Source organism: Alnus glutinosa, chromosome 7 (assembly GCF_958979055.1).
Source record: "Alnus glutinosa chromosome 7, dhAlnGlut1.1, whole genome shotgun sequence".
Taxonomy (NCBI): domain Eukaryota; kingdom Viridiplantae; phylum Streptophyta; class Magnoliopsida; order Fagales; family Betulaceae; genus Alnus; species Alnus glutinosa.
This window is the reverse complement of record NC_084892.1, coordinates 28,155,204-28,297,637: the sequence shown is the minus strand read 5'-3', so window position 1 is coordinate 28,297,637 and position 142,434 is coordinate 28,155,204. Positions and strand designations below refer to the sequence as shown.

At 37.8% G+C, this 142,434-nt stretch overlaps 16 protein-coding genes, 1 long non-coding RNA gene and 1 other non-coding gene across 20 annotated transcripts; 13 read left to right on the top strand and 5 right to left on the bottom strand.

Moving 5' to 3' along the window:
• Positions 1-737: 737 nt before the first annotated feature.
• Positions 738-2,894, top strand: LOC133872186 (uncharacterized). 3 transcript variants are annotated; one of them, XM_062309627.1, is made up of 5 exons: positions 738-1,330; positions 1,412-1,512; positions 1,653-1,689; positions 1,856-1,964; positions 2,061-2,894. In XM_062309627.1, the coding sequence occupies exons 1-5, from the start codon at positions 1,072-1,074 to the stop codon at positions 2,659-2,661; spliced, it is 1,107 nt and encodes a 368-aa protein (XP_062165611.1). In that variant the 5' UTR covers positions 738-1,071; the 3' UTR covers positions 2,662-2,894. The 3 variants fall into 3 exon arrangements, with proteins under 3 accessions (XP_062165611.1, XP_062165610.1, XP_062165612.1); XM_062309626.1 differs by having other exon boundaries at positions 747-1,330; positions 2,055-2,894; XM_062309628.1 differs by having other exon boundaries at positions 753-1,330; positions 1,436-1,512; positions 2,055-2,894.
• Positions 2,895-6,018: 3,124 nt separating this feature from the next.
• Positions 6,019-6,091, bottom strand: TRNAK-CUU (transfer RNA lysine (anticodon CUU)). The gene has a single exon. It is a non-coding gene; the product is annotated as a tRNA-Lys (tRNA).
• Positions 6,092-16,006: 9,915 nt separating this feature from the next.
• LOC133874049 (nudix hydrolase 15, mitochondrial-like) lies at positions 16,007-18,076 on the top strand. The gene is made up of 4 exons (XM_062311882.1): positions 16,007-16,371; positions 16,478-16,620; positions 16,903-17,022; positions 17,709-18,076. Exons 1-4 carry the CDS (start codon positions 16,149-16,151, stop codon positions 17,922-17,924), a joined length of 702 nt encoding a protein of 233 aa, XP_062167866.1. The 5' UTR covers positions 16,007-16,148; the 3' UTR covers positions 17,925-18,076.
• A 1,813-nt stretch (positions 18,077-19,889) lies between these two features.
• LOC133872928 (ammonium transporter 2-like) lies at positions 19,890-24,177 on the top strand. The gene is made up of 4 exons (XM_062310590.1): positions 19,890-20,690; positions 21,081-21,366; positions 21,486-21,589; positions 23,534-24,177. Exons 1-4 carry the CDS (start codon positions 20,055-20,057, stop codon positions 23,969-23,971), a joined length of 1,464 nt encoding a protein of 487 aa, XP_062166574.1. The 5' UTR covers positions 19,890-20,054; the 3' UTR covers positions 23,972-24,177.
• A 33,418-nt stretch (positions 24,178-57,595) lies between these two features.
• On the top strand, positions 57,596-59,473 carry LOC133873923 (ammonium transporter 3 member 1-like). The gene is made up of 3 exons (XM_062311727.1): positions 57,596-58,452; positions 58,540-58,825; positions 58,907-59,473. Exons 1-3 carry the CDS (start codon positions 57,814-57,816, stop codon positions 59,404-59,406), a joined length of 1,425 nt encoding a protein of 474 aa, XP_062167711.1. The 5' UTR covers positions 57,596-57,813; the 3' UTR covers positions 59,407-59,473.
• Positions 59,474-63,780: 4,307 nt separating this feature from the next.
• On the top strand, positions 63,781-64,158 carry LOC133873418 (uncharacterized). Its single transcript, XM_062311124.1, has one exon. It carries the CDS (start codon positions 63,781-63,783, stop codon positions 64,156-64,158), a length of 378 nt encoding a protein of 125 aa, XP_062167108.1.
• Positions 64,159-66,079: 1,921 nt separating this feature from the next.
• On the top strand, positions 66,080-68,909 carry LOC133873417 (uncharacterized). The gene is made up of 2 exons (XM_062311123.1): positions 66,080-66,513; positions 68,519-68,909. Exons 1-2 carry the CDS (start codon positions 66,080-66,082, stop codon positions 68,907-68,909), a joined length of 825 nt encoding a protein of 274 aa, XP_062167107.1.
• A 20,392-nt stretch (positions 68,910-89,301) lies between these two features.
• On the top strand, positions 89,302-91,089 carry LOC133872453 (ammonium transporter 3 member 1-like). The gene is made up of 3 exons (XM_062309957.1): positions 89,302-90,020; positions 90,108-90,393; positions 90,476-91,089. The coding sequence occupies exons 1-3, from the start codon at positions 89,382-89,384 to the stop codon at positions 90,973-90,975; spliced, it is 1,425 nt and encodes a 474-aa protein (XP_062165941.1). The 5' UTR covers positions 89,302-89,381; the 3' UTR covers positions 90,976-91,089.
• A 66-nt stretch (positions 91,090-91,155) lies between these two features.
• Positions 91,156-94,644, bottom strand: LOC133872454 (BAG family molecular chaperone regulator 4). Its single transcript, XM_062309959.1, has 4 exons — positions 94,258-94,644; positions 92,610-92,866; positions 92,383-92,529; positions 91,156-91,441 (listed from the first exon to the last, which is right to left on the bottom strand). Exons 1-4 carry the CDS (start codon positions 94,466-94,468, stop codon positions 91,247-91,249), a joined length of 810 nt encoding a protein of 269 aa, XP_062165943.1. The 5' UTR covers positions 94,469-94,644; the 3' UTR covers positions 91,156-91,246.
• Positions 94,645-96,393: 1,749 nt separating this feature from the next.
• Positions 96,394-97,199, bottom strand: LOC133872261 (uncharacterized). The gene is made up of 2 exons (XM_062309737.1): positions 96,687-97,199; positions 96,394-96,509 (listed from the first exon to the last, which is right to left on the bottom strand). Exons 1-2 carry the CDS (start codon positions 97,110-97,112, stop codon positions 96,435-96,437), a joined length of 501 nt encoding a protein of 166 aa, XP_062165721.1. The 5' UTR covers positions 97,113-97,199; the 3' UTR covers positions 96,394-96,434.
• Positions 97,200-103,840: 6,641 nt separating this feature from the next.
• LOC133872382 (transcription factor bHLH140) lies at positions 103,841-104,441 on the top strand. Its single transcript, XM_062309880.1, has one exon. It carries the CDS (start codon positions 103,875-103,877, stop codon positions 104,352-104,354), a length of 480 nt encoding a protein of 159 aa, XP_062165864.1. The 5' UTR covers positions 103,841-103,874; the 3' UTR covers positions 104,355-104,441.
• Positions 104,442-107,529: 3,088 nt separating this feature from the next.
• On the bottom strand, positions 107,530-109,937 carry LOC133873066 (receptor like protein 22-like). The gene is made up of 2 exons (XM_062310782.1): positions 107,832-109,937; positions 107,530-107,697 (listed from the first exon to the last, which is right to left on the bottom strand). Exons 1-2 carry the CDS (start codon positions 109,768-109,770, stop codon positions 107,651-107,653), a joined length of 1,986 nt encoding a protein of 661 aa, XP_062166766.1. The 5' UTR covers positions 109,771-109,937; the 3' UTR covers positions 107,530-107,650.
• LOC133873416 (receptor-like protein 6) lies at positions 109,934-116,640 on the bottom strand. The gene is made up of 3 exons (XM_062311122.1): positions 116,569-116,640; positions 110,178-111,156; positions 109,934-109,980 (listed from the first exon to the last, which is right to left on the bottom strand). The coding sequence occupies exons 1-3, from the start codon at positions 116,638-116,640 to the stop codon at positions 109,934-109,936; spliced, it is 1,098 nt and encodes a 365-aa protein (XP_062167106.1).
• A 4,683-nt stretch (positions 116,641-121,323) lies between these two features.
• Positions 121,324-124,006, top strand: LOC133873415 (uncharacterized). Its single transcript, XM_062311121.1, has 3 exons — positions 121,324-121,872; positions 122,196-123,606; positions 123,777-124,006. The coding sequence occupies exons 1-3, from the start codon at positions 121,324-121,326 to the stop codon at positions 124,004-124,006; spliced, it is 2,190 nt and encodes a 729-aa protein (XP_062167105.1).
• An 81-nt stretch (positions 124,007-124,087) lies between these two features.
• Positions 124,088-125,074, top strand: LOC133873414 (uncharacterized mitochondrial protein AtMg00310-like). The gene is made up of 2 exons (XM_062311120.1): positions 124,088-124,435; positions 124,880-125,074. Exons 1-2 carry the CDS (start codon positions 124,088-124,090, stop codon positions 125,072-125,074), a joined length of 543 nt encoding a protein of 180 aa, XP_062167104.1.
• A 55-nt stretch (positions 125,075-125,129) lies between these two features.
• On the top strand, positions 125,130-125,618 carry LOC133873412 (uncharacterized). The gene has a single exon (XM_062311119.1). It carries the CDS (start codon positions 125,130-125,132, stop codon positions 125,616-125,618), a length of 489 nt encoding a protein of 162 aa, XP_062167103.1.
• Positions 125,619-126,533: 915 nt separating this feature from the next.
• On the top strand, positions 126,534-129,306 carry LOC133873603 (uncharacterized). The gene is made up of 2 exons (XR_009901133.1): positions 126,534-126,890; positions 128,080-129,306. It is a non-coding gene; the product is annotated as an uncharacterized LOC133873603 (long non-coding RNA).
• Positions 129,307-132,611: 3,305 nt separating this feature from the next.
• LOC133873411 (uncharacterized) lies at positions 132,612-133,769 on the top strand. Its single transcript, XM_062311118.1, has one exon. It carries the CDS (start codon positions 132,612-132,614, stop codon positions 133,767-133,769), a length of 1,158 nt encoding a protein of 385 aa, XP_062167102.1.
• Positions 133,770-142,434: the final 8,665 nt, after the last annotated feature.

Here is a 142,434-nt window from a genome sequence, read left to right as displayed (position 1 = left end):
TTTAAAATCATTTATAAAGTTTAGACTCACTTAGTAAGGAACTAATGTAAGACTTAAAACTCATGAATGACTTTATATATAATCCATTCAATAATTAATTAATCTAAATAAACTATTCATCATTTTAATATGAGACTAAAATGTTACGTACACGTACTTTGTATTAAAAATCATGTAAGTACGTAATATACAACTTCTACGGTGAGATTCTTGTAAATTGTTACATTTTTTGCCTATATATATATATATATATATATCGGTGTAATTAAACATCTTTAGATAGTTTGATTCACTTGCCTGTGCAACATTCCATATTTTGTGTTTATCTGGATTATATTGATGGAATTAATATGGCTGGGTAAATTATCTCTAATAGCAAATAAAACAAGATAAAGGTGTTAAAAGACTAGCTAGCTTCGCCAAGTTAGTGAAGATATATATTATTTACTCTTAATCCTTGGTGAGCAAAGTAAAACGTACTTGTCTGATAAATACTCTTTCATTTATTTAACTATGTCTGGGAAAATAGTACAAGGTGGGGATTGGTTCCACCAATCCACGCCTATTGTTTTTCCTGGTCAAGGGGTTTGGTCTACACGAGAGATGCCTTCTAATCGTAAAAGATTTGGACTCACATGAGCCAAAGTATATATATATCTTGCGTCATATGACATCCATTCATACCCCACGCATACATGGATCATCACATAACATCGCATGCATTTGTATATGTATGGCCATTCATACATTGTGTAAATAGAGAGAGAGAGAATTGCAGGTCAAGATATAGGGTTTGCATTCCCATCTGGGTAGATAGAAGTGTAGCTCATCTTTTCGCCTAGCTAGCTAAGTCCGTACTGGTAAGATAGATATGTTAATTTCTTGCTAAGATCTAATTAAGTCCCAGCATGGGGGAGGAGCTAGAAAAGAAGAGATCGAGAAAGTAGATGACAAAGTTCATCTCTCAGCTAGCTCCCAAAGGGCTCTAATCCCTAATTATTCCTTCTAGTGTTAATTAATTCGTACTAGCTTGGAGAAAGCAAAGGAAGAAGAAATTAACCAGAAAGATCGATGGAGGGAAGCGGTGGCTCTGAGTGTTCAAAGATAAGCCTCTCCAGCCAAAATGAGGAGGGAAGCGAGAGCGGCGGGGAGAATGATGATGAACGTAAGCCTAGAAATGGAGGAAGCTCAAGCAACAGCACGGTGGAAGAGAGCGAGAAGAAGTCATCGGTGCGTCCTTATGTTAGATCCAAGATGCCTAGGCTCCGGTGGACTCCTGATCTTCATCTTCGTTTTATTCATGCTATTGAAAAACTTGGTGGACATGATAGTGAGTTTCTACGATATCTACTATTTTTTTTTTATATATATATACCCAAGAAATTATCTAAACATGGCAATTAATTTGAAGTCTTAATTCTTTCGGTGTATATAGGAGCCACACCAAAGATGGTTCTTCAGCTGATGAACATCAAAGGGCTAAGTATTGCACATGTCAAGAGCCATTTACAGGTAAATATATATATCATCCATCCATCCCATATATAATTTATGAACTTATGTAAATGCTTTTGTTTATTGATCATGGGAAGGAATAATTCTCTCTTTCTAATATAATTTTCCATGTATTTGCACTTGGGTATTTTCACTAGATGTACAGAAGCAAGAAGGTCGACGATCCAGGCCAAGGTACACCAAAATTTCCATTAATTCTCTACTTTTTCTTCTGATCAACACAAAAAACGAAAAACGAAAAAAGAAAAAAGAAAAAAGAAAAAAAGAAAAAAAGAAAAAAAAGATAGGTTTTCTTTATCAGTACGTTCATGATGCGAAAAAAACGTTCTTCACATGACAGTATTAGCCGATCATAGGCATCTTGCGGAAAGTGGAGATCGCAATATTTATAACCTCAGCCAACTTCCCATGCTTCAAGGGTATAACCCCACCCACAATTCCAATTACCGGTAAGACTTAACCCTAGAACAAGTTTTTGTTTCTCTTTTTTAATTCTTTCGATCTTTTTAATGAATTTGGTTTTTTTTTTTTTTTCCTAGATATAGATTTGGAGATGCTTCTTGGACGAGTGCTTATGGAAACTTGTTGGGTTTTCCTGCCGGCCGTAGCTCAACCTCCGGTGGTGGATTTTACGGCACGGTGGGCGACAGGTTCTTTGGTAGCAACTATAGCGTTAATAGGGCCAATTACAATTTCCGTACGGGAAGTTCTACTTTGGGTGATCAACAATCAGCTTGGAGAACCCATGAAGTGATCAAAGATGGTTTAAATTTGCAATCACTTCACAAACATGAATCTTTGCACGCTCAACCCAGATTAACTCCTACTGATCATGATCATCATCTTAACCCTGTCACCCGTCTTCAAGCTGAAGTTGATCAAGAGCGTAATGTGGGTCCAGATTTGAACAAAACAAGTAATGTACAAGAGTGGAAGACATTCAAAAGGAAGGCGTTGGATTGCGAGCGGCTGGATTTGGATCTATCTCTTAGGCTAACTTCGAGGAATCATGAAGTTGTTGATAGTAATCTCTCCCTCTCAATGTACTCACAATCATCCTCCAGCCTTACCAGTTTGAAGGAAGGCCCCGACGATATTGCTAAGAAGCAAGAAAAAAGGACAAGTACTCTGGATCTGACTATATGAATGAGACAATTCTAAGTGAGATCTTGAGGTACTTGCCCGAAATAAATGCATTTTATGATTGTCTTGAACCATCATACAAATTAGTAGCTAGCCGCCAATTTGTTTTTTGTTATGTTTTATATACACTTGTCTCTTAGCTCATTCTGCCTCGAGTACATGCAGTATATATCAACAGATGTCCCTTACATCTTATGATGCTTGGTTTTTGCTACATGGGTAAAAGGTTATAAATATCTGGTTCTAATTGTTATCAGCAAACAGGCGTCAGGTATAAGAACCTAGTGTTTGGTCTTGTTAAAGCAGATTTTTGGACGGCCGAACTCGTTACGGGTCACCTGTAAAAAAGAAGAAGAAAAAGCTATAGGGACGATGCCGATCGAAAGGGTAGGGTATTTGTAGGAGACAGCTAATTAATTAAACAGAGAGTTCATAAGGGAGAGAAAGAGAGTGATTTTCCTTTGTTTTGCAGCTGGCCCATCGCAAGTTCGACAGTTCAAAAATCTACTTCAACGACCCTTCGCTAGTTCAGCCGTCCAAGAATCTACTTCATCATATGTCTGAAACTCCAGCGCAGGTGTAGCAAAGTGCAAATTGGGGATAGAGCAATGAGTTTTAACGAGGCTCAAAAACAATGTACGTAAAGTTTGCTTATTTGAGATCCATATATATATACACTTATATATATTTGAAGAAAGATTAGCGACAAAAATATTAATAATAATCACTGTACGTACCTCAAAATCCCTGTTATTTATTCTTAATAAATATTGTTCCCTTTTGTAAACATTCTTAACCCTAGCTATTCAATGGTACTGGAGGAAAACTTTTTAGAGAAGAATCAATTGATCATGACCAGATATAAGGCTTAATCAAGCCACTGATGGAGCTTAATTTGCTTGTAATCGTCCGCAATATATACGGTGAGGGTCGTTGCAGGACTAGTTTTATGATCATATATCAGTTCGAATATTATTACATTGAATGCTTCGAATCATTTTGAACCGTGGATCGATGTTAACGTTGTGATTATCTTTGTTTTGATAAAAATTGATATTTAATTGCCATATATATTACACACAAATATTTGAGTATGTACGTAATGATCGATCGGGATTCACGTAATCTTTATATATATATATATATATACACGTGATGAAAAACTTCATATGCTTCAATTCTAATTATTACTGAAGTCAGTGTGAAAAGTTTTGTATATATATATATATATATATGTTGTTATTGGCAATAACCTATTCATAGCAATGAAATTTAATTTCCTTTATTGAACCTATTAGCTCTAGAAGAGAACGTATTTCACGAATTCCTGAATTTCATAAATCTCTCAATTTGTGGGAAGGCTGGATTTGATCTTAGCCTTCTTATATGACAATGCCATATCTAGTTTAATTACCTTAGTATAAATATTGAAAACTGCTTGGAGTGCTACGTACAACTTTTACTATAATTTCTTATAAATTGCATGGCAATCCGCTTGACACTGTCACATCGATTATAATCAAATTTAATTATTTAATGGCTGATATGGCCGTACTTAAGTGTCACATACTCACCCACGTGTACAAATTAACCATCCGCTGAACTAGTGTCCTCCCAACTCCTAATTAACCACCCTTGGTATATATATATATATATATATATATATATATATATATATATATATATATATATATATATACACACACACCATATTCTTTTTTAAAAAAAAAACACGAAAGTATTAGCAACAATCACATTTAATTATTTAACGGATGACGTAATAAGTGTCAAATAAACTGTCACGCCAATTTATAAGTGGCTTATAGGAAAAATCATAATATCCCAAGTAACACTCATAAATATTTGGTAAGAATTTTTAATTCAACATTCTTTTTTTCTTTTTCTTTTTTTGTCCTAAAAAAAGAAAAGAAAAATTGATAATCACTAACTCGGCCATTTTAATTGGAGTTGAGATTGTTTGCTTGGACAAGAGTAGTCAGTTTGACTTAATTTTTCAATGGGAAGAAGAGGGGTCAATAACATTATAACAGCTAGCTGATTTCTTTGACCAAGTCATCGCAATAGTTTGCTTCTAAGATATTGCAAATAGCATCATTCGCCTGGAATCTAGCTGATCGATGAAGATATAATCTCATGCATATTATTATTATTTTTTATTTATCTAGAAATTATTCGCTCAGAGACATTAATTAATTATAAATATACTTTAACTTGTCAGAGATACGATAAAAATGTTTGTTAGATTAATCAACGGAACCCTATCTTACAATATTAGAGTTCCTTAATTAACCCAAGTAATGAAACATGCACATGCATTAATTAACTTTGAATTTTCACTTAAGTCATGCAATTTTTTATTTTTATTTTTTTTAAAAAAATAGTCACAATTACAGCCAGATCACATGCACCGAACTGAAATCTCTCATCAGAGCTCAGAGCATGAATGAAAGATTAAGCTTAATTTTGTTAGGGATTAAATAGGTCAAAAAATATATATAATATAGAAATATTTTAAGAAAAAATTTCAAAACCGAAAAGGCTATAACCCCAGCATATACTTTGAAAAAATTTCTAGGTTGTGATTGCAGCATCGAGCCCCTCCATAGTGAAGCTAGCATGAATATGAGAAACTTAATTCACTAGCTTTCGGCATAGTTTTACTCTTTAATTTGCTAAATTTTTTTAACTCACGTGGACTGCCACATAAGTTTGAAAATAGATTACAGTAAAAACTGTATTAGTACTCGAACCTTTGTTTATGTATGATGTCACATATATAATTTTGGTGCGTCCAATAGTATCCTGTGAACGGATCGATCAAATCATGAACTATAAACTAAAATTATATTATGCAAATCATATGAAAACCTCTTTGCATATAATTTTTTTGTTAAGAATTTTCAATTTTTGGATAATAAAGGAAACACTCTGAAAATCTGAAGTATCATAGTTTGCAGCAAACGACTCCTCCGATTAGTGAGAGAGAGAAAAAAAAAAAAAAAAAAAAAAATTTGTACTTTTGCCAAACTATGTTGTTACATGAATTAATTCACCTTATATACGGGGGCGACAAAGTGTGTTTAGTAGCGCCTTAATAAGTCATCAAAATTAAGGCGCCAGTTCGATAGGTCGTGAAACGAGATTTCAACGCAATGTTGAGACGACGGTAGCTATATGTTTCGTCTTAATTAAATTTTCGGTGATGAAACGAAAATATGTCGTTACGACATCTGTTTATTGAGACGAAAATGACTGTTTTGTAGAGTGAAAACTGAAAAGTAGTGTCCTATAAGTCGCCAACTGGGAAAAAAAAATTGTTCCAAAATTGTATAAACATGTCGCCCACCGTGGGGCTCGAACCCACGACCACAAGGTTAAGAGCCTTGCGCTCTACCAACTGAGCTAGACGGGCTTACACCCAATGGCTCGCTCATTGCAAATAGGAACATAATACCATGAGGCATGAAGAATGATTTTGTATACACAGGAGAAAGAAGAGAAGGAAAACTGTGCTTGATTTTGGACATCAACAATGGCAAGTCTTTGACAACAGTAAGCTGTTGAGCTTAATTATAATATATATATATAGGGAAAAAAAAATATGTGTATGTACTTTCCAAGTCATTAATTAGTTAGGAGAAGGAATTGAAATGAATTGAATTAATATTCTTGATGATGATAGATTATTGGTCATTCTAAATTATTGTATAAATGCATGTGGAAAAATCCACATTTTCATGCAGCAGATAAAGGAGTCAGGTTTGAAAACTTTTTTATTTTTTTATTTTTTTATTTTAAAAAAACCATGTTTTAAAAAATACAGGCTAAATCACATGTTTTAAAACCACTATATATATATATATATATATATATATATATATATATATATATATATATATATATATAATATGTAAAAAATCTACATTTTTGTGTCACCTACAATGGAATGCGGTTTAAAAACTTGATTTTTAAAATAATCATGGTTTAAAAATGCAGGCTAAACCACACGTTTTAAAATCACTAAATCAAACGGACTTCAACCAATTTAAAGTGCCAATTACTCTTTTTACCAAAACCCTCTTGAACTATATATTAGCAGGTGGGGAAGAAATCTATTTTATCTATATATATATATATATATATATATATATATATATATATATATATAGATTCCTTTGGAAATTGCAAGGCACATATAAAAGTAATTTCATGAATGTGAAATCTACTGGATCACATGCATCTACTAGCTATTTTTTTGTTGGAGAATGATTCCTTTTAAAAAAAATAATAATAATAATTATGAGCACCGGATGAATGATTCACATAATCAGTGTACAAGTCTCTCTGATTATCTCATAAGGAATCAATATGATTGACATGGTGGGACTATATATAGCAGCAATATAAAATACACACAGAAAGCGAGCTTTAATTCCTAGTGAGCTCTTCATAATTTAACTAAATTTTAACAAAAAAAAAAAAAAAAATCTAGTTTTATTATTTTAACTAGCCAGTTTTCAAGATTGAGCACCATCATGGATATGACTCATCTGGATGCTCTAAGCAATAATGAAATAATATTCCTCCTCATATGGATGCTGCAAATTGTACGTGACCCATCATGGATATGACTCATCATGGCACAATTAATTAATCAAGTCGATCTGAGAGGCCATGCTTAATTGGGGAGGGCATGATCGTGATCGATCAGAGCGCTTTGTATACAGAAAGAAGACAAGAAAGACAATTAACAATGCGAAAAACAGCACTAGAACGATCATCATTATCTCACCGTGGAGAGCGAATTTGGTGTCGCCGGAGAAGAGAAGCTCCTCCTTTTGATGATGGCTAGGCGCCGTGAAAGGTGGTAATTGAGCACTGGCCATAGATATTAATGGTGGAGCCTGCGCGCAATTCTCTTGCTAAAAAGTGATCGATTGCTGGATGTAGCTTGGACACGTACGTGCTGGAATCCGCCATATATGAACTTGAAGTTGTTGGATACAAAGGAAGGATTGTAGGACAATCAGCTAGGGGCTGTCTTTTTTGTCTTTATGCACAAAGAACGAAGATTGAAAGGGATAGCATTGTTAATGATTTTTAAAATTGGTTTTTTTTTTTTTTTGAAATGTTTTTTTGTAAAAAAAATGTTCTCACGTGATATAAAAATAAAAGTAATTTTTAGTATGATGTTAATGTTTTGAATTGTTTGTTAATGTGTTTGTTTGAAAAAAGAAAAAATAATTTTGTTAAATAAGAGTGTGTTTGACATTGCGATTTCGTATACAAAAAAGTGCGATTTTAAATCAAATTGCAGAAAATTGATTGTTTGTGATTGTGCTTTTAAAAAAATTATAATTTAAAAACGCAAAAAAAATTTGTATTTTTAAGTCGTAGGTAATTAGGTATTTTATTGAAAACGCACAAATTTTAAAGGTTAAACTGCAAGTTTAAAAGGCAAAATACGATTTTGTTAAATGCTTAATAGCATTTTTAAAATTGTTTATTTTTGAATCGCATTTTATTTTTAAATCCAAAATCCAAAGCCTGGTATTGTTGGGATTGTGACAAAAGATAACGAGGAACAACCCTTAGGCATACCACAAATCGAATGATTCATATCAAAATCAGTCATGATTTTGATATAATGAAATGGTGAGGTTGTTAATATTAATTATGACACGATAAAATTTGGATTGTTTGTTTAAAATGAATAACCCATATTAATGTCATTTTATCATGTTCAATATCTTAAATATTTCACGAGATCTCAACTCATAAAATATACTTCAATAATCAATATTATGACCGGTCGAGATCATTTCTCTTTGTTAAACAAAGATATTTTCTATATCAAATGAAAAATAAATTATTTTATTGTCGGAATTTATATACATGATATTAAATTATTTACGTGATAAGATATTATTATATACACTAAAATGTGAGGCAACCGAAGCCCCAAAATATAGGTTGTGCAGACAAAGCCTACCACTAGAAAACAATTGAGCCTAGTATGAGGACCACAGGTCCACAGAATTTGTGACCTAAATTTTTTTGCAAAGGATTTTTTTTTAAAAAAATAATAATAATAAAAAAAAAACTGAAAGGGCTCATAGAGGCAAAAGAGTTTGACGAGGCTAATTAGGCTGCTGATTAATTTGCGAGTCCTCGGTCTCTATTGGCTGTGGAAAAAGAATTCTACAAATGTTTTAAAAAAAGATACATAAAATTTTATAGTTTACGTTCCTCTACTATCTACTCATGGTTTGATTGCTATGATATTTCAACTTCACTGTGATATATTAGATATGTTCTCGGCCAATTTATGTAGGGAATATGGCCTTAATTAAACGTCTATGATTTGGGTCAGAATGATAAAATTCAAATCGCGAGTCTTAACCCGGCTACGAAGGCCAACGCGAGAAAGCATAGCATAGCACAGATAACAAGATCAGATTAGGGGAGGGAACCCTCGTAACTCAACCAGCCGTGTAAAAATAGTGATTATGTGAAAAACCTCGAGATTGTGGCACAAAGAATAATCATTCCACGATCTCACCCCAATTGCCCTGTGGTTTCAAGTGAATAATATGGCTACAATCATAACTTGTCAGCGAGCATAGAATCTAGCACAAAATTTGACTACGGCCATAATTTACCAATAAGCGAAAAATCCAACATAATTGAAACCCCAAAAAGGAATTTTGCATTTCTATTGTAAAATCCTAGGGCTATGACCGTATGACAGAAAGAAGGTTAAAATTAAGATCAAATTCTCTTTTATCGGGTGTAATTTAAGTCGCTCCACCACAAATGGACTAGCAATGTTAAACGTCATAAAAACGTGATTTTCTTCCCTGGCTAAGTTGCTGGCAGCTAGGACCGCTCCAGGCGCTGTGCATGTGGGGGGTTGGAAAGCGGTACAACCGTACAATGATTGCAGTAGGGCTCTCTGAGTTTATGAATAATATTGCTTGGCTAGCACCTACCGACACTGCCATTACTTTCACTTCTGCTCGGACATCTTCATCATCTAGACTTTAGGGGAGGCGCCTTCCGCTCTAATTACTGTAAGAATATTCACAACAGCTTCTTTATAGGGAGTTTGTTTCCTAAATTTTAAAAAAGTCATAAAAAAATCATCCACATCAGCTTTTCTACAATTTTCTGTTTCTTGGGAGTGCTGCAGTTCTTCCCAATGCATTGGGAAGCACTGTAGCATTCCCATAGTTTATTATATTCATAAAAATCTATATATTCTCTCTTCTCCCACAGTCCTCTACAAGGGCTGCTGACTTGCTTCGTCTTCTTCCGTCTTCATCTTCTTCCATGAAAATTGTTTAACCCTGCCACAGATAAACGTAGATTGGAGCATGTCCACACAAATCTTCACCATAAGCTGGAGATCTTCCAACAAAATGATCTCGATTTATCTCCGTCGAGTAGCTCTTCCTCCATCGAACACGGCTCGGCCGCCTCCAGCTCTAGCAATCCGGAGTTAGCCTCAGACAGAGGAGGATCCCCACCCTGAGCTGTTCCCACCAAGGCATGGACATCCGGTCACAGCCAGCGTTGCCGCTCCTGGAAGGACACCGGAAAAAGCCGAAGAAGAAGCTGAACGAGAAGCCTCCACCGAAACTATCCTAGACCCTACTGAAATCAAACCAGCCTTGAACGCCTGACCTGCGGAACCCCCGGAATCAACCGTAGCGACTGTACTGGACGGAGTAGAAAAGCACGTCGGAAAAGGAGCAAACGAGAAGGCCAACGCTTCCGGCACTGAAAAACCCAAACTTGAAAGTACAGAACCCATACCCGCAGCGGACGGCTTGGTGGATGGCTCAGCTGCGTGGAAGGCAGAGATGCAAGTAGGTTGGTGGTGATTTTGGTGTGACAGAGTTTGGGTGTGAGGACGGAGAAGACGAGACAGGGAGAGAGAAAAGAAAAGAGATGAATAAAAAAGGAAAAAGTAAAAAATAATATTTTAATGATATAAGAAAAAATGAAGAGAAGATGTTGTGTAGTGTTTTTTTATAGGGAAGCACAAAGTAGTTTTGTTTCTTAAATTTAGGGAAAATAGATGGAAAGGGAAGGGAAGCTACTAGGAATAACCCATTTCACAAAAATGCTCCCACACCCGAAACTAGAGGAATCTTCTTTTTCCGCCAAACTACTTCTAGATTTATAAATGGGTGTGGCAGTCTAGGTGACGTGACACTTATTCATACAAATGAGTATAAGAGAAATGCTCCTTTATTTTTTATTTTTTTTTAAATTTATTTTATTTATCTATTTTCATTTTTTTTTCAAATTAATTATTTAATTTGCAAGACAGATCAAACAGTGAATTTAAAAAAGAGATTAGTAGATAATTGATGAGAGATGGGGAAGTGGCATGTCTCATTGTATAAAATGTAGAAGGGATAATTGCACTATTGATCTCTGGAGTTAGCCTAAATTAAAAATCACTCCATGTGGTAAACTATAATTACAAATCACTCCTTGAACTCGTTTTTCGTCCAACAAGTTAGTAGATTCCGTTAGTTTGCCACGTCATACCCAATAAAAAATTGACACGTGTCCATTACAATAAAAAAATATAAATAAATAAAACTTAAAAATTATTTTATTATTTTAAAAAAATAGAAAATAGCAAATGGGTGGTTGCTGGGGTGGCCCGGCTACGTCTGGGGGTGGCGCACGGCCTCCCCAGGCACGATGCTTGCGGAGGTCATGTGTCAATTTCCTATTAGGTATGATGTGACAAACTAACTGAATCTTTTGACTTGGTGGACGGAAAACGGGTTCAAGGAATGATTCGTAATAGTTAACCACATGGACCCTCCACGAACTTTTTGTACCACAGTCAGTGATTTGTAATTTAGGCCAACCCCAAGGATTAGTGATGCAATTATCCCTTTAATTAAATGAGTTGGGTTAGAGTTGACTTCTTATATAGTTTTATACTTATAGGGTTGGCAATTCGGGTCGGTGGATCGGGTTCGTGTAAACCCGACTGACCCGAAAACATAATCGGGTTCGACACGAACCCGACCCGATTATTAATCGGGTCAGAAAATTGAACACGAACACGACCCGATATTGAACTGGGTTACACGACATGAACCCACGGATACGTTTAGTTAACACATGCTCACTAAGTTACTAGGTCACTGCACTTCTCACCGGCACCGCCTCACTCCATAGGCCACCGCCGAGACCCTCGCGAAGGGTGGGCTCGAGACCTACCTGATCGACCTTCCACTGGACATCATAGACCGTCGGGTCACGAGGATGAAGATGATATCGCCGTCGAATGTGGCCGTGGACATCAGTCAGACCTTGAAGCCCCACGAGTACATCGACATGGTGCGACACGAGGTCCTGGACGCGTACCTTCTAGACTGAGCCAAAGGGAGCGGCGCCGAGGTCATCAACGGGCTGTTTCTCAAAATGGACAAACCCAGCGACGAGGTGTCTCCGTACGTGCTGCATTACACTGGGTAAGACGGAAAGGCCGGTTCGGTTGGGGAGAAGCGGACCTTGGCGCTCAGATCCTAGGCACAAGATAAATAGTGAAGTGAAGGAGCGGTGCCGGTGCGGTGTGAAGAAGCCAAAAAGTGAAGTGAAGAAGATGAATGATAAGTGATGCGGTGCGGCTAGGGTTTTCTGACTTTTCTCATTTGAGTTTTGCTTTTGCTGAAGCCTGAATTGCCGATTTGCCTTTTTTTAGAATTGAAAAAAAATATATTAATAAAAAAAATATTAAATATTAAAAATTAAAAATTAAAAATTAAACGTGTTATAATCGGATTGACCCGATTATGGCCTGAACCCGATTACCCCAAACCCAAACCCTATATTTTTGTATCGGGTTCACGGGTCGTGTCAAAAATTGTCAACCCTATATACTTATGGCTTGACACGATATTTTGAATTTGAATTGATTTATATAATCTTATACCAATGTTTCAACATAACTCATAACACGTGAACATGAATTGCTACCCCTATAGTGCAACTTAAGTTTGTAAAAAATTGCAGTAAAAGTTTTAGCTCCCAAAGCATTTTTCTATAGGGGTAGCAATTCGTGTTCGCGTGTTAGGTTCGGGTCATGTCGAGACATTGGTGTAATATTATATAAATCAACCCAAATTCAAAATATCGAGTCGAGCCATAAATATAAGACTATATAAGAAGTCAATCTTAACTCAACTTATTTAATTAAAGGGATAATTGCACCACTGATCCCTGGAGTTGGCCTAAATTACGAATCACTCCCCGTAGTACAAAAAGTTCATGGAGGGTAATTGTGGTAAACTATAATTACTAATCACTTTCTGAACCCGTTTTCCTTCCACCAAGTTAACTAAATCCGTTAATAGCTTACAATACAAATGATATTTAAAAGTTGTCTCACTATTTATATAACGTGGCAAACTAACGGATTATGTTAAATTTGTGGACGGAAAACAGGTTTAGGGAATTCGTAATTATAGCTTACCACAAGGACCCTTCATAAACTTTTTGTACCACAGGGAGTGACTCGTAATTTAGGCCAAACCCAGGGACTAGTGGTGCAATTATCCTTTAAATGGGTCAAACCCCTCAATCATAACCTGCTAATTTAGTGTTATGTTTGTGTTAAGTTTGCAAGTCGCATAAAAAATTGTCAGCCTTAAGTGGCAACCCATATTTTATGAAAATGAATGCTACGTAGACTATCATGTTGCAATCAATATTTTTGTGGCTGGCGTGATAAGTACTAAGTGAACTTTCATATAAGTTTGTAAACATAATAAGTGTAACATGGGCTGTCACATGAGTTTGTAAAGAAATTGTAGAATCTCCCAACAACACTCTAAAAATGTGATATGTCACATAAGTTAATAAAAAAATTATAGTAAATGTTAAATCATTATTTGTACTAAAAGTTTAAGTTGATAAAAAAAATGTAAATTTAGTCATTTAATCACTTTTAATATGTGAAACCTAACACGTAAAATATTTAATTAAAATTGGAGATAAATGAAAGAGACAAAGTTCAAACTCAGGGCCTTTGCTCTAATACCATGTTAAATCACTTAATTAATACTTTAACATTCCACTTCACGTGTGGGTTCAAACTCCCTTTTAAACGGTGAGACCCAACACGTAAAATATTTAATTGAAATGGAGTGAATGACGGATATAAGGTTCAAACTCAAAACCTTTAATTCTGATACCAAATTAAATTACTATTTATCCTAAAAGCTTAATTAAACTGATAGGAATAGGTAAATTTAGTCGGTTAAACATACTTTAATAATATGGGTAATTACCTTTTCCCCCATGAACTACAAAAAAATGCGCGATGCCCCCATGAACTACCAATTCGACCAAAAAAGAGTATCCAACTATCAACTTTACACATTTTGCCCCATTCTGTCAACTAGACCTGTTAACATGGACGGAATATGCCGATTTTGGATGTTAATTTTGATTAAAAGACAAAAATGTCCTCAATTGATAAAAAAAATTGGTTTATTAATTTGGTTTAAATTTATTAATAAAAAATATTAAAACTAATATTTAAATAAAAAGAAAAGAGCATAAAAAAGCAAAAAAAAGAATAGGGGGTGGCGTGCGGGCCACCTCGCAACCTTGGGGGCTGTGTAACCAACCAAGTTTTTCTCTGGGTTGGTCGCGTGTTTTTTGGGTGTCCCGGGATGGCCGAGCCACCTCTGGGGGTGGCCGAGCCCACCTCTGGGGTGGCTCGCAGGCCACCCCTTTTACCTAAGGGGGTGGCAGCCACCCCTTTTACCTAAGGGAGTGGCAGCCACCCCTTCGGCAGCACCCCTTCTCCTCTTTTTCTTTTTTATTATTAATTTAAGGACATTTAGGTTATTTTTAAAATTGAGTGAGGGTATTTAAGTATTTTTACGAGTTAGGCTAACAGAAAGAGGGAAAACATGTAACTGTGGTAGTTGAATGCTCTTTTTTGGTCGAATTGGTAGTTTACGGAAGTATCGCGCATTTGTTGGTAATTCCTGAGTGAAAATGTAATTACTCCTTAATAATAAAAATTGTAGTACTACGGTACACATTCGGAATTTGTGACAAAAAAAAAAAAAAAAAAAAAAGAAGAAGAAGAAGAAGAAGAAGAAGAAGAAGAAAAACAACATGAAGAAGATTTGGAGTTGAATAATTCCTTTTGGGAAAATATGAAAATAGATTTGTCTTGGAAAGATCATTATATGCCTTGCATCGAACTTTTCATCGGAGACAAAGGAATAAAATGTGAGGTGGGTACGTAGAGAGAGTACTAGTGGTAGCTAGCCTTGCAGGACCAAGTTTTATGGCGTCCGCGAAAGAAGAAAGAAGCAGGTTCCTTATGCGATGGCATACTTCCCAACTTGCACAGGATTCCGAGTCATTCTCGTGTGTCTAAAGTAACATTCTCGTATTAATGTTCTTCTGAATATGCTTCACTGTTCGGGAGATCGAAGGCATGGAATTTCAAGCTTTAATTTAGTCATGAGCAGTTAGCTTCATGGAAAAGGGCGAAAAGGTCTTGCTAGTGGTCCGTGAAAATGTTAAATCATCAGTTATCTTAAAATTTTAAGTTGATGAGAAATTGTAATCAATTTAATAATTTAATTAATATTTTTAAACTCTCTTTAATATATAAGTGAGACCTAACACGTAAAATGTTTTATTTAAAATATGAGATGAATTAAGAAAACGTGGTCAATTTAAATTCAAGATCTTTACTCTGATACCATATTAAATTACAAGTTATGTCTAAAAACTTAAGCTAATAAGAAATTGTGAATTTAATCATTTAATCAATATTCTAACTATTTTAATAAACAAATGATATAAATATATCTTTTACACGTCTCATTTTCAAATCCATTATAAGATTTATGGGACCTACGTACATTGAGTCTAAAAAATTCAATGATAAATTTGAAACTTAATTACATGGAGATATGTATAGAATGTGTATGTATCCTTTCACATTTTAATAAGAACACCGAATATGATATATTTTGAACACATAAAGAGTGATAACCAAGGCGATCGGGTTGATGAGAAATGTTTATTTTTGGGTAAATCTATTCATAATTTATGCCTCAAACCCCAAGTCATTGCATTCCTCCATATTATATATGGTTAATTAAGTTTATAGGAAAATGTTGATTTAATTAATATTCTAATACTCTCCGTCACATATTCTCGAACTCCTCCTTATTAAATGATTCTTGTAACTCCGTAGTTGCACAATAAAATCCGTCAGAATGATTCCCATCAAATTATTATTTACAACTAGACTAACAAGTTATCCTTTATTGATCCCTATTTACAACTGTTCTTTATGTTATAGAACATGTGCATAGCTTGCCAAGATGTGCTCCGTATATTAGATTTCTTGTGTGGTACCTTGGCCTTGCCTCGAAGAAGAGGTTGTTTAGGGAAGCCAAATGTTCCAAAGACTTGCCAAGCAGCTTCAATTGCCTAGAGGGTATGAAGAAGTAGAGAAGGATTCCTGTGGTATCAAGTCCGTGGCGGTCGAGAATGATCAGTCTTCTTGTGTCAATCGGAGGGAGAGAAGAGCAGCGGTTTTGATATGCCTCTTTGAAGGCCAAGAAGGTGAATTAAGAGTTATTCTTACGAAGAGGTCCATGAAAATGGCCTCTCACCCAGGTATAATAGATTTACACCGCATTGATGATGTACCGTGCATGTTGATTTACACCAGTTTGAGTGAAGAAGATTGATGTATGTTTAATTTCTTCCATGTGGGAAATAGGGGATGTAGCATTGCCTGGTGGGAAAATGGAGGAAGGAGATGTAGATGACTCTGCTACTGCGTTGAGAGAAGCCATGGAAGAGATTGGCTTGGAGCCCAATCTGGTTCAAGTTGTTGCTACTTTAGAGCCTTTTATTTCCCAGGTGCTGCGATTGCCATTTTACCATTCTTTGTAGCTTTATTTTTTTTAATCATTTAAAAAAAAAATTGGAAACGGAAAAGGTTTACAAAGGGATCTTCCCAATTTTTTTTAATCTTATATAACGGAAAAATAAAAAATAAAAAACGGATGAAAATGCTTTCAAACACAAATAAGAATAACGTGCTCTAAAGCGCCCATTCTTTCTAGCTAGCTTTATTTCTGAAGTTCAAAACTGGCTGATTTTTTTAATTTTTTTTGCTTGTTGCAATATGGCTTCATGCAGCACTTACTCAGGGTTGTCCCTGTGGTAGGCCTACTTGCACGGAAAGGAGATTTCAGGCCTTCACTCAATACTGATGAAGTTGATGCTATTTTCGATGTTCCTTTGGAGATGTTTCTCAAGGTTTTAACTTCTAACCCAAGAGACTCTTGAACTCACTAGTTGAGAAATGATTGTTGTAAAATCGTATAGATAATTTTCGACCAATTTTGCCTATGTAGTAGTTTTTTTATTTATTCATGTTTTTTTCAAACAATGAATTCACCCAAAGGGAAAATGCTAGGTCAATTTCTTAAAAAATAAAAAATAAATAAATTGTCGCGTAGGCAAAGTTTGACGAGAGTTGTGTCGATGGTTGCACAACAATCATTTCTTCTCACTAGTTACTTTCTACTAGCTTTTTGGCTCTTAAAACTCTCATGGAAAAAGTACACAGAGTCATTAGTAACAGTGTCACATAAATCCCTAAAAGTAAGGTTGACAATTTTTGATACGGCATGAATTCGATACAAAAGCAATGGGTTATAGTTGAAAGGTCTGGCCGGTTTAATTAAATGGGTAAAGTTAGGGTTGACCTATATATCTTCTTTTATATCAATGCATAGACATAACTAAAACTCACACATGATGTAAAGACTGTTAGTTTTTTACACGACTCAAGAACCCAATACAAAATTTGCGACCCCTGCTTACAAGCTTTGCACAGAAAAGAAGGCAAATTGCGAAAATCGACTGGTATATCATGCTGTATCTTTATAGTAGCAAGGTCTAGTGTGATTTATTTAATGCTCTAATCTTAAATTTTGTAGGAAGATAATTATAGAAGTGAAGAGAGGGAGTGGATGGGTCGGAAGTACACACTGCATCTTTTTGATTTCGAAAGTGAGAAGGGTGTTTTCCTCATATGGGGCCTAACAGCAAGCATCCTGATTCATGCAGCATCTGTTATCTATGGCTGTTCTCCCTGTTTCAAGGGGCATCTCCCCGACTTTCAACAGCTGCAAAGATCCTTAACGCGTACATAAATGTTGCAGCAATTCATCAAATCGAGTGATATATCATGTACCTTAAAAGAACAGAGTGACATACGCATGGTATAGGCTTTATGCTCGATCAACTCTTGCTACTTCCCAAAATATATTGCTAAAATACAGTACTGTCAAATATATTAAAGAAATATATGAAAGACAGAGTGGAAGAGATAGAGCGGAAGCATTTAATATACTGTGAAACAATATTGCATATGTCTTTATTTATAGAGATACAATGAATTGTGAGTAAAAAACAAAGAGAATAACATAGGCTTCGTTTGATTCGTTGAATAAGTCATTGAAATGGAATGATTATTCTATTGGAATAACTATTCTTTTATTTGGTAGAGACATATTCCTTTACGGTCAATTTTTATAGGAATAGCTATTTCTAAGAGAATAAACAACCTTTTTTTTTTTAAAGAAACAAAAAAAAAAAAACCATATTTCTCTTTAATGTTTTCAAACTAAACTTAAAAAAAAAAAAAAAAAATTAAAAATTTAAAAATTAAAATTAAAATTTAAAAATTTTAAAAATTTAAAAATTCAATAATTAATTCAATAGTTAAACAAAGAATTTAGATTAGATCCCACATATTTAAGGTCCAACATTTTTTTTTTAAGATTTGAGCTTTTTTTTTTAAAAAAAAAAAAGAGAAGAAGAAGAAATTATGTAGGTTTTTTTTAGTAATTTTGAGTCAATTCTAATTGTGGTATATATATTGTCACCAAACTAAGGAATTAGAATAATTATTTCATTCTACTTTTCCCTATTCCCAGTAATAACTATTTATTTTCCTAGTAGAATACCCATTCTGCGGACCAAACAAGGCCGTAGAGAACTTCACTTATAATCCTTAAACTTTTACCTATTTTAAAAGAAAGTACATAAACTTTAAAATGTCTCAATTTAGGGTATCTATTTTTCAGAAAATTTATCACTTAGTCCTATGTTAGAATTTTCAGTTAAATTCTATCAAAATTCTTAAAATACTCTTATGTTTTTTTTTTTTTTTTTAAAAAAAAAATTATAAAAAATTTCAGCCTTAGCTTTTAGTCGGTCTTCTTTTTTTATTTTTTTTGGAAGAATTAGCTTTAGTCAGTCAACTCTGGATATAATAACATGTTCCGTACCTTGACCGACCAAAGGCAACTTCACCACAGTTTCAAGGTGAACGAGTCTGGAACAATCCAAGCCTTTTTTGGTAAATATAATCTTCGCTCAACGCGTCTAAATTCCGATTTATTCACATTTTATTCTCGTGGGATAGCAAGGGCCTCGTTTCCCAAGTCGGTTTTTATTCTTGTTTCTAAAAGCTGTTTTCGAAAATAATTTTTTTTTTTTAGCTAAATGAACTGTTAGTAAATAGTTTTTGAAAACAAAAAAAATTGGTATAATTTCATTTAGATAATTGTTCTAACTAAGGGTATGTTTGAAATTGCAATTTTGTAAGTAATAATCGCAATTTTAAATTAAATCGCAAAATATAAATCGTTTAGGAACTGCATTTTTAAAAATTACGATTTAAAAACGTAAAAAATTTACTTTTTTAAATCGCAGGTAAGAATGCTTTTTTTAAAACACAAAATTTTAAAGGTTAATTTGTGATTTTAAAAGTTAAACTGCGATTTCACCAAACTTAACTACATTTTTAAAATTCATTTTTTCAAATAGAACATTTTAATTCGTACATTTTGAAATCGCAAATCCAAACGAACCCTAAATAAAAACACATAAAACTGTTTTCAAAAAATGCTTTAATTTGTTTTCAGATTTTTGTTTTATTTTATGTGCTTTTGTTTTACGTTTAAAAAATCGTTTCCACAATCGCTATCACACGGAAAATGCTAAAAATACAATTAATACACAATTAATATACGACCTCAAGACACTTCATTGAAGGGACCCACACAAGTTGTGCCCGCTATCAAACGGGGCCCTATTTTTCTGCCATGTTTCTTGCCATAGCCGCAATATACCGAAAATCAGTGAATTTTCATACGAAGCTTACAAGAATTATGAGGTCGCCGTAAAAAGACGACGACTTTAAAGGGTATATAGATAGTGGCCGATCGAAGAGCCTAGAGATCCAATTAGCGAAACTCACCGCCGAGAGGAGTCTCATGAATACCCCGGACGCGTACGGAGAATTCAGCCCAGTCGCCCCGCGATGGCTAAACAAAGGCGACAACGCATGGCAAATGACGGCATCGACTTTAGTGGCCCTCCAGAGCATGCCGGGACTTGTCATCCTCTACGCCAGCATCGTCAAGAAGAAATGGGCCGTCAACTCGGCCTTCATGGCCCTCTACGCCTTCGCCGCCGTGCTCATCTGCTGGGTACTCGTCGCCTACCGTATGGCCTTTGGGGACGAACTCCTTCCGTTCTGGGGCAAGGGCGCCCCCGCTCTCGGCCAAAAGTACCTCATCCAACAAGCCAGAGTCCCTGAGAGTAAACACACAAATGAGGGCGGCGAGGAAGAGGTCATTGAGCCTTTTTACCCTATGGCCACGCTCGTCTACTTCCAGTTCACTTTTGCTGCCATTACCATGATTTTACTAGCTGGCTCTGTCCTTGGGCGCATGAACATCAAGGCCTGGATGGCTTTTGTCCCTCTTTGGCTTATCTTCTCCTACACGGTCGGCGCCTTCAGTCTCTGGGGTGGTGGCTTCCTCTACCACTGGGGTGTCATCGATTACTCCGGCGGCTATGTCATCCACCTTTCTTCCGGAATTGCCGGTCTCACTGCCGCTTACTGGGTACTTTATCTCTCACCCCCTTCACCAATTAATTAACCAAATTTCCTATCTTTCTTAAAAAAACCCAAAACAAAATTCCTATTTAACAGTGATTTTTTTAAAATATATATTTTTTTAATTTGTTTTTTTAACAAGTTCTTGCGCATCCAAAAAGATTTTTCCTCTCGTCGCCATTTTAGGTGTGTTTTGTGATTTTAAATTAAATTGTAAAAAATTGTGATCCAAAAATTTGTATTTTTAAATTGCAGATAAAATAATATAAACGCAGTCTTAACATAAAAATCAAATTACAATTATTGAAATCGTAAATTCAAACCTTAATCGTATAGCAGTCGCATTACCGTCTACTAACGAATGCATTAAACTGGTGTGGCTTGCAATATGTTATAGGTTGGCCCGAGGTTAAAGAGTGACAGGGAAAGGTTTCCTCCAAACAACGTATTACTGATGCTTGCCGGTGCCGGGCTGCTGTGGATGGGCTGGTCAGGTTTCAATGGCGGGGCGCCGTACGCCGCCAATATTGACGCTTCGATAGCAGTATTAAACACGAACGTATGTGCGGCGACGAGTCTTCTCGTCTGGACGTCTCTGGACGTCGTGTTCTTCGGGAAGCCTTCAGTGATCGGAGCTGTTCAGGGAATGATGACCGGACTTGTTTGTATTACTCCTGGAGCAGGTAACACGTCTGTTGATCGAGAAAATCTAGCTAGTAGCCCCCACAGTGCGATCTTTCAATGTTATTGTTGTGATTGTATGTATATATATATATATTATGGACGGTGGTGATCGATGCAGGATTGGTGCAATCGTGGGCGGCCATAGTGATGGGAATTCTTTCTGGAAGCATTCCGTGGGTCTCCATGATGATCCTTCACAAAAAGTCTAGTCTTCTACAAAAGGTAAAGCTTTTCTGGTTTTGTATAATGGCTTTTATCTTTGCTTTTTCCGATTTCCGCGCTGCACGTGTACACATTAGGTTAGACAGTCGATATAAAGTGCATATTGCTAGCTTGTTCCCACGACTTTTCCCGAAATAAACAATCTCAAGAAATTAGGCATTGTGGGATAGAAACCATGATATGTTTATATTGTGTGGATTTATGCATATAAAATAATATATATGTTAAATTTTTTAACTATAATTTATTAATTTCGCGTTAATTTTAAAAAATATTGTTAAATTCTTGGACCTTAACTCGAATCATTTAATTAAACATATCATATTTTTTAACCATAATTAAAATCCATATAGTAATTGACTCATTCTCTCAACTATATTATTTGTGTGGATATATTTTTTTTATGAGCAAAATCCATGTATTAAAATTGAAGTAGACATCTTCTCCTTTAGAAAATAAAATGGACAATCCTTGATGGAGAAGTGATATCTATGGACTCATGCGGGGAACGTTCTGAGAAGACTGATTTTTTCAATGTTAGTGACTCATCAACTGGGAGGAATTTATTGGGTAATAAATTCAAATCTTGTGCCCTGATGTGGCTCATATGACCTGAGGAGTCTAGAGGACTTTTCTTCACTCTTTTTTGACCATTCAACAGGGCAGTTGGTAATTATATTCTTATTAAGCCTTTGATTAACCAATGAAGGAAATCGAAACATAAAATTAGTCTGCAGGGGTATTTTTGCTGACCACTTTTAGGCTACCCTGCAATATCATAATATTTGATGTTGACATAATTAACCTTCTTAATATGAGGAAAATTTGTGAATAATTAACATGGATAGATTTTATTTTATTGTACGTAATGGTGTTTATGGTATCATATTTCTTAAATTTTTTAAATAATATGACCACGTATTCATCATGTGGCATTATATATATTATTATATTTTTAAAATTTAATTTAAACCATGAAAAAACTGCTCTCTTAAACGAATTTTCCAAATTATATTCTTCTCTTTTCTAAGTTGGAAATTACTTGGTCGAAAAGGGCCTCGTAAGTCGTATCTCCATTTGATCCAAATTAATAAACTCTAGTGTTGTACGGCTTCTCAAACTTAGACTTTTCATAGTCTTCGGTATGTCATATACTTCTCTCTCTCTCTCTCTCTCTCTCTCTCTCTCTCTCTTTTCTTTGTTTTTTTCCACCGAAATACTAATAATTAACATTCCAATTCTCCTCAATAGTCAGCATTGTAATTATAGCAAGTAGCAATTAACAATCTTTTTCAACAAGAAAATAATTGATAAGCACATCTACTTTATCCTCTTATCCTATTCCGATCCTATCAACCATTTTGATTAGGAAATGAAAACGACCTTAATCGTATTATATACAGCATGCCTCAACTTCGATCCATGTGCTTGTTATATTGCAACCCTTCTTTTTCTTTTAGGGAAATGACCTTAAATCTCTTTTTGCTTTGACAAACAATGGCAGGATATGCTTTTCAATCAAAAGAAAGATAACCGAAGGCCCATAAGTCAAAAAAGTAGCACCTATATAATCTTAATCCTTTCATAATAGTGGAGGCTGGCAGGTGTAAATATTGGATCTGGATCTTCAATAATTTATTGGGCGGATTATTAGCAATTCAGATATTAAATATGAGAAAATTTTTAGCGAGTCCACCCACCCACACATAAGAGGGCAGACAGCCCATAACTTGCTTACTTGGATAGTTGGGGCCATATTAATTCTCCTAGCAATACAAAAAGCTTAATTGTTGGATATTTCTGTCCATAAATATCAAGAAGTGGGATCTCTTGAATTAACAGGATATTGGTCCAACCCTTCTACATTATTGCATCAAATGGCTAGAATTTTGTTTTTTTAGCCAGAAATTAGTGTTGATGTTCTATTATATATTATGATTACAGGTGGATGACACCTTAGGTGTCTTTCACACGCACGCAGTGGCGGGCCTGTTAGGCGGGCTCCTCACCGGGCTTTTTGCAGAGCCGGAGCTTTGTGCTCTGATACTCCCGGTGGCCAACACAAGGGGGGCATTCTATGGCGGAAGTGGAGGGAAGCAATTCTTGAAGCAACTGGTTGCGGCGGCGTTTGTGACCGGTTGGAACTTGATGTCCACGACAATAATACTTCGAGGTATAAGTTTTTTTATTCCGTTACGGATGCCCGACGAGCAGCTGGCGATTGGAGACGACGCTGTGCATGGAGAGGAGGCTTATGCTCTTTGGGGCGATGGGGAAAAGTACGACCCGACAAAGCATGGTTGGAATACATCATCGTACGCACAAGACATTGGACCGTCGCCATACATTAATGGTGCAAGAGGTGTGACCATCAACCTGTAAGCATCTCAGAGAGGGAGAGAGTATATGTCATTGTTTCTTGTATAATATTTCATATACGACGTCGTCGCACTGTAATCTTTATAGAAATCTTTTTAGTGGATATGTTGTACGTATAACGAGTTGAGGTGAATACGCTTAAGCTTTTTTGTGTTGTAGAAGAAAACTACAATGGTTGAAGTAATAAGTAAATCACTTTTTCTTTTTTTCTTTCTTTTCTCATTTCAATTTTTCTAATTTTCATTTCAATTATATTTCTCGGACATATTTGTAGAAATATATAATAAGATATATGAAAAAGAGAGAGAGAGTGGAAGCAGAGAGAATAAGAGATATTACGTATAATGGGCTTTATTTATAGATCGAGAAACTAAGGAATGGAAAACAAAAAAAATCTTGGAGTAAATAAAGGTAGACATGAACCTACAATGAAATAGAATAAAACCTTAATATAGAGAATATAAAAATATTCTAACATCTCCTTGAATTTGGAAAAGAAATGATTTTTTTTTTTTTTTTACTAGAATTGGATATGGTGCAGACAATACTGATATTTGAGCATGAGCTTAGCCTTCAAAATTGTTGATGAAGCTTATCATTATCCCATGTGGATGTGAACCCAAATATAATGGGAAGATGAATGCTAGACAGTAAAATACTTTTTTTTTCAGAATTTGGTTTCAACTTGATGTGTCACAATCTCATGATATTTATTATTTTGAGAAATGTGTTATAAACTTATAAGATTGTGACACATCAGACTGGAACCAAATTCTAAAAAAAAGTGTTAAAATATTTAGCATTTCTCAATGAAAAACGATCCTATATTGCGATGCGAGCAAAACTAGGCAAGTGAGATCGGCTTGTGGAAGGCCGGTGACACATGGATGGTGGTGACTAATGACAATGGCCAGACCGCCGGAGGCGGTGACGGTGGCCAAAGGACATTAGTAGCGGGTGACAAGAAGTTGTCTATCACAATTTCAAACAACATTGACCAATTTAGCAAGTTTTTCAATTATTTTTTCCCAACGAGTTGAAGGTACGTATAACTAACTAAAATGAAATGAATGCTGAAGGACGACATGCATTGTTGAGTTTGACCTATTCTTCTGCATAAAAAAGACTAATGAACTAGACTAGAGAAAAACAGGCCATTACCATCTAGATTTTTCTTCTATGGACGAATTTTCTGAGTCTCGGGTAACACGTTGATCACAGATTTACAGTGTTAGAATATATTCTGAATATATTCAGAATATATTCTGATACTCACCGTAATTCCCTAATATTTTGTAATTATCAGAATTACCGTTACGTATTTCCTTGTATAGGTTTGATTTGATTTTGTAATATTGTCCATTAATTCTCTAATTGTATTTCCTAGTTTACCTGGCCCTATTTAACTATAAATAGGCCCTTCTGTACACAGTTACAATATACAGAAATAAAATATTCAGTTCTTTCCTATATTCTCTAGTTATTTCAACATGGTATCAGAGCCAAGTTTTGGTCTTGTCTAGAGGAATAGGAAAACCGTACGATCTTTGTACGATTTGAAGACTTTTTCGAACTTGTTTTGGTATAAAAATTATACCAACAAGTTCTAAATTCTTCGATCTACAATCTGGTGTTTTCAGATCGTCGTTCCTGTGCTCCACGCGCTCCCACGCGCCACCCGAAGTTTCTGTGTCTTGTCAAGCGCTCCCACGCGCCGTCGCCGGCCACCACGCGCCGCCCTGTCAGCCGTTTCCAAAAGCGGACACTACCACCAGATCGGAGGCTGCCGATCGGCCTCGCTGCCTCCAGCACGCGCCTCTGCAACCTCAGACGTGCCGCCACGCGCCGGTCCAGCCTGCTCCAGCCAGTTGAGCTGCAGTACACGGTCTTACCGTGGTCACTGCCGCACCAGATTTGAGCCCCTGCAGTACACGGTAACTTCCCTGCACCCTACCACACCCGATCCTAGCCGTTTTATTTCTCAAAAAAAAAAAAAAAAAAAAAAAATCGTCCAATGGCCTCATCTTCTACTATCACTCTCCCCAATACCAAAGATATTACCCAACCTATTCCAATCATTCTTGATGGCTCCAATTACCCCGCATAGGCTCAATCTATGAGTAGGTGGCTTAAAGGACATTGTCTTTGGGAATATGTATCTGGCGAAGAATCTAAGCCTGTTGCTGCTAAAGAAGAACCTGCTGATACGACCTCTAGCCACATCCGAGCATGGCAAAGTATTCATTACAGGATTATTTCTTGGTTCTCCAACACATGTACAGTCTCGATTAACATGACTTTTGGTAGCCTTGACAATGCCAAGGATGTTTGGGACATGTTAGCCCACCGTTACAATGCTGCCAACCTTGCTCAGAGCTTTCAGATCGTCACCAAGCTCAATCGCATGCGCCAAGAACCAGGTCAGAGTATTGTTGAATTTTATTCCCAAATGACTTATCTTTGGAATCAAATGTCTCTTTGTGAGCCAGAATGGGTCAATCCAGTTGATGCATCTCGGTATATCGCTTTTCGCGATAGCATGCGCCTTGTCGAGTTCTTAACAGCAATTCGTGATGAATTTGAAAATACTCGAGCTTCTCTTCTCCATCGCTCACCATTGCCATCCTTGGAAGGTGCTCTTAGTAAACTCATTTCAAAAGAAACCCGATTCTCTACTATGAAACTGCACACCTCTGAGATGGTCATGGCCACTGCTCCACGCGATACACGTGCTTCTGGTTCCAATCCTGTTGGATCTTCTTCATATACTAAGAAAATACAATGTCACTATTGTCATAAATTTGGCCACAGGATCAATGAGTGTAGAGCAAGGCTTTCTCGAGGAAATTACAGGGCTCCTAGTCATAAGGCTGCTGCGGTCACTCATACTGATACATCAGATATGTCTCACACCAATACTGTACCCCAACCTAGCACTCTTTCCCCATCAGATATTGAGGCTATTGTTCATCAGGTTTTATCTAAGTCTAATCTCCATACAGCAATGTCCACCACATCAGGTAATTCTTCTTGGTTTCTTGACTCTGCTTGCTGCAATCACATGACACCAGACTCTTCCATCTTTTCCTCTAAATCCATTTTAACTGATCCTCCTAGCATTTACACTGCCAATGGCTCACACCTAAATGTCAGTCATATTGGGTCTGTTTCCACTAAACAATTGTCTGTGTCTGATACATACTTAGTTCCTCATCTTTCACTAAATCTTTTGTCTGTGGGTCAACTTTGTGAACTTGACTTAGAATTACATTTTTCTAAACGAGGTTGTGATGTGCAGGATTCGCAGACGGGACAGCTAATTGGGACCGCCCGTAAGATTGGACGTATGTTTGAGCTTTCATCTCTTCATCTTCCTCGCACCGTGTCTGCTGCTACTCCATCTCGGTCATCATCCACCACTCTCAGTTTATGGCATTCTCGTTTGGGACATGCGTCTGTTTCTCGTGTTCGTTCTTTAGCTACTAGTGGTCAGTTAAGGTCTGTTGAGTCTGAGTCTTTTGATTGTGTTGCATGTCAACTTGGAAAGCAAAGTACTTTACCTTTTAATAATAGTGATTCTGTTTCTTCTGCTCCTTTTGATTTAGTACATTCTGATGTTTAGGGCCCTGCACCTACTCCCACCATGGGAGGATCTCGTTATTTTGTGATATTTGTGGATGACTATTCTCGATACACATGGCTTTATCTTTTACAAAACCGTTCTGAACTTCCCAAAATTTATTTTGAATTTCAGAAAATGGTCCAAACTCAGTTTTCTCGAAACATAAAAATTTTTCGTTCTGATAATGCCATGGAGTATCTTGAATCTTCCTTCCTTGCCACTCTCAAACAAAATGGCACTCTTTCCCATCGTTCCTGTCCGGGTACTTCTCAACAGAATGGTCGCGCTGAACGCAAACATAGACACATCTTAGACACAGTTCGGGCATTGCTACTTTCAGCTTCTATCCCTGAACATTTTTGGGGAGAGGCTGCGCTTACTGCTGTTTACACTATCAATAGGGTTCCATCTCCCACTACTTTCAATAAGTCTCCTTATGAACTCTTGTATGGTTCTCCTCCTGATTATCAATCCCTACGAGTCTTTGGTTGTGTTTGTTTCGTCCTTCTTCAACCCCATGAACGTACTAAATTAGAACCTCGTTCTCGTATCTGTTGTTTTCTTGGTTATGGCATAGAACATAAAGGATATCGTTGTTATGATCCCATTGCTAAGCGTCTTCGTATTTCCCGTCATGTCACGTTTTGGGAACATAGGCTCTTTAGTGATATGGAGTCTTTTTCTCCTAGTCCACCTTGTTCCTCCCCTATCTTCACTGATGTCTCCTTTAATTTGTTCCCCGACTCTACTGATCTTGATGCAGGGATGACAAGCTCTCCAGACGACTCTTTGACGGACGGCTCCAATGCCCCTGACCCGCCTGTTGATCCATCTACTACTCCTCCTGAGCCTGAACTTTCTAGCCCTCGTCGTTCTACTCGGGTAAAAGCTCTTCCTTCTCATCTTCATGATTATCATTGTTACTCTGCCATTGCTACTTTACACGAACCTCACTCCTTTCGTGAGGCTAGTACTGATCCTCTTTGGCAGCAAGCTATGTCTGAAGAACTTACTGCCCTTACCAAAACTCATACTTGGGACTTAGTTGATTTACCTCCGGGGAAAACCGTTGTTGGGTGTAAGTGGGTTTATAAGATTAAGACAAAATCTGATGGATCTGTTGAGCGATACAAGGCACGTCTTGTGGCAAAGGGGTTCAACCAGGAGTATGGTATTGATTATGAGGAGACTTTTGCACCAGTGGCTCGGCTTACCTCTGTACGATCCCTTATTGCTGTTGCCTCTGTGCGTCGTTGGGACCTTTTTCAGATGGACGTGAAAAATGCATTTCTCAATGGGGATCTTAGTGAAGAAGTTTATATGCAGCCTCCTCCTGGATACACTCGTCCACCACACAAAGTTTGCAGACTTCGCCGGGCATTATATGGGTTAAAACAGGCTCCACGTGCTTGGTTTGCCAAATTCAGCTCTACTATCGCACAGATTGGGTTTGTTTCTAGCTCTTATGATTCTGCACTTTTTATTCGGCGCTCTGATGCTGGTCTTATTCTCCTTTTGCTGTATGTGGATGATATGATTATTACCGGAGATGATGTTGCTGGCATTCGTGACCTTCAACAGTTTTTAAGCCAGCAATTTGAGATGAAGGATTTGGGCTCCCTTGGCTACTTTCTTGGGTTGGAGGTTTCTTCAGATTCAGATGGTTACTATCTTTCTCAAGCTAAGTATGCTTCTGATCTCATCTCACGGGCTGGCCTTTCTGATTGTAAGCTTGTTGATAGTCCTCTCGAGACGAATGTCAAGCTTCGCGCCACTGATGGTGAGTTACTCCCAGATGCCACTCTCTATAGACAGTTAGTTGGGAGCCTTATCTACCTTACTGTCACGAGACCAGATCTTGCCTATGCAGTTCATCTTGTCAGTCAGTTCATGACCGCACCTCGCTCTGTTCACTATGCTGCTGTTCTTCGCATACTTCGCTACGTAAAGGGCACATTGTTTCATGGTTTGCATTTCTCTTCTCACTCATCATTAGACTTACATGTGTATTCAGATGCTGACTGGGCAGGTGACCCTACCGATCGTCGTTCCACAACTGGTTATTGTTTTCTTCTCGGCGATTCCCTCATCTCTTGGCGTAGCAAGAAACAGTCTGTTGTTGCCCGCTCTAGTACTGAAGCTGAGTATCGTGCCCTTGCTGACACCGCTTCTGAGCTCCTTTGGCTACGATGGCTCCTCCATGATATGGGTGCTTCTCAGACTTCTAGCTCTCCTATATTCTGTGACAACCGAAGTGCAATTCAGATTGCGCATAACGATGTTTTTCATGAGCGCACTAAACACATTGAGATAGACTGTCATTTTGTGCGCCATCATCTTTTGCAGGGAACTCTTCATCTTTGTCCTATTGCTTCCGCTGATCAGTTGGCTGATGTGTTTACCAAAGCACATCCACCTGGACGCTTCCGTGCTCTTGTTTCCAAACTCAAGTTGGCTTCTACATTACCACCTTGAGTTTGAGGGGGGATGTTAGAATATATTCTGAATATATTCAGAATATATTCAGAATATATTTTGATACTCACCGTAATTCCCTAATATTTTGTAATTATCAGAATTACCGTTACGTATTTCCTTGTATAGGTTTGATTTGATTTTGTAATATTGTCCATTAATTCTCTAATTGTATTTCCTAGTTTACCTGGCCCTATTTAACTATAAATAGGCCCTTCTGTACACAGTTACAATATACAGAAATAAAATATTCAGTTCTTTCCTATATTCTCTAGTTATTTCAACATACAGTATTACATCTCTACAATAATCTTGCACTACAAAAATTAAGGCTGGCGATTTTGAGATGACCCGATAAAAACACGACACGAAATTAGCAGGTTTGGGTTTACCTTAAACGAGTCGACCCGTTTATGATCCGTTTATTTTGGTCTGGTGGCACTACAAAAATAAGAAATTTAATAAAACCGTCCATAAATTTTTAGACGGTTTTAGATGAAACTGTCTAGAAATTTATAGATGGTTTCATCTAAAACCGTCTATAAATGTTATTCCCAGAGGATTTTATGGACGGTTTTTACCAAACCGTCCATAAAATTTGAAACCGTCTGGAAATTTTTTTCCCCACTACATGTCTTCAATCCGCGTGATGCTCCCAAATTTCACCACATCCATCCGATTTTTTTCCCAACCAAAATCACAACCGTCCATTTCTTTTGACAGCCAAAAAAAATTTGTATAAAGAAAAAACCCTGGCCTGAAACAACCGGCCATCATCGATGCTCGTGGATCTACGGTCGCATTTCAGGGCGAAAGTGGTGACGACATCAAATCGGGAGAAGAGGGAAGGAATCATAGGGAGGAGACCAATCTAATTGGGCATTGAGGGAGAGATCGACGGTGATGGCTCTGTCCCTGGATCCGGATCCACCAGCTAAGGAATGGGAAACAAAAAAATCTTAGACTAAATAAAGATAGACATGAACCTACAAGGAAATAGAATAAAACCTTAATATAAAGAATATAAAAATATATTCTAACATCCCCTTGAGTATGGAAAAGAAATCTAACATCTCCCTCGACTCTCAAATTTTTCTTTTACCCTGTGTAAATTTTTTTCCAAATACTTCAGTTGCCCACCCTCAATCACTCGCCAAGGGCATCACTACAAAAAACTCTGCATTTAATGGCATGTCCACAATAAATTACTTTTTAACACCTCACTAATTAGTGGCATGTTAAATCTTAACACCTCACTAAAATCATTAGTGGCGTGTTGGATTTAAAGGCCACTAAATTAGTAGTGTGTTGGATTCAGCACGCCACAAATTTACTAGCATGTTAGTCAGATGGGCCACAATTTTGTGGCGTGTCAGTTGTCAGTAACTGACACGCCACTAAATTTCATAGAACCGCGCACACCCGCGCGGTTCCCCATGTTTTCTCCTGCAAGAACAAAGTTTCCCTCCGGTATGCATCTCCTCTCTCTCTCTCTCTCTCTCTCTCTCTCTCTCTCTCTCTCTCTCTCCCGCCCAGCTCAGACGCCAGCCACCACCGACGCTGTCCATCCCCGGCCGCCCAAGACCTCCGACGCCGTCCATCCATAAGGTTAGTGACTCCGTTTTTCTTTTTTTCTTTTTCTTTTTTTTTTTTCTTTAGCAAAAAAAAAAAAAAAAAATCATGCATAAATGCTTAGATTTAGAATTTGATATATAACTATGGAATTCTTATTCTTATATATATATATATATATATATATATATATATATATATATATATATATATATATATATATATATATAATCAGAAATTCATTCATTCAAAAAAATTAAAAATTTGTTATTCATTACGGAAAAATATTTTAAAAATCCCAAGGTTAGAAAGAGGAAAAGATGTAGGAAAAAATATTTTAAAAAATTCAGAAAGGCTCAAATGTTAAAAGATCTTGTTGAATTCAATTTTTTGGTCTTTATTCGGTTGTTATGGTTTTGTTCATTTATTTATATTTGTCAATGAGTTGACCACTCTCATAGCCATTAATACTGAGTTTTTTTTGGGATTTTAGCTCACTTGTGTCATTTTTTTTTTTTATTTGCCAATTGATCATGGATTCTAGCATGTTGATTGTGAATTTCTTCCTTTTAAAGTTAGATGGATAGATTTAACAGAATTGATTATGTAGCCATTTCATTGGTCTATGAAAAAGCTAGATTGGTTGTAAAGTACAATTCTAAATTATATGGAGAGGAAAGGTTAGTGAAGAATCTTCTACGTACAAGTTTATCCAACTATAATATTGTCATGAAGAACATGTGGTTTGATAGGTATATATAGAAAATGGGAACTTAGACTGCTGATTGTACATATATATAGAACTTTAAGAGAGAGAGAGAGAGAGAGAGAGAGAGAGAGAGAGAGAGAGTTTTGAATTTGTTTTTGGTTTTTTTTTTTTTTTTTTTTAACAGAAACGTCCAAGCTCGTGGGAGGACTACTTGAAGGACGTAATTTGTAATCCCATAACCATATTTAGCTTTCTCTTTTCTTTTTCTTGGTTTTTGTTTTTCAGGAGAAAAAAGAAAAGAAATATTAGGCCATGTTTATTAAGTGTTTTGAAATATATATATATATATATACCACGTCACTATCTTACTATTATCTCGCTATGCTGATAAGGCATTGTTAATCCACCCTTAGATCTGTCATTGTTATATATATATGGATTAACAATACCACATCAATATAGTAGGATAATAATAAGATATTGGTGTGGTATATAGCATTATTCCTTTTTTTTTTTTTTTTTTAATGTGATTGAAAGTTGAGAACTATTTTTAATGTGATCCATGTTTGAAAAGTGTTGTGTTGGGTTTACGTAATGAAATTATTTGGTAAATTTAGGCAAGCATATAGAGAATGTGCCATGTTTAAAAAATAAAATTTTGTTAATATTAATGATGAAAAAAATAATGACCTTCCTAATATGTTGTTTACTTTATTTTGTTACTATTTTGTTTTGTACGTAGAGAAGAAGATGGACAAGACTTGGATGACAAAGTCTAGGGGTACGAGGGAATATAGAGATGGATGTAGATTGTTTGTTGACTTCGCAGTTAATAATTGTAGAATCCCCAATGGAAATATACACTGCCCTAATAAGTCGTGTCAAAATAACCAGAGCCACCTGCCCGTTGTCGTACCTGCCCACTTAAGGGAATAAAGACTACATACACTACATGGTTTTGGCACGGTGAGAAGCATGTTTGAGGTCCTGTTGCTGGTTCTTACTCGTATTGCTCGGCCGCAGATGCGGCTAGTGGAAGCACAAAACAGGGTGGCAACATGCACTCAATGTTGCGTGATGCATTCGGCATGCACGAAGTTAGAGAAGACAATTGTGAGAGGTCGTGGTTCAGGGAGGTGAAGAAATTGGGTGGAATGAAAAATCAGCTGAATGGAACGCTCAAAAGTACTACGACATGCTTAAAAGCAAGCTGAGTGCTATTGTACATTTGTACAACTTAAAGTGCGTTGGCGGACTTAACAACAAGATTTTCTTGGATTTGCTTGAGTTCATCATCTAGTTGCTGCCTGCATGTGATGACACATTGCCAGCTAATACATATGAGGCGAAAAAGTTTCTTAGTAACATAGGGCTTGGTTATGAGAAGATTCCTGCATATCGTAATGATTGTATATTATTCTGGAAGGACAATCAAGAATTAGAATCATGCATCATCTGTGAAGAATCTAAGTGGAAGGATGAAATTCATTTGGACGAGGATGGTCAACCCATATAGTCGAGAAAGAAACGTCTGTTGAAAGTATTGTGGTGGTTTCCACTCATCCCTCGGCTACAGAGGCTTTTTATGTCGGAACATACAGCGCCCCACATGAGATGTCATGTAGAAGGCCGCACTAAAGACGGTGTGTTGAGGCATCGGGCCGATGGTGAAGCATGGAAATCATTCGATTTCTTACATCCAGAATTTTCGGCCGACAACAGGAACATAAGGCTTGGTCTAACCTCAAATGGATTTAATCCATTTGGGAATATGAGCACTTCTCATAGCACTTGCCCAGTAATGCTTGTTCCATACAACTTTCCTCCTTAGATGTGCATGAAACAAACATCATTCATATTATCCATGATTATCCCAGGCCCAAATTTACTTGGAATGGATATAGATGTCTACTTTCAGCCATTGATTGAGGAGTTACAAGAACTATGGAATGTAGGGGTACGCATATTTGATTCCTTGAAGAAAAATAATTTTGTGATGCGAGCGCAGTTGATGTGGACAATAAATGACTTCCCGGCATACGCAGATTTGTCTGGATGGCCTAACAAGGGTGATTATGTATGTATTTGCTGTATGCATTCAACACGGTCTAAATGGTTAAAACACGGCAAAAAACATTGTTATATGGGGCACAGACGATACTTGCCCATGGATCATTCGTGGAGGTGAAACAAAAAAAAAAAAAAAAAAAATTGACGGAACCCAAGAATCAGAATGTGCCCCCCATGTGTAAAGTGGAGATGAAATCCTGGGACAGTTAAAGGGTATAGTATTTGGGGATGAGAACGCGGGCATGGCAAACAAGGATTAAAAAAAAAAAAAAAAAAAAAAAAAAGAAAAGAAAAGAAAAGAAAAGAAAAGAAAAGAAAAGGAAGAAGCGGAAGAAGGGAGAAGCATCGACTGAAAATGTAATTTGGAAGAAGAAAAGTATCTTTTTTAGGTTGCCGTACTGGAAAGATAATTTATTGCAGCACAACCCTGATGTTATGCACATAGAGAAAAATGTGATAGACAACATACTTGGCACAATTCTTGACATCCCAGGGAAGACAAAGGACGACCATGCAGCCCACACAGACTTGGTGGAAATAGGTTTGAGACATAAACTTCATCTATTCACGGCCGATGATGGTAGAACCTATATGCCCGCAACATGCCAACAATGTCCATGGATGATAAAACACATTTTTTGAAAGTGATTCAAAATGTGAGGGTGCCTGACGAATATGCCTCTAACGTTTCTCGTTGTGTAAGACTTAAAAAACGGACAATATTGGGCTTGAAGAGTCATGACAGCCATGTACTGATGCAACAACTTCTCCATATTGCATTGCACGGATCACTGCCAAATAACGTGGTTAGGCCTCTTGTTGAGATGCCTGCATTCTTCAGGGGTTTATGCTTTACAAATTTAACACAAGAGGATATGGACTGACTAGATGGTGATGTCTTTGTCACTTTTTGTTCAAGATGGAACAGATATTCCCCCCCGATTTTTTTACTAGCATGATTCACGTGGTCGTGCATCTTGTCCATGAATGCTGACTTGGGGGACCCGTGCAGTATAGGTGGATGTATCTGGCAGATAGATAAATTTGTGCATGCTTAATAATTATTTTAATTTTTTCGATATTAGAATACAATTGCTAACTAGCACTGCTTGAATGATGTTCCTATGTAGGAGCCTTGGGGGGTTCAAATCTAATGTGGGCAATAAAGCAGCTCCTGATGCATTGCGGAAGGCTAAATAATGATCGAGTTGATGACGTTTTGCTCGAGATATCTAGATAACGCACCAACATTTCACAACAAAATCCAAAGAAATCCCGATGGTTCAAAGGGGGAGGGAACACGAGTCATCCTCGACCATATCACATTGACACAGATTTGCCGATATATTACAAAGAACTTTGACGAGTTCCTTCAGCTCCGAGTGTAAGTTGTGTTACATAAATATGTATGTTCAATTATGTTACAGCCTTAGGATGAATAATAATGCGACTAATTTCCAATTGTAGGATGCACATGGATACGCTAAGGCGATCACATAATAGGGGGCGAACTACGGATGATCAGTTAGAAGCCCAACATCATGAACAGTTCTACGATTGATACCATGAATATATACGAATTATCATCATGTTTAACTATTAAATGTTGAACTTGTATATCATATAAACTAACCAAACTAATTTCGTGCATTTTACATTGTACGTGTTAGATTTTGTGTTGGTTGCATTATGTTGAACAAAATCACTTCTATGCAATGTTGCTGCTTTCACAGGGATGCTGTTTTATTCAGAGTCTACACTTCAGTTATGAGCTTCAAGAAGACTCTGTGTAGAATTCAAATTAGTCAGTTTAGTTCCCTTGCATTCATCTGGACGACATGGTATTTCGTCTGGACACTCATCAGTCAGCAACATCTGTCCGGAAGACGAGAACTTTCCGTCCGAACGTAATGGCAAATCGTCCAGCCACTATTCAGAGTTTGAGAAGAAACTAGCATTCAAGTGCATCTGTCCGGACGGCATGACAATACCTTCCGGACGCCATTCTGTGTTTGACAAGTAATAGGGTTTCTGTCTCAGACATAGATATGGAAAGACAGCTGCAATCATCCAGACGATGTTGTATTCCCGTCCGGACGCTATCCTTGATAAGGCAAGTCATGCAGAAGAAGTTCAACCGTCCGGATGTCAGACTCCATGGTCCGGACGCTCAGACCTTATTATGAAAATTGCGTGCAACGAAGTACAACTGTCCGGACGCTAGGGCAAATTGATGGTCCGGAAATTGATCATAACATTTTACTTAAATATCGGATTGGGACAAAATCGGCGTCATTGGAAAGCTAACAAAAAATGATGCAAATTGATGGTCCGGACAGCCAATAGAAAAGATAGTAGCATCCAAGCGGCCCGCCAAAATTTGAGAAGTTTCAGAATTGCTTTTCAGACACGAAAACAGTTGCCCGTCCGGACGCCCAAGGCTACTGTCCGAACGCGCGTGCTAGAGACTCCGATTTTGACTAGAATTAGGTCTTCTAAAGCCTATAAATAAGAGACTTTAGGCATGCATTAGATACAAAATTCGGAAGTGAATTCCTTATAGCTTAGAGAGGGTGTTTAGGGAGATATTGAAGATCTGCTAGCTCTCTAGCTTTTGCCAGTGTGTGATTTGATCAGCTGTGAATTGATGGTCCGGACAGCCAATAGAAAAGTCTGGATGGCCCACTGTCAGGACGGAAAGATAGTAGCATCCAAACGGCCCGCCAAAATTCGAGAAGTTTCAAAATTGCTTTTCAGACACGGAAACAGTTGCCCATCCAGACGCCCAAGGCTACCGTCCAAAATTGAGTGCCAAAGACTCCGATTTTGACTAGAATTAGGTCTTCTAAAGACTATAAATAAGAGGCTCTAGGCATGCATTAGATACAAAATTTGGTAATGAATTCCTTATAGCTTAAAGAAGGTGTTTAGAGAGATATTGAAGATCTGCTAGCTCTCTAGCTTTTGCCAATGTGTGATTTGATCAGGTGTAAAGTCTATCTTAGGTGTTGGCCCTAAGATAAAGGATTCCATTGAAGACCCCTTTAAGTAGGAGACCTAGTTGGAAGGCGTTCATGTTGGGTTACACGTTAGAGTTCAAGGTACGATCACTACATCAGGGGTATATGAGTGCTACTGCTTTGTAACTAGCTTTATTTTCTGAATAGTGGATATTCTGGGTTTGGCTGCGCCGGAGTGGTTTTTCTCTTAATTGAGTTTCCATTTCGTCTACAAAATATTGTCTCCTTTAATTTTCGCATTTAATATTTTGTTGCACACTATTGCACACACTTGTTTATATTATAAGTCATTTTAATTTTCAATTGGTATCACAGCCAGTACACTCTATTAAGGATTTATTTCCTGAGTGTGATCCTCATCTCTTGTGACTTCTATTTTTTTATTACACATTTTATCATGGATTTCTCTCAGTTATCTGAAGAAAATTATAATATTGAGCTCTCTAAAGTTTTTGCTAAATTGGATAAAATTGTTTCTCCGAAAGAGTTCAAAAATGTGAAGCAAGAAAAAGAGTCTTTGATTGTTCTATTATCTGAATCACATGTTTTGATTAACTCTTTGAGATCTGAGAATACCATGCTATTTGACATTATTGATACACTTGAGAATAAATTAAAAGAATCTGAAGATCTCTTGAAAAAATTCTCAAGTGATAATTTGAAAAGCATGCTTTGTATTCATTCAAATATTTCTAACAAGCCTGCTTTAATTGTTGATGATATGAGTACTTCTATTTCACATGCTTCTGATTTTAAATTAGAATCTATTGATATTAAGCCTGTGATAGTAGATACAACTTGTTTAGAAAATTCTTGCTTAAATAAGCATGTGATGCCAAAGTCCAAGGAATCAGGAACACGATGTAAGTTTGTTCCTACATGTCATAATTGTGGAAAAATTGGTTATATTAGGCCAAATTGTTATTTGTTGAAATCCCATAGGCTTTGGATTAAGCAGGATGCTCTTAGGAAAAGTGAAGTTGAAGATTCTTTCTCGTCAAAATATGTCTCTCCGCATATGAGACATATAAAAGGTAAGGGCAATGTTATTTGTAAGAATGCTAACTATAATTCTGTAGAGAATGTCAAGAAGCATTCAAACAAAAGAAGCTTGCCCACCTGTCATCACTGTGGCATCACCGGTCACATCAGACCCAAATGTCCACAATTCCAGCCTCAAAAGCCGAAGGTTCAGAAGGAGCAGCCAACAAGAGCTACATCAGGCACTCAACCTCCTACAGCACTTCAGGCTCCACGGCATCAGCAGCAATTTGTTCCTACCTATCAAAGTGGCAAATCAAAGAAGATAAATCAAGGCGTTACAAGAGAAAGCCGCAAAAGCCCACTAGCAACCATGGCTATGAATGTTGCTGAGCCTAATGCAAGGTATGCTAAGAAGTATGGCCAACATGGACATGACCCGCAAACCATCTTCACGGGTCAAGCAGGTATGAGTTAAGAATGATGAGACCATTCACTCCTTGAGGGAGAGTGGACTCACCTAGTAGGCGAGGTCTCCCTTATCTAGGATTTTGGTTCCTAGATCCTAGTGCATGTCAGGTATGTTTGCATTGCATTGTTTATCTTGTCATATATTATTCATGCCTTGCATTCTGTTTGAGGAACCGGTTATTTTCTCCCCCATATTTTATCTTGTTATCTTGAAAAACATCTGCAGATTTTTTTTGGGGATGACAGTTAAAGCACGTCGGGCGGTTGCTTTTCTGTCTTGGTATTTCTAAACCTCTTCCTAATGACAGGTTTGATTTTACTTTACATGTTAAGATTAGATGTTATTTCCTTTTCCATAAGCAAGTCCTTATTGTTTTTCTGTTGTTTTCAACATTTTTTTTTTTTAAAAAAAAAGGGAAAAATATGCGGAATTTTTATTTTTATTTTTTTTCTTTTGATAGCTTTTCAGATATTGTATATGTTTTTGCCTGATATCTCAGTTCATTGTGCATTAATTTAATATGCCTATATATGATTGAGAGTTTATGTTTGATATCTACTAAGTTTTCCTGTTGCATCTTAATGATAAATAGTTACTTTCCTCATGCGATGAAAATGTGCACTATCCAAGGCTCCCCTAAGGTACATCATTTTCCTCTCTGACTACTTTCTTCTGGAAATTCTAATGAGAGAGATGTTTTTGATAAGATGGTCAAATTGACCAACATGCTAGTTGAACCTAGAGCCTAAAAATTCTATCATTCTCTCTAGGCTGCAGCACCAACAAGAATCAAGCAGTAATTCTTCAGTTTTCTGTGCTATAAGCTTATATTCACTGTTTCTATGCTAAATTAGCTTTATGCCTTGTCCTTTATGGTGCAAGTAAAATTTTACCTTGTCTTTCATGGTACAAGTAAAGCAATTAAGTGCTGAATCTTAGAGAGAGTGTATCAGATGAGGGTGGCTAGGCCTTAGTAAATAATAAGGCTTGACTTTTGACTTATCTTTCATTGATTTTCTCTCTTGTTTAGAAAATCTGGTTGCTTTAAGTCATATCAGTGAACTTCATACCTTATTGAGAAAGCTTTCACATACACGCATTGCATGAGTTGAGTAATCTATTTAAAATTTCTATCTGCAGGGAAATTTGTGCTTATTGAATACTTAACTCTCATTTATATCTTTGCAATGTTATTTGATTGCCTTATCAATTGATTATATATGCGTGTTTTGAAGCTAATTTTAGGAAGAAAAAAAAATATTTTTCTGCAAATTTTTCTCTAGTTTCAGTTTTTCAGTGTGAAGCGTCCAGACGGACCTATCCTTACATCCGGACGAGCGCAGTCTTGCCGTACACTGGCCTAGAAATAGCCGCCCAGACGGTTAAGTAACACGTCCAGACGGGATCTCTACAGGTTTAAGACTTGCGTCTCTTTCTCTGCCATACACACATCTTTGCATCTTTATCATGTCATGTTGTGTGTTTTTCTCGCGGATTTCTCCCTAGATTTTGGCTTTCTCTGGACATTTCTTCTCATTCCATAGTATTTGTTGTGTGTTCCTTTGTTCTTTTAAAGTTTTTGTGCTTTTTAGAATATTGAAATATTTGTTGATTAGAATATTCTCTTGAGATATCATGCATGAAAATCCTTTTCTGTTTATGTGCAAGGCTGATCTTGATATATTTATGCCTTATGAATAGCTGCATTGCTTATATTTTTCTTTGACATCTATTTGACAGCCATCTTAAAATACCACATTATTTTTGGAACTAACAGGATCTGATGGTATTTTTTGAGATATTTTTGTTTGATTTTTGTTTAATTTTGGTTTAGGAATATGACATCCAGCGGCTCATAGCACAGTGTTCAATAGATGGCTCATTTGGAAAATTAATTTTGTTTGAGGTCATATGGCCAAAATTTCCAAAGGCCTTAGGATTTGAGATGAGCTCTTTCCCCCAAGATCATGCATAGCCTTCCGTAGCATCTCCCTCAGATCTGCATCAGTTAGAGGTTCAGTGGTGAATCTCCTCATTTGTCTTGCAGACCAGTTGCTTAGAGGACGTCAATTTGCGGATAACCAGGTTCAGGCTTTGCAATATCAAGTAACTGAAGGTTTTTCAGTCCATGGTTCCCGGCTTCCAGATCTGGAAGCCAAAGTAGTACAAATCCAGCCTTTTGTACGACTTTCTTTCCGCTACTTGATTTCAGGGGATCAACGGGATTTGGTACTTGGAGGATTTTTGTTCCTCTCTTTTGGGCCACTTGCAGACTCTTCTCCATTTTCCTTTTGTTTTGGATTATAGAACGTTTTTGTCTATGGATTTTATATACTTTGTTTACCCTTGTCATGTTGAGACATAAAAGGGGAGTATTTTATTACAGGGGGAGTTATTTTTATTTGGACCAGGATTGTATTTTTAACTGGTCAAGTGATTTTTTGTCTTAGAATGGCCAAATGGGGAGTTTGTTAGTTTTTGTGTTGGCTGCATTCTGTTGAACAAAATCACTTCTATGTAATGTTGCTGCTTTCACAGAGATGCTGTTTTATTCAGAGTCTACACTTCAGTTATGAGCTTCAAGAAAACTCTGTGCAGAATACAAATCAGTCATTTCAGTTCCCTTGCATCCGTCCGGAAGACGTGGCATTCCGTCCGGGCGCTCATCAGTCAGCAACATCCGTCCGGATGACGAGAACTTCCCGTCTGGACGCCGATCAGTGTCTAGAAACTTTGAACTGTTCAAGATTGCATCCGTCCGGAAGTAATGGCAAATCGTCCGGCCCCTATTTAGAGTTCGAGAAGAAACTAGCATTCAAGTGCATCCGTCAGGACGACGTGGCAATACCGTCCGAACGCCATTCAGTGTTTAACTAGTAATAGGGTTTCTGTCTCAAACACAGATTTGGGAAGACAGCTACAATCGTCCGAACAATATGGTAATAACGTTCAGACGATTGTCTAGAAGCAGAAGATGTTCAACTGTCTGGACGTCAGACTCCATGGTCCGGACACTCAGACCTTATTATGGAAATTGCGTGCAGCGGAAATGCAACCGTCCGGACGCTAGGGCAACACCCTCCGGTATTTTGATCATAACGTTTTACTCAAATATTGGATTCGGACGAAATCTGTATTATTGGAAAGCTAACGAAAAATGATGCAAATTGATGGTCTAGACGGCCAATAGAAACGTCCGAACAGCTCACCAAAATTCGAGAAGTTTCAGAATTGCTTTTCAGACACGGAAATAGTTGCCCGTCCGGACGCGCATGCTAGAGACTCTGATTTTGACTAGAATTAGGACTTCTAAAGCCTATAAATAAGAGGCTCTAAGCATGCATTAGACACAGAATTCAGTAGTGAATTCCTTATAGCTTAAAGATGGTGTTTAAGGAGATATTGAAGATCTGCTAGCTCTCTAGCTTTTGCCGGTGTGTGACTTGATTAGCTGTGAAGTTTATCTTAGGGGTTGACTCTAAGGTAAAAGATTCTATTGAAGACCCCTTTAGGTAGGAGACCTAGTTGGGTGGCGTTCATGTTGGGTTATACGTTAAAGTTCAAGATACGACCACTGCATCAAGAGTATGTGAGTGCTACTGCTTTGTAACTAGCTTTGTCTTCTGAATAGTGGATATCCTAGGTTTGGCTGCCCCGGAATGATTTTTCTCTTAATTGAGTTTCCACTTCGTCAACAAAATATTTGTCTCTTTTAATTTCCGCATTTAATATTTTGTTGCACACTATTGCACACACTTGTTTATATTAGAAAGTCATTTTAATTTTCAGTACGTAATATACTCGTAGGTCGATCAAGTGGATGATCACGGTAGGAAGAAAATTGGTGACAAATTGGTGATGTATTGTAGAGAGCCGAAAGAGACAGCAATAAGATATAACAGATATGTTGTAAATGGCAAATTGTTTTGCACTCAAGCACATGATGCGGAAAAGAGGACTCAAAACAGCGGTGTGTGTGTGTGTGTGTGTGTGCCGACTGTTGATGGCGAAATGTACTACGGGAAGTTAACAGAAATAATTGAGGTCGAGTACTCCGACAGGACCAAATACGTCCTGTTCAAATGTGATTGGGCGGACACCACGAGGGACATAGGGTACAAGGTGAATGAGTATGGGCTAGTACTTGTCAATTTCAAAAAACTTGTCCACACGGGAAAGCTGATCACTGATGAGCCGTACGTGCTAACTACACAAGTTGACCAAGTTTTTTACGATAAAGATGAACGAGACCCATGTTGGGCTTGCACTATAAGAACTAAACCCAGGAACGTATACGTGTTGGTGGTGAAGGGCATGATTATGCTTGTGCTAACTACAACGAGTGTGAGCCGCTCCTATTGACCAGTAATAATGACCATGATCTGCAGGATGACTTCGATCACATCCGACCTGACGTAGATCCGATCCCAGCGTATGTGTTAAAAAAAATAAATAAATAAATAAATAAATATATATATATATATATATATATATATATATATATATATATATATATATATATATATATATATATATATATATATATATATATATATATATATATATATATATATATATATTCTATTTGAAATTTTAAATTATTTATTTCTACATTGATTGGTGATTGTTAAATATGTGACTCATTTAAATACTGTGGTGCATATGGTTGATAAATAATGTCTAAATACGTGATGTATTTTGCAGGGTACAATGAGTTACAGAATCCCAAATGTTATGAAGCGGTATAGGGGCCAAGAATCGAGATCTAGCAACCCTGCACACACAAAGGCAAGGTACAGACCAGTACTCATAGATGATCACTCGGGCTACCAGTACAACATGCAACATAATACATTTGATCATCTGCCTCATATGCAGCAGACGGTGAGCCAGTTAGAGGCATGTTCCCCTGGTCACGTGGCGCGGCTATTCGACTACAGCATATCGGGTTCTCATGACACCGAGACACATCTTCCAGACTATAGCGAGACACAAGCTCCGGAGGGCCTACATGAAGCACAGCCCAAGGATGAGCTTGCTACACAGGTGTTAGGCCCGTATCAGATCCGGACGATAGGTAATACATATTTTTATAAATTTAAAGGATATATACGTATTTATTGTTTTGTATTTTATATTCATTTCGAAATAATTAACATCAATATCTATTAATGTTATAGGTACTAATCCGGATGGCAGCACTTGTTTAGAAGTTATGACCATTACAGACTCGCACAAGGCATGGGAGATCCACGCGGGGAAGAGTGTCGTCATGACGGATTATAATCCAAGCTTGTAACTCGTAGGATTTAGCGCCAATAAATTTAGACGGCAAATCGGGAAGCTAATAAGGAGCAGGAACTATGTGCATTTACGGGATGACTAGGCGCATATACCGGCTTGTACAAAGGAGGATATATGGGAAGCCCTGATGGTAGGTGGACTTTTACATCCCGCCAAGCTTCTTTTTTTTATTTCTTTCTTTCTATTTATCAACTTCCAACCTGTGTACGTGGACTTTTACATCCCGCCAAGTTATGATTTACAAAAAGTAAAACGGGATGTGTTTTGGGATATGGGTATAAAGCTCAAGAATTGGAGACACAACACAAAAGTTAAACTAGGCATTCAGCGGGGCGATACTCCTGAGATGATACGAGCAAGAGTAGGGGCAAGAAGACTATTTTGATGCGTTGTTGAATAAATGGTGTGACGTGGAGTACCAGTTTAGTCATGAATTATATTACTATTTTGTGTAGTTTCATTAATTTCATTTAGTTGTATTAGTGTTTACATAATAAGAATGTTAATTGTGTAGGAGTACATTGACCATATGAAGCAATTACGAGCATTGAAAAATACTCATCATTGCACGTGGACCAAAAGTTATGCGAGGTTGTCACATGAAGAAGTATGTGCGCCAATTTATCTCGTACATATAAATGTAAACATTTTATAGATATAAACAAGGGTTATAATGTTTTATTCTTTTGGCAGGCTGTCAAGGATGGCACTCCTCCTACGTGAGCACAATCGTACATAGAAACTCACACGAGGAAGGATGAAAGCTATCCAAATGATATAGTAAAAGAGAGATGTGTATGCGACTCACCTTTCATATATTGTTTTACTTATATGTGTGATAACTTATTTACGATGCACATTAGTTTGACGCACCAACATTTAATACAACATGCAGGAGAGGATGGTGATACTAATGCCAATCGGCTCTGCTGAATCGTCAAGCATAACACAAGGAACGGTACGCTGGAGACATGATGATGCGCACGCCCAGGCGCTCGGCAATAAGTTAGAGTACGCTGGCAGAGTTCGGCAGGTTGGGCCAAATATTTGGCATGTGCGGGGGTCCATACGCTCATACCATACACCATCACAACCACGTTCACAAAATCAAAGGAATGTCGTCTTCCTGCAAGAAATGTTTACTTTTGAGATGGAGATAGCACTCGAGGTTGAGCGGGCACAACACGCTTCTGAGATGGAGAGAGCACTCGAGGCTGAGCGGGCACGACAAGCTTCTGAGATCAAGAGAGCACTTGAGTGTGTGCAGGCACGACACAAGTTACAAATGGATGAGGTGTTGGCAGCACAATCTCAAATTATGTCTCGTTTTAGCCAAATTGAGTCATTGTGGCACCAGTTAGTATCCGTGCCCGGAGTCTCTAATGATAACGCAGTGCCAGACAAAAATTCCGCACATCATATGAATGTATCATCTGTTGATAGCAGATCAGGTAATAATTAATGGCTTTTTTTTTTCGTGGTATGATTACGTTTGTTTAAATTCACATGTTATTAAATGCTTAGGACTTGATATGTTTCGATCATATTGTTTGCTAACTATATTTGTTTTATCATTCGCAAATCCTACGGAAAATGCTGTGCAGTTACCCGATCATGAAAATCTTGCTTACGATTGATATTGGGTAACATTTAGGTTTATTTTAGTTGGCAAATACGTACTTGCCTTTTTTGTTCCGGTTTTGTTATCAATCTATGACAAAGATTTATTGTATATTTTGTTTGTTGAAACCTTTGTTTTGATTGTTATGAATTTATGACATATGTTTATTGAAACTTTTGGAATGATTTTTTGGTATCAATTTATGACAAAGATTGATTGTATATTTTGTTTGTTGTAAGTTTTAGTTTGATTGCTATGAATCTATGTCATATATATGTTTAGTGAAACTTTTGGAATGATTTTTTGGTATCAATCTATGACAAAGATTGATTGTATATTTTGTTTGTTGTAAGTTTTAGTTTGATTGCTATGAATCTATGTCATATATATGTTTAGTGAAACTTTTGGAATGATTTTTTGGTAGTTGTGATTGTTGATTATTGATAAAAATTCAAATTGTTGCAATTGTGTTGATCATGGATTGATAGAAGTGTAGTAGATCAATACAGAATTCAGGTTGCAGAGTTTTGGATTGAAAAATTTTTATTTTTTTAAAAAATGCCTTAATTAATGGTGTGTCGTTCTAACACGCCCCTAATTTGTGGCGTGTCAGACCGACACGCCACTATGTGTAATAGTGGCGTGCCGAAATGACACGCCACTAATTTATGGCGTGTCAGTCAATGGCATGCCACAAAGTCAGAAATACTAACTCCCTGATTAGTGGCCTTCTAGAAAGGCCACTAATCACACGTCACTGTTGTTTAATTGCCTTTCAGGATGCTTGAAAGGCCACTAAAAGTTAGTCACAAATCACTTTAATTTTTGCAGTGCATCTACATTAGATGGGCAAAGCATTTCTAAACTATGAGGATTGAGACTCATCTTTCAAGCTTTCACCATTTCAGAATTTTAAGTTTCTGAAACTTTTAGGTTAACCGGCTTGACTCTTCCAAGAAGAAAGATGGACAAAACACTCATTACAAAAATACATAATTTTTGTGACTAACTTTTAGTGACTTGCCAGAATGTCTGAAATATCACTAAACACTAGTGACATATCACCAGCAACCTTTCTACAAGGTCATTAATCAATAGGTCAGCATTGAGAATTTAGTGGTGTGTCACTAGTTGAAATGCCATTAAATATAGTGGCATGTCTAAACGACACTCCAACTATATGTATAGTGGCGTGTCAAAATATATATTTTTAAATTTTTTACAATTAAAATCAATCCATCATAAACCCTAACCCCTAACCCTTTAACTCTAATCTTATTACATTTCCATCAATCCATGATCAACACAAATCACAATAATTAGCATTTTTATCGATAATCAACAATTACAACTATTAAAAAATCAAAACACAAGTTTCAACAAACATACAATCAATTTCTATCATAGATTTATAACAAATTATACAGATTACAAAACACCAACAAAAAATGCAAGTACGGATTCGCCAACTAAAATAACCCTAAATGTCACAATTAGCAAACAATATGATCGAATCATATCAAGTCCTAAGCATTAAGTAACGTGTGAATTTAAACAAACTTCCTCATACCAAGAAAAAAAAAGTCATTAGTTATTACCTGATCCGCTATTTATAGGCAATATCACATTCATATGAAGTGTGGAATTTCTGTTTGGCGCTACGTTATTATTAGAGACTATAGGCACTAATGCTGACTGGCACCACATTGACTCCATTTGGCTAAAACAAGACATAATCTCAGGCTGTGCTACCAACACCTCATCTATTTGTTCCTTGTGAGCCCACTCACCATCGAGTGCTCTTGCCAACACCTCATCCAATTGTGCCAGGTGTCGTGCCCGCTCACCCTCGAATGCTCTCTCGATCGCACAAGATAACACTTCTTGCGAGAAAATGACGTGCCCTTGATTCTATGATCGTGGCTGTGAGGGTGTGTGGTTTGAGAGTATGGATCCCCGCACAGGCTAAAAATTTGGCCCAACGTGCCGAACTCTGCTAGCGTACTCCGGCTTATTGCCAAGTGCTTGGGCATACACGTCGTCCGATCTCCAACGTACCGTATGTTCCTTGTGTCACGCTTAATGATTCGGCAGGGTCGGTTAGCATTAGCTCTGCCATCCTCTCCTGCATGTTGTATTAAATGTTAATGCGTCAAACAAATGTGAATCGTAAATAAGTTATCACACACATAAGTAAAAACATTATATGAAAGGTGAGTAGCATACACATATCTTATTTACTATGTCATTTGGATAGCTTTCATCCTTCCTCGTGTGAGTTGTTATGTACTCACGTAGGAGGAGTGTCATCCTTGACAACTTGCCAAAAGAATAAAACATTATAACACATGTTTTTATATATATATATACAGGATAAATTAGTGCACATACTTCTTTGTGTGACAAGCTCGACAACCTCACAAAACTTTTGGTCCCTGTGCAATGAGGACTATTTGCAATGCTCGTAATTGTATTATCAATAATTTTCTTTTGTGTGAGTGATTTGAGTGTATTGAGACATGTCAAGAATTGAGTGGTTTTCCCCCTATTAATCTTTGTATTTTTTTCATTTTGATACTGAATTTCCTCAGTATTGAATTATTTAATTTAATTACCTAAGTTTAATTAAATTACTAAGATGATGAAAATTAAATTACCAAACCTCATCATTTTAGTAATTTAATTTTCTTCATAATGTTAACAAAATCTAAATCACTTGTAATATACTTGGATTAATATTCTAATATACTTGGATTAATATTTTAGCATTTAATTTAATTTTTTTTGTTTTTCCTTTTATTTAATGATTATTAATGCAATGATCTCTAAAACCAAGTAAATTATGTGCACAAATATTGTGAACAGACAACCTTTCTCTTAGGGTACTGCACTACACTTTTAAATATTTGGTGTAATATGGATTTTATTTCGAATATTTGGTGTAATTTGTCTTCTCCTTTTGAATTAATCATTAAATTGGATCCAAATGTAAACGAAATGGCTACATGAGTTAAAAATTGTAATTAAAAAAAAAAATTAGAACAAGTTAACCAATATTATTAATTAACCTTGTATTTTTGCTTACTCCAGGACATATAACTATATGGTACGCAGCAGAGCATAATTATAATAGGGCACAAAAAAGCTCAAATGGACAGCATATTCTATTAGATATGTCAGATATGAATGGAGAAACATATTGCACTCAAAAAAAAAAAAAAAAAAAAAAAAAAAAAAAAACCTTGAAAAGTTAAATATCTGCCCAAATATTTAGTTCAACTGCCCAAATATCTGCAATAATAACAGTGCTTCCTTGGTTCTCAAATATTTGACAAATCTATTATCAGCTCCAAGTGAGACAGAACAAAGAGCCTAAAACTTATGCTCAAAATATCATAAATTGAAGTAAAAACTCTTCAAATATGCAATACATTCTCTTTCCCTTTACATCTTCCAACAATCATGGTAGATATTTGAAAAAATATATACAAACGACGTATATATGATCACAGATATTCTGATATAAAAGATATGAATGGAGCTGTTGATTGCACTAAAAAAAAAATTGTATAAGGCTAGCTAGGATTGGAGTTGGGCAGCGGTGGTCTTCGGCGGTTGTGGGTGGACGGCGTCAGAGCTGGGCGGACCTAGAGCCGGGAGAGGCAGAGAGGAGAGAGAGAGATTTTCATAAATGAAAATCGGGCGAGGGAGCGGGTCTTCCAACGCGGACGTGATATTTGCGTGGCCTTAGGAAATGTTAGTAGCGTGTCAATGTGACACAACACTAAAATATAAAATTTATGTATTAAATAATATATATATATATATATATATAAAATTAAATAAATACATTGATATTGTCTTTAAATCCTAACCCTATATACTATATTTAGCACTAATATAAGGTATAGTTCATATATATATATATATATACTATAAATTTATACTATTGATAAACATTTACATAAACATATAATATATGACTTTCAAACATTATATTATATTATTACTATATATATATATATATATATATATCTACATAATAACTAGTTATACCTTATATTATTATATACATACTATATAACATGTAGGGTAATTACTTATACTACGTTATATACTATACAATTAATGTGCATGCATGCTTACTTATTTATACATTAATTGTGGTGTGTGAATCAGACACGTAACAATTTTAGTAGCGTGTCATATTTAACAAGCCACTAATTATTTTAGTGAGGTGTTATTTTTTAACACGACACTAATTGCAGTGTTTTTTGTAGTGTTGTATTTGCTTTACTTTCAAGTTTTTTACTACAAATCAATCTCATGCATAATGCTTGTCTGGCTTAAATAAGAAAACTTATAAAAGCTTGTACGTTATCATTTTAAAAAAGTTAGTCAAATTAAAGTTTTTTAAAATTATTTATAAAGTCTAATTTTTTTTTTAATAAGAAACTAATGTAAGACTTAACTTTTACGAATATCTTTATAAACCACCAATTTCTTGCCAAACTACGTACTCATCTTCCTAAATTAAGAGTTGGGCAACGGGAAAGCAGCAACGGCTTGGACTCGATCAAAGTTTGAAAAGTCATACAAAACTTTCAACATTGAAAGGTCATCGATCCAGGCGTGCATCATGCAATCTGAACAAAACCAGGAAGAAATTAAAAGCAAAATAACGAAGGGAACAAGGTTGTCCCGCCCACATGCATAGAGGCCAGGTTGAGACAATTCTTTGATGATCGATTCATTCGATTGGATTGTTTTTGTCTATGTCCCCATGCAATTCATAGACTAAAGCTCACGTGGGATAAGTGGTAATTTAATATGGTATCAGTGTCAAAGGTGTTAACTTTGAACTTTGATTCTGTTATTTATCAATTTTCATTTTAATTAAATATTTTACGTATTATATTTCACCTATTAAAAAGTATTTTGAACTCACACGCATGGACGGAGCAGCCCCCTTTCTAAAAATATATAAAATATAAAATATAAGGTAAAAAAATAAAAATTTAGCCTACTAGCCCCTACTAAAATTTTTTTTTTAACCACTGGCCCCTGCCCATAAGAGCTTATAGCTCCGTCCCTGCCCACACGTGAGAGAAAGTGTTAAAGTATTGATTAAATGATTAAATTTATTTATTCCTACCAACTTAAACTTTTATGATAAATAGTAGTTTAACACAACTCTTAAAATTGAGATCCGATAGCAATTACATGAGGACTCTACTTATTCAAATAGACATGCGGACAGCTCAAAATCTAATAAAAATAAATGAACCTTATAAAAGGATTTTTCCCAATTAAGTGTCTCGATTAATTATTAAAGTCTTTTTACAATTAACTATCCAAATTGTCATAAATTCAAATTGTTCATTGTTGGGAATTCGGATATGAGCTCCTAATACATCAATATTCACAAAAAGTTAGAAAAGGGTTATGGACCACAAAAGGGGTACGGACGCAGCCACTAGGTTAAGACTACTGTGCCCCCAAACATGAAATGGTAAGGGCCAGCTTCCAGGGTCACCCACTAACAAAATGACTACTACGTAGAAGGGCCTTCTTTTAGTTTGCAGATACTTAGATTAGGTATCAATTAAGGCCCGTTTAATAACCCTCTCTCCTTCCCCTCTTCTTATTGGAGCATTTTTGCCCTTCAAATCGTCACGGTATGTCAAGTTGATTGATTAACTGACTTTATATAGATAGTAACAATAACCATTTTTACTATTATAGTTAAGTCAGTTATACGGTCGGTTAATTATGTGCTTTTTTTACTGGTCAAAGACTCTTTTTTTGCGCCAAAATGGTTTATTTTTTTGGCTAAACAAGTGATCTAAAGTTCAAAATGACGTCATTTTATTTCAAATCAAATGTCATCTTTTTGATTTCAAATACAATAATAATAATAAAACAAAAAAGGGTTCAATTTAGTTGGATTAACCGTCTAAAAAAAAAATCTACCGCCAATTGAACCGACGTCGAAACAAATAGTTTTATTCCTCCTACCAGCCACCAAAAGTCGATTGCCAATCGTTGACGATTCGATGGCAATCGGGCATTTTACCCACTCCTTATACTATGTATACATGTGAAATGGTGAGTTTACTGCTTAATAAACATGAAAACAATAACAACAATATCTATATCTACATGATAAATATGTAAATTAATGAACAAATCAACCTTGTGATCAAAGAAAAAAAAATTATTTCCCAACTCTTCTGTTTTTGGTCTTTTGTTTTTTCTTCTCAAAATAAAAACTTTAACAAACATTCCAAATACGAAACACTCATAAAAGTACAAAAATAGTTCTTACCTTAGAGCACAAGTTCAAACAAAAAAGTGAAAAACACCCCTCCCAACAAAAAAATCAAATTAACAAAAAGAGTTCTTATTTGTTATCTTCTGTTTTAAATTTCTTAAAAAAAAAAAAAAAAAAAAAAAAAACACTAGCATATAACTCAAACACAAAAGTAATTTTCACTTTTTTGGCACATCTAACCATTTTTTCAAATTAAATAATAATAATAATAATAATAATAAAAGAAAGAAGAAGGCAAATAGTACTATTTGTTAAAGTATTAATTAAATAATTAAATTTATCTCTTTCTATTAGCTGAAACTTTTAAAATAAGTGATAATTTAATATGCATGGTATCAACGCAAATGTCATGAGTTCCTACATTGTCTTCTTCATTTACTTCTAATTTCAATTTAAAATATTTAACGTGCTGGGCTTCACCAATTAAAAAAGAAGTATGAGCTCACACGTGAAAGAGAGTGTTAAAATATTAATTAAATAATTAAATTTACTCATTTTTTTAAATAAATAAGTGGCGATTTATCTCCAGTAGCTTGCCTTTCCATAACAAAATTTGTACAATCACAGAAATTGGTTGGTGGCTTATATTTTCTATCCATAGCAATCAATTATTGTCCACTAATTAATTCTAAGGCCACGAGGTCGCTGCGAGTAGCTAAGGTTGCTGGCCACTTCGAAGATTATTTTTTCATACATTTCAACTCTATTTTTGTTTTTTTTAAAGAAAGTTAACGTTTATAGTTTCGTAATGGTAACGCACGATATTAAAAAAAAAATTAATTTATAATTTTTTAATCACAGATTATGGTACTCCGTACGCTTCGTTTAAATCATTTGAACGGAAGAGTATTCAAACTAAGCATTAATAACAGTATCAAGGAATCGATCGCAAGAATCTCCCTCATTTTTTATTCTCTTTTTTTTTTTTTTTTTTTTTTTTCAACATAAAACCCTAGGTTCACGCATGTGAATTAGAGTTATAATTCTTGAATTGCTACGCCAATCAAAATCTACCGCCTTTAAAAAAAAAAAAAGGTTCAATTTAGTTGGATTAACCGCCTAAAAAAAAAATCTACCGCCAATTGAACCAACGTCGAAACAATAGTTTTATTCCTCCTACCAGCCACCAAAAGTCGATTGCCAAACGTTGACGGTTCGATGGCAATCGGGCATTTTACCCACTCCTTATACTATGTATACATGTGAAATGGTGAGTTTACTGCTTAATAAACATGAAAACAATAACAACAATATCTATATCAACATGATAAATATGTAAATTAATGAATAAATCAACCTTGTGATCAAAGAAAAAAAAAATTATTTCTTTTGGTGTCGAAATTATCAATTTCAATTCCCAACTCTTCTGTCTTTTGTTTTTTCTTCTCAAAATAAAAACTTCAACAAACATCCCAAATACAAAACACTTAAAAGTACAAAAATAGTTCTTACCTTAGAACACAAATTCAATCAAAAAGAGTTCTTGTTTGTTATCTTCTGTTTTATCTTTCTTAAAACAAAAACATTAGCATATAACTCAAACACAAAAATAATTTTCTCTTTTTTGGCACATCTAACCATTTTTTCAAATTAAATAATAATAATAATAATAATAAAAATAAAAGAAAGAAGAAGAAAAAAAGAAGAAGGCAAATAGTACTATTTTTTAAAGTATTAATTAAATGATTAAATTTATCTCTTCCTATTAGCTGAAACTTTTAAAATAAGTTATAATTTAATATGGTATCAGCGCAAATGTCCTGGGTTCCAACATTGTCTTCTTCATTTACTTCTAATTTCAATTTAAAATATTCAACGTGTTGGACTTCATCTATTAAAAAAAAAGTTTAAACTCACACGTAAAAGAGAGTGTTAAAATATTAATTAAATAATTAAATTTACTCCTTCCTTCTTAAAATAAGCGGTGATTTATCCCCAATACCTTGCCTTTCTATAACAAAATTTGTACAATCATAGAAATTGGTTAATGGTTTATATTTACTATCCACAGCAATCAATTATTGTCCACTAATTCCTAAGGTCTCTACTTGGCCACGAGGTCGCTGCGAGTATGTAGCTAAGGTTGCTGGCCACTTCGATGATTATTTTTTCATATATTTCAACTCTATTTTTTTTTTTTTTTTTTGAAAAAAAAAAAGAAAAGAAAAAGTTAACGTTTATAGCTTCGTAATGGTAACGCACGATATTAAAAATAATAATTTATAATTTTTTAATCACAGATTATGGTACTCCGTACGCTTCGTTTAAATCATTTGAACGGAAGACTATTGACATATAATATTATTCAAATTAAGCATTAATAACTGTATCAAGGAATTCATCGCAAGAATCTCCCTCATTTTTTATTTATTTTTTTTTTTTTCAACATAAAACCCTAGGTCCACGCATGTGAATTAGAGTTATAATTCTTGAATTTCTACGCCAATCGAAATCGAGAAGAGGAAGTTTTTGAATCATTGACTCAAACCTATTGTTAAACCCCACTCATATTAAGGTACTTATGGCAGAAATAACCAATATAAAGGGGTATTAAATTGACATTCAACCACTTATTAATAGTTTAATAAATAGACTGCTTCCGAATGGCACACATATCACATTTATTTTGATGAAACAGATTTTTGTCGGTCGAATCGGATGATGGGCACTTGCAAAATAAAGAGAAGACCACTGAAATGACATCAGTTCATGCAAATCGAAAAGCTAATTCTGATGCTTAAGTCAGTAAAAAATTCTTAAGAATAAAACTCAATATACAGAATTTTTAAGGCTGAAGAGGCCATTGCTTTCTTTTGGGGTTGTGACCTTTCTTGTGTGAGATTTTTTTTATGGTAACCCCTTGTACGTGGGTGTTGTGTGATTATTTGTCGCGTAGTGAGCTTAAAGTTATGAATAGTTGTTTGAGGTCCTGGTGACTCCTAATCTTTTCAGCTCTTTGTTTGAGAGGTACCTATCATACCTTGGTTCATTTACCTCCCTATCATATTTTATTAGGAATTGATGATCTTTTAACAATACCTTATAAGTACCTTCATATTCTACTACATTTATTTCAATAGGAATTATTATTATTATTTTTATAATTCTCGCTAATTATAGAAAATGTTTGTTAAATAATGTATTTTGGGGATTGTGTTTTTTATTTTCAGTTTGAAAAAATGTCTTGGTGTGACATAAAGTTAAAAACTGTTTTTACTAAGATTTTGTGTTTTAAGTAGTTTATTAATAATTATATTTTAAAAATTAAAAAAAAAATAAATAAATAAACAATATTTTTTAACAAACATAACCATAAAATGCTGGAGAAAGACGAATACCGGATTCCCCGTAAGAGATCTACATTATTTGAAAATCCGACCATCTTACACAATTCTTAATTTCATCATGAAAAATTTAAAAAAAAAAAAAAAAAAAAAAAATGATGATGTCAGTGGGTGTCATGTTATTATCACATTTGGTAGTCAAAATTCAAATGACAGCTGCAATCACTTGTATATTAATATAAGAGACATCAGACATGTTGGTTAAAAGGACCGAGAAAATGGAAGCGTTCATATCATACAATTCCGAACCGTCCGATCGTAGAATCCAAATTTTAGAATAGGAAAAAGGCGTTAAGTCAAGTAAACCGTAAATGACAGAATCTAAGGGCTTGTTTGGTAAGTAATTGGGTCGTGGAATATTTGTGTGTTATGTAGTAAAAAGTGATTGATGTAATATAAAATTTGAGAACATTTTATAGAAAAGTGAAAAAGTTTTGTTTTGTAGTAAATTTTTTATTTGAATAATAATAAAAAATGATTGATGTGATATAAAAAGTGTAAAAAAATTAAAATGTTTTTTTTAGAAAAAGTGAAAAAAAAAAATAGAAGGAGATTGAGTGGTTTGCCAAACTACTCTTAATTGTTTTCAGGCGCAAAAATTTCCACGTTCACACTCCAGGCGGCTTGGGATACTTAGGACCATCTCGGATAGTAGAGCCCACCCTTGTTTAACGCCCCTGTCCTTTTTTGGATTCGTTGCTTTGGATCCCTTGAGGCCATCTCCAGCAGTTATGGTTAAAATAGCTATTCAAAAAGCCTCAATCTCTACTTTAACCACTGGTTTTCTTAAAATCACTCCAACAATAATCTCTATTCCACACTTCATTTTCTTTAAATAATATTTTTTTAATATTTTTTTATTGTTTTATTTTCTTTCTCTCCCTCCTCCCTCCCTCTCTCTCTCTCGGATCACTCCTCCTCAGTCCTCACCGGTGGGTTCACCAGAAATAATTTCACACCCAATCAACTTCCGGCCAAAACACTCTCCGGTCACTCCTCCTCGCCGGTGGGTTCACTAGAATTCCACACCCAATTAACTTCCGGCCAAAACAACAACAAACACAACCGAAATTCACACACACACACACACTGCCGGAAGTTCACAGCACAACCAACACACACAACCGAAATTCCACACCCACTACAAAGAACACACCAAATCGGCCAACTAAGGAAGAATCCACAGAAAATCTCCTTTCGCCGGAAATCACCCTTCAACCGTTGGACGATGACCCGCGACCCGCAATCGGCGCCTCTGCTCGACGGAAATCGGCGCCTCTGCTCGACGGAAATCGGTGCCTCTGCTCGTCGAAAATCGGCGCCTCTGCTCGACGGAAATCGGTGCCTCTGCTCGTCGAAAATCGGCTCCTCTGCTCGACGGAAATCGGCGCCTCTGCTCGATGGAAATCAGCGCCTCTGCTCGCCGACAATCGGCCCCTCTGCTTGCCAGAAAAAATCGGCGCCTCTCCTCGGTCGACCCACCTTTCTCAGATCTCCTTCTCTCCGATTCTTCTCCTTCCTTCTTCGTCGAACCCTAATAAGCGGGGAAGTGGGGGGACATGCGGGATTGCAGAGGAGAAGTGAGCGAGAGAGAGAGAGAGAGGCTGAAGTGAGGAGATGGTGAGAGAAAGAAAAAAATATAATATAAAATATAATAACTGATGAACAGTGAATAGCCAGTAGTGGCTATTCACTGTTGATGAAGTTAAGGAAAAAATTATAATGGCTATTCTGTTGGATGAAGAAAAAGTGCTAAAAATAGTCAAATTTGACTTTTTGGTTAAAATGAAGCTTCTGCTGGAGATGGCCTGACTTTTGGCCGAGAATCTTGTGGAATCCCTTACTCCATGTGCGGTTGAAGATTCAGTGCACCGGATCTTACGATGCTCCAGCGATATCCACGGATCGACATTTACTTCAATCTCCTGTCTGGTTTACAGTCTGTCGGACTGTAATTACGAGAGGTTACCAATGTTTGCACAAGTTTTGAACTGTTCAAGTTCTTATTTTAGACAAATAAATCCTATTAATAACAAAAAAAAAAAAAAAAAAATGTCACAATTACAGGAAATCCGGTTCGTTCATTCATTCAAAACAATGGCAACAGTGGGTCTATCACTTAAAACAACATGACAAAGGGAAGTTTCGTTTGACCATCCTACTCTAGATTCTTACGTTAAAGCACTCAACCACGTTTGCAAAAGAATATGTATTTGTTGACTATATAACTGGGTGTGCTGGTATTTCTACCCTGTTGTGAAGGTTTTGGGGTAGTCAAAGCTGCAAGAGCTTGAAGCTTAAAACCTGAAACCCAACCAACAATGGCGAATGCTTCAGTTGTTCCGTCGGGATACCTGCAAGGCCCTCCCGTTGCGCCGGAGTGGCTGAACAAGGGCGACAACGCATGGCAGATGATATCCGCGGCTCTAGTGGGTATGCAAGGCATGCCCGGGCTAGTGATCCTTTATGCAGGCATTGTGAAGAAGAAATGGGCACTCAACTCAGCTTTCATGGCACTATTTGCCTTCGCAGCCGTCATGCCTTGCTGGGTGCTGTGGGCTTACAAGATGTCGTTTGGTCATAAGCTTCTTCCGTTTTGGGGGAAAGCTGGCCTCGCCGTTTCCCAGGACTTCTTGATCGCACAAGCCGTCCTCCCCTCCACAAACTACAAAAATATAACTCAAGACGCTACACTTTTGTACCCCACGGCCACCATGGTCTTCTTCCAGTATGCCTTTGCGGCTGTGACTGTAATACTACTTGCCGGGTCGGTTCTCGGTCGGATGAGCATCAAAGCTTGGATGGTCTTTGTGCCGCTATGGATCACTTTCTCCTACAGCGTCGGAGCATTCAGCGTGTGGGGCGGCGGCTTCCTCTATCAATGGGGTGTGATGGATTATTCCGGCGGTTATGTTGTCCATTTAGCTTCCGGTGCAGCAGGATTCACAGCAGCTTATTGGGTAAGTACTGGTTTAATTTTCCTATATCTCCTCGTATATAATATTGATCGATGATCCAATATTTGACTTTCCTGGTCTTCCCTGTAGGTTGGACCAAGATTGAGGGAAGACCGGGAAGAATTCCCACCTAACAATCTCTTACTCTCACTTGCTGGGGCTGGAATTCTTTGGATGGGTTGGACTGGTTTCAATGGCGGAGATCCTTTCTCCGCCAATGTGGATTCCTCTATGGCCGTTCTCAACACTCACATCTGTGCATCCACTAGTCTCCTGGTATGGACATGCTGGGATGTGATCTTCTTCAAGAAGCCCTCTGTGATTGGGGCCATCCAGGGAATGATAACAGGGTTGGTCTGTATTACTCCTGGCGCAGGTGAGAACATCTCATATGCGTCCTTATTCACAAATATCCATTCAGTTTCTCCACACTCTCATCCTTTTTCCCTATCTACAGGTCTCGTTCAGGGCTGGGCTGCACTGGTAATGGGGATAGTTTCCGGGACCATTCCCTGGTACACCATGATGGTTTTGAGCAAGAAGCTGCCGTTTCTGCAGGTGGTTGACGACACCCTTGGTGTCATCCATACTCACGCTGTTGCCGGAGTTTTGGGCGGAGCTCTTACCGGACTCTTTGCTCACCCGGACCTCTGTAGCTTGTTCCTGCCGATCCCAAAGTCAAAAGGGGCCTTCTATGGCGGCAGGGGTGGAGTACAATTTTGGAAGCAGTTGGCGGGAGCATGTTTTATAATAGGTTGGAATGTAGTAGCCACATCCATCATACTCTGTGGTATTAAACTTCTACTGCCCCTTCGAATGACTGAGGCAGAGCTCAAGATTGGGGACGATGCAGCTCATGGAGAAGACGCCTACGCTCTTATTGGCCAAGGACAAAGGGAAAAATATACACAAAATGGTAAGAATAATGACGCCTTCCAGAGTGAAGACGCGGTCTGATGTTGGATTTAAGGAAATGTACAAACATCAATTAGCAATCACATGAACCACAGAATAGATTGAAAAATGTCGATAAGTGTTACGTGTGCCGCACACTAAGGAAGCTAAGAAGGACAGTCGTGGTCTGCATGGCAAGATAAATCACGGGAAGGAAAGTCGTGGGCTGCACATCATGGCTAAGAAGGAATGTGGCTGATCGCGGCCAAAATAAGGGATTGTTTCCCAGTAGAAAATTAGGAGAATAATAAGGGATTGTTTCCCATTTTCCCATTCGTGTATTTTTCCTTTCATGTAAGCATTCTATTTAAACCTAAGGAGGCAATGAATAAGCCATCAGATATTTCATCCTCAACTATTGCAGTTGATCTTTAGGAGGCAGGGTACCTCGAATGCCCCTTATCCCCACCATAGGTAGGCTAAGGAAGCTCTATTCCGAGGCTTTGTCTATGACCAAACACCAAACACGCTCTCAAACACAAGCACACAACAATTTGGTATCAGAGCCAATTCAAGATGTGACGGAGCAGCGGTTGGAACGCATAGAGAAGGAACTGGGTGCGTTAAGCTCCATGGAGGAACGAATTCTCAAACGGATGGAGGAGATGCTTGCGGCAAAACCCAATACGAACTAGCAGACGCAAGGAGATCACCAGGAGGGTGAGGGGAGCTCTGCACGAAACAGGGTAAAGGGCAGTACTTCACGAACAGAATCTGGTTCGTTTGTGCCCAAGTTCGCCAAACTCAATTTTCCCCGTTATAATGGCTCGGAAGATCCAACTAGTTGGATATGTCGAGCGGAACAATTCTTCGAGTATCAGAATACAGCGGAGGAGGAGAAAGTATCATTAGCTGCTTTCCACCTTGAAGGGGAAGCACAACTGTGGTATCAACTTTTTAAGGAAGGAGAGGCAGCGTTGGAGTGGGAGGCGCTAAAGGAGGGGTTGCATGTTAGATACGGGCCTACTCAGTTCGACGATTTCTTTGGCGATCTAACAAAGCTTCGCCAAACTGGAACGGTGCGTGATTATCAAAGTGAGTATGAACGGTTGTTGAGCAGGGCTGGCCGACTCTCAATGGCACAGCAGGTCGGTGGGTTTATTATTGGCTTGAAGGAGACCATTAGACCAGAAGTGCAAGCCTCACGACCAGAAACGTTGACAGCCGCAGTAGGTCTCGCCCGGTTGTACGAAGCGCGACTACAGGCCCAAAGACACCCTGCGATTTTTTCTGAGGTAAAAAGAACCATGGCTCCTTCTAACTATCCTCCTTTACCCTCTGCTCATTTAGCCAGGAACCGCTCACCAGCAATTAAGAGATTAAGTCCAGCAGAGTTGAGTGACCGCCGTTCGAAAGGGCTCTGTTTCAACTGTGATGATAAATTCTCGCCGGGCCATAAATGCAAAAAATTGTTCCTAATAGAAGGTATATATGAAGAGGGTGAGGAGTCAATGGAGGAGAATCCGAGCAAGGAGCGGTGGGATGAGGAAGACACCGACATTCCTAAAATATCCCTTCATGAGATTTCGGGTGCACAGTCTCCGCAAACCATGAGGATTAAAGGAATGATCATGAAAACCTGTAATACCTTACTGGCTGACACGGGTAGCACGCATAATTTTCTGAGCGTGGAATTGGCCGACCGACTGGGGCTGAAACCAGACCGACACACAAAGATTGAGGTATTGGTGGCCAATGGAGAAAAGTTGAGCAGCAAGGGAAAGTGCTCAGCGGTTCAGGTTTGGTTTCAAAACACTAGGTTCACTATTGAATTTTATCTCCTTAAGTTGAGTGGCTATGATGCAGTGCTTGGGGCCCAATGGCTAAGAACTCTTGGCCCGATTCTTTGGGACTTCTCCAAATTGTACATGAGTTTCCAGTGGCAAGGGCAGGAAGTTACTTTGAAAGGGTTAGCTTCCCCACAAGACAAGTTGCTGGAGGCATCAAAAATGCTAAAGCAACTGAGGAAACAACAAGAGGGAGTCTTTGTGCAGATATTCTAAATACACTTGGGCGTAGAACAGAGCTGTCCCGAAATTGCAGAACCTGAATTGTTACAGTTGCTGGAAGACTTCAAGGAGATATTTGCAGAACCCTGTAGGCTACCACCCCCCCCCCCCCCCCCCCCGAAAGCACGACCATCAAATTCCCCTTATTGAGGACTCCAGGGCAGTGAATGTACGCCCCTACAGGTACCCGCATTATCAAAAAAATGAGATTGAGAAAATTATTTGGGGGTTGTTAAAAACAGGGGTTATAAGGGCTAGCACCAGTCCCTATTCCTCGCCTGTATTGTTGGTAAAAAAACTGGATGGTTCTTGGCGTTTATGTGTGGATTATCGCGCTCTTAACCGTATTACCATCAAGGACAAATTTCCCATCCCCGTAATAGACGAGTTGTTGGACGAGTTGCATGGGGCTCAGTACTTCTCCAAGCTGGATTTGCGCTCCGGCTATCATCAAATTCGAATGAAGGAAGGGGACGTGGAGAAGACAGCTTTTCGCACTCATCATGGGCACTTTGAATTCCTGGTAATGCCGTTCGGTCTCACTAACGCTCCTTCCACTTTTCAATCTTTGATGAATGATGTTTTCCGAGATGTTATGCGTAAGTTTGTCCTTGTTTTCTTTGACGACATATTAATTTACAGCAAGTCATGGGGGGAACACATGAGCCATTTATCCATTGTTTTTGATATCTTGCGGACTAATCAACTCTATGTCAAAAGAGATAAATGCAGCTTTGGCCAAGTGAGGGTGAATTACTTAGGCCATATTATTAACCGAGAAGGGGTGGCGGTTGACCCTGAGAAAATCAAAGCCATGTTGGAGTGGCCACGGCCTACCACACTCAAGGCACTACGGGGGTTCCTAGGCCTTACCGGCTACTATCGAAAGTTCATCCAAAACTATGGTGTTATTGCTCGGCCATTAACTCAACTTCTCAAAAAGGATGCTTTCAAGTGGACTACTGAGGCGGAACAAGCTCTGTTGCATCTCAAAACAGCTATGACGCGGGCTCCCGTATTGGCTCTTCCAGATTTCTCTAAGACATTCGTCATAGAGTGTGATGCTTCTGGGTACGGTCTTGGGGCTGTCTTGATGCAAGACCGACGTCCTATTGCTTTTTTTAGCCAAGCCTTGCAAGGGCGGAACTTAAATCTGTCAGCTTATGAGAAAGAAATGTTGGCTTTGGTGGCATCGGTCCAAAAATGGAGGCCATACTTATTAGGACAGCAGTTTGTCGTGCGAACGGATCACCGCAGTCTCAAATACCTATAGGACCAAACCATTGTAACAGAGGCTCAACAAAAATGGCTTGTCAAGTTGGTAGGGTATGATTTCATCATTGAATACAAGAAGGGGTCCGAAAACTCGATGGCAGATGCATTATCACGGCAGGGGGAAGGCTCTCTCATGGCTATCTCACAACCCGTACCCCAGTGGGTTGAACCCATCCAGCATGAAGTACAAAGTGAGCCCCTCCTCCGAGAGCTGGTAGAGAAGATACAGGCGGGTGACATGCAGGGACCATGGCACGTTCACTCGGGTGTCATCTACTTCAAGAATCATATTTATCTTGCCTCCACCTCTGCGCTCACTCCAACGATCATTGCTGAATTCCACAATGCCACCCATGAAGGTTACCACAAGACGCTACAGCGGCTGAGAGCAGTTTTTTATTGGCCAGGTATGAGTTCCCAACTCAAAGAATTTATCAAACACTGTGACACTTGCCAGCGCCACAAAACAGATGCGACCAAGCCTGCAGGGTTGCTACAACCGTTGCCGATTCCAGAGCAAGTTTGGTCTGATATCTCTATGGACTTCATTGATGGTCTCCCCCCGTCTAATGGAAAAACTACTATCTTGGTGGTTGTCGATAGGTTCTCCAAATATGGGCATTTCACTCCCATCAAGCACCCATATACGGCATCTCAAGTTGCCCAAGTCTTCTTTGAAGTCATTTTTCGGCTCCATGGGATACCAACTTCCATTGTGTGTGACCGAGACCCAACCTTCACTAGCCTTTTTTGGCGCGAGCTGTTTCGACTCAATGGTACCAGCTTCAGATTTAGCTCAGCCTACCATCCTCAAACGGACGGCCAGACGGAGGTAGTCAATCGTACAATTGAGATGTACCTACGGTGCTTCACTAGTTCTTATCCTAAGCAGTGGGTTAAATGGCTACCGTGGGTTGAATTCTGTTACAATACCAGTTTCCACTCAGCCACCAAGCACTCACCCTTCGAGGTTGTTTATGGAAGGCCTCCACCCTCTCTCTTATCTTACATACCAGGTACCACTCAAGTTGCTGCGGTTGAGGGAGCCTTGGTTGCTAGAGACGCAGTACTTTGAGAGGTTCGTCGTCAATTAATGGGGGCCCAAAATCGCATGAAACAGGTTTATGATAAGAATCACACAGAAAGGGAGTTTTGTCCGGGCGAATGGGTCTACTTGCGATTGCACAACTATCACCAACAGTCCCTTAGCAAACGGACCAACCAGAATCTAGCCCCCAGGTTTTTCGAGCCCTACCGCATTACTGCCAAGATTGGTCCAGTAGCGTATCGTTTGGCTCTCCCACCATCATCCAAAATCCATAATGTTTTTCATGTTTCGGTCCTCAAGAAATGGCTGGGCACCGGGACACCTGTACAAGATCATCTTCCCATAGGAGAAGACGAGCCAGTGTTTCCACAAGCTGTGCTGGATCGCTGCATACAACAGCATACATATAACAGATACACATAGAATCTAGCTCAGTTTATGCTTTACATACAGCATACGAGGATCACATAGTGCATCATGTTTTATCTCGAGTCACAATAAAATTGAGAAATATGATCATCCATGTTGGGAAGAATATCAACCTTCTTGGGTGCTAGGCCCAACCCGAGAATCTGGCCCATCACATACACCCGAACAAGGCCCAACAATCCACAAATTAACCCATCGGAGGCCCAGTCCTGCAGTTCGGGCCCGATCCAATTCAACCGAACCGGCCCGGGTGCACCATAACTCCATCATCCGCAGACATCCTAAGACTACCCGGGAGTTAAGGATGTGACGCACGACCCTAAATAGGATCATGGGTCGTGACCTCACCAGCAGTTTAGCACACCATCCATAAAGGATTGTGCCTCCGATCTTAACTCTGTGAACCCGAGATATCCGCGTAACCGATGCCACGTCTCCATGTAACTGCTGATTCCCGTGGATGCAGGGGAAATAACTGCTCCTCAACCTCTATAAATACTAGAACCTCTTCAGATTCTAAGGTACATGCTAATCAATCTTTTTGACATTATTCTGCGCATTTATTCTCAGAACCATACACTCACTTAAGCATCGGAGCGGGGTTGTCGGAACCCCCCAACGCAACCTTGTTTTTCAAGTGGACCAGGAGCAACCAAGGCAAATATCTGATCGACACGTCACCTACCGAAAACTGTCTCAACAGTTTGGCACCGTCTGTGGGAACGACTTGTATCGTTTTTCTACAAAAAAAAAAAAATCCCGTTATGGTAAATACTAGATCAGAAGCCAACAGAGTGCCCCGGGATGACTGAAATGCCCGGGAGGAAGGAAACTCCAACGATCCCCAACTCACTCGCCTGAATGAAAGAATGGAATAGATGGCCAAAAGCATCGAGGATTTGGCCACTATGAATGCTATTCTCCAAGCCCGGGTTCCAGAACTTCATCAAACTGTCACTGACCCGGGAAACCAAGAGGAAGGTAGCCGGGTCGAAGGCTCTGGGGAGCCGAACAACCAAGAAGTCCCAGGAAACCCTCCCCCAGCTCAAACCGAGGCGGCAAGGGCGGTACAAGGCATGATCTCCCGGTTGGAACAAAGATGCAATGTTCTGACCGCAGCTATTCAACGGAACGATAAGGGGAAAGCTTCCCTGGTGGAAAATCTTTTGCAAAAGACCACCTCTCCATTCACCATGGAGGTGGCAAATATTCACCTTCCCAAGAAGTTCAAAGTCCCAGAGATCCCATTTTATATGGGCCTTGAGGATCCCGTGGAGTACCTAGATAATTTCAGAGCCCACATGGACCTCCATCGAACACCTGAGATGGTGGCCTGCCGAGCATTCCCTCTGAACCTCTCGGGCAATGCCCGTGACTGGTTCAGGAGCCTCCCGCCAAATTTCATTCGTCATTTCGAGGACCTCGGTAGGATGTTCCTGACGCAGTTCATGGCCGGAAGGGTCAGAAGAAAGCCGTCCAGATCCTTGATGTCATTGCACCAGGGACCCGAGGAATCTCTCAGAGATTTCTTCATGAGGTTTAACCAGGCTAGACTTGAAGCCAAAGCAGCAACCGATGATTTCATCTACGGAGCTCTCTTTCAGGGAATCCGAAAAGATGGAGCCCTAATGGCTGATATAGCCAGGAAGCCCCCTCAGAATCTAGATGGCTTTATGAGTAAAGCCGAGAAGTACATCAACCAGGAGGAGACACTCCGAGCTCTATTGGGACCCGAGCAAACTCGCCCATCCACTTCCGAGAATCCAAAAAAGAAGAACCTTCGGAAGGAAGAATGGAAGCGTGTTCCAGAAGAAGAGGCTAGGCCAAAACGGGATCAGGAGTCCCTAAGGGGTCACAACTGGACACCCCTCAATGCACCCATTATGGATGTTCTCCTGGATTAAAGCGAGACCCGATGTACCGAAAACCCAGACCGGTGCTCGCAAATCCGCATTCACGATACGCCGACCAGTATTGTGCGTTTCACGATACTACTGGGCATCGTACAGAAGCCTGCATATCCTTGAGACTTCTAATTGAACGCTTCATAGAAAACGGAAAACTTGTCCATTTCCTCGCAGATCAAAGAGTTCGGCAAGACCCGGAGCACGGCAATCGCCCCCATCAGAATCGGTTCCATCAGAATCAAAACAATCCCCGGGATGAACGAGGAAGAAATCAGGAAAGGGGAAGGGAACCGGAACGCAGGCCAGACCTTCGGGCCGCACAAGAAAGAAGTAGGAGCCTTGCCAGACCAGCACGGCAGGAAAACCTTCCGGAGATACAAACGATTTCGGGGGGTTTCGGAGGAGGCGAAGAGTCTAGCTCGGCACGGAAAGCATACGCGAGGCAGATGAGGGACTTCGAGGTTTACTCGGTGCACAAACCTCTAAAATCCCACAAACAAAATGATGAGTGTCAAATATTGCATATGTGGACCCCTTAATTTGCATTTGCTAAACCTTTAGTTTTGTTATTTTTTAATGTTTTTTGTTAGTTTTGGTATTTTAGTATTTTGCAAGTCATTGAGAGAAAACAATAGCTTTATGGTGAAAGAAAGCACACTTTAAGAAGACCTAGATGATGTGGTTATGTTCAACCAAATCAAGGAGAGGACTAAATCGGAATTTCTCTAATTGGAGTCAAAAGTGGATTGGACTAAATTTCAGATTCTGCCTATGTCACAGTATTTTGGCCATAACAATCAGTTCAAATATCTGATTGAAGTGAATAAAGTGGCGTTGGAAACCTAACTCAATTTTATACAAATCCTTATGAAATAGTATTTTCCTAATTCGGACGTCTTCTATGCTAAAAGTGTCCCGTAATAAAAGACCGCAAATCTGGACCAAAAACTTGATGTGAATTTTAATTGTACTCGCAAGTGCACAAATCTTTTGCAATAAAGGGTTTTACAAGTGCGAGGTCGATCCCACAGGGAATTGTGTTCTTCAAAAATAATTTTGTTTCTAAACTAATTAAATCTTAACCTAGTTCCAAAACAATGTTTGATTTTTTATAAAAAGAAAAACAACATAAAGTAAATAAAGTAAAATAAAACAAAATAAAAGATACTAAGGTTTTGGAATCCACACCCACAAAATCATAGCAACATATTCTCGTGTTCATCAATACACATTCGAAGTTCTCACCATACAAATCTTATGTATGTTCTACTATGCTTCAAAAAATCATTAAATCATTCAATGAATCCGTTCTTTGCACAAATCACAAAAGATATCCGATATTAACCAAATCATCAAATGTATCTGTAGAACGAAACACAATGAATATCCAGCGTTTTGATAAATAAAAACCCAAGCAATCAATTATATGAAATTATCTCAAATCATCAAATGTATCCTTGAATCACAAAAGATATCCAAGAATCATTCCACACATTGAAAAGAAGTAAAACATAGGAAAAATTAAACCAAATAAAATCGGATAGTATAAACTTACATGAAAATATTGTTGATCTTCAATGGTGAGGCCTCATCCTCAACCTTAGTTGAAAAATTAGCTACACATGACTATTGAAAATAAAACCTAACCTAAAGAAAAACTAAACTAAAAAGAAAAGAATATTTTGGTCTCTAGCTTCTCACTTTTTTCTCCCTTTTTGTTGAGGCTTAGAGGTCTATTTATAGGGAGAAAACAAATCCTATAAGCCCTAGAATTCCTAGAAAAATCGGAGGTTAGTCTCCTAGTTTGAGTTGGAAACTTAAAACTCAATCCAAGAAGGAAAACGACTCCAAATCCGTCCAGATTTGCGGTCTTTTATTACGGGACACTTTTGGCATAAAAGACGTCCGAATTAGGAAAATACTATTTCATAAGGATTTGTAGAAAATTGAGTTAGCTTTCCAACGCCACTTGATTCACTTCAATCGGATATTTGAGCTGATTGGTATGGCCAAAATACTGTGACATAGGCAGAATCTGAAATTTAGTCCAATCCGCTTTTGACTCCAATTAGAGAAATTTCGATTTAGTCCTCTCCTTGATTTGGTTGAACATAACCACATCATCTAGGTCTTCTTAAAGTGTGCTTTCTTTCACCATAAAGCTATTGTTTTCTCTCAATGACCTGCAAAATACTAAAATACCAAAACTAACAAAAAACATTAAAAAATAACAAAACTAAAGGTTTAGTAAATACAAATTAAGGGGTCCACATATGCAATATTTGACACTCATCACAAAACGCTCCGGTGGTCGGATTCTCAGATGACGATTACACAGGGGTATCTCTCCCACATACCGACGCTTTGGTACTGAGTCTGGCCATAGCCAACCACAAAATACACCGCATCTTGGTTGACACAGGAAGCTCGGCTGACATCCTTTACAGGTCAGCCTTCAAGCAAATGAAGACTGATCGAAGTAAGGTGATCCCGGCGAGACATTCGCTTGTGGGATTCACAGGAGAACAGGTGCTCCCACTCGGGTCCATCGAGCTTCCGGTCACAGCGGGAATGTACCCAAGGCAGAGGACGGTGATGGTTCGGTTCTTAATAGTCGACCGATCATCGGCCTACAACGCCATCCTCGGGAGAACAACTCTCAATGAATTTAAGGCTGTGACCTCAACCCCTCACCTGAGCATGAAATTCCCCACCGAAGAAGGAGTCGGTGTCGAAAAAGGAGACCATAGGATAGCCCGAGAATGTTATAATACAAGCTTGAAGAAGCTCCCGGAAGCCACGAGACTCGGAGAAAAGAAAAAGGACGAAGAAAAATAGCAATCACCGATGGGGGAGCCGGTCGAGGAATTGGAAGATTTTGAGCTCGGTGACTCGAAGAAGAAGGTCCGTGTAGGCGCGCAGCTTCCCTCTAAAATAAAGGAAGCCCTGGTGGCATTCCTCAGAAAAAAAAAAAAAAAACAAAGATGTGTTCGCATGGAGCCACAAGGACATGCCGGGAATACCCCCATCCGTAATAGCCCACAAGCTAATGGTTGATCCAAGCCATCGACCGGTTAAACAACGAAGGAGGACCTTCGCACCGGAACGAAACCAGGCCATAGCCGAGGAAGTACACAAACTCCTGCGGGCTGGGTTTATCCGAGAAGTAAACTACCCAAAGTGGTTGGCCAACGTGGTTTTAGTCAAGAAAGCCACCAGGAAGTGGAGAATGTGTGTTGATTTCACCGATCTCAACAGAGCATGTCCCAAGGATAGTTTTCCATTACCCCGGATCGATCTCCTTGTAGAATCTACATCTGGTCATGAACTTTTAACGTTCATGGACGCCTTCTCAAGGTACAACCAAATTCACATAGATGAAGCTGACCAAGAAAAAACGTCGTTCATTACTGACAGAGGTTTATACTGCTACAAAATGATGTCGTTCGGTCTAAAGAATGCAGGGGCTACATACCAGAGGCTCGTCAACAAAATGTTCCGAAATCAGATCGTACGAAACGTGGAAGTCTATGTTGACGACATGCTTGTCAAGAGCACACGAGCCGCCGGCCATATAGCCGACCTGGGGGAAACTTTCGAGACACTAAGGAGTCACAAGATGAAGCTCAACCCGTCCAAATGTGCTTTCGGCGTTTCCTCCGAAAAATTCTTGGGATTCGTGGTTTCGCAAAGAGGAATCGAGGCGAATCCCAAGAAGTTAAGTGCTGTCCTCGGTATGCAATCTCCCCAGACCACCAAACAACTGCAACAGCTGACTGGGAGAATAGCAGCCCTTAACCGGTTCATCTCCCGGTCCACCGACAAATGTCTCCCATTCTTCAAGATTTTGAGAAAAGCCTTCAAGTGGAGTAGTGAGTGCGAGGAAGCCTTCAAGAAGTTAAAAGAGTATCTGACTAACCCGCCGTTATTGAGCAGCCCCGAGGAAGGAGAAATCTTGTATCTCTACCTCGCAGTATCACCCTCGGCAATCAGTTCAACTTTGGTCCGAGAAGACTCAGGCATTCAAAAACCGGTTTATTTCACCAGCAAAGCACTCCATGGAGCCGATGAGAGGTATCCTCGGATCGAAAAACTGGCCTTCGCCTTAATAATCTCGGCACAAAGACTAAGGCCATATTTCCAGACACATGCTATACGGGTGTTAACCGAGCATCCGCTGAAGAAGATATTATAAAAACCAGATCTTTCCGGCAGGTTGGTAAATTAGTCAGTAGAGCTGGGGCAGTTTGACATAGAATTCCACCCTCGTACTTCTATCAAGGGTCAAGCCTTAGCCGATTTCATACTGGAGTTCAACAATACGCCGGAAAGCGAAGAACTACCTGAGAAGGAAACATGGGTAGCATATGTAGACAGCTCCTCGGCCAACCAGAAGAGTGGAGTCGGTGTCATGTTGGCAAGCCCGGATGGAGAAACTTTTCAATATGCGATCAAACTGGATTTTGTGACCACCAATAATGAAGCCGAGTATGAAGCACTTTTGGCCGGGCTTTCAATAGCTCGGGAAATGGGAGCAAGGAACTTAGAGATCAAAAGCGACTCTCAGGTGGTAGTCAGCCATGTGCAGGGATTTGCCGAGGCACAAGGCGAAAAGATGATTCAATATCTCAATAAGGTGCGTAAATGTCAATCTAACTTTGACAGAACCGTCGTAACAAAAGTTCCTCGGGAAGAGAATGCCCGAGCTGATGCTCTTTCTAAAATGGGTTCCGGTACCAAGCCCATCGTCAAAATATCCACACGGGGGGTGGTGATACAGACCGAGCCTTCAATCCTTCCAAAACTCGACATGATGGAGATTGAAGAAAGATCAGACGAACCCGAGTGGGCCACTAACGTCATTCAGTACCTCCGCAACGGTTCCCTACCCGAAGAGAAGCTGCGAGCTCGTAAGGTAAAAATGCATTCAGCCCGGTACGTGCTTATCGGAGGATCACTTTATCGAAGAGGATATACCGAGCCACTTCTCAAGTGTCTTACAAATTCCGAGGCGGAATACGTACTAAAATAAATACATGAAGGGGTCTGCGGGAACCATTCCGACTCTCGGATGTTGGCACACAAAGCAATGAGAGCCGGGTACTACTGGCCAACAATGAATAAGGATTCGGTCAAACTCGTCCGAAAATGCGATAAATGTCAGAGGTTTGCCCTGGTGATGAAGCAACCCCCTGAAAAATTAAGCCCTATCACTTCGCCGTGGCCATTCGCAAAATGGGAGGTCGACATAGTCGGGCCTATGCCACCGGGAAAAGGTAGGCGGAAATTCCTTCTTGTCGCGGTAGACTACTTCACCAAGTGGGCTGAAGCCGAGGCATTTGCCACTATCACTACCGCCAATGTAGTAAAATTTCTCTGGAATTCAGTCATATGTCGATTTGGTATCCCATACGCTTTCGTTACCGACAACGGAAAACAGTTCGACTGTGGACCATTTCGAAAATGGTGTGCCGAACTCCGTATCAGAAATTATTACTCAACCCCAATATATCCACCGGCGAATGGACAAGTGGAAGCTACGAACAAGACTCTTCTCAAAACACTAAAGAAGAAGCTCGGAAAAAAGAAAGGAGCTTGGGCCGAATATGTCCCCGAGGTACTTTGGGCCTACCGTACCACGACACGTACTCCCACCGGGGCTACTCCTTTCTCTTTAACTTACGGTTCAGAGGCAATTATCCCTGCCGAAGTCGGATCACCCAGCTTCCGAGTATCACACTACAATCCAGGACTCAACGACGAAGGAATCAAGCTCAATCTGGATTTGCTACAAGAAAGAAGAGATGAAGCGAAGGTAACATGGGCTGCATACCAAGACCGAGCTGCCCGTTACTTCAACAAAAAAGTAAGCCCACGAAAGTTCCAACTCGGAGATTGGGTTTTGAGAAAAGTAATCCCGATCACCAAAGATCCAATCGAGGGAAAGCTCGGAGCAAAATGGGAAGGCCCATACAGAGTTATACGATGCCACGACAAAGGGGCATACCATTTGATTGATACGGCCGGTAAAGAATTACCGAGAGCCTGGAACGCCGAGCATTTGAAGAAATATTTTATGTGAATTGCTTATACTACGTTTTCTGTTGTTTTAAAGTTGGCACCGACAATGCATTTTTATGGTTATTCTCAGTTCAATTCAAAGTGTGGAGTCTCGGTTCAAATCAAACCAGACCAGATCAAATCAAAGCGTTGCTCCCTCGGTTCGAAACATAACCAACCCGGAGCACGCACCGGTCATATCCTCAATAGTGACTCGGACAAATCACCAAATTTGTCTAAAGTCATTAAGGAATGTACAGGTTCAAATCAAACCAGACCAGATCAAATCAAAGTGTTGCTCCCTCGGTTCGAAACATAACCAACCCGGAGCATGCACCGGTCATATCCTTAATAGTGACTCGAACAAATCACCAAATTTGTCTAAAGTCATTAAGGAATGTACCGGTTCAAATCGAACCAGACCAGATCAAATCGAAGCGTTGCTCCCTCGGTTCGAAACATAACCGACCCGGAGCACGCACCGGTCATATCCTTAATAGTGACTCGGACGAATCACCAAATTTGTCTAAAGTCATTAAGGAATGTACCGGTTCAAATCAAACCAGACCAGATCAAATCAAAGCGTTGCTCCCTCAGTTCGAAACATAACCGACCCGGAGCACGCACCAGTCATATCCTCAATAGTGACTCGGACAAATCACCAAATTTGTCTAAAGTCATTAAGGAATGTCTCGGTTCAAATCAAACCAGACCAGATCAAATACAACTCGGCAGCACAAGCAAAACAAAAGTTTATGCGAACACATCCAAATACCAAAGTATAAAAACTAATTCTATTCACATATCAACTTGGTTACATACGTTTTGTACTCAGTTCAAAGTAAAACCGGTTCAAAAGAAAATATATATATATATATATATATATATATATTTACAAAAGCAGGCTCCCGGTCGAGTACCCATCATCACCAGCCCCAGGCTCCTTGGTTTCTTCCCTACTGGGAGTACATTCCGAGACAGAGGGCCCCGAAGTTAAGTCATCTCGATAAGGGTTCGGAGCATCCTCGGTCCAGTCCTCCACGTTCGGGAAAAACTCCACTCCCAGAGTCTGCAGTTCATTAGTTGCTGTCTCGGGCATCCCAAGAAGGTCGGGAGTCACAGTCTCAGGATCAACCTTGAAAACTTCCGGGTGAAGAAGCATGGTCCTCAAGCTCTCGAAACCCCAGTTGGATCCTCGGCCCCAACTAAGGCCTCAGAGCCAAGGAACCAGAGCGAGTTGCTTCTTAAAACGCCGGGACTTGGACTTATAGTAATGACCCTTCTTCCGAAGCTTCTTACACTGAGCCTGAATTTCTTTCTGTTTCTCGGACAGAGATTGCTTGTCGGCCACCAGCGAATCCTTCTCCCGCTCCATCTCTGCCACCCGGGGAGACAGTGTCGTTTTGGCTTCGTTAGCCTCGGTCAGGTTGCTCAGTACTCTGTCAAGGGTCTTCTCACTTTCAAATGCTTGAGCATGAGATGTATCCGCCAGCTTCCGGGCCTGAGCCAGATCCATGTCCCGAGCCTTGATGGTTTGATCTCTGATCTGAATATCCTGTTTTAAAGTCTCTATCTCGGACTCCAAGTCCTCGGTTCGGGACACCTCAAATTCCAGCTCCTGAACCCGGGATTGAAGCTCGGCTACCTTAGCCTCCAGAGCAGCTCGACTTTCAGTGATACCCCGGTGGTCTCGCCACAAGGCAACCGACCTCATAACACTCTATAAAAATAAAAAAAAATAAAAAAAAAAAAGAAGAAAAAGAGTTAGAAAAAAAAAAACGTACAAAGTATAGAAAGATATTCTTGAAGTCACAGGGCTTACCTACAACTGGGCATGAAGCATCGCCTCCACAAGTCCTCCGGGGAACCCGGTCACGGACATCGAAGAAGGCCCTTCCGGAATCAGGCCCATTAAAGTCTCTAAGGGGTAGGCCAACAGGCCTTCCCTCAAAGAACCGATTAACGCTCCTGTTGGGAAGTTTCAGCTTCCATAAATCCCGGGGAAAGATTTCGAGTCTCCGGTTGGTCCTCGCAAGTCTCGGGTCCAGGGGACTCCACAACCTCAACCCGATCTGAACCCTTTCCAGCCAACATGGACGAGTCTACCACCCCGGTCTTCAGATGACCCTCCGATTCCATCACCACATGATCCCCGGATCCCGGTCCATCCTGGGGTTTTAAGGATGTTTCATGCTCCGCCGGTAAGTGATCCTCGGATGCCAAACCAATATCAGACTCCAAGCGAGCCTCTATCTTTTCAGCCGGAGACCAACCCGGAATCTCGGATTCTTCAACTGGTTCCTCCCGTGTAACTGGCAAGGTGGGCAGTACAAAGTGCGGCCGACCAAAGAGAAGCTCGGCTTTAATGACCCGCGAGAGCACGTATTCCAAAGGATCCAGGGCGAATCAAATCCTCTTCGGCAACCCGGACGCCACTTCTTTCCCTTTGCGCTTGGTCACACCCCGAACCTTGGAAGCCTCTTGCTCCAACTCCTCGGGTTCGTCTCCGATTTCTATTACATCGGACGCATCAACGACCCCAATTGGAAGATCATCGGGCTGAACAACCGGAGTCTCCCCAACAGACGCTTCCACTGGATTTCTAACTTCAACGGGATTAATAACGGCCGATGAAGAGGCATTCGGGATCGTATTTCTGGGAGCTCTAGTCAAGTCACTCCCAAGATCGGTCTCCGGGGCAGAAAGGGTTGGGGTAAGGTTATCCCGAGGTACAATCACTGTCCTCGGAACTTGGGTCACCTTACTTACTTTTCTCGGAGGGTGGGTATCCTTACCAGTCTTCTTTGGTTTGATGACCCTCTTAGATCCAGGAGCTACCTTCGTCGCCTTCGGTTGTGGAGTGCCGGCCGCTTCACTCCCGAATTTTTTCGGCTTTTGTTTTCCTTTCCGATCATACCAAACCTTGTCGGTAGGAATCTGATACCCGAAAACCTTCCGCATATTCTCGTCGGTGACTATGTTGTCATAGTCTATCTTCATATCGTTCCCTGGAGTCTGAGAGAACAACAACATTGCGGCAACCCTTCTCTTGCCGGTCGCATTCAAGGCCGGAGATTCCCGCAAATCAACCTGGATAGGTCTCCAGACTCTTGATATCCTTTGGTCGGGCGATAAGGATGCAGCCGACTCCCAATCTCCCGAGACCCGAAAAAAAACCCGACCTCCAACCCCGGTTGTTGGAATAACTTTGAGAAAGATAAATAAAGATGGGGTTGTTCCTAACAGTAAACTCAACAACTCCTTCTCTTTTATATGCCGCCCGGTAGATGTTGAAGAACTCCGGAATTGTCATCCGAGCCCCCAACACTGTTCGCCACAGAATGAAAGAGGCGAGGAGGTATCTCCACGCGTTCGGTGTAAGCTGGCTCGGGGACACCCCAAGAAATAGTACCAGTTCCTGGGCAATGTCCGGAAAAGGAAATCGCAGCCCGGCTAAAAGCATTTTCTCATAAATAACGAGATCGCCCCCACGAATCTCCCGGGTAACAGGATTTTGAAAATGTAACAGAACCGTGGGAGGAATATCATAATTGTTCCGGAGGCGGAATTCATCCCCGGTACAGATCTTTGAAACTCCTCGGTGGTCGAGAGGCATTTGACATTCGACTTGCTCAGGTACCACCTCGTCCTCGGATAGTAATTCCTCTTCTTCAGACTCCGAGACGACAACCACTGGGAGTTCCCTCGTGTCGGACATGGTGCGGAAAGACGAGGTTTGGATAAACTTCCAAAGGAGAGATATACGAGTTCAAAAAACAAAAAGAGGAGGAAAAGTTCAAGACAAGAATGAGAAATGCGAATGGGAGAGGGTATTTATGCTCGAGTGCGACCGGGATTAGCCGGTCATGAACAACCGGGAGACAGAGAGACGTGAACGAATCTCATCCCTTCAAACCGGCAGTCGAACCGTCACCGGTCACACATCTGACAACCACAGTGCCCCTCAAAAGGCGAACCGACGTCAAATCAAATTTAAAGTGCTGCTGACTCATGTCGACAAATCGAAAGGACCACGGGGTTGACCGGTTACAGTCCACCGGAAGCTTAACGGTCTCGTTCAAATTCATCCTTCCAAAACCGGCAACCGGAGAGCCCCAGTGGCACGCCTGGCAGATAAGACACTCCTTGAAAGACGAATCGGCGTCCAAATCATACTCGACACGCGGCTCGCGGATTCTGAGGAAATTCGAAACTTTGAAAATTTGAAATTTGAATTTGAAATTTTGAAATGAAAGGAAAAAGAGCGGGAATTCCTTAAAAGATGGCGTGCGAAGGCCCTCGGGTGGACAAGGTAGGGACAAAGCAAAGCAACCGACAAAACAATGCCTCCTAGATGGACCACCGACTCAAAACGGAAGTATATGCAGAGAAGGGCCATTGATCGCTCTCGGCATCATACGCCGAATTAAAATTCGAAATACATCAGGGTAAGGATCAATCAATTATTCTTAAATTCTCTCAAGTATAAAATTTACCTAAGAGAATTGGGGGGTAACTGTTGGGAAGAATATCAACCTTCTCGGGTGCTATGCCCAACCCGAGAATCTGGCCCATCACATACACCCGACCAAGGCCCAACAATCCACAAATTAACCCATCGGAGGCCCAGTCCTGCAGTTCGGGCCCGATCCGATTCAACCGAACCGGCCCAGGTGCACCATAACTCCATCATCCGTAGACATCCTAGGACTACCCGGGAATTAAGGATGTGACGCACGACCCTAAATAGGATCATGGGTCGTGACCTCACCAGCAGTTTAGCACACCATCCATAAAGGATTGTGCCTCCGATCTTAACTTTGTGAACCCGAGATATCCGCGTAACCGAAGCCACGTCTCCATGTAACTGCCGATTCCCGTGGATGCAGGGGGAAATAACTGCTCCTCAACCTCTATAAATACTAGAAACTCTTCAGATGCTAAGGTACATGCTAATCAATCTTTTTGGCATTATTCTGCGCATTTATTCTCAGAACCATACACTCACTTAAGCATCGGAGTGGGGTTGTCGGAACCCCCCGACGCAGCCTTGTTTTTCAGGTGGACCAGGAGCAACCAAGGCAAATATATTATCGACACGTCACCTACCGGAAACTGTCTCAACAATCCACAGTAATTTCTATATCCATGAGTAAAAAGTCCAGAGAGCAGATAAAATACGGTGAGTTAATATGATTTTGTATAATATTTCATATACGACGTCGTCGCACTGTAATCTTTATAGAAATCTTTTTAATGGATATGTTGTACGTATAACAAGTTGAGGTGAATACGCTAAAGCTTTTTTGTGTTGTAAAAGAAAACTACAATGGTTGAAGTAATAAGTAAATCACTTTTTCTTTTTTTCTTTCTTTTCTCATTTCAATTTTTCTAATTTCCATTTCAATTATATTTCTCGGACATATTTGTAGAAATATATAATAAGATATATAAAAAAGAAAGAGAGAGTGGAAGCAGAGAGAATAAGAGATATTACGTATAATGGTCTTTATTTATAGATCAAGGAACTAAGGAATATTGTTCCTTAGTTAAACTGGTGGGATGTTCCTTTGGTAGAGTCTCTTTTTCCAGAGCCTACAACAACCAAGATTTACAATATTGCAATTTCTCCACGTTCTCAAGTGGATAGGTTGATTTGGGCAGGTACAAAAAATGGAGCTTTCTCAGTGAAGAGCGCATATTATATGGAAATTGAGAGAAGAATGAGATTCAAGGGGGGATGTTCAACTAACCCTGATTTGCACCTGCTTTGGAAGGTTATTTGGAAGCTCCGAGTCCCACGGGCCATCCAATTATTTATCTGGCATGGTTGCAACGATATCCTTCCAACGCGGGAAAAGCTACATCAACGGAAGGTGGTTCCAGATCCTTTTTTTCAGCAATGTGGCATAGAGGTTGAAACCAGTGGCCATGTTCTATGGCAGTGCAGGACAGCAAGTGCAGTTTGGGGGTGTGGTCCACGAGTGGTTCAGAAATGTGTTGTGTCTGCAGGTATTTTTTGGATATTTTTCAATATCTGAGTATTTGAGTAGATAAATCGGAGTTAGAAGAGGTGGCAGTGATTGCATATAAGGTGTGGCTTCAGCGGAATCGACAAGTCTTTGGTGGTAAGTTGGTGTCCCCCAATTGTTTGATTGAAGGTGCCATAAAAGAACTTTAGGAGTATCACTTGGCAGGAGTAGCTCCCTCTTTGTTTCCCTCTACTGTGATCAATTCACTTGCTCTTTGGGTTAAGCCTCCTAATGGATGGATTAAACTGAATTGGGATGCAGCAACGGACACTCAGAGGAATCGAATGGGTGTGGGTCTTATTGGTCATGATTTTCGGGGTGTGGTGAGGGTCTGTTCATGTAGCTCTATGCCATACCTTACGGATCCAGCAATGGCGGAAGCATTTGCAGCCCGGCAAGGTGTGGAACTCTGTCGGTTTATGGGTTACAAAATGGTTATTTTCGAAGGACACTCCCAGGTTGTGGTATAAGCTCTGAAGGGAGAAAGGGGTGTTAGGGGTGATTTTGTCAATATCACGGCAGACACCAGGTGTTTGTTGGATTTCTTCACTAACTGGCGGGTGCAACATGTTAGGCACACATGGAATGTTGCAGCTCATAGGTTGGCTAGAATAGGGGTTATTCAAAATGTAACTAAGGTTTGGTTTGATAGTTTTCCGAACTCTGTTTTGGATGTTGTTTGCCAGGATCTTGTATCCTTGAATGTTATGGAATGAATTCCCTGTTTGACTTCAAAAAAAAAAGAACTAAGGAATGGGAAACAAAAAAAATCTTAGACTAAATAAAGATAGACGTGAACCTACAAGGAAATGGAATAAAACCTTAATATAAAGAATATAAAAATATTCTAACATCCCCTTGAGTGTGGAAAAGAAATCTAACATCCCCCTCGACCCTCAAATTTCTCTCTTACACTAATACACTGTGTAGATTTTTTTCCAAATACTTCAGTTGCCCACCCACAATCACTCGCCAAGGGCATTTACATTAGATGGGCAAAGCATTTCTAAAACTATGAGGACTGAGATTCATCTTTCAAGTTTTCACCATTTTAGAATTTTAAGTTTCTGAAGCTTTTAGGTTAACCAGTTTGACTCTTCCAAGAAGGAAGATGGACAAAACGCTCACTACAAAAATACATGATTTTTGTGACTAGCTTTTAGTGACTTGCCAGAATAGCTGAAATGTTACTAAACACTAGTGACGTATCACTAGTGACCTTTCTACAAGGTTACTAATCAATAGGTCAGCATTTAGGATTTAGTGACGTGTCTAAACGACACGCCAACTATATGTATAGTGACGTGTCAAAACATATATTTTTAAATTTTTTATGGTTTAAAATCGATCCATCATAAACCCTAACCCCTAACCCTTTAATTCTAATCTTATTACATTTCCATCAATCTATGATCAACACAAATCACAACAATTAGCATTTTTATCGATAATCAACAATTACAACTATTAAAAAATCAAAACACAAGTTTCAACAAACATACAATCAATCTCTATCATAGATTTATAACAAATTATACAAATTACAAAACACCAACAAAAAATGCAAGTACGGATTTTCCAACTAAAATAACCCTAAATGTCACAATCAGCAAACAATATAATCGAATCATATCAAGTCCTAAGCATTGAGTAACGTGTGAATTTAAACAAACGTCATCATACCAAGAAAAAAAAAAGTCATTAATTATTACCTGATCCGCTATCCATAGACAATATCACATTCATATGAAGTGTGGAATTTCTGTTTGGCGTTGCGTTATTATTAGAGACTACGGGCACTGATGCTGACTGGCACCACATTGACTCCATTTGGCTAAAACAGGACTTAATCTCAGACTGTGCTGCCAACACCTCATCTATTTGTGCCTTGTGAGCCCGCTCACCATCAAGTGCTCTCGCCGGCCAACACCTCATCCATTTGTGCCTAGTGACGTTCCCGCTCACCCTCAAGTGCCCTCTAGATTGCATAAGAGAGCACTTCTTGCGAGAAAATGGTGTGCTCTTGATTCTGTGATCGTGGCTATGAGGGTGTATGATATGAGAGTATGGACCCCCGCACAAGCTAAATATTTGGCCCAACCTACCGAACTCTGCTAGCATACTCCGGCTTATTTCCGAGCGCCTGGGCGTACACGTCATCCGGTCTCCAGCGTATCGTTCCTTGTGTCACGCTTGATGATTTGGCAGGGTCAGTTGGCATTAGCTCTGCCATCCTCTCCTACATGTTGTATTAAATGTTGATGCACCAAACAAATGTGAATCGTAAATAAGTTATCACAGACACAAGTAAAAACAATATATGAAATGTGAGTAGCATACACACCTCTCATTTACTATTCATTTGGATAACTTTCATTAGGGCTGAGCATGGGGCTGGGGGGGGCAGGGATGGCCTTTTTTTTGGCCCCGCCCAGCAAGGGTACGGGTTCCCTTTGGGGAACCCACGCCCCGCCAAAATCCCCTTGCAACCGTGCGGGGCGGTTGGGGATGGGGTGGGGATGAACGGGGCGGGGATCCCTACAGGTATGGTTCTACAGCAAAAACAGGCCACGAAAGCCAAAAAAGCGAAAATAACATTCACCCAGTGAGATTAAATTAAAGAACAAAACGAAGAACAAGAAACAAAATCACGAATTTATTCAATATAGAATTAAAGACCAAGAACGAGAAACAAAATCACGAATTTATTCAACACAAAATCAAAGACCAAGAACGAGATAATAGCATATATATTTGTTTACATGAGTCATAAATATTGCCAATAAAAGATTACACAGGCGTACCTTAAGATTTGGGTAGATGAAGTGGTTAGGATGTGAGGTTTGAACTTTAAAGTACTCTGAAAGCTGAATCTTGAGCCGAAGAACCATGGTCGCCACTCGCCAGTCTTCCTCAGAAATGGAAAAAGAAGAGGGAGTCTTCTAGTCTTCCTCATAAATGGAAGGAAGAAGACGAAGGGCGGAAGGGGGTGAGGGGGTGAAGGAGAAAACGAAGAAGACGAAGGGTAGGCGGCGGAAGGGTTTCCTGGCAACTGCAAAAAAGAAACAAAAAAGACGAATGAAGAAGACGAAGGGCGGCGGCTAAGAAAATAGAAATGAAGAAGGGGAAGCCGGGTTAGGGTTTTTAGGTTTTTAGAAGGGTCTGCGGGGCAGGGCGGGTCCCCGGGGTTTTTTTAAACCGTAACCCGCCCCACCCTGCACAGGTTGGATAAAATCCAACCCGTAACCACATAAAAACACCTAAAAATCTCAAAAATTGGGGCGGGTCCTGCGGGTAGGGGGGTTTGCAGGTTTTTGCTCAGCCCTAACTTTCATCATTTCTTTTTTTTACACACACTTCCCTGCGGATTCGACCTTACACTTGCATGTACTATGCTACATATGATTCATGCGCTTGAGAGTTAAATAAATTTGCACATCAAGTTTTTGGACCCCTTAATTTGCATTTGTTAAACCTTTGACATAAACATTATAACACATGTTTATATATATACATACATGATAAATTGGTGCACATGCTTATTTTTTGTGACAACCTCGCAAAACTTTTGGTCCCCATGCAATGAGGAGTATTTTGCAATGCTCGTAATTGCTTCATATGTGCAGCATACTACTACACAATTAACATTCTTAACATCTTAGCACTAACACAACTAAATAATATTAATAAAACTACACAAAATAGTAATTTAGAAGTACATATAACATTTCTTTTTATCAATAATTTTCTTTTGTGCGAGCGATTTGAGTGTATTGAGACATGTCAAGAATTGAGTGGTTTTCTCCCTACTAATCTTTGTATTTTTTTCATTTTGATACTGAATTATTTACTTTAATTACCTAAGTTTAATTAAAATACTAAGATGATGAAAATTAAATTACCAAACCTCATCATTTTTGTAATTTAATTTTCTTCATAATGTTAACAAAATCTAAATCACTTCTAATATACTTGGATTAATATTTTAGCATTTAATTTAATTTTTTTTGTTTTTCCTTTTATTTAATGATTATTAATGCAATGATCTCTAAAACCAAGTAAATTATGTGCACAAATGTTGTGAACAGACAACCTTTCTCCTTTTATATTTTATATTTTATAATTATCTCTACTCCATTTTTTTTTTTTTATTGCATTCTTTATTTCTCCTTTCCTCTCATCTCTCTTTCTCTCATAATTCCAAGTTAGAAACACACGATCGATCAAACGAAAGTATGAGAATGGAGTACCCAATTAAAACTAAGATGTGAAGTTCATTGTTCTTCCTCACTTATTCACATTTTTGTTTGAAGCACTGGCCTGATCCATAGATTCCCTGCAGGCTAGGTTACTGTCAACTTGAATGGCTTTCTCTCTAGACTTTCATTTCCAATGAGTAATTGCTAGATAGCTAAAACTCCCACTTGTCTTCCTATTGCAGTGCTGCCCCCACACGGTGACAACATTGATTTATATATGCCAAAATACAACTGTTTGACATAATAGTACAAATTATTTTTCTTTAAAAAAAAAAAAGAAAAAGAAGATAGGAAAAGAGTGACTGCACGGACTGCCCGCCGCCTCATTAATATTTTTTATTTTTTTCTTTAAAAAAGAAAAAAAAAATTAAGTTTTATTTCTTTATATTTTTAATATATTTATATATTTTTTTTTATTGTAATGTACACGTGCATATTTTAAATATTTAAAGTGTACTGCACTACACTTTTAAATATTTGGTGTAATATGGATTTTATTTCGAATATTTGGTGTAATTTGTCTTTCTCCTTTTGAATTAATCATTAAATTGGATCCACATGTAAATGAAATGGTTACATGAGTTAAAAAAATGTTAAAAAAAAATTAAAAAAAATTAGAACAAGTTAACCAATATTATTAATTAGCCTTGTATTTTTGCTTAGTCCAGGACATCTAACTATAAGGTACGCAACAGAGCATAATTATAATAGGGCACAAAAAAGCTCAAATGGACATCATATTCTATTAGATATATCAGATATGAATGGAGAAACATATTGCACTAAAAAAAAAACTTGAAAAGTGAAATATCTGCCCAAATATTTAGTTCGACTGCCCAAATATCTGCAATAATAAAAGTGCTTCCTTGGTTCTCAAATATTTGACAAATCTATTATCAGCTCCAAGTGAGACAGGACAAAGAGCTTAAAACTTATGCTCAAAATATCATAAATTGAAGTAAAAACTCTTCAAATATGCAATACATTCTCTTTCCCTTTACATCTTCCAACAATCATGGTAGATATTTGAAAAAATATATATAAACGACATATATATATGATCACAGATATTCTGATATAAAAGATATGAATGGAGCTGTTGATTGCACTAAAAAAAAAATGTATAAGGCTAGCTAGGATTGGAGTTGGGCAGCGGTGGTCTTCGGCGGTCATGGGCAGACGGCGTCGGAGCTAGGCAGACCTACAGCCGGGAGAGCGAGAGATGAGAGAGAGAGAGAGAGAGAGAGATTTTCATAAATGAAAATCAGGCGGGGGAGCTTGTCTTGCAGCACGGAAGTGATGTTCACGCGGCCTTAGGGAATGTTAGTAGCATGTCAGTATGATACAACACTAAAATATAAAATTTATGTATATGTTAGTAGCATGTCAGTATGATCGATACAACACTAAAATATAAAATTTATGTATTAAATATATATATATATATATATATACATAGTATAAATTTATAATATTGATAAACATTTACATAAACATATAATATATGACTTTCATACATTATATTATATTATTACTATTGTATAATTTATATATATATCCTATCTAATATACACCTACATAATAACTAGTTATACCTTATATTATTGTGTACATATTATATAAAATGTGGGGTAATTACTTATACTACGTTATATACTATACAATTAATGTGCATGCATGTTTACTTATTTATACATTGTGGCGTGTTAATTGTACACACCACAATGTTGTGATGTGTCTATTGGACACACCACTAAATTGTGGCATGTCAAATTAACACGCCGCTAAATTGTAGCATGTGAATCAGACACGCTACTAATTATTTTAGTGAGAAATTACTTTTTAACACGCTACAAATTAGTGACGTGTCAAAAAGTACATTAATGTTGACACGCCACTAATTACAAAGTTTTTTGTAGTGTTGTATTTGCTTTGCTTTCAAGTTTTATACTACAAATCAATCTCATGCATGATGCATGCATGGCTTAAATAAGAAAACTTATAAAAGCGCGTACATTTTCATTTAAAAAAAAAAAATTAGTCAATTTAAAGTTTTTTAAAATTATTTATAAAGTCTAATTTTTTTTTAATAAGGAATTAATATAAGACTTAACTATTCCGAATATCTTTATAAACCACCAATTTCTTGCCGGACTACGTACTCATCTTCCTAAATTAAGACTAGGGCAATGGGAAAGCAGCAACGGCTTGGACTCGATCAAAATTTGAAAAGTCATACAAAAGTTTCAAGATTGAAAGGTCATCCATCCAGGCGTGCATCATGCAATCTGAACAAAACCAGGAAGAAATTAAAAAGCAAAATAACGTAGGGAACAAGGTTGTCCCGCCCACATGCATAGAGGCCAGGTTGAGACAATTCTTTGATGATCGATTCATTCGATTGTATTGTTTTTGTCTATGTGCCCAATTCATAGTCTAAAACTCTTGCCGATTGCCATTTGAACCTTGCTTTTTAACTCTAAACTTTTTTTTTTTTTTTTAAATGATTAAATTTATCTCTTCCTATTGACTTAAACTTTTAGAATAAGTGGTAATTTAACATGGTATTAGTGCCAAAAGTGTTGACTTTGAACCTTGATTCTGTTATTTACCCGTTTTCATTTCAATTAAATATTCTACGTATTATGGTTCACCTATAAAAAAGTAATTTGAACCCACACGTAGGAACAGAGGGAGGCCAGGCCCCCCTCCCCCCAACCCTCCCTGGCTCACAATGTCTTAAAATAAAAATTATAAGGTTGGAAAAAAAAAATTCTAAAAATATATATAAAAATAATAATAAGGTAAAAAAAAAATTGGCCATTGGCTCCTACCCATAAGAGTTTTTGGCTCCTTCCCTGCCCACATGTGAGAGAGACACGTGAGGGAAAGTGTTAAAGTATTGATTAAATGATTAAATTTATTTATTCCTATCAACTTAAACTTTTATGATAAATAGTAGTTTAATATAGAACTCTTAAAATTGAGATCCGATAGCAATTACATAAGGAATCTACCTATTCAGATAGATGAATGGACAGCTCAAAATCTAATAAAAATAAATGAACCTTATAAAATGATTTTTTTTTCTTTTTTTTTCCAATTAAGTGTCTCGATTAATTATTAAAGTCCTTTTACAATTAACTATCCAAATTGTCATAAATTCAAATTGATAATTGTTGGGAATTCGGATATGAGCTCCTAATACATCACTATTCACAAAAAGTTAGAAAAGGGTTATGGGCCACAAAAGGAGTACGGACGCAGCCACTAGGTTAAGACTTCTTTGCCCCCAAACATGAAATGGTAAGGGCCAGCATCCAGGGTCACCCACTAACAAAATGACTATTACGTAGAAGGGCCTTCTTTTAGTTTGCTGATACGTAGATTAGGTATCAATTAAATTGCGACGGTAGGAGCATTTTTGCCCATCGAATCGTCACAGTCTGTCAAGTTGATTGATTAACCGACTTTATACGGATGGTAATAATAACCATTTTTTATTATTTTAGTTAAGTCAGTTATATGTCGGTTAATTATGAGCTTTTTTTACTGGTCAAAGACCTTTTTTATGAGCCAAAATAGTTTTTTTTTTTTTTTTTTTTAGCTAAACAAGTGATCTAAAGTTCAAAATGATGTCATTTTATTTCAAATCAAATGTCATCGTTTTGATTTCAAATACAATAATAATAATAAAACAAAAAAGGGTTCAATTTAGTTGGATTAACCGCCTAAAAAAAAATCTACCGCCAACTGAACCGACGTCGAAACAATAGTTTTATTCCTCCTAACAGCCACCAAAAGTCAATTGCCAATTGTTGACGATTCGATGGCAGTCGGGCATTTTACCCATTCCTTATACAATGTATACATGTGAAATGGTGAGTTTACCGCTTAATAAATCTGAAAACAATAACAACAATATCTATATCAACATGATAAATATGTACATTAAAGAATAAATCAATCTTGTGATTAAAAAAAAAAAAAAAAAAAAAAAAAAAAAATCATTTCTTTTGGTAGAGAAATTATCAATTCCCAACCCTTCTGTTTTTTGTCTTTCGTTTTTTCTTCTCAAAATAAAAACTTTAACAAACATCCTAAATATGAAACACTCATAAAAGTACAAAAACAGTTCTTACCTTTGAACACAAATTCAAACAAAAAAAGTGAAAAACACCCCTCCTAACAAAAAAATCACATTAACAAAAAGAGTTCTTATTTGTTGTCTTTCTTTTATCTTTCTTAAAACAAAAACACTAATAACTCAAGCACAAAAATAATTTTCACTTTTTTGGCACATCTAACCATTTTTTCAAATTAAAAAAATAAAAAATAAAATAAAATAAAAGAAAGAAGAAGAAAAAAAGAAGGCAAATAGTACTATATATTTATTAAAGTATTGATTAAATGATTAAATATTTAACTCTTCTTATCGGTTGAAGCTTTTAAAACAAATGATAATTTAATATGGTATCAGCGCAAATGTCATGAGTTCTAATCATGTCTTCTTTATTTACCTCTAATTTAAATTAAATATTCAACATACTGAGCTTCACCTATTAAAAATGAAGTTTGAACTCACACGTGAAGAAAAGTCTTAAAATATTAATTAAATAATTAAATTTACTCATTTCTTTTTAAAATAAGTGGTGATTTATCTCTATTACCTTGCCTTTCTATAACAAAATTTGTACAATCATAGAAATTGGTTAATGGCTTATATTTACTATCCATAGCAATCAATTATTGTCCACTAATTAATTCTAAGGTCTCTACTTGGCCACGAGGTCGCTGCGAGTATGTAGCTAAGGTTGCTGGCCACTTCGATGATTATTTTTTTTCATATATTTCAACTCTATTTTTAAAAAAAAATAAAAAAGTCAACGTTTATAGTTTCGTAATGGTAACGCACGATATTAAAAAAAAAATTAATTTATAATTTTTTAATCACAGATTTATGGTACTCCGTACGCTTCGTTTAAATCATTTGAACGGAAGAATATTGACATATAAAATTATTCAAATTAAGCATTAATAACAGTATCAAGGAATCGATCGCAAGAATCTCCCTCATTTTTTATTCTCTTTTTTTTTTTTTTTCAACATAAAACCCTAGGTCCACGCATGTGAATTAGAGTTATAATTCTTGAATTTCTACGCCAATCAAAATCGGGAAGAGGAAGTTTTTGAATCATTGACTCAAACCTATTGTTGAACCCCACTCATATTAAGGTACTTGGGGCAGAAATAACCAATGTAAAGGGATATTAAATTGACATTCAACCACTTATTAATAGTTTAATATATAGATTGCTTCCGAATGGAACACATATCACATTTATTTTGATGAAACAGATTTTTGTTGGTCGGATCGGATGATGGGTACTTGCAAAATAAAGAGAAGACCACTGAAATGACATCGGTTCATGCAAATCGAGAAGCTAATTCTGATGCTTAAGTCAGTAAAAAACTCTTAAGAATAAAACTCAATATAAAGAGTTTTTAAGATTGAAGAGACCATTGCTTTCTTTTGGGGTTGTGACCCTTCTTATGCAAGATTTTTTTTATGGTAACCCCTAGTACATGGGTGTTGCGTGATTATTTGTCATGTAGTGAGCCTTTAGTTATGAATAGTTGCTTGAGGATTTGGTGACTCCTAATCTTCTCAGCTCTTTGTTTAAGTGGTACCTACCAAAGCTTGGGTCATTTACCTCCATATCATATTTCATTAGGAATTGATGATCTTTTAACAATACCTTATAAGTACCTCTATATTTTGCAACATTTATTTCAATAGGAATTATTATTATTATTTTTATAATTCTCGCTAATTATAGAAAATGTTTGTTAATTAATGTATTTTGGAGATTGTGTTTTTTATTTGCAGTTTGAAAAAATGTCTTGGTGTGACATAAAGTTAAAAACTGTTTTTACGAAGATTTTGTGTTTTCAGTAGTTTGTTAATAATTATATTTTGAAAATTAAAAAAATAAAAATAAATAAATAATATTTTTTAACAAACATAACCATAAGATAAAATGCTGGAGAAAGATGAATACTGGATTCCCCGTAAGAGATCTACATTATTTGAAAATCCGACCATCTTACACAATTCTTAATTTCATCATGAAAAATTAAAAAAAAAAAAAAATGATGATGTCAGTGGGTGTCATGTTATTATCACATTTGGTAGTCAAAATTCAAATGACAGCTGCAATCACTTGTATATTAATATAAGAGACATCAGACATGTTGGTTAAAAGGACCGAGAAAATGGAAGCGTTCAAATATCATACAATTCCGAACCGTCCGATCGTAGAATCCAAATTTTAGAATAGGAAAAAGGCGTTAAGTCAAGTAAACCGTAAATGACAGAAATTGTTTTCAGGCGCAAAAATTTCCACGTTCACACTCCAGGCGGCTTGGGATACTTAGGACCATCTCAGATAGAAGATCCCACCCTCATTTAACGCCCCTGTCCTTTTTTGGATTCGTTGCTTTGGATCCCTTGACTTTTGGCCGAGAATCTTGTGGAATCCCTTACTCCATGTGCGGTTGAAGATTCAGTGCACCGGATCTTACGATGCTCCAGCGATATCCACGGATCGACATTTACTTCAATCTCCTGTCTGGTTTACAGTCTGTCGGACTGTAATTACGAGAGGTTACCAATGTTTGCACAAGTTTTGAACTGTTCAAGTTCTTATTTTAGACAAATAAATCCTATTAATAACAAAAAAAAAAAAAAAAAAAAATGTCACAATTACAGGAAATCCGGTTCGTTCATTCATTCAAAACAATGGCAACAGTGGGTCTATCACTTAAAACAACATGACAAAGGGAAGTTTCGTTTGACCATCCTACTGGGTGTGCTGGTATTTCTACCCTGTTGTGAAGGTTTTGGGGTAGTCAAAGCTGCAAGAGCTTGAAGCTTGAAACCTGAAACCCAACCAACAATGGCGAATGCTTCAGTTGTTCCGTCGGGATACCTGCAAGGCACTGCCGCCGCGCCGGTGTGGCTGAACAAGGGCGACAACGCATGGCAGATGATATCCGCCGCGCTAGTGGGCATGCAAGGCATGCCCGGGCTAGTGATCCTTTATGCAGGCCTTGTGAAGAAGAAATGGGCACTCAACTCAGCTTTCATGGCACTATTTGCCTTCGCAGCCGTCATGCCTTGCTGGGTGCTGTGGGCTTACAAGATGTCGTTTGGTCATAAGCTTCTTCCGTTTTGGGGGAAAGCTGGCCTCGCCGTTTCCCAGGACTTCTTGATCGCACAAGCCGTCCTCCCCTCCACAAACTACAAAGATATAACTCCCGACGCTACACTTTTGTACCCCACGGCCACCATGGTCTTCTTCCAGTATGCCTTTGCGGCTGTGACTGTAATACTACTTGCCGGGTCGGTTCTCGGTCGGATGAGCATCAAAGCTTGGATGGTCTTTGTGCCGCTATGGATCACTTTCTCCTACAGCGTCGGAGCATTCAGCGTGTGGGGCGGCGGCTTCCTCTTTCAATGGGGTGTGATGGATTATTCCGGCGGTTATGTTGTCCATTTAGCTTCCGGCGCAGCAGGATTCACAGCAGCTTATTGGGTAAGTACTGGTTTAATTTTCCTATATCTCCTCGTATATAATATTGATCGATGATCCAATATTTGACTTTCCTGGTCTTCCCTGTAGGTTGGACCAAGATTGAAGGAAGACCGGGAAGAATTCCCACCTAACAATCTCTTACTCTCACTTGCTGGGGCTGGAATTCTTTGGATGGGGTGGACTGGTTTCAATGGCGGAGATCCTTTCTCCGCCAATGTGGATTCCTCCATGGCCGTTCTCAACACTCACATCTGTGCGTCCACTAGTCTCCTGGTATGGACATGCTGGGATGTGATCTTCTTCAAGAAGCCCTCTGTGATTGGGGCCATCCAGGGAATGATAACAGGGTTGGTCTGTATTACTCCTGGCGCAGGTGAGAACATCTCATATGCGTCCTTATTCACAAATATCTCATTCAGTTTCTCCACATTCTCATCCTTTTTCCCTATCTACAGGTCTCGTTCAGGGCTGGGCTGCACTGGTAATGGGGATAGTTTCCGGGACCATTCCCTGGTACACCATGATGGTTTTGAGCAAGAAGCTGCCGTTTCTGCAGGTGGTTGACGACACCCTTGGTGTCATCCATACTCACGCTGTTGCCGGAGTTTTGGGCGGAGCTCTTACTGGACTCTTTGCTCACCCGGACCTCTGTAGCCTGTTCCTGCCGATCCCAAATTCAAAAGGGGCCTTCTATGGCGGCAGGGGTGGAGTACAATTTTGGAAGCAATTGGCGGGAGCATGTTTTATTATAGGTTGGAATGTAGTAGCCACATCCATCATACTCTGTGGTATTAAACTTATACTGCCCCTTCGAATGACTGAGGCAGAGCTCAAGATTGGGGACGATGCAGCTCATGGAGAAGACGCCTACGCTCTTATTGGCCAAGGACAAAGGGAAAAATATACACAAAATGGTAAGAATAATGACGCCTTCCAGAGTGAAGACGCGGTCTGATGTTGGATTTAAGGAAATGTACAAACATCAATTAGCAATCACATGAACCACAGAATAGATTGAAAAATGTCGATAAGCGGACAAAGAATTGAATATGAAGCTTTGGTGGAGAAATTCCTATTGTTCTTTAGAAATTTTAGTTCCTTTTACATGCGCGAGTTCCTAATACAATGACAACAGTGAAGCACAAAAAGAAAATTTATATTCTGCATGCTTTAAATTTTATGTTCCAAACCCAGTTCTGAAGTACTGCAACAAAGCAAATTATATACTAATCAAATTGTTCCCAATCCTGCGTTAATTTTGCCGAAGATGACGAGGGTGGGGCACTCAAGCTTCCCACTCCAGAGTCGAAGGTCTCCCATTTGGTTGTTACCGAGACAGCATTGCTATTGTTGCTATTTGGATTAGAGTTTCTCCCCTTCAGGTTGTCCAATGTCTCCACGAAATTCTGGACACGGCGTACCTGTTCAAGGAAGTTATAAGATGATGCAGCAGCCTTCAGATAATTAAGGCCAAGGTTATTAATGCAACTTCATATTTTCAGAATAACTTAACAGGGAAAAAAAAAATGCTCCAGAGCTCCCGAGGTGCCACTTTCTATCAAATTGCTCTCTAAAGTTTAAATTTTATCAATTTACGCCCCAAGGTTAGAATTATTATCAAATAGATCATTCCGTTCAATTTCTAAAGGTGTTGCCATGTCATACCCAATCAGAATGAGACGTGTGTTGCCTTTTGATTGGGTATGACGTGATAGCACTGTTAGAAATTTATCAGAAAGAGGACGAAATGACCTATTTTATCACGGTTCTAACCTTAGGGATTAAATTGATAAAAATTAAACCTTGTGGAACAGTTTGATAAAAAGTGATACTTCAAGGACTTCTAGAGCATTTTTCCCTAACCTCAAGAGCATTTTTAAGCACAAACTGGTATATGATGCAGACCTAGATACGGACTCTTTCGTTTACAGGAACAAACTCCATTCCAAGAAAGAAAATGCTTTTCCCCATTTATTCCTCCAGGACATAATTGAACCATAAGAGGCAGAGCCTCTTTCTGAAGCTAATAACGTCATCATCAAATAATCTTTCAGAAAATACATAATTAATATAACCATGGGCAGTAACCATACCAGAACGGCAGAACTTGAAGACAAGTAGCCATAAACATAGCATCTAATCTCTGGCCGGATTGTCATGATGCAAAAGTGCAACAAAGTACAACAGCATACATATAATAGATACCCATAGAATTTAGCTCAGTTTATGCTTTACATACAGCATACGAGGATCACATAGTGCATCATGTTTTATCAGAAATATGATCATCCACAGTAATTTCTATATCCATGAGTAAAAAGTCCAGAGAGCAGATAATATATCAACGACAAAGAACACTAACCTCGGCCCTTCTTTGCAGTTTCGCTTCTCCTTCAGCCTCAATGCTATCCAACTTCAGTAACTGTTTCATGAGCAACTCCGTTGCTACTATAAATTCCTTCTCTGCGACCTTGGTCCCACCACCCACAGCCACTTCCAGGGCAGCCACCTACAAAATAAAATAACCAAAGTGTCTCCATCAGACGAAACCTTCACTTGCAAGTTGTTTCATAGTAGATATAAATTTACCCTTTCTGCGAGCTTATCCACCTCTGCTCTAACTCCTGCGACTGCTTCAAATGCTTTTGCCATCTCATTGTTTTCACTTATCTCCTGAAGCTTTCTCTCTTTGCTCGCAGGATCCTCCAAAAGCAAAATCTTCGACCTGTCCTTCACACCTACCATATGCAGATGCTCCTCATCCTCTTTTTCTTTTCCCCTGAACAAGAGTCTCTGGTCTTTAGGCTCCAAACCAGTTTTTTGCACAAGAGCATTCTTTATATCCCCTGTCATTAATGAACCACTTAAAGGAAACATATATAATCTACAAGCTATTCAACTTCAATCAGAATAGATTGTAGTTCACACCGGTGGCCTAGAACTAGAAGGTTCAAGTAATAGCTGTACACTAGTGTACTAACAGAAAACATCTGCACCAAACAACCAATGACATGATATTATAGAAAACCATAATTAAATTTAACAGAAATACAGATAAGCAATCAAATTTAGGACAACCAAAACATTTATCGTGGGTCGAAAACTCTCCAAGAAAAAATACATGGGAATGGGTCAAAGTGCACATCAAATCAATCCATCGGTGAATTACTAACAGAGACATGTGAGTTGTTCACAGAATATTTGTACATTGCATACAATTGTTAGTACATCAACAGGAAAAAAGAAAAATAAAGAACCCTCATATGTTCCACCAATGACACGAAAAACATATGAGACAGAGTACAATAATGGTGTTTAAACTGACCATATGAGAGGAGAGAATTCATTATGCAAAAAATTTAGCTGGAATTGTTAAAGTTTGGGTTTTTTTTTTTAATATAGAAATTGATTAAACAAACAAAATGACGCAATTCAAGTAAATAGGAAATATACCAGAGAAACGTCTTTCCAAAAAAAGAAAACAAAAATCAAAGAAATCAAGAAAGCTAAAAATATCAAGATAATAATAGGCAGCTTCCCATTGGAAAGAGTTTTGAAGAAAAGGCCTCTAGCTCCACCTCCATCATCTCACAATCTTCAAAACTTCGATCATGCCTTGCTCTCCATTTACACCACATTAAGCAGGGCAGCGTCATCTTCCACATTACTACGCTTTAACCACTACTAAACTGCGCCCTCCAACATTCAAAGAGTTCCACCACTCGACGAGGCATGACTCACTCTAAAGTTTGGGTTTTAATTAGAATTCCGTCTGGCAACCCAAGAATCACTAACGAAACGCAATTTCTCGTCCTTCTTAGCTTCACAAGAATAACTAATATGATACTAAAATTCAGTTTTCACGCAAACAAAAAATGAAAGTTAATATCAGAAAACGTTGAAGTTTCCACAAATTACTAAATACCAATCCACGTTACTAACGATACAAAAGCTTTCTTCTTATTTTAATCAATACACACTCCCTAATTCTTAAACGACACAAAATCGACCATACATATCACTATTTTGATCAAAATACGTTTGTTTTACACAGTTCTTCAAAAACCAGAACTACAACAATGACCAATTTCAGCACTTCCAATCCACGCACGGTCAAAGAATTTCACAAAACACGCTGGGAAGCATACGAGGAACGCCAGAAACACCTAAATCTCACAACAAAGCCACACAAACCGAGTAGAAACACCCCTAAGTCCAAAAGTAGTAGAAGATTTACCAAAAGTAGATTGGGCTGGGACATGGAGCTCGTGGCGGGCCGGGCCGTGGGAGACGGTGATCTTGATCGTGGGCCCGCGAGACGCAGCTCCGCCTTCGTCATCGTCGCGCTTCTGAACCAGCATGCCTCCGGGCCTCACCTCGCACTCGATCTCGTCGTTCATGTCGACCGGAAACGACACCGCCGCGTGCTGATCTGAGTCGTTCTTCATCGCACTGGAAAATAGCTCGAGGCCTCTCTATGCCAATTGAGGACTGTGCTTGACTGGTGAAATAACAATGGGATCGTGTATCGGCACTAGGGATAGAGCGAAACCCGTTTTCTAAGGAACGGTTTGTCCGCTCCGACCCGCTATGTCCCGGTGCACTGACTAACGTGGTCCACTCTCACCCAGAAATCATCATTCCCACTAGAATCTTCTATATATTAAGTTAAATGATTAAAACTTTTTCACCTTAATATTTTATTATTTTTAAAACATATAACAGAAATAAATATGATAAATATTGGATTAATAAAAGGTTGGACCCATACAATAAATTTTATAATTATTTGTTAATGTTTTTAAAGGGTACTTTTTATTTATTTGTTTGAAAAAATATTTTGATTTTACATAACTGTGAAAATAATTTCAAGTATTTTATGAATGTGCTTTGTTTTTTATTATTTGTTAGTATTTTAAGTGTTTTATAAGTGTTCTGTGTTTCTTATTATTTGTTAATATTTTTATTTTAAAACGATAGCAAAATGGAGAATATACATAAAAAGATCCCAATCCTTAGCTCATTTACTATTTTGTTATTATATTTCATTCATAACAAAATGCCTGTCCCTTTAAAATATTCACTTAAAATAAAATATAAATTAAAGAAACAAAATTTGAATTCAAAATCTTTATTTTAATACTATATTAGATTAATAATTATTTTAAAATTTTAATCTAATAAAAAATATATTTAATTATTATTTAGTAAGAACTAATTTTTAAATAGATAAAATCAATCAATTAAATTGTGATTTAAATTTAGTCAAGTCCACCAGACTCTAATGGTGGACTTTAATTTTAAAGAGCTCTAAGAGCTCTAATGTTAAAGAGCCAACTCGTAAATTATGATTGACTTATATAGTCTTATATTCATATTTCGAAATAATTCAAACTTGACATGAGTCATAATGACAACCACATTTTAACGTTACGTACATACTCGACACAAATTCAATACAAAATTAAAGAATTAAAACATCTCAAAAACAAAATTAGAAAGTTAGAACATTCCCAACAGACCTTTCATATAGTTCATAACAACAAAATATAGTTATTATAAACAATTATAGCTCATAATAACTAAATATAGTTATTATAAACAATTTTACCCAGAAATAAATCATTTCACTTTGTATTTTTTTTATTTTATTCTCTTTCTCCTTCTCTTCCTCTCTCTTTCACAATAAGAAAAATATAAATTTAATATCTCCCTCTCCCTCTCACGATTAAAAAATATATATATTTAAAAAAAAAACGAGTGTAAATACAAATATGTTGAAATTTGTATTAAAAAAATTAATAAGTTAAACCAGAAAAAAAAAGTAAATATATTTTAAATGACCACCGAAAATGCTCTTAAGCTTAAAGAATTTAATTAAATTAAATGTATCAAATTAAGGTTATTCTATATATATTTTTATGGCAATACTTCAACAGGACTTTAGAACCCCCGAGACGCGTCTCTAATGTTATCAACAAATCGCGGAGATTAATCTTGGAGTCACAAACTCCAAGCAACAAGGAATTGCATCATACAGTGATGATCAATCCTTGGAATCCATGATCAATTTCAAAACACTGTTTGTCTTTGGTGCCGACACGCTGGCTTCAAGTGTAGACTCCGAATCTACACTTGGAAGACAGCCCAGTAAGAACGACCCTACAAAGCAACTGAGCAAGTCAAGGTTTCCATGGGTCAAAATCCCATTTAAACATGCATAATAATGAAACAAATTAATCAGCATCACACAGCACTAGTACTATATGTTAAATCATTAAATTGTTTTCAAAGTAATACACGAACGGGGGAAATTACAAGAGTGGATATTTCCCATTTGAAGAGTACAAATATAAGTCAAATATATTGCTTGAAAAAAAAATAAAAAAATAAAAAATAAATAAAGATATTGTATTAGAAAGGGGCCATCAAGACCGCTTCTCCCAGCACATGCCCTTCAATTGCCTCCAACAGCTTCTCCTTCGTGACCTGCAACGTTACCCAAACATTAAATCAACAAAAATCATTAATTCTTTCAAATTTCATTCTCAACCCAAGATTTTCCAAAGAATGAAAATGACAATGTTAACCGGCCGACTCGTTTGGTTAATACTCACTCAACCAATACACAGTTTTTACGAGTGGAATCGCACGTGTTTTACGTACCTTGTTACCAAGGTGCATCTCATCGTCCAAAGCATAGAGTTTGAACTCGAACCGATGGCCATGGGAGGGCAGCTTGGGCCCGCGCCACCCCGGGACCTTCCAGTCATTGTGCCCTTCTTTGATTCCAGCATATTCACCACCCAGTTCCTCTTTCTTTCCAGAGAACCCCTCAGCCAGCCTATTCACCGTGGGAGGAATGTTCACGACCACCCAGATGGTCCCCGGCACGATTGGGCCGCTAGGGTCCGGAGCATCGATATCCTGAACCACAAGGGCCAAGGTCTTCGTTCCATCGGGCACGTTGTACCATTCCAGCGGCGGAGACAAGTTCTTCAATGCACCCTGGCCTTCCCACGCGTACTTTCTAGGCAACCTTCCTTCGTGGTTTATTGGAGGTGATACCAGCCTGAACTCATCGCTAGCCATTGATGTTCTTGATGTCTTTCTCCAATTCAATTAACTGACTGGTTTTAAGGTCTCAAAGTGGGGGTTTTGTTGATAAAATAAAAGAGCCGTTGTTGTTGGGTGACACTTGGTGCGAGAAAGTTTCGTGTTGGCGACAGAAGGCACGAGGAGCATGGGATGTAGACACGTCGTGTGCAACATGGAGGTTCCAGACATTATCAATCTCTTCCAGTTCCCACTTCCAGCAAAAAAGATAAAAATAACTTTATAATTTTTTTAATAAAATAAAAATACTCTTTTATAAATTAAAAACAAACAATATATATATATATATATATATTATTTTAACATTTTTTATTTTTTATTTTTAAATTTAAAAAGACAAAAAAAAACAATTTAATTTTTAAATTTGGCAAACCTTAGTTTTTATGTTTTTTTTTTTTTTTTTTAGTTTTAGTTTTTTTTTTAAAAAAAAAACAATAGCATTTTTTTATCTTGTTAAGAGCATTTTTGTCATTAGGGGAATATTGAAGTTTTTTTTGTAATTTAGAGGAAACATTGTCTAGATTAAAAAGGCTTATAAGACATAAGGTTTATAAGACATTGTCAATTGTGTGAGAATTTGAGGGGTAGGTGAAACCTACCCTAATAATAATGAAGTCTCATTTCTTATCGTAACGATTCTTCAAATTCAAGCTAAGTGCTACGAATTAAACCAATTTAAGACGGATATACATCGCTACAACAAATTGTAATAACTACATCCGCATTTTTACTCATACTCTTAGTTATGAACTAGGATATTCTCCTATAATTGGGTGTCCAAATTTTGGACAAACCACAAAAAGGGAGCTGTGAGAACTAGCTATTTGACAGGAATAATTTATGATGCAGATGGTCTATTTATTTAGGGTTTATGGACAGCTCTCTCTTTTGAGAATTGATAGAGATGGGACGTTTAACCGTCTTCTCTCCACTTTTTAATATTAAAAAAATGCAATTTTAAAAACAAAAGTACACTTTTATGTTGTTTTTCTTTTTCTTTTTGATTGAAATTACTTTTTTTAATATTAAAAGGTGGAGAGGGGACGTTAAACGTCTCCTCTTTATCAATTCTCCTCTCTTTTAGTGTTTTTGTGAATTGCTCAAACAATAGTGTAACTCCAACATTCTAATCCCTCCTTATATGTTGAAGGGAGTGTTTTTTTTTTTTCTTTCTTTTTTTTAAAAAACAAAAAAATATCACAATATTTTTTAAAACATACACAAAGAATTTTAGAATGATTCAATGTTAGACATTTACATCTACCATGCCTAATTACTCTAAGGACTGCATCTAGTTCTTAATAACTTGATTGTTATTGACATTAATACAAAAGCTCATATTTATAGAAAATCTATGAAATGTGAGAGAATAGAAGTGTTAATGTAATCAAATCTCTAATTCAAACCAATAAATTGATTAGTAAGTCTAACATGAAAAATATATATACTATGTGTACCTAACATGTTTAATAAGATGCATAAGATTTAATTTGGGCGAGAACAATTAATTCTCAACACAAATCAAACAGTTGGAAATCTTGCATGTTCACTTTTTCTTTTTCTTTTTAATTTTTTTTTCTCTAATCAAAGAGCTGAAGAAGGAAAGGGGCAAGGATGCTTGTCCACTGTCTTTAGACATTGTGAACATTGCTTTATTTTTTCTAAAATATTTTGATGTGATATAAATATAAAAATTATACTCGTGTTTTCATAATTATTTTGAGTTTAAATTATTTGTTAACATTTTTTATTTTAAAAAATAAAAATTATAACCTACAAAACTTTAATTTTTAATCAATAGAGTCAAAATGACAATGGTAATACACTTTAATACTCCATCGACACTGTAATAATACAGCCAATCTGATGGGATTGCATGATTGGTCATCAGTGATTTTCACAGTATTTTGATTTAACACAAGTACAAGTATTAATATTCCATCTGTTAAAAAAATAAAAAATAAAAAGTATTAATATTCCAGCTTTGTTATGTACAAAGCAATTTTAGCTATAAACATTCACTTGTATACGTACCCTGAATTCCTGAAATAACGACCGAGTTCTGCTATTGAATTAAAATACGGTCTAACAGCTCTCTTATTTCTCTTAGCATTGTCTGGTTAAAAAGTAGTCAGGCGAGTAATCGAGGCAAATTAAGTTGAGTATTAAATATTTAAGTTGAGTTCATTTAATTCTTTTAATCCTAATTGAATTTGAGCTTATTATCAAGTTAATTAGATAATCATTTCAAATTACAATTATTTATTTTTCAAACGAATAAAATTACAATACGTGTAGTCTTTATCCTAAAATTATGAGTTTAAGCTTTGATAGTGTGGCACGTTAAACTCAAAATAATTATGACGTATGTCCTATTTAAGTCAGCATTTCACTAACATAATTTATTAAGTCAATTGACAAAATTTGACTATACAAAATAAATTTGTTTTTGACATACCTCAAAGACTTTTGAATTTATTTTGATAACGTAAAGAGCTAATTACATATCAAATAAACCATATAGATTAATGTTACTTTTTTATTATTACAATAATTTAAATTATATTTATTACAAAGAAAAATTAGTTGAAGCTCCATCGGTCGATCAATAAATGAACCGCTCCCCCGAATAATTCCAAATATATCGACTGTTAAAGTATTTTCAAAATTAATATGCATATATATTTATTTTGTGTCTTTGAAATGTTTTAAAAGTAATATATTAAAGATCATTAAATAAAGATAGTCTCACATGACCAATCAATTTGGTGGTTTGATCAATTGATCTGGTGGTTTGATTTAAACCATAGAATGTTTCTTAGGTAAATTCAGTGATTGGATTTACTGAATTATCACTAAAATAAACTGTAAGGTCAAATCACATTTGATCTAACGGTTGAGATTAAATAATAACAATCTAATGATTATTATTATTAGATAATCATTGATAGTTATTTGATCTAACGATAAGAATCAAATGCATGTATGTGTTCTGGTTTAATTTTCGTTTGTGCAAAACGCAATTAAACAAACAAAGTATTTTGAACTTCAATAAATTTTAGAAAAATATTTGTTATAACCCTTTACATAATTTTTTTTTTTTTTTTTTTTTTGAAAAGACAAATAAATTTTTAAAGAAAACGACATTATAACGACTTTAGAAGCATTTTGTTTTCTTCTTTCTTTTACTTTTTCTTAACATCGGCTAGTGATGATACTGTTCATTTACCGGTTTAATTGAAAGAAAACCGAGTCGACATTCAACAAGCACATGTCCACGTCTACTGAATGAGGAGCGAGAGAGAGAGAAAGAGAGACAGAGAAGGTAAGACACAGATTCTAGCTTGCTGGAGAAACTGCTGGGGGGGGCACAGATGTTTCGTAACGTTTCTGTTACTCAAAGAACTGCAAAGAAACAGTGACCCCTGTATTCGGTGGAAAGAGTGGAAGAAAATCTCACAAGCTGTCTGGGTGTAATCTCCTGAAAACTAATGATCATACCTTGTTATAGCCATGTTTGATGTTTCCAAACACCACACGGCCGGGGCCCCGTCTGTCCTGAATTCTTCAATGAAAGGCCTAATCCAAAGGATTGCCTACTCCTGTCCCCCGCACCCTAGACCTGTCGTCGTTTTTTATCTTCTTTTGATATTGTTTTGTTAACTGGTCTTGTCAAAAACCCTAATAAAAACTCTCTGTCGTTTATCTTAAAATATTCCGTCATTTCCCTGACATGCATCATCTGACTGATGTGTGTTTGTGATTTTTTCTTTTTTTTCTTCTTTTAAGTTTTTTGGAGCAGAGACTGATGTGGGTTGATGAAAGGTAGATTTGAGAAGACAGGTAAAAGCAGGCAATTTTCAGCTGAACAAGTAAAAATAATTAGGGTTCTACCCACCCCCAACGGGAAAACCGGAGCCACATGTGCTCTTGCTTGCGCTTGTCTCTCTCTATCTCTCTCAATTACTACTGTTTTTTCCTGCTTTACTCTTTCTTTCCATTTCATCATTATGTTACTGAATAAAGAATAATTCTGTGCAGTATGACAAAAAATCTCTTCTGAAAACAAAGAGAAATTTGCATCAGAATAAACTTTATATATATATATAAGTTTTTCCCAATCAAGTAGGTATAGGAAAAATGATTTTAGTATTTTGACTTTCATTTGCTAAACAAGTATTTGGGTATATTCTTTCATTGTTAAAACTGTTCAAACATTAAATAAATTTATCTTTTTATAGGCTTTTTGAATAATTAATATTTTAACATGATCAAATTAGAGTAAATGATATGTTATAAATTCAAACCTTAGCTTTAAAACTCTCATTTTGATTAAGTATTTTACATGTTTGTGAGAGATAGTGTTGAAATATTAATTAAGTGATTATATTTATTATTTTTTATCAACTTCAATTTTTAGAAAATAGCCAATGATTTAACAAAAACCAGGACACATGCATCTAGGAGGTTTCTATCTACTTAATTAGAAAAGTATTTGAGTTTTGATTTATTCTTCACTATAAGTTAAGTGAGTAGAAACCTAAAGCATGCATTCATAAATAAAGGAAGAAAACTATAAGTTAGAACATTACAAGCACTAAACCTATCTATCTACTTAATTAGAAAAGTATTTGAATTTGAATTTATTCTTCATTGTAAGTAATTGAGTAGAAACCTAAAGCATGTATTCATAAATAAAGGAAGAAAACTATAAATTAGAACATTACAAACACTAAACCTAAAAGTAAATACTAAATTAAATAAGAACATTAATCTCATGGCCTTCTTCCGTGTGAGCCAACTCCTACCAATCATCTTGTACATCGGAATCAGAAATTTGAAATCACATCCTATGAACGCTTATTAAGCATGTAATGAACTTTAATTACCTAAAGGCTAAAGCGTCTCATGTGTGCAATATCCTAAAAAGCCATTTCTTTAAAATATGTCCTTGACCACATTAGTATTTGTGATCTACCTTTAGGATTGGAAATGGGTACTTTTAATTAAGTATATATATATCCCAATCAACGTACTTTTTTAAATAAGCTGTTATTAATCAAAAGTTTAACCGGATAGAAAAAAATATTATTTAATTATTTAATTAATATTTTAATATTTTTTCTTAAATGTGAGTCGGCTCAAATTTTATTTCAACTAGTAAAATTTAATGCGTAAAATATTTTATTAAAATAAAATTAAATAAGCTAATAATAAAAAATATATTAAATTATTATTTTAACGCACTTAAATTCGGTGCTGTTTCTCCAACTGAGAGAGGATTATGAGGATATCTTGAAGCTTTCTTGGAGGAAACAAACAGCCAAACGGGGGATATTCAAAAGTACAATTTCTGAGATGCGTGCTGATCATAAACAATGAATTGTCGTAATATATAAGCCCTAGAAAAGAAAGGAAGTCGTGATATAAATGGATTTTTAAGTTTTTTGACATGATCAGAACCTCCTTTGAGTTTTGAACACTTTATACTATTGAGATTGGGGAATTTGTCCGAGTTCGAATTCAAGTGAACCTCTCAACGCGCGGATTACTTGATACGTACGTACGTACGTGTTAATTAGATGTTCAGAGAGATCTCGAACACCTCGAGGCTTCTTTAAAGACTAGTGGGGTTTTTCAGCGATGCTTTGTAGTGGATCTAGCTTGAATCTAGCAATGGTTGAAGCAACTTTGCTCCCAAATTCTCCCTTTAAAAGAAGAGCTGACGAGACACTAAGCTCTTTTCTTTTCCTCTTAAAGAGAGGTAACGAGAGGAAACATGAATAGTCTTTCTCTTTCACCAAACAGTGCGTAACCTTAGGTTAAAAAGCTTGAAATCGTACACTTAAAAAGCCCCGCAACGACTTGGTTGGTCCTTAGATTTATGCACACACCTGTGACAATGACACATGCACTTCGATTTCAGAGGAAGAAGGACCCCCCCCTCCTCGTCTTCCACCTTCTTTCACTTCATGACCCACCTAAAAAAACAAAAATCTCTCTCCCCTCTCTCTCTCTCTCTCTCTCTCTCTTTTGCCGACTAGCTAGTTAATCAGCACTGTTGCCAATTGTAGGGGTCCTATATTGATCGCGTGTCATTACTCCAAAATATATATATCATCTTAAAAAGGTTAATTAATTAATTTAAAATTTTTTTATAATTATTTATAAAATTTAATTTTAATTAAGTAACATAACAGTTAGCACATATAAGCGTTTTTATAAATTATTTATTTTATGTAAGTTACTCATCTTTTTAATGTAAGATTGAATTGTTACGATTAGTTTTCTTAAATCTCTTACATCTTCATACAAACTACATTATGCAGTGTTTTAATATCATGTAACGATATAATAAACTTGACTCTAAGATTATTTTTAACGAATCAAAATAAGTAAACAATTCAACACTTAACATTTATAATCGACTTCCACACGTGGGACCGGGTGTTACATCGCGGATTAATTTGTAGAAGAATATCCAGGCTAAAGTTAAGCAAACAAGGCTTTAACGAAGCAAAGCGAAAACCTTTGCGTATGCTAAAGAGACCTGCCGGGGCTAGGCCCCTACGGTAGACACCCGTATCCTGCGCCAAAGATTGGCTGACTCACATGACGACATCTCATCCATTCATTCAAAAATATCATATCATCAACAACGTTCCACATTGCTCTCTCTCCCTATAAATATGTTCCCATAAAACCACCGCCCACGGTAGTGCGTCCAAGTTTTTGATAATGGACTACTTTTCCACTACTAACCCTAGTTCGTCTGGGTTTTCTTCAGTGGCAAACGGTAGCAAAGAGAAGAAGAAGGGCGGGAAGAGAAGCAAAGGAGTGAAGCTTTCGACGGACCCACAAAGCGTGGCGGCTAGAGAAAGGAGGCACCGGATCAGTGACCGGTTCAAGATCTTGCAGAGCTTGGTTCCCGGCGGGAGTAAGATGGACACGGTGTCGATGTTGGAAGAAGCCATTCACTACGTGAAGTTCCTCAAGACTCAGATTTGGCTTCACCAAACCATGATCAACGTTGTGGATGATCAGGACCCTTCATCTTACTTCCTTGCTGCTAATTCTTTTCCTCATCCCCAACAGACCTTTTATGCAGAAAACAGTTTAGTGGACCACGCGCAACCGTCACCGCCGCCGGTTCCGTTTCCGAATTCTTGCTTTCAGTCTGAAGAAACCGTGTCATTTGACCCTTTTGTCAAATACTAGCTTCTGTAACTTCGTGTGCGTGTCTATGTGGGTGAGTGTCGGTGTCGTGAGTTCTATAATGGAATATCCTGATGGCTAATTTCAGTGTATCGGTGTACGTAGCTCGTAATTTATGCATGGAAGATTGAAGCTATGTCATGCGTACTTCACCTTTTAGAATTAACCATCAATCACTTGTGAATATATGTATATATAACCGCAACTGCAAGGTTGACAAACTATCCCTTTTCCTGAATTTCAAATTCTTCTTCCCCCTCGCATGACCAAAACCTGCGAGGTCACCGGACGGCACCGTTCTGGTCCCATAGCTTAGAGCGTTGGTCATATGAGCGAGCATAAGGTCTCGAGTTCGCTGGGACCAGTTTGTTAATCTTTTTTATCGGTTTTTTTGTACAATAATATAACATAAAATTAAAAGTAATTTTAAGAATTTTGTGTTTTCGAGTGGTGGTTAATATATATTTTTTGTTTAGAAAAGATAAAAGAAAAGAAAAGAAAAGTTTTATATTTTTGGCCTAGAAAAGCTTAACTTGCTGTTGGATCATCCAAAATGAGGAAGGGAGACTCTGGAAAGGTAAAAAGATTGGCATCAATACGCTTGCACTTGTTAAGTTAATAGCTTGCAAAATTTGGTTGTAAAAGAGAAAAAATGCTCATTTTCATCCATCAAGTCTCTCCCTTTTAATTTACAAAAGCTCATTTGTGATAAGGTTACAGTTTTTATTACAAATTTTTTATAAGAAATAAATTGATATAATGGTTTATGTGGCAGTTTTTACGTCAAACACAAAATAATTAATTAATTTTTTATTATTAAAAATATTGTCATGTAAATTTATAAAAAAAAAAAAAAAAAAAATTATAATAAAAACCGTAATACCTTTAGCATTTTCCATTAAAAAATTGTCCAATGCCCATCACATTTGAATTGACTAAGCTGTTAACTCGAGAGATTCACTATATATTTCTACCAATCTTTTCTGTGGGGTAGCGGGTGTTGGTCTTGCGAGTCTCAATGTCAGTTTTTATCTTTTTGACCGTTAAAAAGAAAGTAAAAATCGATTACAGTCTGAATAGTTGGGCCACATCGCTTTTTTACCACCACTCATCGATGTTTGTTGTTGTTGTGAAAGAATTTTGCCCTTTCCTACTTCGCTAAAGCCCAATATGAGAACCTCCCGAAAGCCCAATCTTGGTGTTGCATTTGTTGTACCCAATATTGGTGCTTCTCAAAAAACCATTTTCGTCACGGAATATAATTAGATTTTACGGTACCTACTATTTATATGGTGCCATATTATTTAAAAAATTTAAATAACGTGAAAATTGAAGCAATATATGCATCATTTTACCGAGTAATGTTAAATGTAAGATTTTCATATCCATCTAAAATTGATGTGACTTTTAAAATCACTATTAAATTTGTGATAGATCATTATTAGATTTTGATCTAATGGTGATTCTAATCACATCGCTTTGGGGGAGACATGAGGGTGACATCTAATTGTCTAGCATTACCCTAAACAAAATTACCACTTTTGTAAAAAGACGGAGATTTCTTTTAGATTGGGTTGGAGGAAAATCTCTCCAACCCAATTTATTAAATGGACATATATCCATCCTATAAAAAATGGGAAATGATTTTTGGGGGACGAAAGACCATCCCCCAACATACTCTTTTTTTTTTTTAAAAAAAAAAAAAAAAAAGCAAATAAAATCAAGAAGTGTCATTTGATGTCATAAAAGGAGCTTGCTTCACTGTCCCCTGCATATCACCCATCATAAAAAATATATGTGAGAATCACTTGCTACAAGGACAAATGTTAGTTTAAAAAAATTAGGTTGAAGGATTGTTTTGCAACCTAGTTTGAAGAAACTTTATCCCCTTTAATTCACTACTTATCCCAAATGCTTAAACAAATAGGAAATGAATGATTTAATTAATATTCTAACAAATTTAATTACGTAACTATTATTCTCACATCACCATGCTTGTTTATCATGGAGATTACAATATTACATTACCAAATACCAAGTGCTAAGAATGAGTTACTTGTTTCCCTTGTGCTGCTTCTCATCGCTTGTTCATTAGTTTGTTTTGATTTTTTAACACAAAAACAATGTTTTATTTGTACTTTGGCGTTAATTTTGATAGTTGCTTTTATTATTTGTGTTTAGAGTAACAAAAAAACAAATCTTACTACTGTCTATCATTTTGCTGGTCTTAGTGCGAATGGCTATGAGCCATCATATTTGCCCTTCTCATTAGTATAAATGGATTGAGATCAGCCACTCCCATGATGATGGTGGTCGTAAGAGATTAGTAGTGACAGTGAAGCGATGAGGGCAGAGATGAGAATTCGGATCTTTAACGGTTCAAATGAACTAAAGAGGAGCTGATTCCTTATATTTGACGAGTATTTTTGTCCAACAAAAAGTAAAATGATAAAAATGTCCCTCAATTTTAAGGAACCAGCTATTTGAATTGAAGAAAGATCCGATTCCTGGTGACGGGTCCATGGTTTGTGCAAAAAGATAAGGTTTTGAATTTTTAATAATGTGGCAAAATCGGACAACTGATTTTAGAGCAATGGCACAAGATGCAATACTAATCTCAATTCGGTAATATACCTTTTAAACTCAATCTTTCCCGTTAGCAACATACATTTTGCTTAAAGAAAGGATTGCTTTTGCCATATTATTAATAGTAATTTTAAACGTTATACTGATGTCTCTCTTGTGTCCGTTTAATAATGATGTGACTTTTAAAATTATCATTAGACTTGTTATTGACCATTATTAAATTTTGATCAAATTATGATTTTAAAAGCCACATCATTATATGAATAAAAAGAATATGGATATGACGTCTAAAATTACACTATTATCAACGGCAGACCGCTCATGTAGCAACTGTGATTCAACGAAAAGCAGTTCTCGTAGAGTAAGAAATGGAGAGACTCAAAGTCCAAGTTATTGAATACTTCATCATAGATTCACAGTCACGTATGAGCAAAAGCATTGTCTCCATATATTGCAAAATCAGTTATAGTGTGTGCTCAGGCATTGATGCTGCAAATGCTTAATTTCTCTTTAGAAATTCCTTGTTCAGGTGTATGCATGTTTTCATCAAGAAGTAGGACCAGTCGCTCACCTGTTTGATGAAATTCCTGAATGAGTAATGGCACAACTCTGCCACGCTCTCTTTCCATATAATACCAGAACAGATACACCCATTTCAGATGTTAGGCAAAAAGGAGAATATTTCAAAACCAAAAGGCTACTCAATTACATTTTCAGCTTATGTTCTCATCCCGCCTCTCTTGGGTTGATGATCCTGTACCTATATACAAAAAAAAGGAGTCCAAATATAATGAAATATAAGCGGGAAGAAAGCTTTACTTTTTAGATGTAACTATGAAGAAGATGAGGATGTAGAGGAGGAAGAAGAAATGGGGGGTGAGTTATAGCATGTACAATGGGGGTCGTGGATGGCCCTCTTCCTACTAATGTCCAGTTTGGAACAAAAAACACAGTACCGTCCTCGAAATTCATCTTCCGTTTCATCTTCTTCATCATCATAGTCTCCTGTGTTCTCATCTTCAGCATCTTCCTCTGCCTCAGCCCTATTGTTGCAGCCTGTGTAAGACAATCCCATCATTGGAAGAACCACCAGCAGAATTTTATCAGTGCTTTCATCGTGCCATCTTCTCCCTTTCTCCCAAAACATCAGGAAGGCAACAAGCACAGCTGCTCCTACCCCAAAACCAAGTCCAGTCACTATGAACTGCCAATCAAATCCAATCAGCATAGTTGAAGCGCTGTCCCGAGATTTTGGTGCTGCTGGTGGTGGTGACGCAATACCACTACATTTCACTTTCAAAGGGAAGCCACATAATCTTGTATTTCCTGCATAAGAAGCTTCCAAAAATGTAGCAAATTGCTTGATCTGTGGAATCGGCCCCACCAATTGATTGAACGAAAGGTTTAGGAACGAAAGGAAATTCAGATTATCTGCAAGTTGCATTGGGATCTTCCCTGTAAGCTTGTTGCTTGACAAGTCTAATGACTCCAGCATAGTCAAGTTTGCCAGAGATGGTGGAATTTGGCCTGTAAGAGCATTGTGCGACAAGTTGAGAACATATAGTGATTTAAGTACTCTAAATGCTTCTGGTATTGGCCCCTCAAGATTGTTGCAGGAAACGTCAATCGAGGTGAAGACAGTTAGAATCTTCACAAACTCCAGTTGTAGACCTTTCAAGGCAACTGTTATTGCATCTTGATAGTAAAATCCATTGAAACTTAAGACTTTAAATTGGAGGTGATTGAGCTTTGATTGGGCCTCATTTTCATCATCCATCATTGCCGGCCAAGAATAAATTTTTGGAAGTGTACCGGTAAAATTGTTTGAAGCTATGTCTACAATTTGAAGCATTGGCCAGATAGCATTAGACTCTGAACAATCAATCCGCCCGCCAAATTTGTTAGACCGCAAAACAAGGACGCGCAACATGGATGACTTCTTCAAGTGACATGGGAAGATATCCTTAATGTGGTTGTTCCCAATGTCTACGACCTCCAACTTTGTGCAGTTGGCCAATGACTTTGGTAACTGTCCTACTATTTTGTTTCCATTGAGATTCAAAGTTTGTAAATCACAATCGCCTGGAAAGGAATCAGGAATTGGGCCATTGAGTTCGTTTCTCCTTAGATTCAGTACCCCAAGAGTCCCACTTATCTCAATCAAGCATTGGGGTATTTTTCCAGTGAAGGAATTATTAGACAGATCTAGAACTTGAAGATACGTCGCATTGCATATTGATACAGGGATGCCCCCCTTGAATTTATTGCTGGAAAGAGAAAAGAAATAAGCAAAAACAAGGGAGGCACCAATACTAGCTGGTATTGTAGAGCTGAAATTATTCCTCGAGAAATCCAAGTACGTGGCAAACCGTGGTAGAACTGGGAGTTGTCCCTGGAGCTGGTTTGAGCGAAGGTCCAAGACATTCAAAAAAGAAAGATTGGAGAGAGGTCCTTCCAGAGTCACTAGGCTGTTAAAAGAGAGATTTAAGCACATGAGCTCACGAAGTTTCCAGAGCCAGTTTGGTAGATCTCCGTCAATCTGGTTGTCTGAAAGGTCTAGATAGGTTAATTTGGTTTGGTTTCTCAAGAAATCAGGAAACTTTTTCAACATGCAAGAAGCCAATTTTAATGTGGTAATCTGGGGAAAGGACAAAGATGAATTAATTCTATTATCTTCAATCGATAACATGTTGTACGAAAGATCAAGACTTGAAAGATTTCTCAACTGCTGAATCATATTAAGCAGCAAGGAGTCATTGAATTTGTTTGAAGAAAGTGTGAGGATCTTAAGGCCCCGGAGTTCAAATACGGACCTAGGTATTGGCCCTTGCATGTTGTTGCTACTCAAATCAAGAGTGTCGAGTAGGTAAGAAGAAATGTTGGAAAATTGATTGAGTTGACCAGAAAATTGATTGTTTGAAAGTTGTAATTTTTGCAATAATGGAAGGGAAAACAGAGAAGCTGGAATACTCCCATTCAGTGAATTGTAGCGTAGGTCAAGGCTTACCAGATTCAGAAGCTCTTCCCAGCGAGTGGAAGTAATCTGACCAATTAGATCATTACGAGAAAGGTTTATTTGGGTCAGATTCTTGGCCATGCTGAATGATGGAATTCGTCCGGTGAATTTGTTGGATGACATGTCCAAATAAAGCAATTGGTTAAGGTTTGCCATTGAGTGCGGCACTGATCCGCTGAAGTTGCAGTTTGAAAGATCTATTTTGGACAACTTTGTAAGGTTACCGATAGAATCTGATAATGTCCCTGAAAAGTTTGTTTGGCTAAGAACCAGAGTGCGAAGAGATCCATTCTGAGGAAAATCTGGCAAAACACCATGAAGTTGTCCATTATTAGACAAGTCAAGAATCTCTAGTGTTGGTACCTGGAAGATCTTTCCTGGAAATGTGCCTATCAACCCAGAAGAACTGAGACGCAAGGACGTCAAATTAGAGAAATTTGCGAAGAACTCTGGAACTGGACTAGACAAATTGTTATTATCCAGACGAATAATCGAGAGGGAATGAAGCTTCAGTAAGGTGGAATCAATGGGGCCTGAAAGATAACAATTTGACAAACTCAACACCCTCAGATTCGGCAGTGAAGAAGATAAGGCCTGGCACCACTCATTCTCTTGTGCTGATATGTTTACCCCATCAAGATGAAGTTCTATAAGTTCCGGAAGGTTCTGAACCAACATATTTAAGTTTGGATTCTCAAGTTTCAGACGAGTAAATTCGGGGAAGTAAACGGCAGATAAATCAAGAGAAACCAACCTTGTCAAATGCGAAATCTCAATTGGTATCTGCCCTCCAAATCCAGCATTTGATAGGTTCAAATATCTCAAATTCGTCAGCTTGCCAAACTCCGATGGAATCTGAGAACCGTTGAAGTAGTTGTAAGCCAAGCTCAGGTTCTGGAGATTCTGAAGCTTGAAGAGGCTGCTTAATTTACCAGAAATGGCTTCGTTGGTCAGATCGAGACCACTAACACGTCCCTCCAAGCAGTTTACACCTGCCCAGAAACAGCAATTTGCAGTTTGATTCCACTGAGCAAGTTTTTTGGACGTAACAGGACTGATTGTAAGGTCGTTCTTCAATTGGAGCAATAAGGACTTCTGAGTCTCCAAACATTGGTCGGACACCACAAAGATACAAAAGCTGAGGAAAATTGAGTATAAGGGTATCAAGAAAACCCATGAAGGGAACGGAATTCTCATTAGAAGCTGTAACAAGAGACACCCATACAAGAAAGAATTGAAGAAGCGGTGAAATCAATTGTGGGTTCAAGAGGGTAAAGTCCCATGAACTTGATTACTTGAGCTTTTTTTTTCTGCGGCTCCGAGTCGTAGCCGAACAAAAACCGATGGCGTAAAATGGGAGGCAGAAGAAGAGAAAAAGACAGAGCAAAGCCAAGCCAGGAGCAGAGAGAGGGATTGAATGAGAATAGTAAGGTCAACAGAGCAGCGCCGTTGAAGTAAATCGCTTGCCCGTTTGTTGAACTGTCCGGGAGCAGACGCGTTTGCGTCGGCTTTTATTTATTCCAATGACGACTTTTGAGACTTTTCGTCCGGAACCCTCCTGCCTTGGAAAAATCAAACCAATGCTACGGCCGTCAGTTTTGGGGTATTTGTTATTTTATTTATTTTTATATAAAAAAAGTGATTTGATGAGTTGTGAAGATTTTTTTTAATAGATTTAAAAAGAAAAAGAAAAAAAGGATTGAAGATTGAAGATGAGTAAAAATTATTTTTGCATTTTAAAGATTGTTTTGTACTTTTTTATTTGTTTGTTAATATTTTTATTTTTAAAAACTGAAAACGAGAATTTTAACAAATATTATAGTAATTTTACAAGCCATTTTGAATACCAATACTGAAGTAAATAGCAAATAACTCACTCAATTAAAGAGCTTTACTCACAAAAAACTTAAAAAATATTTAAAGTTACTTTTACAAGCCATTATTTTTATTCAGTATTTTTTGGAGTGATTGTTGACTTTTGAGTTTGGGTATAAAAGAATTTATACATCCAAAAAAAAAAAATGTTACTTTTATTTTATGTTACATTAGAATATTATTTTAAATAAAACAAATATTCTCTAAAAATATTAACAAACCAAAAAAGATTTTAACAAATAAAGCCATATATTTACAAGTTACTTTTGAAGACTAGGACGGAAATAAATAGCAGAGAACTCACTCAATTAAAGAGCTAAAGAGATTTTTTTTATTTATTTTTTTTTTTTTTCATTACCCACGAAACACCATCCAATACCACTTTCAAAAAATCTTGCAAAAGAAGAGTTAAAAAAAACACACTTTAAAATTGGGTATAAATATATTTTAGCCTCTCAAACTATCATCCTTTCTTCGAATGGCCCTCCAAACTACTACATTTTCTCCGGATGGCCCCCAAAGTATCAATGTTTAGATTCTGTCCCCCCAAACTATCACTTTCTGATTTTTTGACCCCATCCGTCCATTTATGCCGTCAATTCTAAACAGAAATCCGAAAATACCCCTCTTACACTTTGAAATTCCCACGGTCAAAGGAAGGGTATTTTCGAGTTTTGACCAATTTCTGTTAGAATTGACGGTATAAATAGACAGATGGGACCAAAAAATCAGAAAGTAATAGTTTGAGGGGCCAGAATCTAAGCATAGGTTGTTTGGAGGGCCGTCTGAAGAAAGGGTGGTAGTTTGGGAGCTAAAATATATTTAAACACACTTTAAAAATGTTTGGTATTAAATAGCTAAAAATAAAAAATAAAAAACCCTCTTATTAAACTCTCTTTTAAAAAAAAATTATCTAACTTCATGAAAACTCTCCGTTTCCTTTCTTTCCTTCTTTTTATTGGTGTCCATCACTCAATCCAACCAAGCGGAAAATCCGCATCAACAAAGACCATATAACAGACTTTTAAAGACCATAGAGAGCTCTATTATTCGATTTTGGACACAGGTTTTCTTTACTTCTTCTTCTTCTTTCTTTTTTTTTTTTCTTTTTTTTTTTTCCTGTTTGGCAAATCCCTTTCTCTTCCTCTTTTCTTATTTTTATTTTTTTCCAAAAAAATTCAACTTCAAAACATTTTGAATATTTTTTTATTTTTTTTATTACTATTTAAATAAAAAAAACCCACTACAATATAATTTTTTTTTTCTTCACTTTTTCATATAAATTCTTTCAACATTATATCGCATCAATCACATTTTACTATCACTAAAAAATAAAAATAAAAATAAAAAATTCTTTCTGAGGTTTACTCACTCAAGTCATGTCCATAGTTTTTGAATCAATGGCCTTACATTTTAGCAATTTATAGAAGCTACCTGGGACCAGACAATATGGGCCCTCAGAACAAATTCGTATGACCAGGTCAGTGATTCCAACCATACGATTGGAAAAGTCATTGATTTCTGATTAGATAAGTGTTGCGTGCAACTGATTTGCATACATAGATGTGGAGAAAATTTCCTTGAAGCTTCGTGATTGGAAGGTCGATGTACTCTAATAAAATATATGTTCCTAGTTCGATCCTATTTTTACTCTTTCTTGCTTTAAAAAACTTTTGGGTCTCAAGAAGATATCATTTGCTCTTTAATTGTCATCATGTGAGGCCAATTTGGTTTGATTTTAGTACAGTTGATTGCATGTTCGGTAATTTAGTCAATAAACAAAGAATTATAATACTGAGAGAGGTGGTTGGCCACCCGGTGAGGGGATGCTCAGCTGATGAGGGGTGAAGAATGCCGACTACTCTCTCTTAAAATTTTTAAATTAGAGTATATTTGTAATATAAAGTAAATGTGTGTCACGTGTATGTACAGTTTAAGCGTAACATATCAAACGAAAGGTACATAACATCAATTTATTGGTTTGATATAGTACACTGTTAATTAATTTAACAGTAAATTACCAGATGTATTTATTTGAAATTAAAGAAAAACTTAAAGACTTAACTATCGAAATTGAAAACTCAATTATCTAATTAAAATCACGAAAAACAAACCTGGAGACTATATTTTGATTTTTTTTTTTTTTTTTGTTGAGTAATAATACATATTACGCTCTTTATTTCATTATACTGATATGACAGTACATATTAATACTTATTAAAAAATATAAACAAAATTAAAAATTAATTGATACTATCACATCAGTCCAATAAAATAAGGCACAGTGTCTATAATATGTAGTATTACATTTCTTGTTATTATAATACCCACTTTATATTCTATTTAGATGTTGGGGAATAAAGCTGTTATGGACAAAACCAATATTAATGATTAATCTTAAAAAAAATAAAAATAATAATGATTATCAATTATTTAATATCTCTTTTCTATAGTAATAGTGAGTTATTTGATTATCAATTATTTACAAAACCAATAGTAAAGATCTATTTTCTACATTTATGGCAGCCTCGGACCCGTTTGGGGGAGGTGCTGCTCCGTTTGCAAAGATAGGGATTGAAGAGGTATTGAAATTTTGCTAGTGGTGACAATAATCATTTTGTCGGCCTCAGTGTGGAAGAATTGAATTTCCAATCAAAATGTGAAAAACATTCGTAAGCCAGGATTCTTGAAATCATGAACCCCCTGAAAACCTAAAAGACATCAACACATTTTTCTATCAATCATCATAGTCATGTAACATGTTCAACACGTTTTTTTTTCACTCTTTACACCCTTCGTCATTATTGTTAAATCTTCCATTATTCTAAAGTCTTTATTATTCAAGACTTTTTTTATTTACCGTGCGAGTCTAAACTCTTTTTTAATAAAAGAAGTAAATAACATAAAATATTTTAATTGAAATTTAAAGTGAATAATAGAGACAGTTTGAACTCAAGACTTTTATTTTAATATCATATTAAATAATTAATTATTTTAAAAGTTTAAATTTGTAAAAATAGATAAATTTAATTATTTAATAATTCTATTTCTGATTCTATCTGCTGAAAAGAAAAACATATTAAAAAGTTGTGATAATTTAGGGAATAAGTGAAATTTTGATGACTTTTATAAGGAGTGCATTTTAAAGCATGGTCTTGGTCTAGTTGGGGGCCGATATTAGGAAAAATAAAACTTGTGTCCTTAAACAAAACATAAGAAATACGTGTTCTAATCTCAAGAATTATATATTTTTCCTGAGGAATTTTCAAAAAATGGAACCCAGTCAAATCAAATAATCAAATCAAACTTTCACACAAACTGACAAAAGCAGACAAGTGGGCTCGATCGTGGGTCCCCCTTCCTTCAATTATTTGAAAGTGATCTCAGAAATTAGTATGCCTAAAATGGTCCCACCCAACCCATCACCTAAACTTCTTCTGGAATCTAGACCCACTAAATAATTAGGTGGCGATATAGCCGTTGCTCATTTAAGGCATTATATATTGCTTATGATTGAGTCTCGTGTATCGGTGTATGTCATTGTGATGGAGCTCCTAGTGTACGTTCAATTCATATACAAATATCATTACTTAAAGAATAATGAAGTGATAGATGACGTGGACCTACCTCACTTGTAGCTTTATCAATACCATGTGATCTCGACCATTCGATAATGAAAACGAATAGACTACACTTTTATTTCAATATTATTTTATTTTGCTGAGAGTGCTAAGTAATTATTAATTTTTTTTTTTTTGTTAACAACGTTTCATTTAAAGGCTAATTGATCCTGACACGTTAACATAATAAATAATAATGAAATAAAAGTATAATTTTTAACATTATTTTTAGATCAATAGTACTGTAACACCCAAACAAGCTCGTTCCTTCATAAAAAAAAAATAGAAAATTAAAAAAAATCAAGATATATATATTTTAAAAATTAAATTATTAAACTAACATGTGCATATAATTTTTATATGTATTTTTAATAAAACGGTCACCAAAACGATTCTTTTTTCTATAAGAATATTATTTAATTATGGACTTTTTGTTCACATGATTAAAATGATCAAATATATTTATTCTTTAAAAACTACCTTTAAACTTCCTCAATAAGGTCTAAAAGAGTAGTATTAGACGTTTTTCTCTTGGACTTAGTGTATGGTTTATCTTTTCGTAAAAAGGTTAAAGAAACCTTATGTCTACTTAATCTTATTCTTAATTATATTCAAAAGTTCGGTAATCCAAATCTCTTTTGTTTATTAAAGTCGAAAACAAAAGAAAGAAAAAAAAAAAAAAAAAAAAAAAAGAGAAGAAAGAGAAATGGGAAAGACAAGTGGAGCTGGGAAATCCCAAGTATTCTGCGTCCACTACTTGTTGATTTTTTGAACGAAAATTCTAATATCACATAAATTAATACTCAGGAAAAATAATTGATCCCATAAAAAAATTTAGGGACAATATTGTTCCCTAGTTACAATAGATAAAATACTCAACGGAAAGTCTTCTAACCAAATCCGCTCAACCTTATTATGAGTTGCTTCCTTTGCTAAAGTGTGTGCCGCCATATTACATTCTCTAGGTGTAAAAGAGAATTTCGCCAGTCTGAAGCTTTGCATCTCATCATGGATAGTTTCAATAAAATGGCCAATTTTAGATAAAAAAAAAAGGGGGCTGAATTAATTTCCTTTACTACTGTATTGTCATCCCCTTCAAACAAAACGTCAAAAAACCAACCTCTTTGCAAAATTGCACTGCATATAATGCACCCATTACCTCCACTAAACTAAAATCTGTCACCATCTCCATCATAATACATTTGGTTCCCAAAATCAAACCATAGTCATCTTTGACCACTATGCCCAAGCCATCCCATCCTTTTAGTGGTGTTTAATGAACTAAAAAAATATTTATTTCAAACATAAAGAAAAAGAGTTGCAAGAATCAAATCAACCTTATGAAAATTCAATGAACATTTATTGTGAAGCTAGAGAAATCAACTTAATGTAATATTGATAGTCAAAACGATACTCTTTTTTGGCAATAGCATGTATGCGGTAGTGTAAACTACCGCATACAAGCCAGATCCAATACAAATAGGGACCAGGATCCACTCCGATTGAGAGACCGGAGAGGAGTCAGTCTTTTATGTTGAGAGTAGTTTTGTAATTTTACATGATATGAAATTATAAAACTGTCCCTTAACATAAGGGATTGGCTCATCTCCGATTGAAATTCAACTGGAGAGGATCCTGATGCTGTGAATGGGTGGAGAATATGATACTCTTTATTTTATGGTGAAGATTTAAAATTAATGTATTTAAATAATTTAATGATATGCATACTTTTATATTTTTTAATTTTTAAAAAAATGTGTAAATATTGGCTTCATATACACTAATTTTAAATTATGACCATAAAATGAATATTATATACTTCATTTAAAATAGAAAGAATCTTTGTCCAATTGGTAGCGTTTACTAAAAGCCCGCAATTATAATATTACTCTTCACATTCATATTATACTGACTAATGTGATGTGTTTTAAGTGGCTTACATTAATTTTTTTTTTAAGTGATTAATATGAAAAGTCATTTAAAACACGATATGTTAATCGGTGTGACATAAGTGTGAAGAATATCATTAGTTATAAGTAAATAGTGGCGTTTTTTGCCGTTATTTTACACCCCAATCTCAATATATAGGTGTTTTATTTTTGGAAACCCTCAATGGGTTAAGGTGATAGTGCATGCCTATCAATTCTTCAAATCTAATGGCTGACAGGTAATCCCACATATGGAATGAGAGTAGTATATAACATTTATATTCAAGCACATAATGATGTTTTAAAAAGATTATGTTACACACACACATATCTAAAAGTTGATTAGGATTGTTACGTCAAAATTGTTGAATAATTATTAAATAAAAATGTGATTTTTAGCACTATTTTTACAAAAATATTACTAAATGAAAAAAAAAAAAAGAAAAGAAAAAGAAAAAGAAGCCACTATCTATTACACTGTTACAGATAGTCACTTAAAATGCCAACGTTTACCTTTAGCGACAAGCATATGTTGCCAAGGGCCGGCCGCCTCCATGGCTAGGCTAGTAACGCCGTCGCCTAAAGCCCCTAATTATAAAAAGCATCCCCGTTCCTCCTCCCAAAAAAAGCTTTTTATATTAAATTTGAAGTGAGTAATAGAAATAGTTAAATCTTTTATTGTTCTAAAAGCTTTGTGGGTAAATTTTAATTATTTAAGACTTTTTCTTTACCGCGTGGGTCTGAACTTTTTTTAATAAATGAAGTTTAAAACGTAAAATATTTTAATTGAAAATTAAAGTGAATAACAGAAATAGTTTGAACTTAAGACTTTTACTCTAATATCATATTAAATCACTAATTATTTAAAAGTTTAAACTTATAAAAATAGGTAAATTTAATTATTTAATAATTCCATTTCTGATTCTATCTGCCAAAAAGAAAAATATCGTTTAAAATTACTAAAAACATATTAAAAAATTGCGATAATTCAAGGAATAAGTGAAATTTTGATGACTTTTATAAGGAGTGCATTTTAAAGCATGGTCTTGGTCTAGTTGGGGGCCTATATTAGGAAAAATAAAACTTGTGTCCTTAAACAAAACATTAGAAATATGCGTTCCAATTTCAACGGTTCAAAGTTGAATTCAAGAATTATATTTTTCCTGAGCAATTAAAAAAATGAAACCCAGTCAAATAATCAAATCAAACTGACAAAAGCAAACAGATCTCATATAAAGACAGGCATATGAGTCGTGGGTCCCCCCTCCTTCAATTATTTGAAAGTTGATCCCAGAAATTAATATGCCTAAAATGGCCCCACCCAACCCATCAACTAAACTTCTTCTGGACCCACTAAATAATTATGTGGCGATATAACCGTTTTTTTTTTTTTTTTTTTTTTTTTAATTTTTATATGTTCATATAAAAGAGGGAGGAATGATTCGAACTAGTGACCTCTACTTCATGAAGTATGGTATCCGGCCGATTGAGCTATTGGTAAAGTGAGAGAAATTAACAGAGTAATTTTATTTTTACATTATTGCATATTAAGTGAGTCTGGTATATGTCATTTTGATGGAGGTCCTGGTGGACATTAAATTCATGTACAAATATAATTACTTAAATTGAAGTGATAAATGACGTGGACCTACCTCACTTGCAGCTTTATCAATACCATGTGATCTCGACCATTCGATAAAGAAAACGACTAAAAGTTACATTTTTATTTCAATATTATTTTATTTTGCTGAGAGTGCTAAGTAATTATTAATTTTTTTTGTTAACAACTTTTCATTTAAAGGCAAAAATTGATTTTGACACGTTAACATAATAAAATAATAATATAATTTTTAACATTACTTTTCGATCAATAGCAATGTAACACCCAAACATGGCCGTCCCCCCAAAAAAATAGAAAAAAGAAATTAAGATAAATATATTTTAAAAAATTAAATTATTAAACTAACATATCCATATAATTTTTATATGTATTTTTAATAAAACGGTCGACAAAACGATTCTTTTTTCTATGGGAATATTATTTAATATGGACTTTTGTTCACATGATTAGAATGATCAAATATATTTATTCTTTAAAAACCACCTTTAAACTTCCCCAATTAGGTTTACATTCTATAGTCTAAAAGAGTAGTATTAGACGTTTTTCTCTTGGACTTAGTGTATGGTTTATCCTTTCGTAAAAAGGTTAAAGAAACCTTATGTCTACCTAATCTTATTCTTAATTATATTCAAAAGTTCGGTAATCCAAATCTCTTTTGTTTATGAAAGCCGTAAAAAAAGAAAATAAATAAAAAAGGGAAAGACAAGTGGAGCTGGAAAATCCCACTTATTCTGCGTTCACAACTTGTTGAAGAATACCTCAGACATAAAGGATCAAGATTGCGAATAAATAGCGATGATGGTTCACGAAACACTAATATTAATGTGAATGGGCGGAGAATATGAGACTCTTTATATAAAATTAATGTATTTAATGATATGTATAAATTTATATTTTTAATTTTTTTTAAAAAATATGTAAATATTAGCTTGATATATACCATTAAATATACTAATGTTAAATCATGATCGACCATAAAATGAATATTATATATTTCATTTAAAATAAAAGTATCTTTGTCCAATTGGTAGCGTTTACTAAAAGCCAGCAATTATAATACTACTCTTCACATTTATATTATACTGAATGATGTGATGTGTTTTAAGTGATTTATATTATTATTATTATTATTTTTAAGTGATTGATATGAAAAACCATTTAAAATACGACGTGTCAACTGCCTAATGTGACATAAGTGTGAAGAATATCATTAGGTTAAGGTGATAGTGCTCTTCACATCTATATCATTTGAAGTAACATAAATACCATATACGACACCCCAATCTCAATAGGTTAAGCTGATAGTGCCCTATCAATTCTGGAAATTTAATGGCTGACAGGCACTCCACATATGAAATAAATAAGTGTATAGTAGAATATATATAACATTTATACTCAAGCAAATGGTGGATGAAGCTCCAATCACTAACCAATATTGCAGAGTTTATGAAAATCGATCGGAGGGGACTTGGAAACCGAACTCGAAGAACACCGATCATGACTCCGATGATGGCGGGGATACCACAACAAACCCTAGCTCTTCGGTGATGGCGATTGAGCTGGCAAGGGACAATTATGGCAAGGTAAGTATCGCGGCGCAAAATCTGCATGGGCATGAAGAGCAGGAAGGAGGCGTTATGGAGTATGAGAAAAAATGGAAAGTTTGGGTGGCCAAAGAAGGAAACCTGGCATTTTAAAAAACACCACCTGAAAAGGAAGTAAATGCTATAATGAATAAGAGAGATCTACCGGATGCAACGGAAGGACAAAGATGGCAAGTTATGGGGTCGCAGTATAATAATGACGCATATGACAATTCAGCAGAGGGCTTAAATTCGAATTTGGAGAGGCCTTCTAGTGGGCCCAAACAAAAATACTTGGGCCAATGGGATTCAGAATTGGGTCGTATGACATATGAGCCATTAGATGAAGCTTCTAGTGATGCCTTTTTGGCAAAGGATCCTAATTACAACACTTATCATCCATGTGTTGGGTTGGGAGTTGATCGAATGAAGGCTGATGTTTCTAAAGATAAATCCTCCAAGCCAGAGGCTCATGGTGCTTCCAACGGTAACTCTAATCCCCATGGTGATCATTCTCCTGTTCACACGGGCTCAGTTACTCACTGGAAGAAGAGGGCTCGCCAAGCTGGCACTACTCAGGACCACTCTGGACAGTCTGGAAATATGGAGGGTAAAAGGAAAATGGAGATGGGGAATGAGGTGGAGGTTAGCAGTCAATCGAAGAGAGGTAAGAAAACTGGGTCCATATTGTCTCAGCCACAAGCTGAACCGGCGGGGGTTGTGGAACAACCCCGCCTCTCAAAATGAATGTGCTAACATGGAATTGCCGGGGGCTTGGGAGCCCCCGGGCAGTTCGTACTCTCCACCGTTTGGTGCGAGATAAGAAGCCCAGTTTGGTCTTCCTCATGGAGACCAAACAGTTGAGTAGAAAGGTGGAATTAGTCAGAATAAAATTGGGTTTTGATAACCTTTTTGTGGTGGATTGTGTTGGCCGTAGTGGTGGTTTGGCTTTATTTTGGAAGTCAGAAACTCCAGTCCAAATACAGAATTACAGTAGGAGACACATAAATGCTGTGATTAACTCTGGCAGTGTGGGGAAGGAATGGAAATTTACAGGATTTTATGGCCAGCTTGATGTTATCCATAGGCCGGCTTCTTGGGCGTTACTTCGTCATCTATCAGAGTTTGCTCCGGAACCTTGGCTCTGTGTAGGAGATTTCAACGAGATTCTTTCTAATTTTGAAAAATTGAATTCTTCGTATCGGCCCCCGAGGCAAATGCTGGAGTTTAAGCAGGCTTTGGCAGATGGAAATCTTGCTGATTTAGGATTCGTGGGTCCTAAATTCACAGGTGTAATGGTCGGAGTGGGGATGATTTTATTATGGAGAGACTCGATCGGGCAGTAGCCAATGGGGGTTGGACTAGCTTATTTGATGTCATAGAAGTTCAGGTGTTGGCCAATTATATTTCAGATCACCATCCCCTTCTAGTGTCTTTTTCGAACACAAGAGAAGTCCAGTGGAATAAAAGCAGGGTATTTAAATATGAAGCTAGTTGGGCTAAAATGAAGGAACCTCAGGCAGTCATCAAGAAAGTCTGGAGGGTCAAGCCTAAGACTATTGAACCCTGAAAAAATTTCAAGTGCAGAATTAATGGCTGTCGGAATTCCCTGAAGATTTGGGTTAGAAAACAGGCTGGCACAGTGGAAGATCAAATAAAGCAGAAGGAACAGGAGCTCAAATCCATCCAAATGCAGGAGAATAGGGGTACTTCAAGCCAAGAGGATTTTATAAAGGAGGAACTTAATAATTTGTTGGAGCAGGAGGACATTAAATGGAGACAACGTGCAAAGGAGAATTGGCTTAGATTCGGGGATCGCAATTCAAAATTCTTTCACGCTTGTGCAAATCAAAAACATAGAAGCAGCAGGATCTCCTCGATAAAGGACAAAAATGGCGAACTTTGCACTACAAAGGAGGGAATTGAAGGAGCTTTTGTGGATTATTTTAATGAGCTGTTCAAGAGTGGGGAGAACCTAGTGGTTGATACTTGTACTGAAGCTCTGGACAGTAGGGTCACAAATGCCATGAATGATAAGCTGCTAGCTGTTTATATAGTGGAAGAGATTTCTATGGCCCTCCATCAGATGCCCCCGCTCAAGTCCCCGGGTCCAGACGGATTCTCTTCTTGTTTCTATCAAAAAAACTGGGCTACGGTTCATCCCGAGGTATGCTCTGCCATCCTTCATTTTCTAAACACTGGCGTAATGGATGATAGCATAAATAATACACATATTGCCCTTATTCCAAAAACTGCCAAGCCTAGTAGTGTTACAGAATTTCGGCCCATAAGTCTATGTAATGTTATTTACAAGTTGATTTCTAAAGTATTGGCGAATAGATTGAAGGTTGTGCTGCCTGAAATCATTTCTCTTACTCAAAGTGCCTTTATCCCTGGGAGACTCATTTCAGATAAGATTTTGGCGGCTTATGAAACTCTGCATTCTATGCAGACTAGGATGTGGAGTAAGGTGGGTTTCATGGGCATCAAGCTCGATATGAGTAAAGCTTATAATCGAGTCGAGTGGCCTTTCTTGGAAGCAGTGATGATCAAAATGGGATTTGCAAAGAGATGGGTGAAGCTTGTGATGACTTGCATCCGATCGGTGTCTTACGCGGCTCTAGTGAATGGGAACCCAGTGGGTCTTAATCGCCCTTCTAGGGGGATTAGACAGGGGGACCCTATATCTCCCTATCTTTTCCTCCTTTGTGCAGAAACTCGAGTCGAGTGGCCTTTCTTGGAAGCAGTGATGATCAAAATGGGATTTGCAAAGAGATGGGTGAAGCTTGTGATGACTTGCATCCGATCGGTGTCTTACGCGGCTCTAGTGAATGGGAACCCAGTGGGTCTTAATCGCCCTTCTAGGGGGATTAGACAGGGGGACCCTATATCTCCCTATCTTTTCCTCCTTTGTGCAGAAACTCTTAGTGCTCTTCTCCAAAGGGCTGAGAGGAGAGGAGTTATCACAGGGGTGCCAACTTCCCCTAGGGGCCCTAGACTAAGTCATCTTTTCTTTGCTGTCGATAGTTTACTTTTTTGCAAATCCAATTCGGTGGAGTGGTGGAGATTGCTCAGAATTTTGGAGGTGTATGAGGCAAGATCTGGACAGAAGCTAAATCTAAACAAGACTCACATTTTTTTTTTTTCAGCCGAAACACAAGCATGGAATGGAAACATGAAATTTTATTGTTTTCAGGATTGACAGAGGCACATCGCATAGATAAATATTTGGGGCTACCCTCTTTTGTGGGCAAATCCAGGAATGAGGCTTTCAAGTATATCCTGGAGAAGGTGTCCCATAGGTTGGAAAATTGGAAAATCAAATTCCTCTCCCAAGTTGGAAAAGAGATAACTTTTAAAGGCGGTGATCCAAGGCATTCCCACCTACAGCATGGGGGTCTTTCAATTGCCCATCTCTTTGTGTAAGGAGCTAAATCAGTTGATGCAATCTTTTTGGTGGAGCCACATGTCCAATAATTCCAAGATCCATTGGATGAGTTGGGCCAAATGGGGAGATCAAAATCTATCGGGGGGCTTGGCTTTCGGGATTTGGTTGTGTTTAATAAAGCTCTCCTAGCAAAGCAAGGTTGGAGAATTTTGCAGGATTCCAATTTTGTGGCAGCACAGATTTTGAAGGCCAAATACTTTCCAAAATGTACATTTCTAGAAGCTCCATTGGGCTCAAAGCCATCTTTTGCCTGGAGGACCTTGTTCAATGCCAAAGACCTGCTGTCCCAAGGTCTTATATGGAGAATAGGAAATGGTAAATCAGTGAAAATATGGGGTGATAAGTGGCTGCCCACTCCAACCACTTATGTGGCTGAATTGATAGACGAGGAGCAAGGGAGCTGGAAAGTAAATCTTCTTCAAGAAGTTTTCTCGGAGGAGGAAGCTAAAATAATTTTCAATATCCCTTTGAGTTCTTTGCTGCCCCAGGACAAATTAATCTAGAGAGGGACTACACATGGAGAATTCTCAGTTCGTAGCGCTTACCATTTGGGGAAGGAGCTCCAAGATTTGGCTGGGGGGCAATGCTTGTCGGAAGTTCAGGGGAGGAAGGTTTGGAAAGCTCTATGTGCTCTTGAGGTCCCAAACTAGGTGAAGCTCTTTTTATGGAGAGCTTGTAGTGATGTGCTGCCTACCCGGTCAATCTTTGCCAACGACGAGTCACGGAGACCAACACTTGCCCGTGTTGTTTGCTAGAAGAAGAAAGCACCCTCCATGCACTCTGGTCATGTCCGGCTGCCAAGGATGTATGGGGGAGTGAAAAGTCATGTTTTCAAAAATGTACTTTTGCAGGAACTACCTTTAGAGCCTTGTTTGAGTATTGTATGGAGCGTTTTGACAAAAATGAGCATGCACTTTTGGCCATTACAGCTCGGCGAATATGGCTGCGTAGAAATTCTCTCGTCTTCGAAGGTAAATTTGCTCACCCAAATGCAGTCTATAATGAAGCAGTTATATCCTTTGAAGAGTTCAAAAGATGCAATTTAAAGGAGCCGGACATTGATCAGCAAGACTCAAGAAACAAGAGGAATGCAGAGTTGTCATGGAGTCCCCCCCTGCTGGTGTCATCAAAATTAATTGGGATGCCTCACTAAATGTGTCAAAAGGTTGGATTGGCTTGGGTATTATTGCTAGAGACAGCTCAGGCTTTTGTTTGGGGGCACGTAGTGTGGCGAAGCAGGTGCAGGTTCTTCCAAAAAGGGCAGAAATTTTGGTGGCTCTTCAAGCAGTTCAATTTAGTAAAGACGCGGGGTTTATGGAAGTGATTTTTGAAGGCGATGCAGCTCAGGTTGTGAAGGAAATTCAGACAGAGCATCACTTTTTCTCTTGGATAGGCCACCTATTAGAGTTCATACATAGTGAAATGCGAAGCTTCAGGACGGCTAGTTTTTCTTTTGTCCCACGTGCTTGTAATCAGGCAGCAGATACATTAGCAAAAGAAGCTTCCCATTTTTCCTCGGATTTTTGTTGGCTGGAAGAAACCCCGTCGTGTGTTAGTGATATTATTTTTAGGGAACAATGTTGTCCCTAGATCCCCTCTGGTGGGATCAATTTTGTTGTGATTTTTATCCAGTTTTTTTATGGAATGAAGATTTATTCTGTTCAAAAAAGAAGAAGAAAAAGAGTTATTTTATATACCCCCACCACCCACCACACACACACACACACACACACACATATATATAAATTTAATATTTATCTTAAAGCAGTCCAATTCAGTCCTTAATTATTATTATTATTATTTAACAATTACTAATTTAAAGGTTGGTTGGGATTGTCACATCAAAATTGTTGAATAATTATTCGATAAAAATGTGATTTTTAGCATTACTTTTACAAAAATACCACAAAAAAAAGAAAAAAAAAAGGAAAAAAGAAAAAGAAAAAAAAAGATGAAGCTACTATATATTACACTGTTATCGACAGTCACTTGAAACGCCAACGTTTACCTTTAGCGACACCTATATATTGTCAAGGGCCATCTCCATGGCTAGGCTAGTTAGGCTGCTACCGAAAGCCCCTATTTATAAAAAAAAATAATGATTGAACATCACCCAAAGATACAACTTTTCACCACCTTACATATGTGGTAAGGTGGTTCTCCACTACTTTTTGAGTTTTTTTTTTTTTTTTTTTTAAATAAATTAAAGTAGGGGACCACTTTACCACATAGGTAAGGTGGTGAAAAGTTGTATCTTTGGGTAAGGGAGAGCAAAAACCAACAAACCCGCCCCAACCCGCACCCCCGCCCCGCCTCGCCTCTAAAAACGCGGGTTTTAATGTTTTTTTCCCAGGTACGGATTGGATTTTAACCAACCCATGCGGGGTGGGACGGGGCACGGGTTTTATTTTTATTTTTCCCATGGATCCCCGCCCCACCCCGCCCCTCCCCGTGTAATTAAAAAAAAAAAAAAAAATTCTAATTTGTTTTAGTCCCTCTTCTTCTCTCCAGCGCCGCCCCCATCATATTTCCTTTCTTTTCTTCCAAATTCTTCTTCTTCCTAGCGCCATAACCCTTCTTCTTATCTTCTTCTTCACTGAATCACGAAGAGCTTGCCTTTTAATTCCGTGAACTGGGTGTAGGGTCTGGTTCAAGAAATGGGATAGCTTGGATTTGAATCTGCTTGGCTTGGACCAGTCATGGTCACCTCCTGACTGAGGGTTCAGGGTCAAAAGGTAAGCTTGGACTCAAAAAGGTGAAATGCAGTTCTGGTGAAGAACCTTTACTTGTCCTGCGATCCCTACACGTGGCATCAAGGCAAAAGTCCAAGATCGCCTTTTTTATTCCTTTGCCCCTGATTCAGTAAGCTCTGATCACTTGTGCTTCTCTTGCTATCTTTCTTTCTTTCTCTTTCACCTATAGAATATTTTCCTTCCTTTCACTCGTAATTACTAGGTTTACTGCATAATCTTACATAGGATTGGCATGTCTCAACTAATGAAACTCTCAATTAAAGAGTTAATGGATATATTGTTGATGAACTCTCTCTTTTTCTCTAGGAGCTGCTCTTTCAAATTTTTTTATTTTTTATTTTTTTTCGACGATGTTTAGCCTGTACATATATACTTTAACCCATTTATTTTTTGTTTTGATGAAACTCCATATTTAGTAAAATAGAAGTTTGTATTACTTTGAATGTGATGGTTTGCTCATTATATATACAGAATTTTACTTATTATTATTGATTTGGATTTTTGGGTTGTGGTTGATTTTTAGTTGTGTCCTATGTTTGAATGCCGGGAAAGTGTGGGAAAAGGGAAAGAATTGGAATTTTGAATTGTGGGTCTTGTCTTTTGGTTTTTTGGTTATAGGGGAACTAAACCCGCAGGGATCCCCGCCCCCCCCCCCCGCGCCCCATGCTCAACCTTATCTTTGGGTGGTGTTCAATCATTACTCTTATAAAAAGTGCTCCCACTCCTCCTCTGAAAAAAAAAAAAAGGTTTTTTTATATTAAATTGGTAAAAAAAAAAAAAAAAAAAAATCTAAAAAAAGGTGAAGGAAAAATAAAATGAGAGAAGCTCATTTTTACTTGCCCTGAAGTTTTAGAAGGGGGGTAGCATATTTAAAATATTAAAAAAAAATTCCAAACTAATGTACGACCCATTTTCTTTTTATATTTCTCTTTTCTCTTATTTTCTTTCACCACTTCTAATTTTTTGCTTTTTGATTTTATCATTATTTATTTCTTTGATATTTTATATGTTATACTTACTATTATGGACACCGTTGATTTTAGTTAGTCGTTATTACATATTCCAATCACATGTCAATGATTTTAGTACACAACTAATTAAATTTTACTTACAAGTATTTATCTTACAATAAAGATAAAATAGATTAGTTATATTATCTATTGAGAATAATATATTAAAAGAATTTGAACATGAAAATTTGATTAGTAATTTTAGAAGAATGATTTTGAAATTAATTTTTTTAATATTTAATATAAAAAATTATTATATTAATATGTTAAAATTTTGGTACCGGGAAGATTTTTTCTGGAACATTGTCATACAACTTTGAAGAACTGCAAGGACATCAAATTTGTATAATCTGCAAAGAAACCTGGAACTGATTGAAGTATTCAGATTATTACTATCTAGACGAATAATGGAGAGGGACTTAAGCTTCAACAAGGAGGAATCAATATATAGGGCCTGAAAGATGGCAATTTGAAGAGCTTAGCACTTGCAGATTTGGCAATGAAGATGATAATTAAGACCTGGCACCACTCATTCGCCTGTACTGATATGCTTACACCATCAAGATGAAGCTCTATAAGCTCTGAAAGGTTCTGAACGAGCATATTTAAATTTGGATTCTCAAGTTTCAGTAAAGGAGTTTTGAGAAAGTAGTTGTTAGATAAATCAAGAGTAACCAACCTCCTCAAGCGTGAAATCGCAATTGGAATTTGCATGTCCTACAAAGCCAGCATTTGATAGGTTCAAAATACTCAAATTCATTATGAAGCTTGTCCAATTCTGATAGAATCTGAGACTTGTTGAAGTTGTTGTAACTCAGACTCAAGTTTTGGAGATGCTGTAGACTGAAGAAACTGCTTGAATTGTCAAGTCCACCCGAGATGAATTCGTTGATCAGGTCGAAACCAATAATGCGTCCCTCCTTGCAGATCACGCCTAATTCCCAATAACAACAATCGGCACTTTGATTCCAATATATACACTAGCTAGTTTTGCAGACTAATCACTGTTGAATATGAGGTTTTTCTTCAGCTGGTGCAACAAAGACTGCTGATCGCCAAAACATTGGCCACACGCTACAAAGGTATATATATATAGAAGCTGAGGAAAAGGAGGATATTGGCATCAAGAAAAGCCATAAAAAGGAGGACATTTTCACTGCAAGCTGTAGAAATCTGAAGAGGTGATGAAATTTTGAGTGTGGAATGGGAGTTGGGTAGAGAAAGAAGAGAAGAAGAAGGAGCAGCAGCAAGGGCGGGAGAAGATCAGAGAGGGATGGGTAGCATTGTTATACCATCGGCATCTTGAAATGGCCGGACGCTCGAAGCTTCAGATTGAAAATCAAACCAATGCCATGACTTGGCCAGTTTTGAATGTTGATTCCATGGATTGAGATTCACGGTGAGAAATATTTGTATGCATGGAGTTGTTTTATTTTATATATCTTACAATTTTTGATTTCTTTTCTTTTTCGAGTTGTTGGTGAGGATTACTTATAACACTTCTGGTCTTCTTTTTTTCCTTCTTTTTTGAATGTTTGGTCTTACTTTATTAACAAATATCACATTACCTTAGAAAAACCGTGGAACCAAACTATTCAATAAGTCATTAATTAATTAGAAAAGCTTAGCTTTGTCACTAGCTAGTATTTATCACCTAATCACTTTTTGTCTGATTAAAAAACTTTAATTTGTTCAAGAGTAACTGGACAATCTCCATAGGCTTTTGAGGGTAGTCGACCATACTCTCTAGCCAGTTTTGAGGATGATTGACCACCTCCAAGAGCCTTTGGGGGTAGTTCGACCACCCTAGAACAAATTGTTAAGGGTAGTTAAACCACTTTAAGGACGATAAGGCTGGTCGACTACTCCCAAAACCAACAAGAAGAGAGCTGTCAAATCACTTGAAGGGCTCTTATGGATGGTCAACCACCTTTAGAACAGGCTAGAGGGGGTGGCCGACTAGCCTCAAAGGCCTATGGAGTGATTCGACAACTCCCAAATTAATTAATTTTTTAAGGTAAAATTGTAATTTTATGAAAGTTTTGTTGAAAAAAATTACTCATATTTGTACGAGAGACGTCATTTTGTTACATAGGCATGAAACAAACACTTATAAACTCGATCAGTTCACATGGACTAATTTAGCCATTTGCCCTAACAATAGTAATTAAAATATATTCTTCTAAATGGCGACTCTTTCACCATCTGATATGAGACCTTAATTTCCCTTCTAAATATCGTCTGTCTCTACCTAAGACTTGCATCACAATTCCATTTTTATATAATTGTAAAGTCGGTGGACTTTCAAATGTGGGTATTTCGCTAGTTATTCTTTCTCGACCGTTGTCTACGGGCGGATTAATGCAAAAAATGCCCTTTTTAATGGAATCTCTGTACATCGTTTCCCTGCCTTCAGTCTTCCCTGTATTCAAACCACACCAACGAAATTCCACATTCATTCTAACACAACAACAACAACCTTAAATATATCTTACCTATAATGGAGATAATCTAATTAGTGTCGTTTATACAAAATAGCATTGTTTACTGTTTAAATGTCGTTAAATTTAAATTAAAATGGCGTTAAATAGCATCGTTTGAACAGTAATTAATGCTTTAAATTAATGTCGTTTGAACAGTTGTATAAGAGTTGTAAACATATAATATTTCATATTTTTTTACATGTGAATCTTACATATTCAATGGTTGATTTTTTGAACAATTACTTGGTTTCAAGCAAACAACTATACACTATTAAAATAATCATTTATAATTTTATTGCATTTTCCTCGCAAATAATAATAATAAAAGATTGAATAAATACGTACAGCTAGAGAGTCTGCCTTAAACCAATGATCAAAATAGAATCTATGCTAGGATTGTATATAGCAATTCAGCAGAGATATAAATTGTGTCTAGATATTTATTACAGTTTTCCTCAAAATCATCCTCAGATTCCTGCAATGCCCCATCCCTAAGAAAGGCAATACACAAAGTTTCTCAAGGTACTATAAAGGCATTCACTTAATTAGATAATTTTATGTATAAAAAATGTTACCTCAAACTCAAAGCATGGAATCGGTGTAATCCAAAGTGCATGCGGATCCCGCGTACGACATGGTAAAGAGATAATACTTCTATCCGATAACTTGTAGATGCCTCTATTCCAATCTACATCATGGTTCCCATCATAGTAACCTGGAAGATTATCATCAGTGAACTAGATACAATTCTCTAAAGAATGTCCGTAATCATCATAGCACTGTCGAACGTCAGAAGCATCTGATAACGACAAAGATTAATTTTCTCCGATGAGTAACAACCTGTCACCCAAGTTCTCGATTCTGTCCCAGCAGTACTTGCCCTGCGACCCACTCCAATTCATTTTGAAAACATAAAACCCCATCGTTTTAAAGTACTTGATAGAAGCTGTAGGACCCTGTACTTCGCCATGTTTTTTTTTTTGAACCAGGAAAAATATTTCCTATAGAAATCTTCAAAGATTACAAATCATGATCCCACAACAGGAGATCTAGGGACAAAACTCTTTTCGCCAAGCACCAAATTAGAGATACACGTAGATATCTCTTCCAACCAACAACAATCTAAATTATACATAGTTGCTTTCTTAGCTAGAACCTGTGCCACACCGTTCAACTCTTTGGGTACATGAACAAAATCTGCATATTGAAAACCTTCTAGCTCCAAGGACATACTCTCTGTTATATGCCCAGCCTTGGAGAAATGGGGAGGAGGAGAATTAATATCAGAAATAACCTGGGCAATATCCCCTTCAAAGATAACTTCACTAAGGCCCAACTCTTTACTAAACAAAACTGCCATTAAAGCTGCCATGGATTCTGCAGTGCTGGAGTCCGTTTCAATTTTCTGCATGACACTACGACCACCAACAAAATCCCCCAAACTATTTCTAGCCACAATGCCCACCCCTATGCATTTTTCCTTAGAATTTATAGAGGCATCCCAATGAACTTTTACTCATCCAAGGTGGGGAGGACTCCATCTATCCATCCTGGAGAAGGAAACACCTTCTGGCTGCAGAACATTAAATTCCTCCAAGATGTTCCATTTTCTAAATTCCTCCAAAGACAAGATAGCTTCCTCTATGATGCAGGAGGATCTGAGTCTGATGACGCTGAGTTGTCAGATTGCACAATAATGGCGCTGAAATACCTGGAGCAGGCGGATCAGCGCAAAATTGGCAAGAAATCGTAATTTGGCCTAATTGGGGCAATTTCCGAGTGCGCTGCAGTAATTTGGCCATAACTTTGGCTACGAGTATCCGTTTCGCGCATATGACCCCAATTCGGAAAGCTCTCTTCGGCGCGCACGTCGTGGCCACCAGCTTTGCTCGGTGCGCCTCGTTTCGAGCCCCAAAATCCGCTGTTTTCCTTGTCAAAACCCTAATTTTAGATATTTTTTGCCATTTATGGTAACTTTTCGTTTATTGTTTAGGAGGTGATTCTGAGTCCGATTTGGGCCAGATTTTCGGCAGAATAATTATTTTATTACGTATTTCATTTTATTAGGGTTTTCGGGATTTTGCTATTTTTGGCAAAAATTCTCCTAAACCTAATTTTCAGCTATTTAAGCCCGGCTTGTGGGCGTTTTTCGACAGCTTATTGTTATTGATAAATTATCAAAATTCAGAGTTTTCTCTCTGTTTTGGGGTGAATTTCCTGTTTACTTCCTTGCAAATTGCCTGTTGATTAGCCTACAGAATAATCGCTATTCTGTTCCGACGTCAATTGGTATCAGAGCTTCAGCACCTTCCTGAGACGTGGTCTTCATCAGTTCCGATGGCTGGTGGTCGTGGTGGTCGTCGTGGGCAGGTTCCGAATGAGGAAGCTCCGCACCGTGATCGTAGCGTTCAGGACGTGATGATTGAAGATTTGCAGAGGCAAGTTGCAGAATTAGCCCAGCGCCTTGCGGTGCAGGAATTCGGCAATCGTGAGATGGAGAACTCCGATTCCGATTCCACCTTCGACAACCCGTATCACAATCCTGTTCCAAACCGGGACCACCGTGGTAGGGAACGTCATCATGGAGCCCTCGGTTTCAAGGTAGACCTGCCCGAGTTTTCTGGCACGTTACAAGCCGAAGGTTTCGTCGATTGGTTGAATGAGATAGAGCGGATTTTTGAGTATAAAGAAGTCCCTGATTGCGACAAAGTGAAACTGGTCGCCATCAAATTAAAGGGTCGAGCATCTGCGTGGTGGGAGCAGTTGAAGCGGTCAAGAGAGAGGCAAGGCAAAGCCAAGATCACCGATTGGGAGAAGATGAAGATCAAGATGAAGAGTCACTTCCTTCCGTTCGGCTACACTCAAACCCTGTTTCAGCGACTTCACTCGTTGAGGCAAGGCATGAGATCAGTGGATGATTACACCGAGGAGTTCTATCAGCTGATCGCGCGGAATGATTTATCAGAGACAGAAGAGCAGATGGTGGCGCGGTATTTGGGAGGATTGCGACAGCCCCTACAAGATGCCCTCAGCCTACACTCGCTGTGGACTGTTTCGGAGGCCTATCAACGTGCACTTGTCGCAGAGAAGCAGCAGAACAAACGGCCTGTGGTTAGAAGCGATCAAGGCAACCGCCCAGTTCGGCCCCAAGAATCCCGTCCTGTCCAGCCGCCAACACAGGGTAATCCTAACCCTAATATTAAATGTTATCGATGTGGGGAACAGGGGCATACGGCAAGTGAATGCAGGAAACCTGCCAGCCAGAAGGGTAAAAACCTCTTGCTTGAGGAAGACGTGGCAGATTACACGTATGAGGAGACTGGAGATCCATTGTATGACGAAGATGGAGATGAAGAGGTGCTGTATGGAGACGGCCAAGAGACTCTAGTCATTCGTAAGAGTCTGCTGACTCCCAAGGGAGACTCTGGAGATGATTGGTTGAGAACCAATATTTTCCATACCACTTGCACGTGGCCGACAAAGTATGTAAGATGATCATTGATAGTGGCAGTTGCGAGAACGTAGTGTCTGATGAGGCTGTCCAAAAATTGCAGTTGAAGACCGAACATCATCCTAAGCCATACAAGCTGTCGTGGCTCAGCAAAGGAAGTGAGGTAAAAGTAGATAGACGATGCCTAGTATCTTTTTCTGTAGGCAAGAAGTATTTTGATAATGCTTGGTGTGATGTAGTATCTATGGACGCTTGTCATATACTATTAGGCAGACCTTGGCAGTTTGATTGCAGTGTGGTGCATGATGGCAGGAAGAATACCTATACCCTTAGCATCAAAGGGAAGAAAATTGTGTTAGCACCTCGTCGGGATGGAGCCAGTCTTGCCCAGGTAGCCGATAATACTAACCTGCTTTCTATGTCTAGGTTCTTAGTCGAAGTTGAGCGTGAAGACAGAATTTATGCGTTACTGCCTTGTGGGAAAAGTGCAGTAGACGAGACTCCAGAATTGCCGCCAGAAGTGCAGCGGTTGCTATCAAAATTTTCTGACCTCATGCCAGAAGATTTTCCCCCCGGACTACCACCGATGTGAGACATCCAACATCAGATTGACTTGATTCCTGGGTCGGTTTTGCCGAACAGGCCAGCTTATCGCCTCAGTCCCAAGGAAGCGGAAGAGGTGCAACGGCAAGTGGTAGAGTTGCTGGAGCGAGGCTACATCCGTGAGAGTATGAGTCCATGTGCCGTTCCTGCCCTGTTGGTACCAAAGAAAGATGGTTCATGGCGCATGTGCGTTGATAGCAGAGCCATCAACCGGATCACCGTAAAATACCGGTTCCCAATTCCTCGCTTGGATGATATGTTGGATCAGTTAGCCGGTTCTCGGGTCTTCTCCAAAATTGATCTTAAAAGCGGCTACCACCAGATCAGAATAAGGCCTGGAGATGAGTGGAAGATGGCGTTCAAAACGCAACATGGACTGTACGAGTGGTTGGTGATGCCTTTTGGGTTGTCCAATGCACCCAGTACCTTTATGAGGTTCATGCATCAGGTTCTGCGGCCTTTTATGGGGAAATTCGTCGTGGTGTACTTCGACGATATCCTTATCTATAGTCCGACCTGGACGTCACATTTTGAGCACCTCCGTGCTGTTTTCAGTACGTTGAGAACAGAGCGCCTCTTCGTTAATCAGAAGAAGTGTTCTTTCTTCACTAAATCGGTAACCTTTCTTGGTTTTGTTGTATCTACTGATGGTGTCCATGCAGATCAGTCCAAGATAGATGCCGTTTTGGAGTGGCCCCAGCCAAAGACCTTACACGACGTGAGGAGTTTCCATGGGTTGGCATCCTTCTACCACCGATTCATCAGGAATTTCAGCACCCTGATCGCTCCCATCACAGAGTGCCTCAAGGGTCGTGAGTTCCAGTGGTCTGAGGAGGCAGAGATCAGTTTCCAACTGGTCAAGCAAAAGATGACCGAGGCACCAGTTTTGGCACTCCCTGACTTTGAGAAGGTGTTCGAAGTAAACTGCGATGCGTCTGGAGTTGGCATTGGAGGCGTTCTCAGTCAGGAGGGGCGTCCCATAGCCTTTTTCAGTGAGAAGCTATCGGGATCAAAGAAGAATTACTCCACCTACGACCTGGAGTTTTATGCCATCGTCCAGTCTTTGAAGCATTGGCGTCACTATCTGGTACACAAAGAGTTTATCCTTATTACCGATCATGAGGCCCTGAAGTACATCAATGGGCAACACAAGCTAAGTAGACGGTACGCCAAGTGGGTGGCATACTTACAGGAATTCACCTTTGCACTAAGGCACCAAGCAGGAAGTCTAAACCGTGTCGCAGATGCACTGAGTCGTCGTACGATGCTCCTCACCACCATGAGTACTAGAGTCGCAGGGTTTGAAGCTTTCACTGACATGTATGCAGCAGACCCTTCCTTTGGGAAAATCATTCAGGAGGTAACAGATGGTCACCGTTCTGATTTCATTTTGCATAATGGTTATCTGTTTCGTGGGTTACAATTGTGCATTCCAGATTGTTCACTAAGGCAACAGATTATTACTGAACTTCATAACGAGGGCCACTTTGGGCGGGACAAGACGGTGGCTCTTATCTCCTTTGACTACTATTGGCCAAAGTTGACCAGTGACGTGGCTCACTTTGTGGAGCGTTGTTATGTGTGTCAGAAGTCCAAGGGTGTCCTCACCAATGCAGGCTTGTACACCCCATTACCGGTTCCTGACGCTCCGTTGCTTGATGTCAGCATGGACTTTGTGTTGGGCTTACCCCGTACCCAACGGACCTGTGATTCCATTTTGGTTGTGGTCGATAGGTTTTCCAAGATGGCCCATTTCATAGCTTGCAGGAAGACCATGGATGCTGTTCGGATCGCCCATCTCTACTTTAGGGAGATTGTGCGTCTTCATGGTGTCCCTCGATCCATCACTTCAGATCAGGATACCAAATTTATTAGTAGTTTTTGGAGGAGCTTATGGGGAAAACTTGGGACAAAGTTGAACTTCAGTAGTGCCTACCACCCCCAGACAGATGGTCAGACAGAAGTGGTGAACCGGAGTTTGGGCAACCTCTTGCGGTGTTTGGCAGGGACTAAGCCAAAGCAGTGGGATTTGGCCCTACCTCAGGCAGAGTTTGCCTATAACAGGTCGAAGAGCAGGACCACAGGGATGAGCCCATTCGAGATTGTCTATGGTCAGAATCCATCCGGAGTATTGGACTTAGCTCCTGTTCCACGTGTCGGTCGTTTGAATCCTAAGGCCGATGAGCTGGCCGACCATCTTCGGGGCATCCATGAGCAGTTGAAACTGGCCATTCAAGAGAGCAATGACAAGTACAAGGCTCGAGCGGACCGCCATCGTCGTCAGGTACTTTTTGATGTTGGTGATTTTGTTTGGGCAGTGTTAACCCGTGATCGGTTCCCTATTGGCGAGTATAATAAGCTTAAGGAGCGGAAGATCGGACCCTGTGAAATATTGCAGAAGATCAATGACAACGCCTACAGGTTGCGTCTCCCTAATCATTTGAAGACCTCTGATGTCTTTAATGTGAAGCACTTAAGTTCTTATTTTGCGGATTCTGATGATATTGCTGTGAACTCGAGGACGAGTTCTTTCCAACCCGGGGTGATTGATGCAGGAGGATCCGAGTCTGATGACGCTGAGTTGTCAGATTGCACAATAATGGCGCTGAAATACCTGGAGCAGGCGGATCAGCGCAAAATTGGCAAGAAATCGTAATTTGGCCTAATTGGGGCAATTTCCGAGTGCGCTGCAGTAATTTGGCCATAACTTTGGCTACGAGTATAAGTTTCACGCATATGACCCCAATTCGGAAAGCTCTCTTCGGCGCGCACGTTGTGGCCACCAGCTTCGCTCGGTGCGCCTCGTTTCGAGCCCCAAAATCCGCTGTTTTCCTTGTCAAAACCCTAATTTTAGATATTTTTTGCCATTTATGGTAACTTTTCGTTTATTGTTTAGGAGGTGATTCTGAGTCCGATTTGGGCCAGATTTTCGGCAGAATAATTATTTTATTACGTATTTCATTTTATTAGGGTTTTCGGGATTTTGCTATTTTTGGCAAAAATTCTCCTAAACCTAATTTTCAGCTATTTAAGCCTGGCTTGTGGGCGTTTTTCGACAGCTTATTGTTATTGATAAATTATCAAAATTCAGAGTTTTCTCTCTGTTTTGGGGTGAATTTCCTGTTTTCTTCCTTGCAAATTGTCTGTTGATTAGCCTACAGAATAATCGCTATTCTGTTCCGGCGTCACTCTAGCACCTCTTTTGGGTGTCGTAAAACCCCTTCAAAAACCAATGGGTTCCTTCGAAGCCAAACTTTCCTCGCCACAACTACCAAAAGCTCCACTTGATCCTTACTAAACCTTTGCATACTATATTCCAGCAAATGCACAAAGCTCGATAGATGGGTATTACATTTTTGGAAAAGAGAGCTTTCCACCCCACACATCTTGGGCAGCAGGAAATGACCACATAGCGTGGATGATTGTTTATTCTTATGTGCCATGCAGGGACAAGAACAATCATCCACCACCTTGCGCTGAAACAAATTAACCCTCTTAGGCAATATATTTTGACAGGCTCGCCAAATGAAGAGCTTTACACAATTCGGCACTTTCATGTCCCAAATAGCCTTCCACACACCTGAATCTATAACAGTAACAGCAGTAGAACATTGGCCTCTTTCCCTATCCTTGAGTTCCATCCCCAAATGGTAAGCACTTTTTACAGTGAAGATCCCACTTGCAGAACCAATCCAGATTAGACAGTCTGAAGGAAAGCGCAAACTCAAAGGGATATTTACAATAACCTTAGCTTCTTCTTCTGTAAAGATCTCATTGATAATAGAAGTATTCCAGCACCCCTTCTCCATGTCTATCAACTCAGAAACTGTAGCCTCTTTCCCCAACCTTACTTGAGGAGACTGAACTGTATGAGTAGTTGGCGTTGGAAGCCAACGATCCTTCCAAACTTTAATGTATCAACCATCCCCTACTCTCCATAGGACACCTTGCTACAAAAGATTCCTTGCATTAAGAATACTTCTCCAAACAAAAGAAATTCGGGACCTTTGAGACGCTTGCAAAAAAGTGGTAGAAGGATAGTATTTGTCTTTGAAAGTTCTGGCCGTGAGTGAATTTGGGTTCTGAATTAATCTCCAACCTTGCTTGGCTAGGAGAGCTTGATTGAAGACTACTAGGTCTCTAAAACCAAGCCTGCCCATTGACTTAGAACGACTCAATCTGTCCCACCTCATCCAAGGGATCTTTGAGGTTTTTGCCATATTGATAAGCGTTGAATGTTACACATTCAAGCCCCTTAACTTATATATGTTAATTCCTTAGCGTTGTTATTTGTTTGATTTTGTGTTGTTTTAATGTTTTCAGGTTTTAAATAAAGACACAATTAATTCCGTTAATTTTGGGCTTAAAGCACACTTTGAGAAGACCTAGAAGATATGTTTAAGCTTAACCAATCATAATAGAATACCTATATGATGTGGTTAGGTTTAATCAAATCAAGTGAAGGATTAAATCGGAATTTCTCCATTAAGAGTCAAAATCGGATTGGATTCAAATTTGGATTCTGCATATGTCTCAGTGTTTGAATCATAACTTTTGCATCAGACATCGGATTGCAATAAAATTGGTAGCGTTGGAAAGCTAATAAAATATTCAACAAATATGTCAGAAATAGACTTTCCCAAATTCGGACGTTTAATATATCAAAATCGCTTCGCAATAAAGGACCTCAATTCTGGCCGAATTTGGAATCCTTTTCCTACTTAGATTAAAGTTTCAATCTCCTACTTGGACAAGAAGACTCAAGAGACGATTTTTCTGGAATTCCAAGGGCTTCTAGGACTTGTGTGCTCCCTATAAATAAACCCCTAAGCTTCAAGAGAATGTGTGCTTGGTGCTTGGTGCTTGGTGCTTGGTGCTTGGTGCTTGGTGCTTGGGCTTGTGCTTAGCTTTAGACAGAAATTCTTCTTGGAGACCTAACAAGTTGAAGAGGAGAATACCATGGCAGGAGGCCATCCCAGCACCATGATGAGCGGTTAAACTCCTAATAGGGTGTTGATGTAGCCCTTTCCAAGTAACAATGGTTTAATTGTATTTTAGTTTGGGATTTTCTCTATGCATGATGGTTGTATAACTGTGAGAATTGATTTTAATGTTTATATTCAATCATTATGAATTTCTTATCTTGTCTTAGAAAGTCTTTTATATTGATTGAACTCAATCCTTCATATTTTCTGTGATTATGTGAATGATTGTTATACAACGGTTTTAATTGATATATGATCAAGAGGATTAGATAGACCATGCCTAGGAAAGACGGATTGTACTACACCCTAGTTTAGTGTAATTTAGGTAGACAGTCCGTGCCAACCGAAGATGGGTTATACTATTCCATTGATTATGTGTATCCTATTAAAGACGTAGCTAGTCCATGCCTAGGAAAGACGGGTCGTACCGCATCTTAGTGGTTAGGTGGACGGTCCATGCCAACCGAAGATGGATTATACTTATTCTTTAGAGGTAATTTCTTGACTACTCGAGTGAGACGAGCCCTATATCATGCATAGTATGAATTTTCCTTATTAATTTATTATTGACCATTGTTATGCGGTGAGTGGTGAAATCAATCCCCTATTCTTAATCGCATCCCTACTATCTTTACTTTTATGTCTTTTACTTTTATGTATTTCTTTTTATAAAACAAAAAAACCAAATCAAACATCTTTTTAATTAAGTTATATTTAATCTTGAAAAACTTGATAGTAATACCCCTGCAGTCCTTGAGGTTCGACACCCTCTCTATAGCCTTATCCTACAAGGATTCGTCCTATTGCGAGTGGTTATTTATTATTGATATATTTTGGTAAACAAAAGACCACATCACATATGATTCCACAAAAATCTCTGCATTATGCCATTTAGATCTTTGCAAAGAGAAATAGGGAGTTGGAAAATACACATACAATAAGTTGGGATGGCCTGGATCACCGCCTTTAGTAGAATCTCCTTACCAGCTTGAGAGAGAAAATTAACCTTCCAATTATTCAGCTTGTTCCAAACTTTCTCCTTGATGAATTGAAAAGCCTAATTACGAGATCTGCCCACAAAAGTAGGCAAACCAAGGTAAGCATCAATACCTGTGTTTCTGAAAGTCCAGAGAGCTGAAGTATTTCTTGTTTTCTGTCAAGGCTTGTATTCCAACTAAAGAAGGTTGAAGTCTTTTGAAGGTTAACCCTTTGTCCTGAACCAGCCTCATAGGTGCTTATGATCTTCATCAAACGTCTCCACTCCACCCTGTTAGCTTTGCAGAAGAGCAAGTTATCATCAGCAAAAAATAGATGGCTAATTCTTGGCCCTTTTGGAGAAGTTGGAACTCCAGAGATAAAGTCTTTCTGTTCCGCATGGTAGAGCATAGAGGAAAAACATTCAGCGCATAACAAGAAGAGGTAGGGGGATAATGGATCCCCTTGACAGATTCCCCTTGAAGGAGTAAAATCCCCTACCGGATTCCCATTGATAATGATTGAGTATCTAACGGAAGTTACACATTTCATTACCAAACTAACCGATCTTGGTTCAAAACCCAGCTTAAGCATCACAGCCTCCAAGAAAGGCCATTCGACTCGGTCATAAGCTTTACTCATATCTAATTTGATGCCCATGTAGCCCACCTTACTCCACAAACGAGTCTTCATTGTGTGCAGAGTTTCATAGGCAACAAGGATATTGTCTAAGATTAGCCTCCCGGGAATGAATGCACTTTGATTACAAGAAATAATATCTGGCAAAACTGGTTTAAGTCGGTTAGCCAAGACTTTTGAGATCAATTTAAAAATAACATTGCATAAACTGATAGGTCTAAATTCTATAACATTCATAGGTTTCTACACCTTAGGAATAAGGGCTATGAAAGTAGAATTAACATTACCTTCCAGTTCACACGTGTTTAGGAAATGTAAAATCGCATTACATACCTCAATATTGATAGTAGACCAGTTTGAAAGATAAAAGTTGGCTGAGAATCCGTCTGGCCCTGGAGCCTTCAAAGGTGACATTTGAGACAAAGCTACTGAGATCTCCTCTTGAGTAAAGGAGGACAATAGTTTTTGGTTCATTTCTGGAGAAACCTTCTGATCCAAAGAACTTGTACAGGCCTCAACCTCCAGTTGCTGACTAGCCGTGAGTAATTCCTTAAAGAAAGAAATGAAAGCTTCCTCAATATCCTCCATTGAAGAACATAGCCTGCCATCCTTGTCAATAATTTTGGAAATTTGATTCCTCTTCTTCCTCTAATTTGCATAAGCATGAAAAAACTTTGTGTTTCTATCTCCATTTTGCAGCCAGTTTATTTTTGCCCTTTGTTTTCACTTAAGTTGCTCTTGCTCCACTTTTTTCACTCATTTGGATAGAAAGTAACTCTTTCGTTTTTGCCTCAATTTGTAGCTCTACAGGAATCTTTTGTCTCCACACCCACTTTTTCAAAGACTTCCTATACCCTTTCAGATTCCCCTGAATATTCATCCATGAATTCTCATTATCTTTTTTTGGCCTCCACACCTTTTTAATAATTTCCTTCTAAAAATTTTGTTCTTCTGCCATACCACATCATTGTTATGAGAGAAAGAAACCAGAAGAGGATTATGATCCGAGCAACTATTAGCCAAAACTGCTACCTCCACCACATTGAAAATGGAACACCATTCAACATTTGCTACAGCCCTATCCAGCCTTTCTTTAGTGAAATCCCTTCCCCCCTCCCATCACACCAAGTAAATTCTGGACCAACAAAGCCCAAATCTCCCAACTGGCTGTCAGAAAGTGCTCTTTGGAAAGCTTTCATCTGGGATAAATGCCTAACCGTGTGACTGGATTTTTCAGCAGCCGTGGTGATTTCATTGAAATCACCCACGCAAATCCAAGGAGAAGGGGAAAGAGTTGATAAATGTTTGAGCAAGGACCAAGATTCACCTCTTTTTGCAACCTCTAGATGTCCATAGAAACCTGTCAACTTCCAAGATGGGTCATCAGAGTGACTGTGCACAACATCATTAATATGTCTCCTACTATAATTCTATATCTCCACAGAATAAATAGAATTCCATAGCAGCATTAAGCCTCCACTCTTACCTTTACAGTCCACCACAAAAC

Coding starts and splice junctions, on each gene's coding strand:
- LOC133872186 (XM_062309626.1), top strand. CDS start 1,072: ATGGAGGGAAGCGGTGGCTCTGAGTGTTCAAAGATAAGCCTCTCCAGC. Junction 1,331..1,411: donor AAAACTTGGTGGACATGATA/GTGAGTTTCTAC, acceptor ATTAATTTGAAG/TCTTAATTCTTTCGGTGTAT. Junction 1,690..1,855: donor GGTCGACGATCCAGGCCAAG/GTACACCAAAAT, acceptor TTCACATGACAG/TATTAGCCGATCATAGGCAT.
- LOC133874049 (XM_062311882.1), top strand. CDS start 16,149: ATGTTCCAAAGACTTGCCAAGCAGCTTCAATTGCCTAGAGGGTATGAA. Junction 16,621..16,902: donor TAGAGCCTTTTATTTCCCAG/GTGCTGCGATTG, acceptor GGCTTCATGCAG/CACTTACTCAGGGTTGTCCC. Junction 17,023..17,708: donor CTTTGGAGATGTTTCTCAAG/GTTTTAACTTCT, acceptor TAAATTTTGTAG/GAAGATAATTATAGAAGTGA.
- LOC133872928 (XM_062310590.1), top strand. CDS start 20,055: ATGAATACCCCGGACGCGTACGGAGAATTCAGCCCAGTCGCCCCGCGA. Junction 20,691..21,080: donor GTCTCACTGCCGCTTACTGG/GTACTTTATCTC, acceptor AATATGTTATAG/GTTGGCCCGAGGTTAAAGAG. Junction 21,367..21,485: donor TTGTATTACTCCTGGAGCAG/GTAACACGTCTG, acceptor TGATCGATGCAG/GATTGGTGCAATCGTGGGCG.
- LOC133873923 (XM_062311727.1), top strand. CDS start 57,814: ATGGCGAATGCTTCAGTTGTTCCGTCGGGATACCTGCAAGGCCCTCCC. Junction 58,453..58,539: donor GATTCACAGCAGCTTATTGG/GTAAGTACTGGT, acceptor TCTTCCCTGTAG/GTTGGACCAAGATTGAGGGA. Junction 58,826..58,906: donor CTGTATTACTCCTGGCGCAG/GTGAGAACATCT, acceptor CCCTATCTACAG/GTCTCGTTCAGGGCTGGGCT.
- LOC133873418 (XM_062311124.1), top strand. CDS start 63,781: ATGGGGGCCCAAAATCGCATGAAACAGGTTTATGATAAGAATCACACA.
- LOC133873417 (XM_062311123.1), top strand. CDS start 66,080: ATGTACCGAAAACCCAGACCGGTGCTCGCAAATCCGCATTCACGATAC. Junction 66,514..68,518: donor GCACGGAAAGCATACGCGAG/GCAGATGAGGGA, acceptor CATCCTTTACAG/GTCAGCCTTCAAGCAAATGA.
- LOC133872453 (XM_062309957.1), top strand. CDS start 89,382: ATGGCGAATGCTTCAGTTGTTCCGTCGGGATACCTGCAAGGCACTGCC. Junction 90,021..90,107: donor GATTCACAGCAGCTTATTGG/GTAAGTACTGGT, acceptor TCTTCCCTGTAG/GTTGGACCAAGATTGAAGGA. Junction 90,394..90,475: donor CTGTATTACTCCTGGCGCAG/GTGAGAACATCT, acceptor CCCTATCTACAG/GTCTCGTTCAGGGCTGGGCT.
- LOC133872454 (XM_062309959.1), bottom strand. CDS start 94,468: ATGAAGAACGACTCAGATCAGCACGCGGCGGTGTCGTTTCCGGTCGAC. Junction 92,867..94,257: donor CCCAGCCCAATCTACTTTTG/GTAAATCTTCTA, acceptor CATTAATGACAG/GGGATATAAAGAATGCTCTT. Junction 92,530..92,609: donor TGGATAAGCTCGCAGAAAGG/GTAAATTTATAT, acceptor TTTATTTTGTAG/GTGGCTGCCCTGGAAGTGGC.
- LOC133872261 (XM_062309737.1), bottom strand. CDS start 97,112: ATGGCTAGCGATGAGTTCAGGCTGGTATCACCTCCAATAAACCACGAA. Junction 96,510..96,686: donor AGATGCACCTTGGTAACAAG/GTACGTAAAACA, acceptor GTAACGTTGCAG/GTCACGAAGGAGAAGCTGTT.
- LOC133872382 (XM_062309880.1), top strand. CDS start 103,875: ATGGACTACTTTTCCACTACTAACCCTAGTTCGTCTGGGTTTTCTTCA.
- LOC133873066 (XM_062310782.1), bottom strand. CDS start 109,770: ATGCAAGGGCCAATACCTAGGTCCGTATTTGAACTCCGGGGCCTTAAG. Junction 107,698..107,831: donor GGCCATCCACGACCCCCATT/GTACATGCTATA, acceptor TTTTGTATATAG/GTACAGGATCATCAACCCAA.
- LOC133873416 (XM_062311122.1), bottom strand. CDS start 116,640: ATGGAGATGGTGACAGATTTTAGTTTAGTGGAGGTAATGGGTGCATTA. Junction 111,157..116,568: donor CAGTGCAATTTTGCAAAGAG/GTTGGTTTTTTG, acceptor CTCTTGTTACAG/CTTCTAATGAGAATTCCGTT. Junction 109,981..110,177: donor GACATTATCAGATTCTATCG/GTAACCTTACAA, acceptor CTAATTGGTCAG/ATTACTTCCACTCGCTGGGA.
- LOC133873415 (XM_062311121.1), top strand. CDS start 121,324: ATGAATGTGCTAACATGGAATTGCCGGGGGCTTGGGAGCCCCCGGGCA. Junction 121,873..122,195: donor TGGGTCCTAAATTCACAGGT/GTAATGGTCGGA, acceptor AATTCCCTGAAG/ATTTGGGTTAGAAAACAGGC. Junction 123,607..123,776: donor TCTTTTCTTTGCTGTCGATA/GTTTACTTTTTT, acceptor TATTGTTTTCAG/GATTGACAGAGGCACATCGC.
- LOC133873414 (XM_062311120.1), top strand. CDS start 124,088: ATGGGGAGATCAAAATCTATCGGGGGGCTTGGCTTTCGGGATTTGGTT. Junction 124,436..124,879: donor AGGAGCAAGGGAGCTGGAAA/GTAAATCTTCTT, acceptor GTACTTTTGCAG/GAACTACCTTTAGAGCCTTG.
- LOC133873412 (XM_062311119.1), top strand. CDS start 125,130: ATGGAGTCCCCCCCTGCTGGTGTCATCAAAATTAATTGGGATGCCTCA.
- LOC133873411 (XM_062311118.1), top strand. CDS start 132,612: ATGGCTGGTGGTCGTGGTGGTCGTCGTGGGCAGGTTCCGAATGAGGAA.